This window comes from Callospermophilus lateralis, chromosome 7 (genome assembly GCF_048772815.1).
Source record: "Callospermophilus lateralis isolate mCalLat2 chromosome 7, mCalLat2.hap1, whole genome shotgun sequence".
Classification (NCBI taxonomy): Eukaryota; Metazoa; Chordata; class Mammalia; order Rodentia; family Sciuridae; genus Callospermophilus; species Callospermophilus lateralis.
The window spans coordinates 69,737,475-69,868,819 of record NC_135311.1 but is presented as its reverse complement, the minus strand read 5'-3'; the positions used below and the strand labels follow the sequence as shown (position 1 = coordinate 69,868,819).

The 131,345-nt window shown below is 37.5% G+C and overlaps 4 pseudogenes across 1 annotated transcript; 3 read left to right on the top strand and 1 right to left on the bottom strand.

The window, feature by feature from the left end:
* Positions 1–15,021: 15,021 nt before the first annotated feature.
* LOC143404406 (guanylate-binding protein 5-like) lies at positions 15,022–23,052 on the top strand (annotated as a pseudogene).
* Positions 23,053–34,787: 11,735 nt separating this feature from the next.
* On the top strand, positions 34,788–57,370 carry LOC143404404 (guanylate-binding protein 3-like; annotated as a pseudogene).
* A 1,709-nt stretch (positions 57,371–59,079) lies between these two features.
* LOC143403844 (guanylate-binding protein 7-like) lies at positions 59,080–76,068 on the top strand (annotated as a pseudogene). Its single transcript, XR_013091897.1, has 11 exons — positions 59,080–59,141; positions 60,229–60,424; positions 63,637–63,764; positions 66,600–66,709; positions 66,896–67,092; positions 68,380–68,625; positions 69,498–69,778; positions 71,013–71,225; positions 73,728–73,830; positions 74,155–74,348; positions 75,143–76,068. The product of XR_013091897.1 is annotated as a guanylate-binding protein 7-like (transcript).
* Positions 76,069–126,100: 50,032 nt separating this feature from the next.
* Positions 126,101–130,435, bottom strand: LOC143404403 (guanylate-binding protein 2-like; annotated as a pseudogene).
* Between the last annotated feature and the right edge of the window lie 910 nt (positions 130,436–131,345).

The window sequence follows — 131,345 nt, the reverse complement described above, 5'->3', positions numbered from 1 at the left end:
GGGATCCTGATTTTAGAGATTTAGTCCATGGGGACTGTCATTGCAGTGGGCTTAAAAGAGGAAGAACACTGTGGTCAAAGGCATGGAGGAATGCGGTAGAAGCACTACATCTTTATTTGTGCACGGGAGCAGAGAGAGAGAGAAAGGTTAAGGGACCACAGTGAGGTTGTACCCACCTCTACCAAACATGCCCCATCTGCCTACATTTAACTACCCAGTCAGTCCATTCTAACTAGGATGGACTGGACTGGGTTATAGCTCGCATAATCCAATCATTGCACCTGTAAGTATCCTAGCATTAACAAAGGATCTTTTGGGTAAACTCATACCCAACCCACAACAAAGCATTATACATATAAATGCACATATAAATATTTTTATTGATATGCAAAGAGCATTGTTAGTGACATATGAGTACTTTTTCAGAGAAGGTAAATGTGGAAAGCAAAGACAAGAAATTAACAAAAAATATGAATTTCACAATAATGGATGGACAAAGGTATCAGGAAGAAGTGCAGATAGCCTCATGGTGTGTGGCGCAGGAGAGCTGCACCTCAGGTGGCTCAGCATTTCCATTTGGTCCAGAGACGGCTGTGGGGAGAACACTTATGCCAGGCACTACCACAATGTGCTGCTCCTCCTGATGTGTTCACTTAAGCCTGCAATAAAGACCTCTACAAGGGACACAAGAGTTCATCTTTGTTTTTCAACTTTCTTTTTGTTGCTGTGACCAAATAACCTGACAAGAAAAAATGTAGAGGGAGAAAAGTTAAATTGTTTCTTGGTTTCAGAGCTTCAGAGCACAGACAACCAAATCCATTGTATCCATTGCTCTGGGCCAACAATGAGGCTGATCACCAGAGTGGAAAAGCATGGCATAAGAAAGCAGACCAGGCCGGGCACCAGGAAGCAGAGGGAGAGAGCTCTGCTTACCAGAACAAAATATAAACCCCAAAGTTCTCCCACAGTGACCCACCTCTTCCAGCCATTCCATATCAGTGCATCAATTCACTGTAGGTTAAAGTTCTCATAACCCAATCATTTCACCTCTAAACTGTCTTTCATTGTCTTAAACACAAGCTTTTGGGGAACACCTCATATCTAAAGCAAGATAGCACTTTACCGTCATGTCTGAAATGTGTGCTTGTGTTGTTTCTGGAACTGAGAGAACAAACCTCAGTCCTTGCAGAGCTACTGCTCTAGGGTCCCTTCTTCTTGCCTGCTACTTCCTGTCCTCATGTGGTCCCTGGAGGCCCCTTGCTCAGCACCATAGCAACAGAGAGAAAAGAGGTTTACCTTTCAGACACCTTAAATGCGAGAATTTCTTTCTTGCATATTTTGGTAGCAGCCATGCTTGAGATTGCATAGATTCTCTAACATAGAAAAATTCCATCTCATTTGAGCTGGACATCTGTAAAAGTAACACTGATGTTTATTCTTGTTTGTTTACCCTGACCTTTTATAAATGCATTGCACATGCACAAATTGCATCAGAACTGCCTGTGGTACTTGTTTCAAATGCAGAAAGAAAAGAGGGAGAGTGAAGCCAGAGAGTTGAAAGGGGCATGAGAGTTGTTGGTTACTTCAAATATGAGAGGTCAAGACATCTTAGGCAAAAGTTCCCACACACATTTTTAGTGAAATCCACTGCACTCCCATGTTCTGTCTGGATAGTCTTGCATATGGGAGTGACAGTGTCAGAAGGTAATTGATGCAACTTTGTCTCAGATTGTCTTCCACAAGCTGGGAGGTCATCTTCACCATGCCTGAAAAGTCAAGCTACAGGGGTCACACAACAACCTGATATGGTCTCAGTCTCTCCTTGAAGCCATTTAAGTGTCTCTGGAATGAACTGAGAATCAGTCCTTGATCTGCTTTTTATTCAGGAAGATATGTACTGAACAGGGATATGAGAAGGGTTTTGAGAGTCTAGACATGTTGTAAGTCTTTATTTTAGTGCTCACAAAGTAGATGTGTTTCATTTGTGTAAATTTAGTGACTTGTACATTTATGAACTATGCACTTTTCCTTATTTATATTTATGTTTCAATAGTTTATTTAAATCTTATTTAGGAATGAATCTAACTAAATTTGCCAGGCTATACAAGATCACTATTCAATATTCCTGAGAGACTTAGGGTTAACAAGTGAAAAAAAAATGTCTAGATAATGTATTATAATATTCTGTAGTTTTAAGATATCATTTCTCCCCACATTTATCTCTAGATTCAATGCAATTCCAAACAAAATTCCATTGGATGTTTTGGGTGAAGCTTTATTTAAAATTTATAGAAAATGCAAAATCTGGGGCTGGGGTGTGGCTCAAGTGGTAGCACACTCGCCTGGCGGGGCACTGGGTTCTATCCTCAGCACCACATAAAAATAAAATAAAGATGTTGTGTCCACCGAAAACTGAAAATAAGTATTAAAAATTTTTTTTTCTCTCTCTCTCTTAAAAAAAAAAGAAAACGCAAAAGCTCAAACATTGTTATTCCATTTGTGAATAAAAACAAAGACTAGAGAGTTCATGGAGAACAGTGCTTTTGCAAGTACAGAGCAACAGAGCAGTGCAGCTGAGCAGAGGGCACAGAACAGGTTTACACTTACATGGACAGCCATGCCACTGCAATTACAGGGAGAGGATAATCTTTCTCTAAATGGTTCCAGGCTAGCTTATATCTGTATGTGAAAGAAATAAAACTCAATTAAGTAATACTCCTGGCATTCAAGGAAAAATCAATTTTAGGTGAATGTTAGATCAAAATGTGAAGGAAAATCAATTTTTTTCAGAAATTGTCAAGACATTCTTTCATGTTTTCTAGGTTTGGAAATAGGACAGAAAAGCCCTAAAAGTAAACAAAGAATATATCAGTTTAACTATATTAAAATGAAGAACTCTTATTCTTCAAAGACAACATTAAGAAAATGAAAAGGCAAACCAAAGATTAACAGAATACACACACACACACACACACACACACACACACACACACACACACTATACACTCACTGGATTCATGCCAATTTAAAGTTCTGGCACTTGTGAGAGGTGGTGAGTATGTGAAACAATGTAAATTGTTATTCTTTCCTGGTGAGAACATAAATTGGGAAAGTTGTACTGAAAACTGTTTCCTGTTATCTACCCTGAAAAGAAGAAATACATACTATGTAACTAAATTGTTCTCCCCCTAGGTACATATAGAAACATCTTATTATTACTGAACTCAACAACTTGAATGAATCTAAAAATGTAATGATGAACCCACGTTGTAAAACATCACAAAACAGCAGTGTAACTCAGTTCATATAAATACACAAATGAGATAATAGCAAGTTGTGGTGTTGAGAGATAAGTTTCTTGATTAGTTATGTTAGTACCAAACAAGTTTCCCTAAAACTTAGTGGCTTGAAACAACACTTTCTATCTCACAGTTTCTGAAGATCACCTGAATCCAGGTGTGATTTAGTAGATCCTTTGATTCTGTCTCTCACAGTCTGCAGTTGAGATTCAAGCTGGGGCTCTAGTCATCTCAAGGTTCCCCTAAGGAATGAGCCTCTTCCCAAGTGGACTCGTGTGGTCCTAGGTGGAACTGATCTAGGTTGATGGAAACATGGTTCAACTTACTCACATTCAGACACTAGGCAGACTTTTTCTACTAAAAATTTTATCTGTAGCATTTTTAATGTATTGCCAAATCAAAACCTAAGATTTTACCATACTTTTCCTACCGTCAGTGGTGACTATGTTTTGGAATTCCTCTACCAGAAAGTTATGTATAATAAACTGAATTCTTTGTTGTTAGACAAAGTCTTTGCACAAATATGTGAATATTATTTTTTCTCTGTAAAATTCTTGGATACAATAATGTGTTTTCTATAATATGATGATAAGAGGCTTAATATTTCTTATATATAGGAGAGCAGTAATGAATCAAATACCTTCCTTTTTGCAGTCCCACCAGCAATATATAATTTCCCCCCATATCTTCACCAACATTTATTGTTGCTTATATTCTTGATAATTGCCATTTTCTGACTGGAGTGAGATGAAATCTTACAGGAGTATTGATTTGTGTTTTTCTAATTGCTAGAGATGTTGGACATTTTTTCCTATATTTGTTGATCAATTGTGTTTTTTTATTTTATTTATTTATTTATTTTTGTCTGAAATGTCTGTAAAGTTTCTTAGCCCACTTATTGATTTGGTTGCTAGTGTGACTGCAAATTGGTGCAACCATTATGGAAAGCAGTAAGGAGATTCCTCAAAAAACTTGGAATGGAACAACAGTTTGACAGAGCTATCCCACTTCTCGGTTTATACCCAAAGGACTTAAAATCAGCATACTACAGTGATGCAGCTCAATTCACAATAGCCAAACTATGGAACCAACCTAGATGCCTTAATTGAAGAAGCAACACTAAATTAGCTTGGGTGAGATGTTCACTGTAGCACCAGTGAACTGTGCCTTTAAAATGGGGTGGGGAATGATTCGTGAGAAGTTTTAATTGAGTCAAGTGTCCACATCAAATTCATGTCACATTTTTCAAATATTGAAGATAATATAGCCATTTGTTTATTCAATTTATTGATTGATTTAATATATTTATGAATAATTAAAGGATCTAACCAAAAAGCGGAGAGAGTTGTTCGAGTTTCCTGTGATTGTCTCAATTAAGGAAGGTGGTGACGTACTGGGGAGGTAGCAGAAAGGTGTTGAAAAGTAGTTAGACTACATGGCTGAATTCTTTTTTTTTTTTTTTTTTTTTTTGATGATGGTGTTGATGATTGAATCCAGGGCCTTGTACATGCAAGGCAAGCACTCTACCAACTGAGCTATAGCATGAGGATTAGATGAATTCTAGATAGGGAAGAGGGTGGGAGGGAAAGAGAAGGGGCAGGGGATTAGCAAGGACGGTGGAATGTGATGGAAATCATTATCCAAAGTACATGTATGAAGACTCAAATTGGGTGTCAACATACTTTATATACAAACAGAGATAAAAATTTTGGTATAAATGTGTAATAAGAATTGTAACGCAAAATAAAAAACCCAACAAAGTACATGTATAAAGGCATGAATTGGCATGAACATACTCTATATACAAAGATATGAAAAATTGTACTCTATATGTGTAATAAGAATTGTAATACATTTCACTGTCATGTATTTAAAAAAAATAAAATCAATAAAACTAAAAAAAAGTAGAGTCTGGATCCATCGCAACACAGAGCTATCGCTTCCTACATATCTGTCATTAGATAAGTAAGCACATAGGTGTCCAGAATGGAACCTGAGTTGCTACTGGGAGTGAAAGAAACTAGAAGCTCAAAGTAGAATAGGAATAAAAGACTCTGCTAAACTCACTTTGATAAATCATCTAACATAGATATTCTGGTACCTAAAACAGCAAGTGCTAATTTTCTAAGCTTTATTTAACCTGAAAGTAGAGAATGAAATAAAGCCTTGCTTACAAGTAATTTTATAGAAATATAATACCCGGGAGTAGAAATAGGGATAGAGTGAAACAGGAAAGAGAGAGAAGTCAATAGAAGAATGGGTTATCAAGTTGGACACTGCTGTGTTACAACCATTCACCTCTACTGGAATGTTTTTGGAATGGTACACAATGCATTTCAGAACTATGCCCCCAAGAAGTCAAAACAGGAAAGCAATAATTTCTTCTATCCCTTTGGGAAGAAGACTTGGGAAGAAGGCTTAACTTCTAGTTTGTACAAGAAGTATGTTCTAATAAAAAATCCAGACAGAGCATCAGAGAAGCCTCGGAGCAGTACAAATAGCAGAGGTACCGGTGCTCACCAGCATGGAACTTGTCCCAGCCCATTTGGACCTGGGTGCAATAACATAATCTGAAGTAAAAAGGGTGACTATGAGGAATATTAAGTGGTGCACAGAGGTTCTGATACAGTCTCATAATTCAGTCTACTTGCTCCTCTAGTAGGACTGTCTAAGATAGAGTCTGTTCAAAAGGTGTGTTAGTTAGGGTTGGCACTGTGAGCAAAATACCTAACCAGAACAAGTTAGATGAGGAAAAGTTATTTTGAGTTCCTGGTTTCAGAGGTCAGTCCATGATCAGCTGATTTCTTTGCTCCATGCTGAAGTAAGGCAGAGCATCATAGCAGAAGGGTGTGGCAGAGGGAAGTGGCTAGCTTCATGGTAGACAAAAACAGAGGGAGAAAGCTGTGTTCTTCAGAGACAAAATATATGCCCCACAGGCATCGCCTCCATAATCCATTCTTGAGCTACACTCTACCTGCCATCATTTACCACAAAGTACAGAACGTAGTCCTTTCAAATTGTTAATCCAATGAATGGATTAATCCACTTATTAAGGTATAGCTCTCATAATCTGCTTTGGGGGTCACCTAATTTGTGAACCATAACAAATGGGCTATCAGCAGGAAACTCCACAGAATTTTGATAAAGCCATGTTAGAGGGAAAGCCACTTCCCACGTGCAATGGCATGTTTGAAGAACATAACTGATATTCTTCATCTCCTTCTTTTATCACTTCCCTTAGTCCATTTTTCTTGCTCTAAAAACATCATAGACATGGTAATTTGTAAATAATAGAAATTTGTTTCACACAATTATGAATGCTGGAGAGTCCAAGATTTAGGTGCTGGTGGATTTGGTGTGTGCTAAAGGTTCACTCTATCTCCAACATGGCCATCATTGCTGTGTCCTGATATGGTGTAAGGGCAAAATGAGTTGGCTGTCCCCTTTGATGTCTTTTATAAGAGCACTAATTATATTTGTGATGTGAGGACATTCATGACTTAATTATTTCTCCAAAGTTCCCATCTCTAATACGATCACCTTGAGGACATTTGATTGTTGCAGGGACACTTAATTCAGACCATAGACTACTTACTATCCTTATCCTTTTAAGTATAAGGATAATTTCCTTATCCTCAGGGACACCGTCAGATATTCTATCTTCCTTATGAAGTGAAGCAAATCATCACCATAAGAAGTCTGAGTTCTCCATTACATTGACTTTGTTTGACTGTGGTTGCTGGTACTGTCAGTTCAACATGGACCACAGAAAAGCCATGTGGTGGCCCCTTGTTCTATGTACTCTTTCATACCTCCACTATGAACAAGGAACACTTGTTTCCTCATTGTAATCAAGGTAAATTACAATCACAAGGGTAAGTTACATTTTACTCCAAAACTTAGTGACTTAAAACAATGAATATTTTATTATAGTTAATGATTCCATTATTCTTTTGAGCATACATTTGTGTCAGGTTTGGCTATGTGACACTTCTGCTCCAAGTGATTCCAACTGAAGACACTCTGTCATATTCAGATGACAAACAACACACTGGTCTGCAAAATTCACAATGGCCTCATTCACAATCTGTGGCCTTGTTAGGAATGGTTAAGGCATGGGTCATTTGTGAATATCAGTTCAAATGCCCCCATGTGCTGGGTTTCTGTTCTCGAGACTAAAAGGCTCAGGGGTCACTCCAGTTAAACTGAGCTAATTGGACTGCATGAAATAACCACACAAGAGACACAAATACCTTTTTCTTTGGGGTCGCTGTGATTGGCTCCTCTGACCTTAAGGATCCGAAGGAAGAGAGAGTGAGAGCACATGACCCCTTTTACTGAGAAGAAGCTATTCAAATGAGGCAAGGAGTCGGGTTTCAGGGGGCTGAGTCTATCTTCATGATGTCCACTGTCAGTAGGTTTACTGACACCTGGGTAGGCCACACCCAAGGGCACAGTAAGAGAAGGGGACTCACACAAGGCACTTCCATGGAAGATTCTATCCTAAACAGGGCAGGGGGTAATATTACAAAGGAACAGGTGAGCATAGCTTCACCCATGGGGCTGTAGCAAGACACACCCATGCACGAGACACCGACCCTTGGACCCATGAAGGGTGGGGAAAACTCCACCACATTTCTGTGACTGAGTGCCTCAGCACCCAGCCAGGGAGTATGACTCAGTCACATGTAAGGTTGGTCCACACCCATGTTTCAAATCCAAATCACTACCACAAAGAGCTCTTGTTAAGATCTCCATTATCAAGCCTGGGATCCTCCCAGTTTAAATCCTGAGACAAAGGTCTAAGTGAAAAATCTGTTTTCTTTTTTAAAAAGATTGAAGTAAAATATGTAAGGAATATGTATAGAGGACCAGGTGAATAAATAAAGGTTAATAGAAAAGAGAGTTATCGAGTTGGTCACCCCTGGAAGAAACTGCTATTCTCTCTCAACAGCTCTTTCTGAAACGCCTTATACAATGTTTTCAGAATGAAAACCATAGGAAAAAAAATGGAAAAGCATTTTTAATTGGCTCCCATCCTTATGGATCTCAACACCCTTCCAATTCTGGGGAGAACATGATTGTGCATATGTAATCTGTCAGATGAATCATTGTTGGGCCCCACATTACACAGCTGCAAAAACATAAAGCACCTGTCCAGGAGAGAATCCCCACAATGATAGCTGCACAAAGCTGCAAACATGAAGCAAACAGAAACCTAAAATTGTGTACAAGAAGTTTTCAATACACATGAAAATCTCTGCTCAGGGTATGACACGTCTGACTGTTCTAATTCCGGTGTTTGAGTATCACCATCTATCCTAGCTGGCGACCTATGCTGGGTTCACAAATCTGTTCCAATAAAATGGCAAAGAAAGCATGCAAACACACAGAGAGGGCTCTTTGACCTTAGGGGTCCTTGGAAAGAGAGAGAGACACTAGAATTCTTTATTCTTATATAGGGGTCACACAGTGGGAGTTTCCATGAAACATTATATCCCACAAAGGGCAAAGGGGTAAGATTACAAAGGAACAGCTCAGTGTAACTCAACCCCACTGGGTGATGCCCACTCCTGGAGCCACACCTCATTATCTGAGCAGGAGTAAAAGTCCAAAGTATTGTGGGGTGCAACAACTGCTCGGTAACCCTTATTTAGGACTTAAATGTGTGTACTGACCAGAGAGGCTCCAGACATTTGAGTCAGGAATATATGAAATATATTTGCTTTGGCAACTAGAGATGGCCCCCAAAGACACTTGCATTTAGATTTATTGCCTATAAATAGATTTCAAACAATTCAACTGGTCATTAATTTTATACAAAGGCTCTACAAAAAGTGTTCAGAAGTGGTAAAGGGTTTCTCTGTTTTTGGCTTACAAGGATCAGGAGTGGATGATCAGTAATAAGGAGATGAGTGCACAGGAGTGGGTTCGTTAACATGCAGATGCTAATTTCTTAGGTCATGATGAACAGACAGTATACCCTTTAGGGAGACAATGAACCATCTGGTGGTTATCTTAGATTATGACCCAGGTTTGTCCTCACTTACCCAGCGATGGTATAGAGTAGACATGGTAGCTGTAATGAAATCTTTGCATTTACCTACCAGCCTGTGATCTCTCTCAACAAAGTTCATCTCACCATATATTTAATGTTGGACTGAGGCAACAATGATTGACATTGGTGTTTTTACATGATCCCATTCTTCAATGAGATCAACCAACCATTAGAAATCAAGATGATCACAAGGATCCCTTTGCACCCTGAAGATGGCAGCAATTTTTTTTTAATTGAGATTGATATGAATTCTGGTTATGTTTGGCCTCCTTTGCTTAGAAAACTAGGGGAGCACCTATTCTATTCAAGGATTCATAGTGTCTGGTCTACTGTTAAGTGACCTGTTACATATCATCTTAAATCTAAGTTTTTGATAAAAAGAGATAAAACAATGTGAATGTAGTTATAGGATCTACTACTTACATCACTGAGAAATTGCTAGCTTAACAGAACAGTTCAATGTCCACTTAGTGATGTAGCTAAGGCACACTGGGTGATTGTTCATTGTCATTCAAGATATAGTATATAATGGAAGAACTAACAGCCATTGCATGCTGGCTAGAATATATAGGCCTGAGAACTGAGGGATTAAATAAAAATGTTCTTTATTTTTAATTATTATTTTATTATTAATTTCTGATCCATTGCCCATATCCTATGTTTCTGTTGGACTAGAAGGATGGTTCTCAGGGTGGGGTTAGGCAGTATTTCTCCAAGGGGTCATAGTAAGGTTCCACTACATTTAAACCTACAGCTGTAATGCAAAAGCTCTCGTACTGTAGACTTACCATTGGACCATCCAGCAAACAATGAACAAGATTGCTTTACTGGCAGGCTTAACTGACCATGATTTATGTGAGGAGATAGTACATGATGGAAGGAGGGAAGGTTCACAAAGATTCATTGGGAGTCTCTTGTGTTATGTCTGTGGTCTGTTCAAATGTACTGGGTAGTGAGCACAGCCTAACTGGAATACAGAAACAGATTTTTTGATCCTTTGGAAGTATTTTTAGAAGAACTTTGCTGGCTAAGCATGAGCCCTCTAGAATTGGTAGAAGAGGGGAAAGATTTTAAATATCAATTTTGACGATAAAATCAATGGCAGTTATGAGGGCTATAGCTTAGACTTTCCTTATTGTGGGTGCATTTAAAAAATAAATTATGACTAGCAAACCATTTCAAGTAGTCTTAAAGTAAAGGAGTGGATTTTCTGTGAGATATGAGTGGATCTGGGCAAATAGAGCCTTCATGTGTTGTGGGTGCCCTACCCAACTCCCCTTGGTACTTACCCTTTCTGTGCATTCCAATGGCATCTTACAGCAAACACCAGAGACCCCCTATCTGAGTATTTGCTCTCAAGGCACACGTGGCAAGGCCAGTAATGCTAGGTGGTCATTGTCCCCAGGAGCAGTTGCCATCCAGATATGGAAAAAAGTTGGAAGAAAAAGCCCCTATCCTAAGGAATTCCAACACAGATTTTACCTTGTTTCCCAGAGTTAGCTCAAGGGTCTGTGTATCAATCTACACAAGTTGGTTGTCACCCTCCGGTTATTTTGCTGCAGCCGGCTGCGGATGGTCTGAGACCTGGTTCACACAAAAAGAACCATTGGCTCTCTCCTCATTCCTTGGCTTTATTCCCTTCCAGTTTTCATTCCCTGTCTCCTACTGTGCTTTGTAGGATCACCTTAGTAAATCCCTCAATCTCAAATCTGAGACTCAGGAACAGAAGAACCTCAGGAAACACAGCCTAGGAGCCCCTGAGTTTATTCTAAATTACAGACAAAACCAATGGTCTTATAGGATTGTTGTCAGAATAAAAAGAGACCTACTTATTAAAAAGCAGTAATGATACTGGTGACAAGTATGAGGATATACACCACAAGCCAGAAAGACTCCAGGAAGTGCTTGGGTTTGAACCTTAAGATCTGTTTATCAGTAGCTCTGTGATTTTGAGCAAGTTACTAAACCTTTCAGGGCCCTAGTTCTTTTAAATTGGGAGAAAAGTTTTATTGGGAGAGTTAAGACAGGGTATTCCCCATAAACTAGTGAACACTGTGCAGGGAGTTAAAGCAAATGCTTTGTAAATGACTTCCTTGCCAGAAGTCATTGTGTATTAAGTGCCAACACCCTTGTTTTTTCCTGTAAATTGAAGTTCTCAGCTATTGAAACTACTGTAAAAACAACAGACTAACTACTACATGAATGCATTTAACATATCAGTAAACCAGACCTATGAAAGTTTGTTCTTCCCAACTGGAGATAAATATTATCACATCTCAAGTTAGGTCAAATAACACACCCTTGAAAAACTCACAAAAGCTCTCAAAATTCTCCTTCCATAACACTACGCAATTTCTTGGAAATCAGGTCAAGTATATCCAAACCTTCCACCAGAGGATGTTCAGAATGTCCACTTTGCAACTACCTAGTCACTGAATTTACTCTGTGGTTTCACTTTCCTGTAGAGAGTTTTGTAAATTCCTTCTGAATTTTGGTGTGCTTATATTTCATATTCAAGTTGTCTGATGGGAGGTGAGAGCTGAGGATGAAAGAAAATCCCCAGGATTGGGGGAAGATGCTCATCAGAACTCATCACAGCTAAAATAAAGGATAATTGTTAGAACTAACACTTACCAATCCCTCCTGGAAGCAGCTTTTCTGTCATGTCTAAAAGATCTCTGCTCCAGATTTCACATAGATAAGGTAAGATCACAGGCAGGGTAGAAAGAGATTTGCAAGGTTCAGTAAGTTTTAAAAATATTAAATATTAAAAATTAATATGGAGCGCAGTTCTGCTTGATGTGCTACTTAATGGAGGTATTGAAAACTAGATTGTGGTTTATCCAGAAAGCTGAATTCATTAAATTGTTTTTTGCTGTATTAGATACAATACTCAGTATGGACTAAGAGTTTAATATGTCTGAATATTGTTTTTCTTCTTATAACATCTTATGTTCCATCAGAGTTACCTTTGTCTTCACTGAAACCTGTTTTGCTGATTTAAACTGTAGCCTGAAAGTTTTAAGAAGTTTTTATTATTTTCATGAGACAGAGCAATGAATGAAAAGCCAATCAATGTAATTATTTCCTGGCATTGTTAAGAACAACAACAACAACAACAAAAAGATAGAAAAAGAAAACAGTTGAAACCCAGCATAAACAATGAAAAGTTTTCTTGACAAACAGCAATATATTGTTATTCATAGTCTTGTACTTTGAATGTAGTTTCTCCCTTCAGAAATCATATTAGCTTGCCCCCTACCTCCCAATGCCATCCACTCCTGCAGCCTCCTTAGTTCTTTTTGTGTTATTTTCTATTTCTTCTACTCTATTACCTCTGCTGTTATGGTCACTTGAATTCAACAGCTCCATATTGCTGTCCTCTGGGATGCATTCTCTCCAACTGTGGTAGAGGCCCATGACTTTTATAAATGAAAACAATTCAAGAGTGAATCAAAACACATAGAAAACAAATGCACATTTGGGTTTGTAGTGAGCTAGATTTAGTTTCCAAACTCAATATTGATCTGGCAATTTTGTTACTCCTTTGCCTCCCTCCTCTGAACTTCCTTCCATGGCACATGCTCATGCATCTCATACTTGTTTGATTTCCATGTATCTCAGTGCCTTTTCCTTTCCCTCCAAACTCAAAAAAAAAAAAAAAAAAAAAAAGAAAAAGAAAAAAAACTGCACAAAATAAATCAAAAGATTAAAAAACAACAATAAAATCACAAACAAACAAACAAACAAACTAATCTAGGCTCACATGGATTAAAAAGAGAATTGTTTTCTTCCAGAAAAATTGATCACTAGCATTTCTTAGCATTTCTTATATTTCTTGGAATTTTTATTTGAACTTTTTTTCTCTCCTGAAAACTTCTCTTATTTAAGGTAGTAACTGTTGATATAAATACAGTCATTTACTTCCACTTTTTAGGAAACAGGCTTAAAGAGTTGAGTGAAATGTCAATGTGATAGCCAGTTACAGGGCTGAGTGATTGGAAATTAAACTTACCTCACTACAAACCCAAATGTACATTTGTTTTCTATGTGTTTTGACCTACTCTTGCATTGTTTTCTTTTATAAAAGTCATGGGCTCTACCAGAGTTGGAAAGAATGCATCCCAGAGACACCACAGGCTGTGTCGTAAATGGCAGAGCAGCAGTAATGTGTGTGGCTCCAACACAGTAAATATTCAAAGCCGTGTCAGAGATTTGGCTGTTTTGAAAGCACTAAAGATGCTATCCGGATAGCATCTGGGAACAACATATAAAATACTATCATTAATACAGATATACATGTTAATGCTATTCATGAGGAAGTCCACAACCTCAAAGTTGTTCCCTCCTACATTAGTCACCCCAAAGCATCAGAGTTTGTAAACTCAGATTATCTCTATCCAGATTTGGTTTATATAACTTCTGTTTTTATAGCTAATTAGTGTAGATAAAATTTGGCAGTTTCCAGGTCTTTCTAATCTAATCTTTTTTCTGCTACGAGTAAGTCAGGCAGCCAGATTCTACTAATATAAAATGCCAAATTGCATTAGAAGCAGATTAGAATGGAAAGAAACCTGGAATCTGAGCGTCTAAACTCTTCCTGAAATCGCCTCTAGTCAGGCTTATACTAGACACATTCCCTGACTTCCATGCCTTTAGGGCTGTGCCATTTGTGAAGGTAAACTGTGACTTCCTACTTTTACTTCCAAGCAGCAGTTATTGTTTTAAATTGTCTTTCATCAAAAGGATTGACAGGGCTTTGGCTATAAAAAGGGGGGAGAATTAATTTTTATTGTTGTCAAAATCAGCAACAACAACAAAGAAATTCACAGTTTGTATAGACTGCTAGAACAAAAAAATCCAGAAGTTTTCATTTTAAGATATCCATAAAAAATAAAGTCAAACAGATTGTAAATTTTTAGCTTCTATATAAATTTTTAGCTTTCTAAAATGGTAGAAAACTCTCCTTAATAGCATGACAAGTCAGAAAAGCAAATATTTGTTTATGTCTCTGTAGCTTAAAAATATTTTACCAGAGATTCCTCAGGTTATAGGAGTCAAAACACAGAAGTAGAAAGTAAGTAGTTAAACATTAATATTTGTCTTCCACTCATTTAGCCAGTCAGAAAAATGATCATGATTTGAAGTTTTATCTCAATCAAGGAATTTATTAAGTAAAAAATACTTCAAAAAGTATAACCCTAAGAAGTAAAAACACCTGCTATTTGTTGGATAATGCTACCCAATGGCCTAGACATATTTAATGCAATGCAGTTTGGACATGGACCTAAATAAAAGAAAAACAAAAATTTATATTTAGCAATTAATGGAATTAAATAATCAAGCTAGGAAGATAAGAAGGAATTCAGTGGGATGAATTAGATGCAAGAATCAGTAGGTAAGATTCAGGAAATAAATTTTCTATATCCATCAAATATTTACATACAAGCAATGCACTTGATAGCAGGCCTAGGACCTACTTTACTGTGGTGCTCTTTGTTACTTCTTTTTAAATTTTGTTTTTTAATGTCTTCAGAAACTTAGGCCATGCTGAGGAACAGTTATGTTTTCAGGTTCAGTAAGCAAAATGGCTTTCTCTGCTTAAAGTCTAGAAACTGCTGCCCATCCCACCTCTTCCCTTGCAGACAAAGTAACATCCCAGACATGGCCTCAGAGACCTACATGCCAGGCCCTGTGTGCCTCATTGAGAACATGGAGGGGCAGCTAGTGGTCAAGCAGGAAGCCCTGCAGATTCTGTCGGCCATCACGCAGCCCATAGTGGTGGCGGCCATCGTGGGCATCTGCAGCACAGGCAAATCCTACCTTATGAACCAGCTGGCTGGGAAGAAAAAGGGTGAGTGCCACCAACAGAGCTCTGCTGAGCCTTCTGTCCACCACACTATGGGAGTCCAGCATGGGGATAGAGGGGAAAAAGACAGTGCCAAGGAGGGACAGTGAAAACCAGTGTTTGGGCCACACCTGGGTCTTTTAACTTGGGGAGATAAAGGGCAGGTTTCTGTCCCTGACATATAACCTGTTTTTTAAAAAGGTTGACCTTAGACAATGTCTCTCTGTGAGAAACACAATATATTCCCCTCATGAGGAATAAGACATCAATGAAATAATTTCCATGTGTGTAATTATAAACTTTAAAAATTTTACTTGTGTATTATTATAAGAAACATAAAAATTTCCCACTTATGGAATTTGACTTTATTTCCCCATTTTTCTATTGTAATGGAGATCAGTAATCATATTTTCTGCTGTTTCCTTATTTTGCTTTCCTTAAACCCTAACTCAATTATCAAGAAATACCCAATTTCTAGATCCCCTTCTCTGTGACAACCCCTACACTCCCCTCTGCAGGCTTTTCTGTGGACTCCACGGTGCAGTCTCACACCAAGGGAATCTGGATGTGGTGTATGCCTCATCCTGAGAAGCCAGGCCACACCCTAGTTCTGCTGGACTGAACGCCTGGGTGATGTACAGAAGGTATGGAACAGAGGGTTATTTTATGATTAAACTCCTTATCACTGAACACACTTTGCACAAGGAATTTTTCATTTTGTTTTTGTTTGTATAAATTTGTACTTCCACTTGACTATACTGCCTTCCGTTTATTATTTTTATTTTTAATAGTGTTTGGAAGCCTGAAATGAGAAAATATATTTATAATCTACAATCAGTATTAGGAAAAATACACTGATATTTTTCTTAGTAATTCCCAGATGCATAAAAATGGCGCTAATAAAATCACATTACAGGCCTGGTCCTACACTGAATATGGTTAGTAGTGGGCACAGGGTGAAATGAACTTCTCTTCACACCAGGACTCTGGCACGTTACCTCTCTGACACTAACAGAAGAATGAGTCTCCCTAAATCTTTTATAATCTCTTTTGTCTTATCCAACTCATCATCGAAAAAGTAGACAGATGGATCCTTTCTATCACCTGGGTCTTTTCTAGTTATATTCTAATAAGAATTCAGCCACCAGTTCACAGACAAAAGAGTGCACTGAATTTGTACCACTTGACCATTCCCTAAATATTCCTACCATAACTAATAACAAGTTACTCAAATGAAGTCACTAAACTCAGACTTGGGAAGAGATGTACACAGTTGGCTCTTATGAGCTGGTTTTTGCACATAACCAAACATTCTCTTCAATGTCTGCTGTTTGTTTTTTATGTTTTGATTTTGATTTTTACTTGTGATTTACCAAGATGTAAAATGGTAAGCCAAAATTTCAGCTTCAGTTTCCTCATCTACAAAATGGAGATATTAATTATGAGCATTAGAATAGATAAGATCAGTAATGTGAACCCCTGTGGATAATAATTATTCAACGAAATAGATATATGTGTTGTGCGCATAGGTCAATTTTGTTTTAATATCTGTAAAACCTTGATTCTAACTACTCTGGTTCCCCCATTAACTTTGACTACACCATTTGCAGTTATCTAATGGTAGTTATAAGAGGGACTTGGGAATTAGAAATGTATAAAATTATAAATGAGAAAGTATGAAATTATAAATGAGAAAGTTATGCAAGTTCACGTGTCTGACAATCACTTGTGTTTTCCCTGCTTAACACTCGTATATCAGGATTCTATTTTTAATGATTGTGCATTTGAAATGCCATTTGATATGACTTCAATTTGTTCTGACTTCTAGGATGATGATCAGAATGATACCCAGATCTTTGCTCTGGCAATCCTTCTGAGCAGCACCTTTGTATACAATGACCAGGGGACTATTGACCTACTGCAGTATCCTTTTGTGGTTCAGGATGGCACCAAAGCCACAGAGAACACCACTCATCAGCTGCAGGTCTCTGAGGTTTTGTGAATATCCCAAATAAAAATGGGTAGACACATTACGGTACAGTACACTACAGTAAAGAGCCCTCATATTTTCTGATGACAAAATTTGATTTGTTTGTTTGCCAAATTGAAAATCCAGGTTTGGGGATCATGGAATCAAATATGGGCTTAGATGCTGTGCTACTTCTGCTGGTTTCCTTAATCAACTCAGCTATGTGACAGAACTCACAGATCTACTCAGGGCAAGGACATCACCTGACATTGGAGTGGGAGATTCTGATGACAATGTAAACTTCTTTCCAGACTTGGTGTGGACTCTAAGAGATTTCTACCTAAGCCTGGAAATAGATGGACAATTCATGACAGCAGATGAAAACCTGGAGAATTCAGTGAAGACAAAGCAAGATAATTGGACTTTGGTTTTGGGGAAGAGTAAGAAAAGTAACCCCAAAAATAATCTCTTTTGGGTAGAAGGCTAAATGTATAGTTTTCTATATTTATTTACCTATCTGTTTTACAGAATAAACAATGATATTATTAATTTTCAATGAACTCATGGGTTCAGTATCAAATTTTGTTACTCCCTTGTTTTTAGGAAGAAGTTATTTCCTTTTTTCTAATTAGACACACTTAATCTGGTTGCCTAGGATTTATGAAGACATATTAAACTGAGGAACACCAAGGAAAAGAACATGTTCTCCAGGACAATGTATTAAAGTGAGTGCAAATTCTAAATAAAATAAATCCTGTTTTTCCTTCTCCAGGTAGTGATCAAAGAACACAAACTTTCAATTTGCCTCGATTGTGTATTCAGAAGTTCTTTCCAACAAAGAAGTGCTTTGTCTTTGACCCACCCACTCACCAGAAGAAGGTCTCCCAGCTAGAGACACTGCAGGATATGAGCTGAGTCTTGAATTTGTGCAACAAGTGGCAGAATTCTCTTCCCACATCTTTACCAAGTCCAAGATCAAGACCATTCTAGGAGGCATCAAGGTCAATGGACCTCATATCTTTTCAAGGATTTGCTTTCTACTCAACATAATGCCTAAGAGACAAGTAAGAGGATCCTTAATGTGTCATCATGGAGAGATGCATAAGCAATTACCACTGTGCAAATCATATGTACCATGTTTGTAAACTTATAGTGAATGTGAAACATATTTCTAGCATTCATTTTAGTAATGCCGTTGAAGTTGCATGAAATAGGAACATGAAGGTAAGATGAAGTTAAAGATGTTGTATCCATCAGCCTTCCACTGTTGACCTAGATTAGGCCATATGTGTTGGCAGCATTTGTTTCACAAATATACTAGATTCTTACAGTCTGTCATAATCTTTGAAGGCACAAATTAAATATATATAATGGTAGGTCCCATACCAGCTTAAATATATGTGTGTGTGTGATGTGTGTGTGTGTGTGTGTGTGTGTGTGTATATATATATATATATATATTGTCAGCCTCAGCAATTTAGTGTGGTAGTAAGCAGCTAGATAAGATCCTGTCTCAAAATAAAACATAAAAAGTGCTTGGATGTGCCTCAATGCTTAAGCACCCTGGGTTCAATCTCCAGTAATATATATATATATATATATATATATATATATATATATATATATATATTATGAATATGTATGACATTTGTATGATCACCAGTTTATTTCTTCACATAGGATTAAATAATCACATACATCTAGACATTTTTTCCTGTTTTTATTCTTTGACTCCTACTTTGTTTTCCAAAGAAGGAAATACCTGCCTTCTTAATCTCACCACTTCCCAAAGAAATTTGTCTGGGACACTTGGATCCTATTCAGAATGCTGAAAATTTGGGGGTAATACATTGTTCAATGAATGCTCTCAGAATTAATTGACATAGATCATAGACTCTTTGCAAATAATGCTAGCATCTCTTCCTCTGTGCAGGTCTAGAGAGCCTGGTGCTGACCTATGTCAACACTATCAACAGTGCGGATCTGCCCTGCATGGAGAACACAGTCCTGGCCCTGGCCCTGGCCCAGAGAGAGAATGCAGCTGCAATAAAAAAGCCCTTGCCCACTATGACCAGCTGATGGGCCAGAAGGTGCAGCTGCCCACAGAGACCCTCCAGGAGCTGCTGAACCTGCACAGGGCCAGTGAGAAAGAGGTCATAGAATCTTCAAAAGAACTCTTTCAAGGATGAGGACCAAAGTTTTCAGAAGGAATTACAGGTAATTATTTATTTTTCTCATTCAATGGCATTAGGGTTAATAAAAGGAAGAATATTGCTATGAATGATACAATAGGATTTGTTTAAGGAAAGCATTTCCTTCTAGATTGGAAAATAATGATAGTCATTAATGTGCATGATATACTTTCATTCTGAAAACAAAAAAATAATTGTAGACACTTTGGGCCCTTTAGAGTCTGAATATTTCATGTAGGCACACAGCTCACATTTAATATCCATGGGATCAATTTGACTGATTTCATTCCCTTAAAACATTTACAGAATATTATTTTATTTTTTCATTAATCAATCAGAGAAAACTGTCCTTTGTATCTATTAAATTATGATCATGACTAACAGAATAAACAGACATCATTCCAACTAATTATTCACATCTATTTTCTGCTTGAAGGTAAGAAAATGCTGAAACAAGAAGTGTTGAAAATCAGTAGGCTGCATTTAAAATGAGGGCTTGAATCTAGGAGTCTGCAGTCATAAGATCACATAGAAGCAGAAATGACAAGAGAGGAGTTTTGGGATATCTCATAGCAAAAAGTAAATATTTTTTATAGCCACTTGTCTTTGCAACTTTTTCAGGCTTGCTGGGAAGGGTATAATCTTGCTTATATTCCTTGAAGTTCTAGGAAAAAGAGAGTCTTTAAAATATATATTTCAGAAGTACTGAGGTTTTGTTAACATCTCTGTATGTTCTTGTCCCTTTGAAGATCCTTCTAGATGCAAAGCAGAAAGACATTTTTAAGCAGAACAAGGAAGCCTCTTTAGATCATTGTTCAACTTTGCTTCAGGATATTTTTGGTCCTGAGGAAGAGGCAGTGAAGCAGGAGGTTTATTCTAAGCCAGGAGGCCATAATCTCTACCTTCAGAAGACAGAGGAGCTGAAGGCAAAGTACCATCAACAGCCCAGGAAAGGAACACAGGTATCCCTGGTTCTGTCTATTAATTATGGAAATTGCTGGGGCCCCTCTAAAAAGCCATTGAGGACAGAAGAAAGGAAATACCTAGAGGAACAGAGATGAGGTTGATGTCTCTGCCTCAGACTCACTCTGAAACTGAATAAGAATGCATGGGAATTTTGTGCCTGGTATTTAATTTTAAGTGTGGACACATTCCAGAGTTGAAACAGTGTCAGCAGTTCTCCTGCTTCCTTTTGATGTTCCAGCACCTTCTTCATTATTGTGCTCCATTTTCCTGACTATTGGCTTTATTTTTAAATAGGTTCTCCCCACATGACAACAAGGAGATACCACTGGGTCTAAGCTGAATCATCCTTAAGGCCCTAATCTTCTGGGTACAGAGCATACATGTCTTTCCCAGCACCCATATTGGCCTTTAAAATACTCAAGTTGCAGTATTTTTCCTCCTGTGCACACGTTTTTTTTCCTCTAGTGGCCTTGGGTGCTCTGATTGGCCCAGCCAGGTTAGGAACCCCACCTGTGGAGAGGCTTGATGGACATCTCCATCAGGTGCAGGCAAAGCGCCTTCTAACAGGAAAAGATGTTTGATGGAAAAGGAATCATGATTTTATCATATTGCCAATCACCATTGCCATGTTCTAACTGCATGTTTTTTGGGTTCCTAGGCTAAGAAAGCTCTGCAAAAGTATTTAAAGTCCAAAGAGTCTGTGAGTAAAGCTGTTCTACTGACAGACAAAGCTCTCACAGCCAAGGAAAAGGAAATGGAAGGTGAGAAGAGAACAGAAACAAAACAAGAGAGACAAAAATAGTCCAACAGTTTGAAATTCATGTGTCCTGGCCCAGCTGAGATCATTCAACTAGAGCAAGACAGGCAAAGAGGCTTCTTATCCCCACATGTGATAGCTGAGTATGGCAGGATCAGGTGCAATATGGTTATCTTGAAGGAAAAACAGTGCCAGAGAATTTTCTCTGTGGGTTGGAGCAATAATAAATAAGAGTGGGAAGCCCAAGGGCGGGACAGAGCAGTCCTTAAGGGTTTTACCTTTTCTTCTTTCTCTTCAGAGGCACGTGTGAAAGCAGAGGCTGCCAAGGCTGAAGCAGAAAGTTTGGAGGCGATTTGTAGGCAGAACCATCAAATGATGGAGGAGAGGGAAAGACTCCATCAGCAGCAAATAAGACAAATGGAGATAGATAAAGCACAAATCCAGAGGGAGCAGGAACGTCTGTTCCAAGTATTGATCAATTGTTGCATCTCAGGATTGTGTTTCTGTCCCCTCCCTATAAGGATGAGAGCATGAAATAGTGGCCATTGGGGAGATGCAGACTGCCATGGTGGCTCAGGGTGGGGTCTGTGGAACCAGACTTCTGGGTGTGTACATCAAGCTCTACCTTTACCAAATGCATGGTTTAAGCACATTATCTATTTCCTCTGTGCCTGCTGTTTTCCTCTTGCATAGAATGGAAATGGTGGTAGTACATATTTACTTAAATGCATGGATATGTGCATTTAGAATGGTGTTTGGCATAGAGTAAGAATATAAATTATTAAAGTAAGCTGAGGCATTTCTGTCCCACAGTGATTAGCCTTTTCTGTTAATTTGTTAATTCCTCGGGAAAATCCTTTGCCCTGATCATACCTGTTACATCAATTTCATCTTGCACTGACTTTGCTCTTGTCCTTGCTTTGGTCATCTCTGGTTCGGATGGCCTTGAACTCACAGTGTTTATTTCACCAAGTCCTTCAGTTTATCATCACTCAATAAGCAGGAGTTCTTTTATGCCTAGCACTATACAAAGCCCCCTGCATCCATTCTCTCATCTTATCTATTTACTGTGAAGCAGAATTATTGTGTCCCCAGTTTTAAATAAGGAAAGTGATGCCCCGAGGAGATAACTAAATGCCAATATCTTACAGCCATGTGAGTCATCAACACTGCCTTTCCAGTGAGTGGGATCCCAGTATCGCTGCTCCTGAGAACCTGGTGGGGAATGTCTATGCTAGCACTTCTTTAGTCATACAATATTCCAACCTTCTCCCTGGCTTACCATGCAACCTGTGGGTACCCATTCTTTAGTAACTGCCCAAGGGTATTTTGGGGATTACAGCTTTTTCCTGAAGGGTATTAAGGGTAAGCTTTAGTGTTTGACCTCCTCAGTCTTTTCTTGTTCTTCTCCTTCACAAGGTGGTGACCTAAAATATATCCCTCATCTAAACTCAGATACCTCTTCTGACCGATGTCAGCTGGACATTGTGCTTTTGTGTCAGTTTCTTCTCTTACAAACACAATTAATATTTTAAAGGAGATTGGGAAAGAGAGATCAAGATGTGACCAAGATTACTCAAGGAAACTGTGTATAGTGTATGTGGGAAGGGAGCCTTGGGATGGAATTCTAAAGTCAGCAACATTTCAGAGACTTGATGTTTCTGGAAATAGAGAAAGAGAAATGTGAATAACTGTAGAAGTAGGCTGGACCTACATGAGTAGAAGAGAAATTCAGGAACTGTCTCTTGTTTCTGTAGTTTAAAGGAAGTAAGGACAGGTCAGTGGTTTTTACCAGGGAATCAAAATGAAGCTGACATTGCTTTTTTACTAAGTTTTATTGTTTTTATTTATTACTTCTTAGGAACTGGGTGGCACTATCAGAGGGTTCCCTGCAGGTTTCATGATGACTTTCATGGGATCCAGCATCTCCACGGTAGTGAATGATTCAAGTATCATACTTTGACGTACTGAAAACATCAGAATTTCTTATTTCTTTTCACTGAAAACACAAAGGTATAAGAAACTAGAAAATGTGTGACTATCAATATTTAAACAATCCCAAAGCCAAGACAAATAAGTCTGGTGATTAAAACCAGCCTCTGGTGGTTAGATAATAAATCCTCTAAGACACAAATTTAATACCAGGTTATTGGTTACAATGAAAAAAAAAACTCCTTAAATAAATTTTGTCATGTGTAACTGCATTAAAGATGGCCAGGTGATAAGAATTTGTGCTCTCAACAGGCAAAATTAACATTGATAAAATGATAACATCGATGAAGGCAATCCACAGATTCAATGCAATCACATTCAACATATCAATTACATTCTTTAAAGAACTAGAAAAATTGTTCTAAAGTTTATATGGAAGAACAAATAACCCAAAGTAGGCAAAGCGATTCTGAGCAATAAGAACAATCCCGGAGGCACCACAACACCCCACTTCAAATTATACTAAAAAATATATAGTAATAAAAAAATTCATGGTACTGGCATAAATACAGACATGAAGACCAGTGGAATAGTATTTAAGATATAGAGACAAACCCACAGGTAGAGTCAACTCATCTTTGACAAACATACCAAAAACATGTTGCAGAAAAGACAGCATTTTCAGCAATGGTGTTGTTAAAACCAGATATCCACATATAAAATGAAACTAGAGCCATACCTATCACCCTAAAAAGCCAATTCAAAGTTGATAAAAAAACCCCTCAGAATTAGACTACAAACTGTAAAACTGGTAGAAGAAAACATAGGGTCTACACTCTAACATCTTCTTTAATAAGACCCCTAAAGCTCAAAAAATAAAAACAAGAATCAATAAGTGCTATCATATCAAATTAGAAAGGTCCTTCGCAACAAAGGAAACAAGATTGTGAAGAGAGAGTCCACAAAATGGGAGAAAAATTTTGCCAGTTACTCTCCTGTCAGAAGATTAATACCCAGAACATATAAAGAACTCAAAAACCATACATCAAAAAGCAAACTACCCAATCAATAAATGATTTAATGAACTGGACAACATTTCTCAATAGAAGAAATGCAAAAATTATGTGAAAATGTTCATCACCCTTATTAATTGATACATCCTTAGCAATGCAAATCAAAACTACACTAAGAAAAAAAAACTACTTTGAGTCTTCACCTCACTTTAGTTAGAATGTCAACTATCAACAATACAAGTAATAATAAAAGCTGGCCATGTATGAAGAAAAAGAAAATTTTATATATTTTGATGGGCCTATAAATGAGTACAGTCATGAAAATCAGAATTGCATTGCCTCAAAAGACTAGGAAGAGAATCACCATAAGATTCAGCCATTATACTCCTTGATATTTATCCTAAAGAACTGAAATTAGCATGCTTAAGCAGTGTAATTCACAATAGCCAAGTTATGGAACATGCTTAGGTATTGGTCAGCAGATGAATAGATAGAAATCATGGTAAATATACAAGTGGAGTTTTACTCAACCATAAAGGATGGAATTTTATCATTTGCTGATGAATGTTTGGAACTGGAGAATTCATGGTAAGTGAAATGAGCCATACTCAGAAACTTAAGAGTTGAATGTTTTCTCTCATATAGGAAAGCAAGAGAAAATAAAGAGGATCTCTTGGATATAAAGGGAGAACAGTAGAATTGAAGAAGGTGATATAGGGGGAGTCAGGAGGGCAGGGAGATGCCCAACAAAATAAATTTAGAGGAAGAAAAAATTGGGGGCTCATGGTTTCAGAAATCTCAATCCAAACATGACCCACTCCATTGCTCTGGTCCCAACGTGAGGCAGAACATCAAGACAGAAGAGTGTGGCATGGGAAAGTTGCTCTCCTTATGACAGCCAGAAAGTGAAGAATGGGGAGAAGAGCCACAGGGAACATGAACCTTTACAAAACATGCCCCCAGTAACCTACATCTTCCTTCCATGCCCCACCTGCCTACAGTTGGCACCAAGTCAGTCTATTCAAACAGGTTGGACCAACTAATTGAGTTACAGCTCTCATAATCCAATGATTTCAGCTCTAAACTTTCCACAGGAACTTTTAGGGGAACAGTTCATATACAAATTATAACAAGGAGGAACTGGGGAATTAAATAGCTAAGCTATGCTATGTGCATGTATGATCATATAATAACGAATCCCATTTTATTCATAATATAATGCACCATTAAAAAAAATAAAGAGAAAAGAGACCAGTGGGGTACAGGATAAGGATCCAGGGGAGAGAGGTGTGAAGGGAAAAGGAAAGTACTGGGAACAAAATGAAACAAAGTGTTATGCACACACATGAATACACCACAACAAACCCCAATATTATGTGTAATTACACTGCATTAAAGAAACTTTACAAAAAGATCTTCCGAAAAACCAATCTGCAGCTTTGGGAGGTCCTGCTCTGTGGAACAGTGGGGACAGCAATGGCTAAGTTGTACAGCAGACTCTGGCCTTGAAATGAGATTGGGACAGAATCCTCTCCAGAGTGGGGTTGGGGGAGTTAGCAGGTTCTTGCCCCGAGCAGGTGCACAGCTGGCCTGCCATTCCTCATGCCTTATTCATAGAAAGTTATCAGGTCCTTTTCCTTCTCTGGGTCATCCCACACTCTAAACCCCACAGACTTTATAATTAATACCAACCCCTTAACAAATTCTTGCTTATTGATTCACAGATAAATCTCTGAAATCACTACCTCTCCAGGTGATTCACAGTGTTCCTTAGTCACCCCTGGTTACAAACTGGGATCAACATCCAAACACACAACATGTTGTTTATTGTGGAATCAGCTGAAGTAAATTACAGGAATAAATAACATTGTGCACAAGTTCCCAACTGCTATTGTCATCTTTAATTTTTGAGCAGGATAAATCCCCTTTTCTGGCTCTAGTGGCTACCATAACCCTGGTTTCTCTCCCAGTCTGAGTCCCAGTACAATTCCTCATTCCAGGAAAACTTTTCTATCTAAACACCATTATGTAAATAGTTATGTAAATTACTGATCTTTGCTAAATCGAACCCTTACATGTCAGTCTTGTATATAGTTATTTCATATTAAATAAATAACAAATGATCTAATAAGTTAGTGACCACTTGAATAGCCATACCCAAAATATTATAGAAGTTATCCAGAAATTGTGTCGTCAAATGCATCTTTTCCTAGTTAAGTGGAAAACTCTTTTTTTCTATCTTATGTGTATTTGTATTATTTAAAAAATCACTTCATTGAAAATAAATTTATAATACAAAAAACTCAATACAATTTAAAAATAGCCACTAATCCCTTAAATTAGCTGACAATTCCAAAAAGTAGAGTATATATTCTTTCAAAGTTTTGCCTTGATAGATTTGTGAGTACTTTTTACAGATGAAATCACACTAAATGGATCTAAAAGTAAATCATTCTTAAACAATATTTCCAAATTTATCTTCAGACAATAAATTCACTTTATCTAGAAACAATATTGACAGGTAGAAAAATTCAGTTTCTTTACATATAAACTTCACAAAAAGATTCAGTTTTCCATGGAAATATATTTGGTTTGCTTGAAAGAAAGATTTTATTGGTCTGAAAGAAAAGCAACTGATTTCCTGTTATTATTCCTGTTTCAAAGCAACCCAGCCCTGCTTTCACTTTCAATCTCACTTATAAGGGGAAATGAAATTTCAATTTGTGTCCTAAAATGGACCCTAGAATTATTTCATGGAAGTCTGGGGATTTCTTAATTGTTATCATTTACAAAAACAACAGGAAGCAAACAGGCTAAAAAAGTTAAAGAAGGTGAGATGAGGCAAAATTGGTGAGTCCTTATCAATTTTTCTCAAATCAGGATTAACCATTAATACACAGAGTAGAAGGATTCAAATATGAGCCCCTATTAATGACAGCCTGTGAAATAATCTTATTTTGGGGTTGGGCTTTAAATCAATGATTCAAAAATGACTGTCCACATCATATTTTCTCTCTCTCTCTCTCTCTCTCTCTCTCTCTCTCTCTCTCTCTCTCTCAGCACTAATGTGTTCTGAAGGCTTTGGAAGAATGATAGTAAGTAGGAAAAATGTAAATGAATAGCTTTTATCAAATAGTCAACATTTAAAAACTTCTTAATCTGTAATTGGCCATCTCTGACAAACTTCAAAAACATATATGAGGAGCACTTTTGGAGTACAGGTTAACAACAATCTACTGAAGTATTTCACTACCAAAAATCATATATCACAGACCACAGGGGGAGACTAAAATATCTCTTTTTAAATCCCATGAGTAGGATCTTGGAACTAACAGAGAAAATGTTCTTTCCAGTTATTCTCACTGAATCTGTTACTCATGGAATGAGGAATGTCCCAGACTTGAGGACTATACTCACAATTGTGTGTCTGTCACCACAATTGATGTGACATAAGTAAAGGGTACTCTCTTATTGGTGTCAGAGAGACACAACCACCTGAGAAATTAATGTTTAATGAAATTAATGTTTAAACCTACATTTGCAATTAGAACTTGATATTCTGTAAACTCTCCTTAGGATAATTTCCACTTTCCCAACTACTCAACCAGCTCTGTCTGCCCTCAGATCACATGTAACCTCCAAGAGATACTTTGTCTAATTACCCAGTCTTCCTTGTCTGCAACCTCTTCCCCAGGGAGGCAAGAGATGTATCAGGTTATAAGAATGTCCTACCATATGGGGACAGACATCAGTATGTATGCACTGAAGGAGGGAAAAAAAACACTAAATGTGTGGAGCTGTTCTGTAGAAAATTCTCCCAATCAGCACACATGTAAAATTTTAAAGTGATGAATTGTTTATTGTCTTGGCCCACTTATTTTCTCTAGTTGTTTTATTTTTAAAAAATCATTACTTATCAAATTATTACTGAACAAAAAGAAAAGTAAAAAGAATTGAAAATCACGGAAACATTTTTTTCCAACTATTATGCCACCCAAACAATGACTTCTAAGGAATAAGCACTTGAAATATTACAGTCTCTAGTTATCTTATATGCCAAGGGCCCTTAAGCCAATGATATAAGGTACATAAAGAAATGTTCATATGTCTATCTTGGGAGGATCTAGGGAAGAAAATCTTCACAGAATTGCTGAAGCCTGAGTACTGGCAAATGTGTCCTTTCCATGTTCTGTCACCTCGTGTATCTTCTACAACCCACTGGTGCTGGCCTGTCTGTTCAATAGAATCTTGAAAAACAAGGATTGCTATGACTTTTGATTTTGATGTCCTACTCAGGTTCACTGAGTCAGTGACCATATACCTAGCATGAGTCACATTTCAAGAAGAGCCTTATGCCTCTACTGATTTTATCAAGCAGAGACCCAATACCAGTCTGGCTCTTACCTTTGGACATACACATAAAAGTTAAAAACAAAAAGATGCAAACAAATAAAAAACTATCTTCACACAGTAATTTCCTGGAATTTTTCTATTCTTTACAAAAGGAGCTAAATCTACTTGTAATGCACTCTGAAATATGTGGAAGGTGGATATTATTCACCTCTGTATCTCCAAAATGAAAAAAATAAAGTAAGGAAAATAATAGAAATTACTTGATTTCTATGTTCAAACATGCTCCAAATGATGATTAATTAAAGTGCATTTTTGATACATAAAATTTATTTTATTTTGATGTCTATAATTTATTTTATTAATTATTATTTTAATTCTACATATTTATGGTGTGCAGTAAGGCCACTAGATAGATACATGTATACAATGTATGATCTTCAAATCAAAGTACATAGCTGCATAGCAGACAAAAACATTATTATATATAAAACAACCAGTTTTCATTTGCTGATACACTCCCCAATGTCATTCATTCAGAAGTTTTCCAGTTATTCTTTTGATTGCCATCTAGTTAGGCTTTCTCATTGCCAAGCGACACACCATACTCATTGGTACTCAACAAATTGCCTCATCCTCCTTGGTTTGCCCTCTATGAACGTTTCCTACAATATTCCAGAAATTGCCAAGGCAAAGAAAATCAGAAATGAGAATTTAGTCAAGACTGAATTGTTGGGGGAAGCTGCAACATTTTGGAAGAGAGGCAAGAAAATTTCCTAGCCAGTTTTTACTACAATAACATTGCATGATAATACACAATATAAGTGAATGGATTATAAGAACTCCTACCTATTTCCTGCTCATGTAACTAAAATTGGCTACAAAAGGTAAGCTCTAGGTTCTGGGTTAGGGTCAATTCTAAGCTCTGTGTCCTTTCCATTTGTACTCAACTTAAAAAAATAATCTCAAAGTGAGATTTTTATTCCTTTCTGGGGTGCAAATGGTACATAATAAGACTGATAAGAATATGGAATGTCTTAAAAACTCTGTCCTTTGCACTCACATTTCATTGGCAAAGTAAGATAGATAGTCAATTCAATTATTCCAGTGTGAAAATATAATCATTCTATGAGATCAAAGAGAAAACTCAATATTCAAATCTATTACACATAGAATTTGGCCTGATCAACAATGGATTGATGATATGTGAATGCAGCCAATAACTAATCATTACCTGTTGTGGCTCGTTATAGTTTGGATGCAAGGTGTCCCAGAACAGCTCACAGGTAAGACAGTACAAGAAGGTTTATTGGAGAAATTTGGGGGTTGTAAGAGCCTTAAAACAATTAGTGATTTAATCCCCTGATAGGGATTAACTGAGTAGTAACTGAAGTGGTAAGGTGTGGCTGGAGGAGGTGGAAATTGGGGGCATGCCTTTGGGGTACACATCTGTATCTGGTGAATGGACACTCTCTCTGCTTCTTGATCACCATGATGTGAGCTACTTTCCTCTGCCATACTCTCCCACCATGATGTTCAGCCTCACCTGGAGTCCCAAGAAATGGAGCCGCCTTCTAAGGACTAAGACCTCTGAAACTATGAGCCCTCAAAAAAATTCTTCCTCCTCTAAAATTGTTCTGGTCAATTTTACTTCCAGCAGAAAAAAAGCTGATAAAAATATGGCTCATCGAGGATTCTACTAAGTGACTAATCTCTGTGGAACCTTGCTTATGTCAGTTGCAAAATGATATCTTGAAGACCCAGGTACTCACCCTTGTTTCGCTGGTCTTATTTTGGATGGTCACTAAAGTAGTAGAAGAATAAGGTCAGGGGTCAAAGGGCTAACTATACTTGATTTGCCATCAGGCTACCTATCAAATAAGATTGAGGTAGATGATAATGGGATCATTGAGAACACATAATATTTAAACAGAGCACTCCAATAAAAACATTCTCATTCTAATGACATTCAACATTGTATATATCACACTAATTATTTGGTGAAGGGGCACAAGGACTGAGAGCAGCTCATTACCTTTGGAAGAAAAGAAGTCTTATTCCTTAAGATTTCCAGGCTCTCCTTCAACAGCTGGCTGCCCTAGAAATTATTGCTTTGTCTACAAATTCTCACCATTGTTATTATGACAGCTTAGGCTACAGGAACAGAATGGGCAGCTGACAGCAGATGAGTGTTTTAAAGAAAGGGAACACTAAAAAAAAAAAAAAAAAAAAAAAATTAGAAAAGGGGGAAAAATAGACTGGCCTGGAGGAGTCATCTTCATTCCCTAATCAAATCAGGATCATGTCAGGCCACCAGTGCACTTCTCTTTCCCTCAAAGCCTACTGAAAACAAAAAGAGAGAGAGAGGGAGAGAGAGAGAGAGAGAGAGAGAGAGAGAGAGAGAGAGAGAGAGAGAGAGAGAGAGAGAGAGAGAAGAGCATGGAGTTCAGCTGGCAGCCATGGGAGCCACTTGCTGTTGCAGGGACACACCCTGGTGCTAGCTGTGGAAGTGCTGCCCTCTGCTGCTCCATCTGGGAGGTGACTGCTTCATCACAGACCTCTGAAAGGTAGTAGAGTGAGGAAGGCAAGAGGAGGGGCATTCCTGGCAGCTGTCCAGATCCCAGAGGCTTAGGGATCCAGCAGCACTGGATAAAAATCCCCTTATTCTGCTCTGGTGTTAGTCCTTGGAAAGCACCAGGGACAGACACATAGATGCTAAGGTCTTGTGTGGATCCTGTTTTCTCCTATCACATAGAAGCTGTGAACAAACCCTCTCTGTACCAAAGTGTCAATTTCAATTTTGTGAAATCTTTGGCCTCAAAAAAATGAAAAGAAAGATCTGTGGTTCCAAAACAATTTATTTCCCTTTTCAGTGGTACTGGGGAGGGCTTGGAGTGAGCATTTTCCAACAATTAAATCTGTTATCGAGTCACAAATTTAAAAGTTCTTCCACTTAAAATGAGCAATCCCTGACAGGTGGTGCAAGTCTGTAAAGGGGAGCTTCTGGGGATGACCTGGAGACAGTGCACATTGTCCATACCCTCAATGGGCATCAGGTCCCACCCCCCCAAGGACTTCTTACTGTCTGCAGAAGGATAAGGGGCTTTGCCATCAGGCTCTGTGCAAGTCAGTGAACCCATTTCCTAGGGAACTCAGATTGTCCACGAGTGTCATGGTATTGCTCAGGGATGCCGTCAGTCAACCCATCACAATGTGGTATTGTATCAACACCTGATTTAACGGTAGCTTCTTGGGCAGGGGAAATGTGTGCTGACCTGTGAGAAATGACAGAGCAACTTCAGATTCTGTTCCTAGGCCATGTGAACTTCCCCACAACCCCGCACCTCATCTCACAAACTGTTTACTGCTTCTTCAGAAACTGTGAAACCTCAATGGTTCATCCAGGAAGAACTAAGTGAAGTTTCAATTTCAGTTCTATTCATCTTCGCTTTTTTTTGGAGGGGTGGGGGTGGGGTAGCTATAATATCCTGTTTGTTTTCAGCTTCTAAGAAAAACGGTAGATTTTTGGAGGAGCCAGAGAGCTGAGAACCCCTCCTCTGAGTGCTGAGCCCTTGCCAGGTGAGTGAGCTGTGGAACTGGCTCCCCATGAACTTGTCAACTAAAAACATCAGTGAATTCCCCAATGCAAACTCCATTCAGGGATTGCACTGGGAGTGGTCACACGGAATTTGTCACGAAAGGTTCTGTGCCCCCACCCCCAGCTTAGAGGTTCTCTTCTCTACAGAGGCAGCAGGGAGGGGAAGTGTGCTCCCTACTCCTGTCCTCGGTGGTCTTCTGACTTATTCCCTATATATGCCCTCAACACAGTCCATGAGAACCTGCATTTTCTCTCATTTTCATGGAGGCCTTACCTTATGCCCTGCTTAGGTTTTTCTGAGAACTTGTCATTATCAGATCACAGTTGATTTTGTTTTGTTTATTATCTGTTTCTCCACTAGAATAGACATCCTTGAGACAGGAATTAACATTCATTTAGTACACTCTTTGATAGTGGATCTCTTGAGCAGTATCCAGAACATGGTAAGGAATCAAAAAATATTATTTGACTTAATGAGAAGAAATTCTTTTGTAATGCCTAATAATAGTTCTAAACATTGTTCATCTCTTACCATTTTTTATTCTGCCTCCTTTTACACCAAAATGTTAATATTCTCAGGGCTCTGTCATCAGTGCTTTGTTTTCCTCAATCTCTTCTCAAAAATCTCAGACAATGTGTTCTTCCTCTCTCTCCACATTGTTTTTTATTGGTGCATTATAGTTGTCATAATGATGGGATTTGTTTTCGCATAATTGTACACACACACAATATAATAATATAATTTGGTCAATTTAACTCCCCAGCACTCTTCTTGACCTCCTGAGTTTGACTTATTTTGCTTAACATAATGGTCTCATGTTCTATTCATTTTCCTGCAAAATTGTGGCTGAATATAGCTACAGTGTGCACATATACCACATTCTCTTTATTCGTTCATTTATTGATAGTTACCCAGGCTAGTTCCATAGTTTGGCTATTGTGAATTGTGCTGCTATAAACATGGTTATAGGTGTATCACTATAGCATGTTGACTTTAATTCTTCAGGGTGAATACCGAGAAATGGTATAGTTGGCTCATATAGTGATTCCATGTCTAGTCTTTTGAGGAAACTTGATACTGATTTCCACAGAGGTTGTACTTATTTACCGTCCCACCAACAGTGTAAAAGTGTTCTTTCCTCTCCACACCATCTCCAGTATTTATTAGCATTTGTGTTCTTGATGACTGCCATTCTGAGTGGTATGAGATGAAATCTCAGTGTAGCTTTGATTTGCATTTCCCTAACTGAAAACCATGTTGACCATGTTTTTGTGTATTTGTTGGCCATTTGTATTTCTTCTTTTTAGAAGTGTCGGTTTGGTTTATTTGTCCATTTATTTGCTTGTTTCTTAATTTATATATTTTGGATATTAATCTTCTGTTGGAAGTTTAGCTAGCAGAGATTTTTTCCCCCATTTTTTAGGTCTTTTTCTTCACATTTTTGTCTCCTTTTATGGGCAAAAGCTTTTTTTACATTGTATGTCAACCCATTAATTAACACTTCACCTTATTTCCTGAGCTTTAGGGGCCCTATTGAGAATGTCATTGTTTGTGTCTATATGCTGAAGTGTTGACCCTATGTTTCTTCTAGGAGTTACATAGGTTTTAGTCTTATTCTTAGGTCTTTGATGCATTCTTAGTCAATTTTTGTGAAAGGTGAGAGGTAAGGGTTTAGTTTCAATCTTACTATGGGTAATCAGTTCTCCAAGCACTGTTTGTTAACAAGACTGTCTTTTTTCCAAGGTGTGTTTTTGGCAACTTTGTCAAGGCCCAGATGACTGTATTAGTATGTGTTTGTTTCTGTCTCTTCTAATCTGTACCATTGTTCTATGTAGCTGTTTTTATGCTTGTAAAATGCAGTTTTTTTTTTACTATAGCTCTGTCATATAATTTAAAGTCAGGTATTATGATGCCTCCAGAATTGCTTTTTTTTCCATTTGCTTACAAATGTTTTGACTATTCTGCTATTCTGGCTCTTTTATTCTTTTTAATTAATTTTAGGACTTTTTTTTCCCTAGTTCTGTGTAGAATGTCTTTGGTATTTTGATGGGGATTGCATTTAATGTATATATTACTTTGGGTAATATGGCCATTTTCACAATATTAATATAATTAATTAATTATGATTATTATAATTAATATAAAAATTATATTATTATAATTAATATTTTAAAAGTCACTGATTCATGAACATGGGAGTTCTTTTCATCTTCTGAGGTCTTCTTCAATTTCTTTCTTCAATGTTCTATAGTTTTCATTGCAGAGGTCTTTCACCTCCTTGGTTAGATTTATTCCAAAGTAGGTTTTTGTTTTCTTTTTCTTCTTTTTTTAGGTTATTATGAATAGAATTGTTTTCCTGATTTCTTTGTCAGCAGATTTATTGTTGTATATAGGAAATATATTGATTTTTGTATGTATAGATTTTCTAACCTGCTACTTTGCCAAATGTTTATTAGCTCTAGCAGTCTTTTGATGGAGTGTTTGGACCTTTTAAGTATAGGATCATATTGTCTACAAACAGTGATAATTCAACTTATTCCTTCTTGATTTTTACTCCTTGTATTTTGTTCTCTTGGCAGGCAACATTTTTTCAGTCCTTAGAGGAAATACAAGATAATGTACATAAGTCATCTATACTAGGACTTAACGTGCTAGATAATGTTTTTCCTTTTAAAAACATACAAAATGTAGAAAGTTAATGTAAACATTCCACAAGCAAAGAATTGACATGTATGTGCCTCAAATAGCCATCAGAGATGACTTTAAGATCCTGGGATTCACTGAGTGGCTTTTCAGAGTTACAGATGACCATGACATTTGAATCTACTATGAAGACCCCCATTTGTTTAGTGGAAAACAGGAATGAGCAGCTGACAGTGAATTCAGAAGCCTTGAGGATTCTTGACAAGATATGTCAACCTGTGGTGGTGGTGTCCACTGTAGGGACATATCGTACGGGGAAATCCTACCTCATGAATCATCTTGCAGGACAGAATCATGGTGAGTGTGCTCCTGGGGCAAGGGCAGTTGCTTGGAACCACAAATAGGACAAGCTGATCTCACTTTCTCTAGGGTCATATAAAGGAAGAGGCTAATCAATCCTTCCACTAAGGAAAATTTCTAATTCTTACCAGCATATTTATAACCTCTCACCTATCCAAAATTATCTCATTCTTTGTCCATTAGTAAAGAGCTCTCCAACCTTATCAAAATATATTCTTCCTGATGCCATCCACTCTCACCTTCTCTAGGGCTCTAGCGATCACTCCCTTTCCCTCATCTGAATCCTTTTGTCCAAGATATATGACCATTTGATGTAGCATGCAAATATAGTTAAGTTTGTCCTTTAAAAAAAATGGATGGGCAGAAGGATGCACAGTAAGATCTCTCTATATCCAATGTCCAAATTGAGCTAACAGTCCATTTTTTCTCTATTTATAGCAAATCTTTGATAACTTAGCATGCCGCTTTCTTTACTTAGTCTTTTGTAATATGCAAACTATAACAGAGTAAAAAGCATAAATATACAACATAGTTAATAAATATAAAGTGAATAATTATGTAATCACTCTCCAGATTAGGAAACAAAACCTTACCAACATTCAAAAGCCAAATCATCCTCTCACACTGTCACCAAAGCTCATCAATATTTTGGTTTTCAGGGCACACTCTACTCTTGCTTCTAAATAATGATTCTGTGGTTTATTATACATACTACAGAATACCTTAGTTTGGTCTTCTTTTGATTTTTATATAAAACAGACTGTGGTGTGTGTATTCTTGTGTGTCTTTCTTCTTTAGCTCAAGAAGAGTTTCATGTGCATCCTCTGTTTGACACACATATCTGTAATTCATTTGTTTTCAAATGAATTTACACTGTAGTATGCTTATGTCTGAGGATACCACAATTTATTTATCCATTTGTTGTTGATGAGCAGTGGTATTATTTCCAGGTTTTATCTTTAATGAATAAGGTAGTTATAAATATTCTCATATTCTCAAATTTATATCTTGGTGAACATGTACAAAAACTTCCCTTGTTCAACAACTAGTTGAACTCAACTTGAAGCCAGAGGACACTGGAGCTTTTCCTGGTCAGATAAAAATATGTGGGAAAATACTGGTTGATAGAGTTTACACTGATTCTGTAACGTGAAAGAATTTGAGCACTTGAAAGAATGAGGCGAATTGGGGTCACAGAGTGTTTTTGAGAAAGATAGACAACACTTGTATTGATTTATCCTTGTGAAATAGTAGCAAATACTACCTTGCTCAACACTGTACATTCCTCCAGATTTAACCCCTGTAACCCCTGGCAGCTTTACCTCTCAGTTTCACTTCATGTTATCTTCTCCTCTTCCCTCACAGGCCTCCCTCTGGGCTCCACAGTGAAGGCTGAAACCAAGGGCATCTGGATGTGGTGTGTGCCCCACCCCAGCAAGCCAAACCACACCCTGGTCCTCCTGGACACTGAGGGCCTGGGAGATGTGGAAAAGGTGAGGCAGAGAATGTGCTGTACTCTTTATTCATGTGCCATTCCATTGGTCACCTCAGTCCGACATCTGAGATATATTCTTGTACTTGCAATCCAATTATGAATAATGAAGCTACTAAATTCCATTTCCTCAAACTTCTCTAGCTACCTAAAATACTTTGGTTGTTTGAGTCATTTGTTTTTTACTGTCAAATAACCTGATAAGAACAATTTTAGGAAGGACAGTTTATTTGGGGGTTCATGATTTCAGAGGACTTGGTTCATAGATAGCTGGCTCCCTTTGGGGATAAAAGTAAGGCTGCAAATTATGGTGGAAAAATGTGGTGGAGGGAAATGACTCACGTGATGATCAAGGAAGAGAAAAAGACTCCAGTCATCAGATACAAAATACGTACCTCAAAGGTATGCCCTCAGGGATTCACATCCTCCAGGCACACCTTCCCCACCTTCAGTCACCTCTCAGTTAATCCCCTCAGGGCATTGATTCACTGATTGGGTTAAGGCTTTCATAATCCAATCATTTCTCCTCTGAACCTTTTTGCATTGTCTCACACATAAGCTTTTGGGGAACACCTCACATGCAAAAAATAACATTGGTAAATCAGGACAGATCTTCTTATTTTTAACACTGAGATGTGAAGTTTAATTTAATAAGTACACACCAACCAGCTGAAGTCCAAGGCTCTGTGCTAAGTGCTACAAATCTATCAGTCAATAAGATAAAGACCTAGAATCACCTTTTAGAGACAAGAAATATGGAATGAGATCACTACAAGGAAAAGATGCAAAAAGTGGGAAACTGATCCAGCCATGAGAGTTAGGGAAAACTTCCTGAAGAAAGCTCTAATCTGTGGAGTCAGTGGGTTTGGTAACATTCAAAGTAGAGGCCATGAAAATAGGCTTTTGGCGAAGGAATCCATTTAAATAATCTTCAGAAGAATTTCAGCTTCATCATTAAGATTTTAGTCCGGGTCTCTGAGCTCTGGACATGAAATTTTCACTGTCTAAAAGCATGAGCTAGATCCAATAAAATTATAGCATATGGCAAAATTTTAGGTGTTTAATCTTTACACAATTGGTTGAAATCAGTCTTTTCACCTAATTTATATTAGTCCGAATCTATGAAAGTGGCAGCAGTAGATCTTTGGCTTCAGTACTGCACATTTGGTAAGGGGGCGGGGCAAGAAAGGAAAGCATAGACTTAGAAATTCTGAATTTAAAAATTCAGTTTTGCTGTTCTCAGTTGTCCTCTCAGTAGAACACAAGTATGGACGATTGACTTGTAATATGTTGTGGTTTGCATAAAACCATTTCTTTATATCTAATTACAACTGTCAAAAGACAAAATGTAAAGGATCACCTGTGGAGTAATACCTGTGAGGAGGCGCGCAAAGAACAGACACAGACACAAAGGGTACAAGTGACCAGACAGGATGGAGCAGAGTGAAGTGAAGTGGTGAAGAAGTGTAGAAGTGTCCTCTCCTCCCTGCCTGGGGGTTTATTAACTCAAAGAACACATACCTCTCTTACCATGACTATATTCTAATTAGTATTTCTTTAACCCTGAGTGCTAGCTAACTGAGATAAGGTCCAGGTTAGAATAAACAGGGGGCCCCTATTCTCTAGGGACATTACCATGGAGACCAGATAATGCCTGCATAGTTGTCTTATTACCTCAGAAGGAGGAGGCTGGGCATCCCAGGTCTGGGAAACAGGGTAAAATTGTGAAGGACAATGCTTTGTCAGCCATGCATCCTGTGCTTTTGCACAGGAGTTTCCCAGTAGCTAGGTATCTCCTAGCAGCCAGGCATTCTGTGTCTTTGCACAGGAACTTCCTAGTCACCAGCATGCCACCATCACAAAGTTTATAGACTCCAATCCTAAACACAGAATTCCCACAACAAAAAACAGAACATAAGCCAATGGCAGCAGAACTACTATACAACTGGTAACGGGATTTGAGTAGCATCTGGATCTATTTCAAAGCCTTTTAAGTCTTGCCATTAATATAATTTAGGTCTCTATTTTCACTCTGTCCTGCACACTCACTGCTTCAGTGAAATAAAAGAACTCTGTGCTCTAACAACTGAGGCTTGCTGGTGCTGGTCCTTCCACTTGCTGAATCCCTGCAAATTCCACAATTCCATATTCTATCAGCTCTTCAAAACTCAGCTAATGACTTCTTGTTCTGAATTCTCAGAGCAATTATTCACATTCATGGACCTCCCCACCCCACTGTTTCCTTTTATTTCTCCTTCCTTCCTTCCTTCCTTCCTTCCTTCCTTCCTTCCTTCCTTCCTTCCTTCCTTCCTTCCTTCCTTTCTCCCTGCCCCTCCCTCTTTCTTTAAAATAATTTTGGTTTTCTCTCCTCACAGACTATCATTTGGTCTGTGTTTGTATGTGTTATGTGTATCTGCGCCTCTATAAAGTGATATTCCTGTGAGCAGAGACTGTCAGATAGAACTTTGTATCTACAAAACCAAATGCAGGGTGTGGCATTTTGTCAGATGTCAAAAAAAGTGTTGTTCAACTTAACTGAAATGTGATTACATCCTTACTACAGCCATGATGAAGATGAAATTTGTCATGAATTATTGCCTAGTTATTATGAGACACCTACTATGTCTTAGGTATTTTATTAACTATTTTATGCACATTGAGAATGACTTTCATTTGTCTTCATAGCTACACAAACTAATATTCTGAGAGAGACAAATATAAATATCAATAATGGGATTTAAATTTAGCATTATCTTAAAATTCTGTTATTTCACCTATATTCAGAAAGAGTACAGCTAAAAGAAAGAAGAACAACTTTAAATGAATGAATGAATGATGAGTGGATTTCTAAGTCCTTTTCTCGTGTGCTTCCTGGGGTGACCCTAAGAATGACTCCTGAATCTTTGTCCTGGCAGTGCTTCTTAGCAGCACCTTTGTCTACAATAGCATGGGCACTATTGACCATCATGCCCTGAAGCTACAGTATCCTTCCAAGAACCAATCAGTCATGTCTTATTGAGGGAGGTTAAGAGAATAGCAACTAAGACTGTTCCTTCTCTCTCATAACTTGATTGTCTTGGTTGAGTAAGAGTAGACCCTGGGGGGAAAAAAAAAAAGAATGTTCATAAAACTTATTGCTAAGTGATCTGGAAATTGTTTCTCATTCCTTAGCTAAGATCCCAGCTATGTGACTGAACTAATGCAACTAATCAGGGCAAAATCTGACCCCACACGAGATAAAGTAGAGGACTCTTCTGAGTTTGTAAGTTTCTTTCCAGACTTTGTTTGGACTGTTTGAGATTTCACACTGGAACTGAAGTTGGGTGGACACCCCATCACAGAAGATAAGTACCTGGAGAACGCCTTGAAGCTGATTTCAGGTATCCAAGGGTAACCTTGGTGTGGGGAGGTTCAATTTGGAAGTGGGATCAACTAAGCCCTGTCTGTCAGTGCTCAATATAACTGTTTGTTTGAGACTGGAATTGAGGCTCTTGTTAATGGTGATGATGATTGACAGGGGTCCATGATTTTCATATTTATTTTATAATAATCTTCAGAGGCTAAGATTTAGATTTACTAAGGAAATTTAGGGCTCAATGTTGTACCCAATAATTTTAGAACAATCAGTACCATGAAAAATTGTGAAGATTACACTCAATGCCATCACTTTTAAGGCTCATATATTTGTTACTTATGAAGTCTAACTGCTCCTTGTATTTTGAGGAAAATAGTTTATCAATCTAGAAATAAGTAAACCTAGAATCACAGGAAATGTAAGGACCTACTTTAAAAGATATTTCACTCATTATTCCAAAGTATATAGTAACATTCTTCAGAGAAAAGATGTTTGTATAATAAATCGTTCATGGGGGCGGGGGAACCCAGTGATATTGTCTAAGTCTTCATTTTACCTTTTGATGACATCACCTTATTTATCCCACAAACTTACATGGTGTCATGTTACTATTTAGCAGAGTAGATGAGTACTGTTTATAAATTCTTTGAATTAACATTTATTTTGCACAGCTGATTTATGTCACAGAATCTCTGTGAGACAAAGTCAAATCCAAAAAAATATGACATCAAGAAGTACACATCACATTGAAATTCACTTTACTTTGGAGTTTTCTGTGGAAGGACATTCTAGACATAATTATGGTGTGTGAATTTGGGGCTTTGATTTTGAAGCATTTTCTCTACAGTTCTGGGTATCATCTGTCCTCTTCATGTTACTTTTCCCAGCAACATCTTGTCCTTATTTCTAGCATTACTTTAGTGAAGAGCCCACATCTTATTTAAGACATGGGACTGCAATATCAGAAAAGTCTTTCTGATAATTTTTGTGATTAATCAGTCGTTTCAATCTTTTAATAATTAATTTATCTGCCATGATGCAAAGGGTAAGGAGACAATTTATAGGTTTCTCCACCCATGATGAGTATCTGTCTCCCCTTCCTCTCCAAAAGTACTTCCTTGACTCTCAGTTCTGACAAAAAGAAAAAGAAAAAAGAAAAAAAAATTGATGTTCAAGTTAACTTAACACTGCTTCTTTATGATTGAATGAAGGAAGATCAGTGGCTTGGGAGCTGCAGTTAGGCAAAGATTCTTAGAAAAGTCCTCAATCCCTTTTCCTACAGGCTTGTCTACTCAATGAGTGTTCTTTTTACAGGAAAGAGTGAGAAAATCCAAAATTCCCAACAGGTCTAGAGAGTGCATCAGATGTTTCTTTCCAAAACGAAAGTGCTTTGTCTTCGACTTGCCTAAGAGTGACAGAAGCCTTTATCACATTGATAAAGTTCCACAAAACCAGCTGGAAAGAAATTTTCATGTGCAATAAAAAAATTTCTGTTTCTATGTCTTCACCAAGGCAAAGACCAAGACCCTGAGAGGGGAACATTGTCACTGGAAATCGTGAGTTTCTGTTGTCCCAGTGCGTGTCTCTGGGGGGTTCGGTATGTAATGATAACACTGTGATTCTTTTGTGAGTTTGTCAGTAATTCTGTTTGCTTTTGTAAGAAATGTGGAGAAGCAGGCATTTGTGCCACACACAGAAATGCATTTTTCTTAAAGTTTTCATATCTGAGGACTTGTTGAAGCTTAACACATCTCACAAAATTAGTATACTAAGGATACCATCAGAAGCTACTACTAAGGAGAGAAAATCTGCAAGTTGAGGGAAAGTCACATAGGATTAAATGTTTCTCAATGGGAATATACAATATATTTTATGAATTAAAAGTAGCGAGAACAGAACTAGCAGGTCATGAGTCCCAGGCCAGCTCATTGTGTTTGAGAAACAAAGCTAAACAGTACTGGCTTCAGGAGCATGTGGTCTATGCAATCCTGCAGTCCCCATGTGCAGATGGGACTATGCTTGTTTCAAAACTCTACATTGCTTTCTGTAAATTTCTGATGATATTTATTATAAGAAAACTTGCATTTTAATTTTAGATCAAGACTCACAAATTATGTCATTTACTTCCTTTAATATTTTTTTTATTTTAAATAGAGAAGTATTTTTCTAGAAAACACTAAACAGTTCTTGGTTGCAATCAGTAATTGTGTAATGGGGTGAATGTGGGAACTCTAAAAGAAGGAATATATAAGAAAAACAAGGTTATTAAATAGTGATTGATTCATGGAGGACAGGACAAAGGAAGAACAGAACCTATAGTAGAAGAAGAGGAAGTAGAGTTTTTGTGTTTCTTTTTTTTTATAATGCCAATACTTAAAGCTTGTAAAAAAGATGAGTAAGATTTTTCATATACTCCATGTCGCTTAGGGTTGGGGACTCTGGTGGAAACCTATGTAAATGCCATCAACAAAGGAACCATTCTTTGCTTGGAGAACAGTGACCACTCTGGCCCAGCGTGAGAACTCAGCAGCTGTGCAGAAGGCAGCCGACCACTACAGTGAGCAGATGGCCCAGCGGGTGCAGTTCCCCACAGACACACTCCAGGAACTGCTGGAGGTGCAAGCAGCCTGTGAGAGGGAAGCCATGGCAGTCTTCATGGAGCACTCCTTCAAGGATGACAAGCAGGAGTTCCAGAAGAAGCTGGTGGTAATTGTCTTTTTATTATCCTCCCTGATTCCTCTCCTTCTGGAATGAGACTTGGACTCTTTAGATTCCAGAGTTTGCATCATTCTCATCATAGAAAGAACTGGTTTTGTTTTTTTGTTTGTTTGTTTTTGTGGGTAACTGAGCTCTTCAGGATACTGTGCATCCTTTCTCTAAAAGATGGCACTTAATTTGTATTGCTGCAAAACAAATTATCAAGCAATTAGCAGATTAAAGCAAAATGAAAGTGTTAGCTCACAGTCAGATCTCTGCACAGGGTGTGTGAGTGCTCTGCTCAGCGGGCCACCCACTTAAAATAAGGACTCAAATTGCCTTAGTTTTCACCTTGGTGCTCTGGGGAAGCCCTCTCCACTTTGAAACAAGCAAGCACCCATCAAAACCATCTCTAGCCTCTCTGATTTCCTCTTATGCCACAGTAGGAGAAAACTCCTTTTAAAAGTTTGTGTGATTAGATGATGTCCTATGGAGTACTCTCCATATTTTTAAAAAAGTCAACCTGTGCTGTGTAACACATTAGAATCACAGAATTCATATCCATCATATTCAGAGGCCCAGGGACAAAGAAGGGTGTGGACACCAAGGGAGGAAACTCTCAGAGACTGCCTAATTCTGTGACAAAAGGCACCTTCACTGGAAGTTTGACGTTTAGTCCATCTGGAACTGACAGAACACCAACAAAAATCTCTTAGAAAATCTAGTGGATTGTAATTTACAAGTATAAACAATCAAAAAATTCTTTCCTGAATCCTCACACGTTTAAACCCTCACTGAAATAATTTATGAAGGGTTCAAAATTCTGTTCAGAATACACTCAACTCATTCCTTGGAGAATTATGTGCCATGTACATAATTTCAACCACAGCAATCCATATTCCCTGAAAAATTTACTTCTAGTCCAAATTTATTTTTTATTAGTTATTTTACTGTTTGTGTCTTCATTAATATTATAGCTGAATAAGCCAACAAGTTTATATCTTCCAACTCCATCATTTTACAGAGATCAGAGTTGGCCCTAAGGAAGTTAAGATAATTTTCCGTTGCACAGAGAATTGACCAGACCTGGGACTGAAGCATGTCTCCTAACTCCTTTCCATGTCCCAGACCACTCTGAGGCTGACAGATGACTTCTTCCAAGGGTATCTCAGTTGGATCACTTTATTCCCCTACATTTCCCTTCCAGGACATCATAGAGAGAAAGAAGGAAGCTCTCTTGCTGCAGAATGAGGAGGAATCTTCTGAATACTGCCAGGATTGACTGATGTGGCATTTAGAGCCCCTAATGCTAAGTACTTCAAGAGAAGAGTTCTCTGTTCCTGGAGGCCACAGTTTCTATTCAGGAGCAAAGAAGGCAATCGAACAGCACTACAGGCAAGTGCCCAAAAAAGGAGTAAAGGTAAGAAAGGAATAAGGGCATTTGGGGGGACGGCCAACAGAGTGTGGTCAGAGGGTCTGTGTTGTTCCCTCACAAACTCTAAGCTCATAGTACCATTTGTGAAACTAAGGCAAAGAATGGCAATATGTTGACATTTATATCATTTTGTATTCACTATTCATTAGACACCCTTCAATAAACTGAAAATAGTTCTTCCCAGAGAGCATTTAGAACAAGGAATTCTGGTGAAACCAACCATTTCTTTTATTTACTCAGAATGATATTTTTTTTTTTTAGGCCAAGTAAGAAGATACAGTAGGAAGGGAATAACTTTGTTCTCATAAAATGTATCATACTTCAAGTGGGTAAAGTAATATTCAATAGGATATGGTGTATTAACACTAAATTTTAATGGTAACTGGGTGTGTGCTGATAGTAACATTGAGGATGATGATGACCAGTTGTTAACAGACATTGAACATTCACTTTCTATACCAGGTACAGTTTCAGGTCATTTTCTTGCAATACCAATTTAATTCTGGTATTAAATTGGTCATGGAAACTAGGTGCTACTGTCTTCCACATTTATGCAGTAAAGAAATGTGGAGCATGAGGATCTAATAAGTGACTGAAGATCATACAGCTAGCCAGTGACAGAGCTGATAGGGCAGCCTTTAGAAACTCAGAATTCTTTTCTTCTTTTGAAATCCTCCAGCTGTTTTCCATGATGGCTGCACCACTTCACATCCCCCCCAGCTGTTCTACAAGGCTCCCTTTTCTCCACATCCTCAGTAACTTCTGTTCTCCTTTGGCTTATTAATAATAACCACCCTCACAGGTATGCTGTGATCTCATTGTGGTTTTTACTTGTGTCTCACTGGTATTAGTGATATTGAGCACTTTTTCAACTATCTGTTTGACATTTGAATTTCTTCTTTTGAAAAATGTCTATTCAGATTCTTTCCCCACTTTTTAATGAAGTCATGTATTTTAAAAATCTGTTGTGTTGTAGGAATATCTAAAATACTTTGTAATTAACCTCTTATCATATGAATAGTTTGCAAATATTTTCTCCCATTCCTTACATTGTGCCTTTCATTTTGTTGGTAGTTTCTGGGCTGTAAAGAAACTTTAGATTGATGCATAGGCCCTTATTTATTTTTGCTTTTGTTGTCTGTGCCTTTTGGTTTAAATGCACAAAATCATTGAGAAGGCAAATGTCAGTGGGTATTTCACCTAATTTTTTTTCTAGGCATTTTACAGTTGTAGGTCTCATGTTAAATCTTTCATTCATATTAGTTTGTTTTTATATAAGGTATAAGACAGTGGTACAATTCCATTCTTTCCTACCTCTTTATTCTGTTCTACTGGTGGTTTGTGTTGATTTTTATGCCAGTACCATGCAGTTGTGATTACTAAATAATACACTTATATATGTCATATATGTGACAGGATATTATTCAGTCTTTAAAAAAAAAAAGCCCTAACAATGATAACAACATGGATTACCCTGAGAATATTGCATTAAAGGAAATGAGCCAGACACAGAAAGACAAATGCTCTACAGTTCACATTCAGTGGCACCATAACATACATCTATAGATGAGTAAGCCCTGCCCACCTGATGTACAAATGTGACTGTAGACAGAATAATCTGTTGTGTACCTGAATGTTACTAAGAGTAGACCTCGTCATTCTCATGAATATAGAAGAATGTAACTGTGATGTAATCAATATGAAAATTGGCTTGATTGTAGAACCATATATCAATGCAGACATATATTAAACATCATGTTGTACACCTGCAATGTGTACAATTTTTATTTGTTAATCTCAACAAAGATGAAAAGAAACTCAGAAGTCAGCCTAGAAAAGTTTCATGGTATAGGTTGGGAGATACCAGTCAAGGAAACTGTAGATGTGATCCTAGTTAAGAAACCCTAGATGAGATAGAGAAAAAGGATGTGCACATACCACAAACAAAGAACAGGATATATTTCTAGACCTGCTCCTTCATCTGACCAGGGTTGCAACCTGAGGTGGCAGGTGGGGAGCATTCATGAGAGAGGAGGCTGCAAAGCTAGGATGGAGGCTGCTATACAAGATTTTCATGTCTCAGCAAAGAGCATGAACTTCTGTTGTTACACGGAAGGAAAGAAATCTCTATGTGATCATAACTAAGAAGGATGCAAATTTTAAAGTCAGTTTTATGGTTTTATGGAATAATACCATCCTCATCTGAAGACCAGATCTTTGATACCTAAAGTGTTTTTGTTCCTTTTTGGTTCCCCAGGCAAAGGAGGTCCTCCAGAGCTTCTTACACTCTCTGTCTGCCATAGAAAAATCCATTCTGCATTCAGATAAAGCCCTCACTGATGGACAGAAGGCCATAAGAGGTACAGGGGAGATCATAGCTTTCAGAGGAAGGGAAGGTTCCTGCACAGACCTTGACTGACTGGACAGGAAAATCTTCCTGAAACCAGAAGCTTCTTCCTGCTATTGAGCACAGGCTCTGCTAAATCTGAGAGCAAGAGGGGAGTCCAGCAAATTGTTTTCCATCACATTTGCAAACATAGTCTTGCTTTTGTGGCTATTGGGCAAATTGAGAGATTTCCTTCTTGCCTGTTCTGAAATCGCCTTGGTGTGCTAACCTAGGAGGCTAGAATGCAAGCCTATTGTTTCTTCTCCCTTCTAAAATCTTTGTGCAGGCCAAGAAGGAGGCAGCTGAGAAGGAACAGGAGCTGCTAAGACAACAGAGAAGGAGCAGCAGGAAAGGATGGAGGCCCAAGAGAGAAGCTTCCAGAAAAATATGGAACAGCTTAAGGAGAAGATGGAGAGAGAAAGGGAGAACATTCTGAGAGAGCAGGAAAGGGTGCCGGAGCACACGCTGAAGGTGAGTCTCCACAGGGCCTGGCAGGACGTGACAGACACTGCCTGTTTCCTCAGGATGGGATGGGACAAGATGTTAGATACAGACAGCATTCCAAAGGGACACTCAGAAGGTAAATGTTTCACCGACACAGAAACCTCAAGGGCACCTGGATCCTAATGAAGCCTATAAATCTAAGAGTCTCCAGCACTTTGTATATTTGGAGGGTACAGATAATAGACTTTGGAGAGTACAGATAATAACCCCCAGGGTGGTGGATTACTTTTTGTTGAGATTATGTGCCCCAATTGAGGAGGATTCTGGCACAACCATCCAAGAGACCTGAAACAGATCCTTCTGGTCTGTATGCATCAGATTTGGCCTCATATAAAATTAGGACAGTAAAAGATCAGAAATCGCTCCACTTGCTTCCTTGTCTTCCTGGTAAATCTTTACAAGTAGAATAAAACAAACCTGTATCACAATCAGGAGCTTGATGACCAGTGTTCTGTACAAGGGCAGCATTTCCCATGACTTGTTAGAGGGTCACAGCCATGCCACCTTGGTGGATCTGAGAATCAATCAGAATTCAACCTCATTCACCCCCATACAGCATCCTTTGTGCTGGAATAAAATTCCTCTCCACCTCCAGTGAGAGTGAGGAAATCTCACAAGTGTGCCCTGGGAACTCCCCCTCTTCAGGTCAAAGGTCTGGAAATACCAAAGGATTTTCTAAGGATTAGAGAAATAGACACACGTGCTTAACTGCTGAACTTCTTAAATCCAGAACTCTGGCAGTTAATAAGCAGGGATTCTCAAAAGTGGACTCTTCCTCTTTTATAGGTCCAAGAAAAACTGCTTACTGAGGGATTTAGAGAGAAGTCTGAGGCATTACTAAAGAGATAAATCTAAGAGAAGAGATTGAAACATGTAAAAAGATGACACCCTCGATATTTTCACAGATTCTTGATATAGTTCCCACTGTTTTCCTTGTAATAGTCCCTGGGACTGGTAAAACTAGTTGGGGTAGGTGTCAGAACCCACTGACAATCTGTAATTCCTGGTACAGAAGAGATGCATAAAGAAAGACACAGCAGAGATGCATAGAGAAAGACACACGCACACACACACATCCAGTAGAGAATAGGCAGCACCTTTATTTCTTCCCTGCTTCTTTTATTTATTTATTTATTTATTTATTTATTTAAATTAATTTTTATTGTAGGTTGTTGAAAACATTACATAGTTCTTGATATATCATATTTCTTTTATACAGCAAAAATGAAACACATCTTTCCGGCAGCTTGATCTTATCAAGCATGGATAGACATTCTCAGAGTAACTTTGTTCATGGTCACAGTGCTCCATATTTCTTATTATCTGAGTTGTAGTTAGTTAATTTCCGGGCAATCACATATCTATATCTATATAGGTTTTAAACTTGGTAGAACATTCTTTTCTCCCATCTCCTTAAGGCTGCAACAAGGACACAGCTCAAAGAGTAGTTCATAATTCTCACAGAACCCCTTTGTTTTGCTAAGCACAGCAAAACTTAACTGTTTGTGTGCGTGAGCACACAGGTAGGGATGAAAATTATTAGTGCCATTAAGAGTAGCCAGAGGATTCAACATAGGAAATTATAAAATGAGGCGTCTTTTATTTTAATAGTATTTTACTATAGCTCCTTTTAAAGGAGATTGTGTCATATCAGCTTCATTCAAGAAAAATTTAAAAATAAAAAGTAGTTATCAAAGATATGAGTTTATCCCATGATTTTTATTGAATTGAAGAAATAAGAAACAACTAAGAGAATATGAAATGATTTCTAGAAAAGGCTTAAGAAAAAAAGCTAAATAGCCATGTGAAGAAAATATTTGCAATTCATATCTAGTCATAAAGGTTTTTTAAGTCGTGATGAGCTCTTGTGGAAAATGACCAACAACCACATTGTTTAAATAGAAAGAAACATGAAAAAAATTTCCTTTTTACTAAAACTAATGTGCAAAATGAAACTGTGAAGGACATAATTTTGCCTTCTTAATGGATAGTGAAGAACAATTTTAATAATATACATCAAAAATTAAAATATACATATCTCTGATCTAGCAATTCCATGTACAGGAAATTCACTGATGTGTCTTTTCACCCAAATGAAAATGATTTTTGTAGTGGTTTACTTATTTCAGTGTCATGATAATTACAAAAGACTGGAAGCAATTGAAAGTCCCTGTGTCAGGTACTGATAAGGTAAATCATAGGACATATTTTTAGAATAATACTCTATAATCTTTGTAAAAAGTTGGGGAGTTGTATGTGTAGGGGAACATCTCCAAGTTTTAGCATTAATGAAAGAAAAATGTAGAAAGTGTGAATACTTAATTTATAAAATATTGAATATGCATATATGTTATAACCTACCTGTGGAAAATACAAAACACTAGTGTATAGTCACAATAGGAAGGCACCTGTATAGTTGAGGTGAAAGAAGAGAGCACAACTAACTTTACATCATATATTCTTCCATGCCTTTAACCCTTTGTATGGATTTTTTACATTCAAACAAATACAAGTATAATTGGCAAAACTGAAAATGAAATAATATGTGTTTGGGAAATTCCTAGGACAGGATGAAAGTGGATTTAGTACTACTAGAAAGAGCAAAAGTCTACTCAACTACAAAAGACTGCTCCTAAGACCAAGGACCTAGAGAGAACAAGACATCTTGAATTTTTGGTTTTCATTATGACCTTTCAATAAGGCCTTAAACATCTATTCCCCAGAATATGCTTTTCAAATTAGGTTTAAGGAGAACTGGATCCAAGGATTGCAACCATTGAATCCTTCTGTCAAGTGTTACCCAGACCTTGATCCCCTTCCATCCTTACTTTTCCTGTGGATTGCTTTCTCCACGATGGCTTCAGTCTTCAAACCACTCATACCCTCTGGAACCACAGCACCAACAGCTACAAAATTAGATCCTTCCATCTATAAGTTCAGAGATTCTCTCTTTCCCAGGATCTCTACACACCACCTAAAAGCTCTCTTGCTAGAAGATCTCATGACTGCCGATCCTGATGCATGTGCCTGCCTCTGAGACAGGGAGTCCTGACCACCAGCCCTACTTCATCAGAGTGGAATAGTACCTGGTGGTAAAGGCCATGGGAAAAAGGACAAGAACAAACTCAGCACTTCCACTGTTCTCTGAACTCTTACGGCTGAAGAAATTCTGCACAAATATTTGCTGTCTGTGACTGATGCAACTTCACAGACAGATAAGACTCTTACAGAAAAGGAAAAGGAGATCAAAGGTGAGCAGAGACCAAGAGACTACATACTCAAAAAAATCTCTTTAAAGTTTAAATATTTGGGTAAAACTGTTACCATTAAACTAAGTAAAAATCACATAGGCTGTCTTGGCTCCTGAAGCCATTTCTGAGAATGTTGTATGCAGTCACTAGCATCATGGCTACCCCATCGAAAAAATAGTCCTAGAACATTCCCTCTGTCTATTACATGTAACATCATTGTAATGATAAAAACTTTACAAAAAGTTCTTCTGAAGAACCAATCTGCAGCTTTGGGAGGTCCTGCTCTGTGAAAAAGTGGGGACAGCAATGGCCAATTTGTATGGTGGACTCTGGCCTTGAAATGAGATGGGGCAGAATCCTCTCAAAGTTGGGAGAAACAACACAGCAGGTTCTCACCGGAGCAGGGCACAGTTGGCCTGAGCTTCCAGGCCTGCCATTCCTCATGCCTTCTTCATAGAAGGGTATCAGGTCCTGTTCCTTCTCCTGGCCCATCCCACACTCTAGACCCCACAGACTTTATCATGTATACCAACCCTTGTATCAGTTAACAAATGCTTGTTTATTGATTCACAGACGAATCTCTGAAATCACCACCTGTCCAGGTGATTCATCCAGATTAGGGAAATTCACATGCTTGTTAATCACCCCTAATTATAAACTGGGATCAACATCCAAACACACAGCATGCTGTTTATTGTAATTAGCTGAAGTAAATTGCATGAATAAATAACATCCCACATAAGTTCCAACCTGCTATTGTCATCAACTTTTGTCTCTCTAATTTGTGAGCAGGATAAAGCGCCTTTTCTAGCTCCAGTGCCTGCCATAACCCAGGTTTCTCTCCCAGTATGAGGCCCAGTACAACCCTTCATTCCAAGCAAACTTGTTTATCTAAACACCATAATGTACATGGTTATGCAAATAACTGATCTGTGCTTAAATGAACTCTTACATGTTAGTCTTGTACATAGTTAGTTCATATTAATCAAATAACAACTGGTCTAACAAGTTAATGATCATTTGAAGAGTCATACCTAATGTTTCAGAAGTTACCCAGAAATTGTGTCTTCAAATAAATCTTTTCCTTTTTAAGTGGAAAATTCTTCTTTTCTATGCATATTTCTATTATTAAAAAAATACTTAATTGAAAATAAACTCACAATACAGAAAAACTCAGTAAAACTCAGTAAAAAAATAAAAACAAAAAACCAAAAAAACTCACTGACTCCTTCATTTACCTTACAATTCTGTAAACTTAAGCGTATATGTTCTTCTGAGGTTTTATTATAATGAATTTATAAGTAATTTTTCCAGATGAAAGCACACTAAATGGACCTAAAAGTAAGTTGTTCTTAACCAATATTTCCAAATTTATCTTTAGACAATAAATTTACTTTATCTGGAAACAATTTTAATGGATAGGTGAAAAATTCAGTTCCTTTACATATAAATATCACAAAAAGATTTAATTTTCCCTGAAACTATTTTTGGTTTGCTTGGGAGAAACATAAATTTTATTGGTCTGAAGGAAATGCAGCTGATTTCCTAGTATTACACCCTTTTCAAAGTAGCTTGGCCCTAGTTGCACTTTCAATCTTACTTATAAGGAGAAATTAAAATTTCAATTTGTGTCCTAAAATGGACCCTAGAATTTATTTCAGGGAAAGTCTGGGAATAACTTTGTTGTTTATCATTTACAAAAACAGGAAACTGACAGGTTAAAAAAGTTAAAGAAGGTGAGAACAAATTGGCAACCCTTCTTTGTGATAGCCTATGAAAGAATCTTATTTTGAGTTTGGGCGTTAAATCATCCAATGATTCAAAAATGACTCCAAATACCATGAGATGACTGAGACATAGGACAAGCAATGGTTCTGACTTCAAAACAAACATTAGATTTGTCAGTTCATATATTTACATGAGTAGACTCACACAGTCTCTGTTCTACTGTGTCTAGTTAGTCTGCTCAACATTTTTTATTGATTTTTTAAAAAAATAAATGACAGTGGAATGCATCACAATTCTTATTACACATATACAGCACAATTTTTCATATCTGTGGTTGTATATAAAGTATGTTGACACCAATATGTGTCTTCATACATGTACTTTGGATAATGATGTCTATCACATTCCACCATCCTTGATAATCCCCTGCCCCCTCCTTTACCCTCCCACCCCTCTGCCCTATCTAGAATTCATTTATTCTGCTCAACATTTTGATTGTGCTGTTTATACCTTTTGTTTGGTGGAACTAGAGATTGGAAATTTTCATTACTACAAATCTTTCCATTTAACAAATATACAATGATTTGTTTCCCTGCAATGGTAGATGAATACTTACAATGCTTTCACTTTGGAGCTCTTATATATATATTCCTGCTATTATTAGTTTCAGTGAGTTTTATATGTGCACATGAAAACATATCTGTCAGATGTATAATAAGGTATCAAGTGGCCACTCAATAGGCCCATTTATTCAACTTATGATATAATTTAAAACATTAAGTTGTCCAATGTGTACTTTAACTCAAAATTACAACACTTTCTAAAACAGAAATAGCTTTCAGTGAGGGATAATAATTTGTGAATTCATAATTATTTTACCTCTTTATACTGATTCTATTAGTTTGGAAATGATGTGCAATGGAAACTAGCAAAATAATGACTGCAATAATCTTTACTATAACTAAAATTTGTGATTAAACTGTTTCTGTAAGTATCTAGAGAAGCAGGAGCTGGAGTACAGAGGACAAGATGAAGAGAACACAGAGAAAGAACAATGGGATGGAAGAAAGAATGTACATTCTGCCAAACTTCTATAAAATATGAGAAAAGTTCTTTTAATAACTGGAATCCAGGCTATTCTGGGCCTAACCCTTAGAGAGCTATTGGGTGTTCTCGCTTGCGCTCGCTCTCTCTCTCTCTCTCTCTCTCTCTCTCTCTCTCTGCACTAATGCTGGTCTGAATGTTTTAGAATAATAATAATAAGTAGGAAAAATGTAAATGAGTAACTTTTATCAAATAGTCTTATTGATCTGTTACTAAAGTCAACATTTAAAAACTTCATAATCTGCAATTGATCATCTCCGACAAATTTTGAAAACATATATGAGGAGCACTTTTTGTAGTAAAGGTTAATAATAATCTATTGAAGTATTTCACTACCACAAATCAGATATCACAGACCACAGGGGGAGACTAAAGTATCTCTTTTTAAACTTCATGAGTCGGATCTTGGAACCAACAGAGAAGATGTTCTTTCCGGTTATTCTCACTGAGTCTGTTACTCATGGAAGAGGAATGACCCAGACTTGAGGACTATACTCACAGGTAGTGTCTGTCACCATCACTGATGCGAAATAAATAAAGGATGAACTTTTAATGGGATCAGAGGTACAGGGACACAACCCGCTGAGAAATTAATGTTTAAACCCACATTTGCAACTAGACCTTGATATTCTGTAAACTCTGCCAAGAATAATTTCTACTCTCCCCTTCCCACTTACACAACCAGCTCTATCTGTCCTCAGATTATATGTAACCTCCAAGAGCTACTTTGTCTAATTATTCAATCTTCCTTGCTCACAACCTCTTCCTCAGGGATGCAGGCAGGAGGTCATATCAGGTTATATATATGTCCTACCATATAGGAACAGACATAAGTATGTATGCACTGAAGGAGAAAAAAACACTGAATGTACGGAGCTATTCTGTGGAAAGTTTTCTAAGTCAACAGACATGTAAAATTTTAAAGTGAGAAACTTTTCATCATCTTGGCTCACTTGTTTTCTCTAATTATTTTATTTAAAAATATCATTACTTATCAAATTATTACTGAACAGAAAAAAAGAAAAAAATTGAAAATCATGGAAACATCTTTTCTAACTATTGTGTTACCCAAACAATGGCTTTAAGTAATAAGCACTTGAAATATTATTGTCTGTAGTTATCTTATATGCCAAGGGTCTTTAAGTCAATGGCAAAAGGTACAGAAAAAATGTTCATATGTCTGACTTGGGAGGATCTAGGGAAGAAAATCTACATGGAATTGCTGAAGCCTGAGTACTGGCAAACGTGTCCTTTCCATCTCCCTTCCCTCATGCACCTTCTGCAACCCACTGGTGCTGGCCTGTCTGCTCTAACAAATCTTGAAAAACAAGGATTGATGTGACTTTTGATTTTGGTGTCCTACTCAGGTTCACTGAGTCAGTGACTGAAAGTCTAGTGTGAGAAACATTTCAAGAAGAGCTTTATGTCTTCACTGATTTTATCAAGCAGAGACCCAATACCAGTCTGTCTCTTACCTTTGGTCTCACATGTAAAACTGCAAAAAAGAAAAAGATACAAACAAAAGACACAAAAAACTATCTTCATACAGTAATTTCCTGTGATTTTTCTATTCTTCACAAAAGAAGTTAAATCTATTTGTAATACATACTGAAATATGGGGAAGGTATACGTTGGGTCATATTCAACACTGTATCTCCAAAAACAAAAGAAATAAAGGAAGAAAAGTAACAGAAATTATGTGATTTGTATACCCAAACATACCCCAAATGATAATTAATTAAAAATTCATTTTGATACATGTAATTTATATTGATATCTATAATGTATTTTGTTAATTATTATTTTAATTGTACATATTTTTGGTGTACACTGAGGTCTTTAGGTACATGTATACAATGTGTGATCAACAAATCAAGGTCTTAGCATAGAAAAGCATTATTATAGATACAACAAACAGATTTCATTTGTCAATACACTCCCCAATATTGGCATTCAGAAGTTTTCTAGTTTTCCTTTGGATTGCCATCAAGTAGGGATTTCTCCCTTGTCAACAGACACAACCATACTTGTTGGTAATCAATAAGGGATTGCTCCATCCTCCTTCAGTTGTTTTTTATGAACATTTACAACATTCCAGAAATTGCCAAGGCAAAGAAAAGCAGGAATGAGAATCTAGTCATCTGCCCAGACTGAATTGTTGGGGGAAGCTGCAACTCTTTGGAAGAGAGACAGGAAACTTTCTTAGTCAGATTTTACTACAATAGTATTGCATGATGACACACAATATAAGTGAATACATTATAAGAACTCTTACCTCCTACCTGGTCTTTAACTCAATGGCTACAGAAGGCAAGCTTCAGGTTCTGGGTTAGGTTCAAGTGGAAACTTGTGTCCTTTTCATTTGTCCTCAATTTAAAAGAACAATCTTAAAGTGAGTTTATATTCCCCCTCTGGAGTGCAAGTTGAACATAACATAATGGGCTGATATGAATACAAAATGTCTTAGAAATGCTGTCCCTTGCACAATTTGTTGGCAAACTAAGTCTCATATGATCAAATTCATTATTCCAGTGGCAAAATATATTATTTTATGAGGTCAAGGAAAAAGCTGAATATTCAAATCATTTCTGTGAAGAATTTGACCTGCTCAGCAATGGGTTAATGATATGTGAATGCAGCTAATAACTAATCATTGCCTGTTGTGGCTCATCAGGAATTCTATTAACTGATTAATTTGGGTGGAGCCTTGCTTATGTCAGATGTGTATAACATCTTGAAGGCCAAGGTACTCACCCTTGTTTCTCTGGCCTTATTTTGGATGGTGACTAAAATATTAGAAGACTAAGGTCAGGCTCAGAGGGCTAACCAGGCTTGATTTGCCATCAGATTACCTATCAAATAAGATTGAGGTAAGGATAATGGGATCATTGAGAACACATAGTACTTGAACAGAGCACCCAATAACAACATTCTCATTCTAATGACATTCAATATTGTGTATATCACACTAACACTAATTACCTGGTGAAGGGGCATGAGGACTGAACTGAGAGCAGCTTGTTACCTTTGGAAGAAAAGAAGTCTCATTCCTTAAGATTTCCAGGCTCTCCTTCAACAGCTGGCTGCCCTAGAAATTATAGCTTCATCTACAAATTCTCCCCATTGTGATGATGACAGCTTAGGCTACAGGAGCAGAATAGCAGCTCACAGCAGATGAGTGTTTTGTGGAAATGGGAACACTAAAAAAGAGAAAAAGGGGAAAATAGACTGGCCTGGAGGAGTCACCTTCACTCCCTAATCAGAGCAGGCTCATGTCAGGCCACCAGTGCAGTTTCTCTTTCCCTCAAAGCCTACTGGAAACAGGAAAAAAGAGGAGAGTGTGGGGTCCAGCTGGCAGACATGGGAGCCACGTGCTGTTGCAGGGACACACCCTGGTGCTAGCTGTGGAAGTGCTGCCCTCTGCTGCTGCATCTGGGAGGTCACTGCTTCACCACAGATAAGTAGTAGAGGGAGGGAGGCAGGAGGTGAGCACTGTTGATTTGGGCAGCTGTCCAGATCCCAGAGGCTTAGGGATCCAGCAGCACTGGATAAAATTCCCTGATTCTGCTCTGGTGTTAGTCCTTGCCAAGCACCAGGGACAGACACGTAGATGCTGAGGTCTTGGGTGGATCCTGCTTTCTGCTGTGACATAGGAGCTATGAACAAATTCTCTTTGTCCACCTCTGTATCAGAGTCTGTCAATTTTGATTTTGTGAGATCTTTGGCCTCAAGAAATGAAAAAAAAAAAAAAAAATCTGTCGTTCCAAAACAACTTATTTCTCTTTTCAGTGGTACTGGGGAGGGCTTGGAGTGAGCATTTTCCAACAATGAAATCTGTTATCGAGCCACAAATTTAAAAGTTCTCCTACTTAAAATGCACAATCCCTGACTGGTGGTGCAAGTGTGTAAAGGGGAGCCTCTGAGGGTGGCCTGGAGATGGTGTACATTGTCCACATGCAGACCACTTAGTGCACATCAGGCCCCACCCACTGACTCTCCCGAAGTACATCTTCCTGACCCCAGAAGGATGAGGGGCTTTCCCATCAGGCTCTGTGCAAGTCAGTGAACCCATTTCCTAGAAAACTCTGAATGCCCAGGAGTGGGGTGGTACCCTGGGGAGTGCAGTGACCCCATCACTGATGTGGTATTGTGCCAACATCTGATTTAATGGTAGCCACTTTGGCAGGGAAAGTTGTGCTGATCTGTGAGAAATAACAGAGCAACTTCAGATTCTGGTCCTTGAGGTTGCAAACTTCCCCACAACCCCGTGCACAGACTCCATTTCCTGCTTCTTCAGAAAAAGTGTGAAACCTCAAAGCTCAATGCAGGAAGTAATGCTTGTAGTTTGGGTTTAAGTGCTATTTATTTTCACCTGCTTTTTGACTGACTGTAATACCCTGTTTGCTTTTCAGCTCCTAAGAAGAAGGGTTAGTTTTCTGAGGAGCCAGCTGAGGAGGAAACACAAGCAGTGAATAAAGGCAACTGAGAAAGTGCAGAGCCAGGTGAGTTTGCTGCAGACCCCCACCCATGAACTTGTCCCTCAACTAAAAACAACAGCAAATTACATTCTGGGGTTGCATTGGAATGTGCAGGAAGACCATGGGAGGCCACTGGGAAGAGTCCTCTGGCATTTGACAAGGGCTGTGTACCCCTCCCACCCCCCAGCTCAGCTGCTATCTCTGCAGAGGCAGCAGGCAGGGGAAGTGTGCTCCCTCCTCCTGTCCTCAGTGGTCTCCTGACTTATTCCTATACCTGCCCTCAACACAGTCATGAGAACCTGCATTTTCTCTCATTTTTCCTGGAGGCTTTACCTTATTCCCTGCTTATGTTCTTCTGAGGACTTCTCATGATCAGATAAAGGTTGATTATTTTGTTCAGTATCTGTTTCCCCACAGGTACAGACATCCCTGAGACAGCAATTTGCATTTACTTAGTAAGTTCCTTGATAATGGATCTCTAGAACAGTATCCAGCATGTGGCAAGTACTCAAAAAATATTACTTGACTTAATGAGAGAAGAAGTTCTTTTGTAATGCTTAATAATATTTCTAACCAGTGTTCATCTCTACCATTTCTCATTCTGCCTCCACTTGCCCCAAAATGTTAATAGTTTCAGGGCTCTGACATCAGTGCTTTGCTTTCCTCAATCTCTTCTGAAAAATTTCAGGCAATGCTTCTAGTTCTCTCTCCACATTTTTAAAATTGATGCATTATAGATGTACATAATGATGGTATTTATTGTTAAATATTTGTACATGCACACAATATAATAATATATTTGGGTCAATTTAACTCCGCAGCACTCTTCTTGACCTACTCAGTTTGACTTATTTTGCGTAACATAATGGTCTCATGTTCTATTCATTTTTCTGCAAATGACATTCATTTTTATGGCTAAATACACCTCCAGTGTGCATATTTATCACACTCCCTTTATTCATTCATTTGTTGATGGATACCCAGGCTAGTTTCCTAGTTTGGATATTGTGAACTGTGCGGCTATCAATATGGTTATGGGTGTATCACTATAGCATGTTAACTTTAATTCTTCAGGGTAAATATTGAGAAGTGGTATAGCTGGCTCATAGAGTGGTTCTACGTCCAGTCTTTTGAGGAAACTCAATACTGATTTACAAAGTGATTGTACTAGTTTACTATCCCACCAACAGTGTAAAGGTGTTCCTTGCTTTCCACACCCTCTTCAGTCTTTATTAGCATTTGTGTTCTTGATTTCTGACTGGTACGAGAATAAATTTCAGTGTAGTTTTGACTTGCATTTCCATAATTGAAAATCTTGTTGACCATGTTCTCATGTATTTGTTGGCCTTTTGTATTTCTTCTTTTTAGAAGTGTCTTTGTGGTTCATTTAGCCATGTATCAATTGTTTTTTAGTTTATATATTCTGGATGTTAATCTTCTGTTGGAAGATTAGCAAGGAAAGATTTTTTTTTCCCATTCTGTAGGTTCTTTCTTCACATTCTTAATTATTTCCTTTTATGATCAGAAGATTTTAAATTTGTTGTCATCCCATTAATTAACTCTTGGCCTTGTTTCCTGAGCTTTAGGGGGATCTATTGAGGAAGTCATTGCTTTTGCTTATATGCTGATGTTTGATTGTATGTTTTCTTATAGGAGTTACATAGGTTTTGATCCAATTCTTAGGTCTTTGATGAATTTTCAGTTGATGTTTGTGCAAGATGAGAGGTAAGAGTTTCATTTCATTCTTCTATATATGGATAATCAGTTATCCTGGCACCATTTGTCAAAAAGGCTGTGTGTCCAGTTTAGTTTTTTGGCATCGACATTTGTCAAGGCTCTGATGACTCTATCAGTGGATGTTTCTTTCTGTGACTTCTGATCTGTACCATTGCTCTATGTACCTGCTTTTATGCCAGTAACATGCAGTTTTATTACTATGGCTCTGTAGCATAATTTAAAGTTACATATTGTGATGCTTTCAGCATTGATTTTTTTTAAAAAATTTGCTTACAACTGTTTTGAGTATTCTGGATTTTTTATTCTTCTAAATGAATTTTTGGACAGTTTTTCTAGTTCTCTGAAAAATAACAATGGTATTTTAATGGGGATTGCATTGAATGTATGTAGTATGGCCATTTTCACAATGTTCTTAAAATTAATTAATTCTCATTATTATAATTAGAATTATTATAATTAATATTAAGTCTGATGATCCATGAACTTGGGAGGTATTTCTACCTTCTGGGGTTTTTTTCAACCTCTTTCTTCAGTGTTCTATGGTTTTTTTGTAGAGGTCTTTTACCTCCTTGGTTAGATTTACTCCAAAGCAATTTTTTTCTTAGGTTCTTGTAAATGGAATTGTTGTCCTGATTTCTTCTTCAGCCAATTTATTATTGTTTATAGGAAATCTATTGATTTCTGTACATTGATTTTGTAACCTGATACTTTACCAATATGTTTATTAGCTCTAGCAATCTTTTGGTGGAATATTTTAGATCTTCTAGATATAAGATCATATTGTCTGAAAGTAGTAATAATTTGACTTATTTTTTCCCTGTTTTTATCTCTGTTATTTCTTTTGCTTGGTAGACAACACTTTTTGAGTCCTTCATGGAAATGTCGATGATGTACATAAATCATCTATACCAGGACTTGACATGCTACATAATGTTTTTACTTTTAATAACATAGAAAATGTAGAAATTAATGTTAAATATTCCACAGGCAGAGAACTGACATGAATGTGGCTTGAATAGCCATAAGAAAGACTTAAAGATCTTGTGATTCACTGAGTGGCTTTTCTGAGTTACAGGTGACCATGGCATCTGAATCTCCTATGAAGATCCCCATTTGTTTAGTGGAAAACTGGAATGAGCAGCTGACAGTGAATTCAGAAGCCTTGAGGATTCTTGAAAATATATGTCAGCCTGTGGTGGTGGTGGCCATTGTAGGGACATATCGTACGGGGAAATCCTGCCTCATGAATCATCTTGCAGGACAGAACCATGGTGAGTGTGGTCCTGGGGCAAGGGCAGTTGCTTAGAACCACAAATAGGATCTCACTTTCTCTAGGGTCATCTTAAAGAAGAGGCTCTAGAAATCTCCCCCCCCCCTGTTTTTTTCCTGCATCATTTTGTCCAAGCTACATGGCATGCAAATATACTTAACTTTGTCCTTTTAAGAAAAAATAGATGGGCAGAAGGATGCACAGTAGGATTCCTCTATATCCAATATTCAAATCGAACTACCAGTCAATTTTCTTTCTATTTCATAGCAAATCTTTGACAATTTAGCATACCATTCTCTTTGCTCAGTCTTTTGTAACATGCAAATTATAACAGTGTACATAAAGCCCATGTATGCAGCATAGTTAATAAACGTAAAGTGAACAATTATATAATCACTATGTACATCAGGAAATGAAACATTATCAACATTCAAAAGCCCAAATCATATCCTCTCACACTCTCAACAAAGCTCATCCATAATTTCATTTTCAGGACACACTCTACTCTTTCTTCTAAGTAATGGTTCTATAGTCTGTTATGCAGTCTACAAAATATCTTTGTTCAGCCTTCTTTTAACTTTTTTACAAAAGAGACTGTGGTGTATATATTCTTGTGTGTCTTACTTCTTTTGCTCAACAAGAAATTTATGAGGATCCTCTGTCACACATATCTGTAATTTATTTGTTTTCAGTACTTTAGAGTATGCTTGTACCAGTTTATTTATCCATTAGTTGTTGATGAGCAGTGGTGTTATTTCTAGGTTTTACCTTTAATGAATATGGTAGTTATGAATATTCTTATATTTATATCCTGGTGACAACGTACAAAAACTTCTCCTGTGCCATATATCCAGAAGTGGAATGTCTGGATCTCAGTTTCCATATATGTCTTCAGCCTTTCTAGGTCATATTAAACTTTGTTTCATTTACATTCTCTTCATGAGATTTCCATACATCCTAAAAATAATTGGTAACATAAGATGAAATGTTAACTCTTACTGATCTATGAACTAGATAGTTGTATGTCATCTATCTCACTATAAATACAGGTAAACACCTGGACATTTATATTTCCTATTTTGTGAACTTTTTCACAAAAGTCAGTCTACTAATCTCTAGGTCTCTCTCTCTCCCCCCTCCACCCCCACCCCACACCCCGCCTCTTCCTCTCGCTTCTTCTGAATCTTTTGTGCCCTTCCTTCCATTTTCCCTCTCTGCTTTTCTCTCCTCTTCTCTTTTGACCATTCTTCCATTGTCGCCTAAACAAAGCATTTTTGTCTTTGTCACTCTTTTAATGGAATAATTATCATCAATCAAGGGAAGACACTTTTTTTTCTTGCCTAGAACAAACAAATTCATAAGTCATATTTCAAGGGATGAAAGGGTTGAGACCCTAAGAGACAGATAATAGCGAGGAAGTTTCAGCAGCATTGTTCTTGTTTTCTACTCAAGATAACATCAAGCAACAATGAGATCATTCCCAATGCTCTGCTAAGGGAATTTATGGTTCCAAAGTACTTTAAACATCTCAACTGGGACTCTCCAGCCCTCTACATTATAGTGTCATAGTAATAACAGAAAGAAACTGATTCACTTCCAGTCAAAACCAGGTCACTATTTCTTTCTCTTTGTAGGTGGCTCATTTTCCTTTTATTACACCTTGTATTCTTGACAGTGTTGATTTCTCACCACACTTTGTCCTCTCTAAAGATGCGAGTACTCAGAGTTGGGCTTACTCCGATCAGTCAGAAATCAGATGCAACCAACATATAAAAAATTGTAGATTTCCTACCTCTTTATGGGAATCTCAGAGGCTATGGAAATTGGAAGTCCCAGGTCATGCTGAAACAATCCTCTAGGAATTTTGTCACTTCCTTTCTATTTCCAGTTGAAGGAAGGAAGCATTACTGTATGCAGGTGGTCAAAGTCTTGGACTGCTGGACAGGTCATATCAGCCACTGGTTCCAGAACTAGTCTTCAAATCCTTTCTCCTGTGGGATTAACTCTTTGTAAAGAAAGTCAACAGGTATCACAGGTCTTTCCTGTTTTTCTTCATTTATATCCTCCTGATGGGGCAATGAAGTATAGTTCATTATTTGGCTGAAGAGAAGAAAGCAAAAAACTCAATAAGGAGAAAGGGGAAAAAGAAACCTGAAAGAAGCTCATATATCAGTACAGGTCCTTGAAGGGTACAGCTGACCAAATTATTATCTTTGCATCACTATAAGAAATACCTGAGATAATTAAACTGATGGAGATAAAATGTTGACTCACAGTTGTGGAGGTTTCATGATTAATTTGCCCTGATGCTTTGGGCCTCTGGTGAGAGAGCATATCATGGCAAACAGCTACTGGAAAATCAAAAGTTTGCTCAGCTCATGGTAAACCAAAGAGCGGGGAAATAAAAGAGAATAAAAAAAGGAGGAATACCAGGATCCCACAATCCCCTTCAAGGGCACTTTTCCCACACCCAGTAATGTGAAGTCCTCCCACTAGGCCCTGCCTATTAAGGGTTCCTCCCAATAGTGTCAAACTGGGGGCTAAGACTTAAACACTTGGGTCTTTGGAGGCATTCTAGATCCAACCTATAGCACCCATCCATTCACAGGGTAATTGAGCATTGAATGAAGGAATTATTTCTAAGGTCAGAGTATGGATAAAGGAATCCAGCCAGGTGTGATAAAGCAGTAGCCACTCACCTCTGGTGTACACTGATGAGGTAAGCTTAGTGTGGATGCCATGGTGTGGCAAAGAGAAGAACTATGGGATGGACCTACGAAAAGAAACAGTGACCTGAGGTAGTGGAACAAGCCCCTGGGACATGGTGGCCCAACACGATGGAAGCTGGAGGAACACATGCTACCATCTGGTCTCCCACTGGTGTTTCCAACTGGTTGAACTCAGTCTGCAGACAGAGGACACTGCAGCTCTTCCTGATCAGATAAAAATACATAGGATGACAGCACAGGATGATAGATTTTACACTAATTCTTAAGGTAAAGTAACTCAAGCACTTGAAAGCATAATGTGAATTTGGGGCATGAAGTGTTTTTTGAGAACGATAGACAACACGTGGATTATTTATCCTTGTGAGATAGTAGCAAACACTACCTTGCTCAACACTGTACATTCCTACAGATTTAACCCCTGTAACCCCTGGCAGCTTTTCCTCTCAGCTGTCACTCTATATTGTCTTCTCCTCTTCGCTCACAGGCTTCCCTCTGGGCTCCACAGTGAAGGCTAAAACCAAGGGCATCTGGATGTTGTGTATGCCCCACCCCAACAAGCCAAACCACACCCTGGTCCTCCTGGATACTGAGGGCCTGGGAGATGTGGAAAAGGTGAGGCAGAGAATGTGCTGTACTCTTTATTCATGTGCCATTCAATTGGTCACCCCAGTTTGACTACCATGTCATATTCCTGTACTTGCAATCCAATTATGAATAATGAGGCTAAATTCCATTTCCTGAAACTTCCCTAGCAACCTCAAATACCTTGGTTTTTTGAGTCAGTTTTTTTAGCTGTTGTTAAAATAATAGGTAACAGGAACAATTTTAGGAGGAAAAGTTTACTTGGGGGCTCACGATTTCAGAGGCCTCAGTCCATTGTTAGACAGACTCTTTCATCGGAGCTAGAGGAGAGCAGTACATTGTGTGCAAGTGTGCGGCAGAGGGAAGCAGCTCACAGGATGCTCAGGAATCAGAAAAAGATTACATACAAAATATACACCCAAACACAGACCCCCAGGGACTCACCTCCTCCAGCCGCAGCCTGCCCGCCTATAGTTACCACCCAGTTACCCATCAGGGATTAATCCACTGAGTGGGTTAAGACTCTCATAATCCAATCATTTCTTTCTTTCTTTTTACTTTAAAGAAATAATAATTTTATTTCAAAAATTCAAAAACCTTATACTAAAAAAAAAATCAGATTCATTCTAACACATTGTATTCTCAAAAACTTGTACCATGAGAGATAAACCCAACCTCTTTATATTTTAGATCTCTAGAAGAGAAAATAAATGGGCTCTATGTTGTTGTTATTGTTGTTTTTCCAATACTGGAAATGAACCCAGTGGTGTTTTATCCATGAGCTATAGCCCCAGTTCTTCTAATTAAAAAAAAATTTGTTCTTTTTAGTTATACATGACAGTAGAATGTATTTGGACATACCATATATACATGGAGTGTAACTTCCCATTTTTGTGGTTGTCCATGATGTGGAGTTACACTGCTCATGTATTCACATAGGAACATAGAAAACTTATGTCTGATTCATTCTACTGTCATTCCCATTCACATTTCCCCTCTCTTACCCCCACTCTGCCCTCCCCAACTGTTGTGAATCAGCATGTGCATGTCAGAAAGAACATTAGGCCTTTGATAACATTAGGCCTTTGATATTTCCTCTGAACCTTCTTGCATTATTTCACACATAAGCTTTTGGGGAACACATCACACCCAAACCATTACTTTGGTAAACTATGACAGATCTTTTATTTTTAATATTGAGATGTACAATTTAATTTAATAAATACACATTAAATAGCTGAAGTCTAGGGCTCTGTGCTAAGTACTACAAATATATCACTCAATAAGGTAAAGACTTTGAGCCTGGTTATAGAGACAAGAAATATGGAATGAGATCAGTAGGAAAAAGGAGATGCAAAAAGTGGGATCCAGTTATGAGAGTTATGAGGGTTATGGAAAGCTTCCTGAAGAAAGCTGTAATGTGTGGGGTCAGTGGGCTTGGTGCCTTTAAAGGTAGAGGCCATGAAAATAGGCTGTTGGGGAAAGAATCCATTTAAATAATCTTCAGCTTTATCAATAAGATTTTGATCTCTGAGTTCTGGATATGAAATTTTCACTGACTAAAAGCATGAGCTAGACTGAACAAAAATTTAGTAAATGATAAAATTTTAGGTAATTCATCTTTACATTATTAGTTGCAATCAGTCTTTTATCATAATTTATATTAATCTGAATCTTATTGATTTGTAATCTGTTTTAGTTTTCATAAAACCCTTTTTTACATCTAATTGCAATTTTCAAGAGAACAACACATAAGCTGAAAGCAGCAGAATCGATGGCTGATATTAGGACTTGTAACAGGATCTGGATCTATTTCAAAGCCTTTAAGTCTTGCTGTTATCTCTTTTCACTCTGGCCTGCATACTCACTGCTTCAGTGAAATAAAAGAAACTTGTGCTGCAACAAGTGAGACTTGCTGCTGCTGGTCCTTCCAGTTGCTGGACCCCTACATCTCCACAAGTCCCTATTCTATCAGCTCTTTAAACCTTAGCTAATGATTGCTTGCTCTGAACTCCAAGTAATTCACAAACATACATGGAACTCCCCACCCCACTAATTATTTTCCTTTCTTTCCTTCCTTCCTTCCTTCCCTCTCTCCCTCCCTCCCTCCTTCCCCCACCTTTCTCTCTTTCTACTTTGGTTTCCTCTCCTCACAGGTTATCATTTGAGCTGTGTTTATGTGTTGTTACATGTATCTTCTTCTTCATAAAGTGATATTCCTATGAGCAGGAAATATCATATGGAAACTTTGTATCTACAAAATCAAATGCAGTGTCTGGTATATTGTCAGATGTTGAAAAAGGGTTATTGAACTTAATTGGAAAGTGCTTGCATCCTTAATATAGCCATGATGACAATGAAATTTGTAATGACTAATTGTCCACTTATTATGAATATCTACTATGTTCTAGGCATTTTATTAACTATTTTATGTGCACTGAGAATGACCTTCATTGGCCTTCATAGCTAAACAAACTATTGTCCTGAGAAGGACCAATATAAATATCAATAGATTTGAATTTACCATTATCTTAAAATGTTATTACTTCATCTATATTCTTAAATAGTAAAGCTAAAAGAAGGAATGAAGCCAGGAGCAGTGGCTCAAGCCTGTTATCCCAGCGGCTTGGGAGGCTGAGACAGGAGGATCAAGGATTCAAAGCCAGCCTCAGCAATAGCAAGACGCTTGGCAACTCAGTGACACCCTGTCTCTAAATAAAATACAAAATAGGACTGGGGATGTGGCTTAGTGGTCAAGTGCTCCTGAGCTCAATCCCCAGTCTACCCCCGTAAAAAAAGAAGGAGTGAACAACTCAATGAATGAAGAGTGGACTCCTAAATTCTTTGTTCCCATGTGATTCCTAGGTTGACCCTAAGAATGACTCCTGGATCTTTGCCTTAGCTGTACTTCTCAGCAGCTTATTTGTCTATAACAGCATGGGCAACATTGACCGCATTGCCCTGGAGCAGCTACAGTATCCTTCCGAGAACCAAACAACTATGTTTCATTGACTTTGAAAGAATGGCAATTGAGGCTGTTTTTTCTTTCTTCTAACTTGATTGAGTAAAAATGGATATAGGGAAAAAGAATGTTTATAAAACTTGTTTCTAATGGAGATCTGTAAATTGTGGTGCTTCTCATTCCTTAGCTATGATCCCAGCTATGTGACTGAACTAACACAACTAATCAGGGCAAAATCCGACCCCACACCAGATGAAGTAGAGGACTCCTCTGAGTTTGTAAGATTCTTTCCAGACTTTGTGTGGACTGTTCGAGATTTCATGCTGGAGCTGGATTTGGATGGACACCCCATCACCGAAGATGAGTACCTGGAGAATGCCTTGAAGCTGATTAAAGGTATCCGAGGGCAGCCTTGTTGTGGGGAGGTTCAGTAAGGAAGTGGGATCAACTAAGCACTGACTTTCACTTCTATATATATGAGACTGAATTGAGGCCCTTGCTAATGGTGATCAATGATTGACAGGGGGCATGATTTTCATTTATTATTTCATAAAAATCTTCAGAGGCTAAAATTTAGATTCATTAAGGAAATTTAGGGCTCAATATTAATCACAATAATTTTAGAACAATCAGTACCATTAAAAATAATGAGGATTACATTCAATGCCACCACTTTAAAGATTCATATATTCATTAGTATAAATATATGAATCTTTAAAGTATAACTGTTCCTCGTATTTTGAGGAAAAGAGTTTATCAAACTAGAAATGAGTAAGCCCAGAATCACAGAAAATTTAAAGACCCAATTTTAGAAGTATTTCACTCATTTATCAAAGTAGATAGTTACAGCCTTCAGAGAAAAGACGTTTATATAATGAATGGTTCAATGAAAAACACACAATGATACATAATTCCAGCGAAATTGTTTAACCTTTCATTTTACCTTCCTGACAAGCTCATGTTATTTATTCCACAGTAACTCATGTTACTATCATAAATTTATCACATGGAGTATATTTAGCAGAGTAGATAAGTACTAGAACTTATCAATACCTATATTTATTTATTCTTTGGACTAACATTTATTTTGAACAGCTAATTTATGCCTTGGAATCTCTCTGAGACAAAGTCAAGTCCAAAATAACCTGACATCAATAAATACACATCACATTGAAATTCACTTTACTTTGGATTTTTTTGCTGAAGTAATTTCTAAACATAATTATGATGTGTGGATTTGGGGCTTTGATTTTGAAGGATTTTTCTCTACATTTCTTGGTATCATCTGTCCTCCTCATGTTATTTTTCCCAGCAATATTTTGTCCTTATTTCTAGTATTACTTCACTAAAGAGCCCACATCTTATTTATGACTTAGGACAACAATATCAGAAAAGTCTTCTTAACAATTTTTGTGATTAATCAGTCATTTCAAACTTTTAATAAATACTTTATTTGCTACTACACAAGTGTTAAGGAGTCCATTTACAAATTTCTCCATTTGAGATGAGCATCTCCCCTTTCTTACCAAAAATAATTCCTTGACTCTCAATCCAAAAAACAGATGTTCAAGTTAAGTTTACATAACACTGCTTTGTAGATTGGGAACTACATTTAGACAAAGATCCTTAGAAAAGACCTCAATCCCTTTGCCTGCAGACTTCTCTCCTGTGTTCCTTTTACAGGAAAGAATCCCAATATCCAAAATTCCAATATGTCTAGAGAATGTATCAGATATTTCTTTCCAAAATGAAAGTGCTTTGTCTTTGACTGGCCTACAAATGACAGAAGCCTGTTGTCCCACATTGATAAAGTTCCACAAAACCACCTGGAAAGTAATTTCCAGGAGCAATTAAAAAATTTCTGTTCCTATGTCTTCACCAATGCAAAGACCAAGACCCTGAGAGGGGGAATCATTGTCACTGGAAATCGTGAGTTTCTGTTGTCCCAAAGCATGTCTCTGGGGGGTTCAGTATGTATGATAACACTGTGATTCTTTTGTGAGTTTGTCAGTAATTCTGTTTGCTTTTGTAAGAAGTGTGGAGAATCAGGCATTCATGCCACATGCAGAAATGCATTTTCCTTAAAATTTTCATATCTGAGGACTTGTTGAAGTCTAACACATCTTACAAAATGAGCACCCTAAGGAAGTGTACTCATCAGAACCTACTGCTAAGGAGAGAAATCTGCAAGTAGATGGAAAGTCCCATAGGATTGAATGAATTCCTGTGAGAATATACAAGATATTTCATGAATTGAAACTAGTCAGAAAACAATCAGCAGGTCATGAGTCCCAGGCCTGCTCATTGTGTTTTTGAGAAACAAATTCAAACAGCATTGGTTTCAGGAGCATGTGTTCCATGCAATAGTGAAGTCCCCAAGTGGAGAAGGTACTATGCCTGCTTCAAAGCTTTATATTGCCTTCTGTAAATTTGTGATGATATTGTTTTTACAAGAATACTTGCATTTTTATTTTTAAATCAATACTCAAAAATTATGTAACTTACTTTCTCTAATACTCTTTTTCATTTTATTTATACAGGAAATTATTTTTCTAGGAAACAGTAAAAACCTCTTGGTTGCAATCAGTAATTGCTAAATGGGGTGAATGTGAGAACTATAAAAGAAGGAGTGTATAGGAAAAGCAGTGTTATTAAATAGTGGTTCATTTCCAGAGGAGATGACCAAGGAAGAACAATAAGTGCAGAAGGAAAAGAAGAGAATTTTTGTGATTATTCTAAAGGCAACGCTTAAAGTTGTAAAAATGATGGGTAAGACTACCCATGTGTTCCCTGTCAACTAGGGTTGGCGACTCTGGTGGAAACCTACGTAGATGCCATCAACAAAGGAACCATTCCTTGCCTGGAGAATGCAGTGACCACTCTGGCCCAGCGTGAGAACTCAGCTGCCCTGCAGAAGGCAGCCGACCACTACAGTGAGCAGATGGCCCAGCGGGTGCAGTTCCCCACAGACACACTCCAGGAGCTGCTGGAGGTGCACGCAGCCTGTGAGAGGGAAGCCATCACAGTCTTCATGGAGCACTCCTTCAAGGATGAAAATCTGGGGTTCCAGAAAAAGCTTTTTGTAATTGAATGTGTATTCATATTTTCTTATTCCTCTCCTTCTGGAATGATACTTAGACTCCATATTTTGGATTCCAGAGTTTGCATCATTCTCATCATAGAAAGAAACTGTTTTATTCATTCTTTTTTTTTTTTTTTGTGGGCAATGGGGCTCTTCAGGATACAGTGTGCCCTTAATTTAGTATTGCTGCAAAACAAATTATCAAGTGGTTAGCAGCTTAACGCAACAAAAATATGTGAGCTCACAGTCAGATCTCTGTTCAGGGTGTGTGATTGCTTTGCTCAGTGCATCATCCACAGAAAACAAGGAGTGAAGTGACCTTAGTTCTCATGTTGGTGCTCTAAGAAAGCCCTCTCCACTTTCAAGCAAGCAAGGGCCCAACAAATCTTTCTCTAGTCTCTGATTTCCTCTTATGCCACAGTGAAAGAAAACGGCTTTGGAAAGTTTGTGTGATTAGTTGATGTCCTATGGAGTACTCTCCATTTTTTAAAGTTAACCTGGGCTAAGTAACATATTGGAATCTTAGGATTAATTTCCCTCACATTCACAGACCCAGGGACAAGGCAGGGTGTGGACACCAAGGGAGAAAACTCCCAGGGACTACCTAATTCTGCTGACCAGGGGCACCTTCACTGGAATTTTGTCTTTCAGTTCATCTGGAACTGACACAACACTGACAAAAATCTCTTAGGAAGTCCACTGCATTATAATTTACAAAAACCAACAAAGAGTTAAAAAATCTATCCCAGTATCCTCACACATTAGAACCCTCACTGACAGAATTTATAAAGGGTTGAAAACTCTGTTAAAATACCCTCAACTCATTCTTTGGGGAATTGTTTGCCATGGATATAATTTCAACCACAGAAATCCACATTCCTTCCCAAATTTACTTTATATTATTGACTATCCTCCTCTTCCTCCTAAAAATTTAGCTTTTTATTAGTGACAATTTGGGTTTTGGTCGCTGTTAACAATATTATAGCTAAACAAACCATCAAGATTATGTCTTCTAGATCCATCATTTTACAGAGCTAGATCTTAACCACAGGGACATTAAGGCCATTTTCAGTTGCACAGAGAATTGCCCAGACATGAGACTGAAGCATGTCTCCTAACTCCTTTCCATGACTTAGGCCACTCTGAGGCTGTCAGATGGCTTCTTCTGAGAGGGTCCCCACTGGACCTTCCTTCTAACAACTTATTATTTTATTTCCCTACATTACCCTTCCAGGAAACCATAAAGAGAACAAAGGAAGCTCTCTTGCTACAGAACGAAGAGGCATCAGTTAAATACTGCCAGGCTCTGCTGAAGCAGCTTTCAGAGCCCCTGATGCAAGGCATCTCAAGAGGCGCATTCTCTGTTCCTGGAGGCCACAGGCTCTACTTAGAAGCAAAGGAGAAAGTGGAACTTGACTACAAGCTAGTGCCCAGGAAAGGAGTGAAGGTGAGGAGTAAGGAGGTAGGAGAGATGGCCAACAGAGTGTAGTCACAGGGTCTGGGTTGCTCCTCCTCAAACTCTAAGCTTATAGCACTATTTTTGAAACAAAGGCAGAGAATGGCAATGTATTGTCATTTATATCATTTTATATTCACTACCCATTAGACACCCTTCAATAAACTGAAAATAGTTCTTCCCAGAGCGGATTTAGAACCAGGAATTCAGGTGAAACCAACCATTTCTTTTATTTATCAAGAATGGTAGTTTTTAGGCCAAGTAAGAAGATACAATATGAAGGAAATAACTTTGTTCTCATAAAATGTATGATACTTCAAATGGGTAAAATAATATTCAATAGGACATGGTGAATTAACACTATCTGTTAATGGTAACTGGTGTGTGCTGATAGGTAGTAACATTGAGGATGATGAGCAACAGTTGTTAATAGACATTGAACATTCACTTCCTATACCAGGACAGTTTCAGGTCATTTTCTTGCATTACCAATTTAATTCTCAGAATTATGTAAGCTAGGTACTACTATCTTCCACATTTATGCAGTAAAGAAATGTAGTGTATGAGGCTGAAGATCATACAGCCAGCCAGTGACAGAGCTGATACAGCAGCCATTAGAAACTCAGAATTCTTTTCTTTTAGAATCCTCCTGCTGTTTTTCATGGTGCCTGCACCAATTCACATTCCTACAGCTGTTTTACAAGGTTTTCTTTTCTCTACATCCTCAGCAACATCTGTTCTCCTTTGACCTATTGATAATAACCATTCTCACAGATGTGCTGTGATTTCATTGTGGTTTTCATTTTGTGCTTCACCGGTGTTAGCGATGTTGAGCACTTTTATAATTATCTGTTGGACATTCTAATCTGCAAGTGGATGGAAAGTCTCACAGGATTAAATGTTTCCCTGTGAGAATATACAAGATATTTCATGAATAGAAACTAGTCAGGAAAGATTCAGCAGGTCATATGTCTATTCAGGTCCTTTCCCCATTTTTTAATCTAGTTACATGTGGTTTTTATCTGCTGAGTTTTAGGAATTTCTAACACACTTTGAAGCTAAACCTTTATCAAACATATGGTTTGCAAATATTTTTTCTAATTCAATACAATGAAGTTTTCATTTTGTTGATAGTTTCTGGGTTGCACAGAAACTTTAGTTTGATATGGTCCCAATTATTTATTTTTGGTTTTGTTGCCTATGCCTTTGATTTAAAATCCAAAAGATCATTGAGAAGGCAAATGTCAAAGATTTTTGACATGTCAAAGATTTTCACCTAAGTTTTCATCTAGGAATTTTAGAGTTTTAGGTCTTATGTGTAGACCTTTAATTAATTTTAGTTCATTTACATACAAGGAGTAAGACAGTGGTCCAATTTCTTTCCTGGCTCTCTATTTTGTTCCACTGGTCATTGTGTCTGTGTTTATGCCAATAGCATGCAGCTGTGATTACTAAGTAATACATATATATATATTAGTATAGTACATTATATGTATTAATATATTACTTAGTAATACATATACTACCAAGTTATACATATATTCTGTCACATATATAACTATATATGTCATACATGTAACAGAATATTATTCAGTCTTTACAATAAAAAAGTCCTGCCAATGATGACAACATGGGTTACCCTGAGAACATTGCCCTAAAGGAAATGAGCCAGACACAGAAAAACAAATGCTGTGTAGTTAAAGGTCATTGGTGCCACAAAAACCAACCAAACAAACAAGGGAAAAACACCATCCAGCTCATATTAACATAGAGTAGAGTTAGAGTAGAATGATGATTAGCAGGACCTGAGAGCAGGGGAAGAGGAGATATTGGTCAAATACATAAACATACAGTTATAGATGAGTAAGTGCTGCACACCTGATGTACAATTATTACTGGAGTTACAAGAGTCTCTTGTGTACCTGGATATTGCTAAGAAAATAGATGTCGTCATTCTCCTGACAGTGGAAAATGCAATTCTGTGAAGCGATTGTAGTCATCATTTAATAATGCAGACATATATCAAAACATCATATTATACCATCTTCAATGTCTACAATTTTTACTTGTTATTCTCAACCAAGTTGAAAAACAAAACTCAGAGGCAGCCTAGGAAAGCTTTGTGGTATGGGAGGAGGGAGATATAAGTCAAGGAAACTGTAGATGTGATCCTAGTTAAGAAAGAAAAAGTATGTGCAGATACCACAAACAGTGGAGGGGGTATGTGTTTGTAGACCTGCTGACTGGGGCTGCAACCTCGGGTGGCTGGTGGGTAGCATTCATGGGAGAGGAGACTGCTATACAGAGTTTTCATGTCTTACCAAAGAGCATGGACTTCTGTTGTGTCCAGGAAAGGAAAGGAACCAAAACAGGATCCTACTACAAAGAATGCAAAATTTAAAGTCAGTTCTGTGATCTATTGAATCATACCTTCCTCATCTGAAGACAGATCTTTGATCCCTAAAGTTTTTTGGTTTCTTATTGGTTCCCCAGGCAATGGAGGTCCTCCAGAGCTTCCTACAGTCACAGTCTGTCATAGAAAAATCAATTCTGCATACAGATGAAGCCCTCACTAAGGGAGAGAAAGCCGTAGCAGGTACAGGGGAGGTCATAGCTCTCAGAGGGTGGGGATGTTCCTGCACAGACCTTGGCTGGCTGGACAGGAAAACCGTCCTGAATCCAGAAGCTCCTTCCTGCTATGGAGCACATGACCTGATAAATCTGAGAGCAAGAGGGGAGTCCAGCAAAGAGCTCTCCATTACATTTATAAATGGAATCTTGCAGTCATGGCAGTCATGGCTAATGGGGGAATTGAGAGATTTCCCTCTTGCCTTTTCTGAAATCACCTTGGTGTGCTAACCTAGGAGGCTATAATGCAAGCCTGTTGTTTATTCTCTCTTCTAAAATCTTTGTGGAGCAGCTGAGCGGGCCAAGAAGGAGGCAGCCGAGAAGGAACAGGAGCTGCTAAAACAGCAGCAGAAGGAGCAGCAGGAAAGGATGGAGGCCCAAGAGAGAAGCTTCCGAGAAAATATGAAACAACTTAACGAGAAGATGGAGAGAGAAAAGGAGAGCATACTGAGAGAGCAGGAAAGGGTGCTGAAGCACATGCTGAAGGTGAGTCTCTACAGGGCCTGGCAGGACCTGACAGACACTGCCTGATTTCTCAGGATGGGATGGGACAAGATGTTAGATACAGACAGCATTCCAAAGGGACACTAAAAGGCAAATGTTTCACTGACACGGACACCTCAAGGGCACCTGGATCCTAGTGAATCCTATAAATCTAGGAGTCTCCAGCACTTTGTGTATTGATAGACTTTGGAGGGTACAAAATAATAACTCCCAGGGTGGTGGATTACTCTTTGTTGAGATTATGTGCTCCAATTGGGGAGGATTCTGGCACAACCATCCAAGAGACCTGAAACAGATCCTTCTGGTCTGCATGCATCAGATTTGTCCTCATATAAAATTAGGACAGTGAAATATCAGAAATTGCTACTCTTGCTTCTGTGTCTTCCTGGTTCATCTATATAAGTAGAGTAAAACAAACCTGTGTCACAACCAGGAGCTTGATGACCAGTGTTCTGTACAAGGGCAGCATTTCCCATGACTTGTTAGAGGATCACAGCCATGCCACCTTGGTGGATCTGAGAATCCATCAGAATTCAACCTCATTCTCCCCCACACAGCATCCTTTGTGCTGGAATAAAATTCCTCTCCACCTCCAGTGAGAGTGAGGAAATCTCACAAGTGTGTAAGCCTCTTCAAGATAAAGGTCTGGAAATACCAAAGAATATTCTAAGGAGTAGAGAAATAGACACACGTTTTAACTGCTGAACTTCTTAAATCCAGAACTCTGACAGTTAATAAGCAGGGATTCTCAAAAGTGGACTCTTCCTCTTTTATAGGTCCAAAAAGAACTGCTTACTGAGGGATTTAGAGAGAAGTCTGAGGCATTAAATGAAGAGATAAATCAACTAAAAGAAGAGATTAAAAGATATGAAGAGAACAAATACATGAACATTTTAAAGATCATCCTTGTAGTTGGTATTGGTTTCATTATGGGAAACCCTTGGTGTGTATGATAAATTAGTAGGTTCAATTTTGATTGCCATAGGCAAGTTTTGGTGAATAACCTAAGGATTCTTGATAGGAAATTAGAAAATGAAGAATCTTTTATTTAACTAGCTACATTTCAAGGTGCTTGAGTAATATCAATTTTATTCAAGAAAAGTTTAAATATAAAAAGCTATTATCAAAGATTATCAGAGCCTACCCCCAAGAGAAACAAACTTTATTGAATTAAAGAAATGAGAAATGATAAGACAATATGAAATAATTTCTAGAAAAAACTTAAGTAAAGCAAAAAGATAAATAGCAATGTGAAGAAAATATTTGCAATTCATATTTTAGTCATGGAGCTATCTAAGTTATGATGAGCTCTGTGGGACGTGACTAACAAATGCATTATTTAAGTAGAAGAAACATGAGAAAAATTTTAAACTGCCTAATAAAAAGGTATGCAAAATAAAACTGTAAAATCCATAGTTTTGCCTTCTTAATGGTAGTGAAGAAAAGTTTTAATAACATACATGAAAAATTAAAATGCACATACCTCTGTCTAGCAATTCTACATATAGGAAATTTTCTTATGGATCTCTTTACCGAATTGAAAACTATAATTGTAGTGGTTTACTCATTTCAAGGTCATGATAATTACAAAAAACTGGAAGCAACTTAAAGTTTCTCTGTGATGTATGCCCAAGGTAAATTATAGGACATATTTTCAGAATAATGCTCTATAATCATTTTTAAAAATGGGGGACTTGTTTATGTGAAGGGGAACATCGTTAAGTTGTATTATGAATAAAAGAAAAATGTAGAAGGTGTGAATACTTACTACTATTTAATTTATAAAATAATGAATATGTACAGATGTTATAACCTACCTGTGGAAAATACAAAATAAACCAGTACACATGTCACAATAGAAAGGCAGAGGAGAGGAAGATGGTGGAATTCAGGGAGTCCTGTTTCTGGCTGCTCTGTGGTGTGAAGTTGGGAGAGCAGATGGGAAGCTTCTCCATGGGGTTTCACCTAGATGGAGTACAGCATCTCAGAAAGTGTGGGACGACCCCCTATACAGTGGATTTTTGCGGAATTAACCAGTGCTAAGACCACCCACTCAGAAATCAGAACCTCTGGGCCCCAGTAGGTCTCCGAACTTCGGACCCAAAGCCTGCAGTTCAAGTTCACGCACTGCTCACAAGTGGCTTAGTGGAAATACCTATAGGCACCTCTGCAGAACTCCAGACTGCGCGCTGCTCCCATGCAGGTCATGCGTTTGCTGCCTGTCTATAGCATAAGGCCATTGCCCAGCTCCCACCACCTCACCAAACACCCTGGCACTGGAGGCAGACCGACTCCATCTTGGAAAACCTTCCTGGCCATTTATTGGTGGGCATGGCTATCTCGGATCGCCATTTGAGCAGGTACCCGATTTCCAGTCCCCTCTACCTGCAGCAGTCATAACTCGACACAGTGGCCACCCAACACAAAAACAGCTCTCAGTTGCACAGAAGTGTAGTGTGAACAGGGTGCCATCCAACTTGAATGACTCTAGGGATGAGAGGTCCCACAGTTGGGACCTGATAAGTAAGAGAAGGGGGGAGACGAAGGTCTGGAGCATAACAGAGAGACAAGGATCTGGGAAATCTCTGGGCAAGAGAGGGAGAGGATACCAAGGGCTCAAGTCAGATGAGTGGTTGCAGAGAAAGACCTGTGAGGTGCTATTTCCCTGCTGGGACTGGTGGGTGGCACTCCCTGCTTCCAGACACTCCACACCAGGTCCAGTCTTCACACCCTGGTTACCTATATCATCCTGAGGGCAGAGACACCTACTGGATGGGAAGAAAAAGAAATATATCTCTAAGAGTGTTTCTTCTTCTTCTTGTTCTTTCTCTTTTACCCTTCTATCCTCTGGCCATCACATCACCAACATATGTGAAACCAAGAACTTTGCATGAAATAGAACTTTGAGGACTAATCACCTGAATAATATAATATAGAGGAATTGCATAAGCCTTTTTTCTTTTTCTTCTCTCTTTTTTCTTTCTTTCTTTCCCTTTCTTCTCTTTTTTCTTCTCTTCACCCTCCAAATTTTACTGTTTTACATCCTGTATTTTTAAATACATATGTGTGATTGTTTTGTGTACGCTACTGTCTTTCCACATAATTGTCTACTCAAAATTACTTCCTATCTATTCTCCTGCTACTAACCCTCTTCACTAGATTTCTTCTTCACATTTCCTAAGATATATTAACTCTATACCCTCACATCTTTTCCTCTCAGCATATCATCCTATGCCTGACCCAGAGTTCATTGTCCACCACCAGAATCTGTAACCTTTTATGAAACTACTGATTATATTTTAAATAATAAATAAATCCAACATTTCTGGACATTGAGACTAATAAATGTCTTAAGAAAAATAATTTATTCATAGGTGATGTATTGTTGATATAGGGATCTGTTAAAATTGTCCTTCCCCACAAAGGAGAGATCTTGGAACCCTACAAGAACACTACAAATCTATAGAGCAAAAACAGTTACACACCAGATTCACAGAACTGGAAAGGAAGACACATGAGTAACATAAAAAGATAAGGGAAGAAAGTACCACAAAAAATCAAGACAACACATCATTAGAAGAATTGGCAGCTATAGCAGAACAAAATTACAGAGAAAAATTTCAGGATATATATGGGTAAAATGTTTTGGGATCTCAAAGAAGACACAATAGACCAATACAGGTAGTGGAAGATCACTTCAACAATGAGCTACATAAACAAATCCAAGAAGCAAAAGATCACCTCAACAAGGAGGTAGATATTGTAAAAAAAAAAAAAAAAAGAAAGAAAAGAAATCCTTGAAATGAAAGAAATAATAAGCCAAATTAAAAACTCAATAAAAGCATACCAACACAGTAGACCAGTTGAAAGATAGGATATCAGACAACGAAGATCAAATAAATCATCTTGAAAAGAACATAGACCACATTGCAAAAATGATAAGAAACTCCAAGCAGAACATTCAAGAAATATGGGATAGCATAAAAAGACCAAGTTTAAGAGTTATTGGGATAGAGAAAGTCATAGAGGTTCAAACCAAAGGAATGATGATCTACTCAATGAAATAATATTAGAAAACTTTCCAAACACGAAGAATGAATTGGAAATCCAAATTCAAGAAGCCTACAGGACATCAAGTGTACAAAATCACAGCAGTCCCACACCAAGGCACATTATAATAAAAATGCCAAATATACAGAATAAGGAGAGAATTTTAAAAGCCAAAAGAGAAAGGAATCAGATTACATATAAGGGAAAACCAATTAGGATAACGGCAGATTTTTCAACACAAACCCTGAAAGCTAGAAGATCCTGGAACAACATATATCAAGCTCTGAAAGATACTGGGTGCCAAACAAGAATCTTGTATCTAAGCTTTAGATTTGAAGATGAAATAAAAACCTTCCACAATAAACAAAATTTAAAAGAATTTATAGCTAGAAAATTGGCACTACAAACCATCCTTGACAAAATATTTCATGAAGAGGAAATGAAAATCAGCAGGGGGGTAGTACACTAAAGGAAAAACTAATCAATGAGGAAAACCAATTCAAATAAAATAGCAAAAATAAACAAATATGGCTGGAAATACAAACCATGTCTCAATAGTAACAATAAATGTCAATGGTTTAAACTCACCAATCAAATGACATAGGCTAGCAGATTGGATAAAAAAAAAAGTCCCAACAATATGCTGCCTCCAGGAGACTCATCTGATAGGAAAGACATACACAGACTGAAGGTGAAAGGTTGGGAAAAATCATACCACTCAGACTGCAGAAGCAAGCGGGGTTTCCCATACTCATATCAAATAGACATCAAGCCAATATTAATCAAAAGGGATAAAGATGGACAAACTTTATGAAAACAACCCCATTCATAATAGCCTTACATACTGCTCAAGGGAACCATACACCAACAATACATAACAATCATAAATATATATGCCCCAAACAAGGGTGCAGCTATGTTCATCAAACAAACTCTTCTCAAGTTCAAGAGTCAAATTGACCACAACACAATAATCTTGGGTGACTTTAACTTGCCTCTCTCACCCTTGGATAGATTTTGCAAATAAAAGTTGAATAAAGAAACTATAGATCTCAATAACATAATCAATAACTTAGACTTAACTGACATATATAGAATATTTCAACCTGCATCAAGCAGATACACTTTCTTCTCAGCAGCACATGCTTCCTTCTCTAAAATAGACCATATACTTTGTCACAAAGCAACTCTTAGCAAATACAAAAAAGTAGAGATACTACCATGCATTTTATCAGATTATAATGGAATGAGGTTGGAAATGAATGACAGAATAAAAAATAAAAATTTCTCCATTACCTGAAGACTAAACAATATGCTACTGAATAAACAATATGTCACAGTAGACATTAAGGAGGAGATTTGAAAATTCTTAGAGGTAAATAAGAACATAGACACAACATATCAAAATCTCTGGGACACTATGAAAGCAGTACTAAGAGGAAAATTCATTGCATGGAGTTCATTCCTTAAAAAAAGAAAAAGTCAAAAATAAATGACCTCACACTATGTCTCAAAGCCCTAGAAAAAGGAGAATAAACCAACAGCAAAAGCAGTACATGGCAAGAAACAATTAAAATTAGAGCTGAAATCAATGAAATCAAAACAAAAGAAACAACTGAAAAACTTGACAAAATGAAAAGTTGGTTCTTTGAAAAAATAAATAAAATTGACAGACCCGTAACCACACTAATGAAGAGAAGGTGAGAGAGAACTCAAATTACCAGCATACATGATGAAAAAGGTAATATCACAACACACACTACAGAAATACAGAGGATTATTAGAAATTATTTTGAAAACTTATACTCCAAAAAAATAGAAGACAATGAAGGCATCAACAAATTTCTAACTCATACAATTTGCCCAGATTGAGTCAGGAATATATAGACAATTTAAACAGACCAATATCAAGTGAGGAAATAGAAGAAGCCATTAAAATATTACCAACCAAGAAAAGCCCAGGACTAGATGGATACACAGCTGAGTTCTACAAGACCTTTAAAGCAGAACTAATACCAATACTCTTCAATTTATTTTAGGAAGCAGAAAAGGAGGCAGTAATTCCAAACTCATTCTGAGGCCAATATCACCCTGATTCCAAAACCAGGCAAAGACACATCAAAGAAAGAAAACTTCAAACCAATATCTCTAATGAACATAGATGCAAATATTCTCAATAAAATCCTGGCAGATCAAATTAAAAAAACATATCAAAAAAATTGTGCACCATGATCAAGTGGGATTCATCTCATGGATGCAAGTTTGGATCAATATATAGAAATCAATAAATGAAATGTATCATATTGATAGACTTACAGATAAGAAACAAATGATCATCTCAATAGACACAGAAAAAGCATTTGACAAAATAACCCACCCCTTTATATTCAAAACACTAGAAAAAATAGGGATGACAGGAATATATCTCAACAACATAAAGGCTATCTATGCTAAGCCTCAGGCCAACATCATTCTAAATGGAGAAAAATTGAAGACATTCCCTCTAAAAACTGGAACAAGACAGGGATGCCCTCTTTCACCACTTCTATTCAATATAGTTCTTGAAACACTGGCCAGAGCAATTAGATAGACGAAAGAAATCAAAGGGATGTGTATAGGAAAAGATGAACTTACATTAGCACTATTTGCTGACGATATGATTCTATATCTAGAGGACAAAAAAACTCCACCAGAAAGTTTCTAGAACTAGTAAATGAATTCACCAAAGGAGCAGGATATAAAATCAACACCCATAAATCAAAGGCATTTCTGTACTCGTGACAAAGCCCCTGAGAAAGAAATGAGGAAAAGTACCCCATTCACAATAACCTCAAAAAAAAAAATAAGATACTTGGGAATCAACTTAATGAAAGAGGTGAAAGATCTATACAATGAAAACTACAGAACCCTAAATAAAGAAATTAAAGAAGACTTTAGAGTATGGAACGATCATCTCCCTTTTTCTTGGATAGGCAGAATTAATATTATCATAATGACCATACTACCAAAAGCACTACAAAGATTTAATGCAATTCTGTAAAATCCAAATCCCAATGACATTCCTCATAGAAACAGAAAAAGCAATCATGAAATTCATCTGGAAAAATAAGAGACCCAGAATAGCTAAAGCAATCCTTAGCAGGAAGAGTGAAGCAGGTGGCATTGCTATACCAGATCTTAAACTATACTACAGAGTAGGAGTAACAAAAACAGCATGATATTGGCACCAAATCAGACTGGTAGACCAATGGTAAAGATTAGAGGACACAGAGACTAACCCACAAAATTACAATTATCTTATTAGACAGAGGTGCTAGAAACATGCATTGGAGAAAAGATAGCATCTTCAACAAATGGTGCTGGGAAAACTGGAAATCCATATGCAACAAAATGAAATTAAACCCATATCTCTCACCATGTGCAAAACTTAACTGAAAATGAATCAAGGACCTAAGAATTAAACCAGAGAATCTGTATCTAATAGAAGAAAAAGTAGGCCCTAAACTTCATCATGTGGGATTAGTTCCCAACTTCCTTAATAAGACTCCTATAGCACAAGAATTAAAACCAAGAATCGATAAATGGGATGGAATCAAACTAAAACGTTTCTTCTCAGCAAAAGAAACAATATGTAAGGTGCACAGAGAACCTAAATCCTGGGAGCAAATTTTTACCCCTCACATATCTGATAGAGCTCTATCTCTAGGGTATATAAATAACTCAAAAAGCTAAACACTGAAAAAACAAATAACCCAATAAATAAATGGGCCAAGTACCTGAACAGACACTTCTCAGATGAGGATATACAATTAATCAACAAATACATGAAAAAATGCTCATCATCTCTAGCAATTAGAGAAATGCAAATCAAAATTACTCTAAGATATCACCTCACTCCAGTCAGTATGGCAGCTATTATGAAGACAAACAACAATAAGTGTTTGGGGCTGGGGATGTGGCTCAAGCGGTAGCGCGCTCGCCTGGCATGTGTGCGGCCCGGGTTCGATCCTCAGCACCACATACAAACAAAGATGTTGTGCCTGCCGATAACTAAAAAATAAAATATTAAAATTCTCTCTCTCTCTCTCTCTCTCTCTCTCTCTCTCTCTCTCTCTCTCTCTCTCCTCTCTATCTTTAAAAAAAAACAATAAGTGTTGGTGAGGATATGGGGGAAAAGATACACTCATACATTGCTGGTGGGACTGCAAATTGGTACAACCAATATGGAAAGCAGTATGGAGATTACTTAGAAATCTGGGAATGGAACCACCATTTGACCCAGCTATCCCTCTCCTCGAACTATACCCAAAGGACTTAAAAACAGCATACTACAGGGACACAGCCACATCATGTTTATAGCAGCACAATTCACAATAGCTAAACTGTAGAGCCAACCTAGATGCCCTTCAGTGGATAAATGGATAAAAAAATGTGGCATATATACACAATGGAATTTTACTCAGTAATAAAAGAGAATAAAATCATGGCATTTGCAGGTAAATGGATGGCGTTAGAGAAGATAATGCTAAGTGAAGTTAGCCAATCCCCAAAAAACAAATGCCAAATATTTTCTCTGATATAAGGAGGTTGACTTTTAGTGGTGTAGGGAGGGGAAGCATGGGAGGAATAGATGAATTATAGATAGGGAAGAGGGGTGGGAGGGAAGGGAGGAGGTGGGGAATATATAAGGATAGTGGAATGTGATGGATATCATTATCCAAAGTACATGTATGAAGACACAACCTTTATATACAAACAGAAATATGAAAAATTGTGGTATATATGTGTAATAAGAATTGTAATGCATTCTGCTGTTGTGTATTTAAAAAAATAAAATTAATAAATAAATAAAAAAGGAAGGTACTTGTATAGTTGAGGTGACAGAAGAGAGAATGACTAACTTTACACTATATATTCTTTCATGACTTTAGCACTTCATATGGATCTGTTATATTCAAACAAATATGAATACAATTACCAAAATTAAAATGAAATAATATGTGCCTGGGAAAATCCCAGCACAGAATGAAAATGTTTAATACTACTAGAAATAGCAAAACTCAGCTCAACTAGAAAAGTCTGCTCCAGACAACAGAGGACTAGAGAGCACAAGACATCCTGATATTTTGTTTTTCATTATGACCTTTTAATATGGGCCCAGTATATGTTCAGATAAAAGTCTCCTGCAATATTGACTTGATATTAATAAATCATATTAATAAAGGAGAGAATTTTTTCATTAGAGTCAACTCAACATTTATAGGAATTCTTCTTTCTTTTTTTTCCTGTGCTGCTGGGGATTGAACCCATGGTCTTGCATGCCAGGCAAGTACTGTATCAACTGAGCTAAATCCCCAGGCCAACATTTTAGTAATTCTTTCCAGGTGTCTAGTGCTTCAGACTTACAGCCAGAATGAACTCCTAGTAATTCAACAAGCTGGCCATGCTCTCATGACTCTGGACCTTTACAGATACACAGAGGCTTCCTCATCAGCCCAGCTTCCTCACCTCATCCTTTATTTGCCAACCTATGGTACTCCTTGATGCTTCCTATCTCTGACTTCCTGAGACAGGATGGGGCGTGCCTCTTCTGTGCTGCCACTGTGCCATGTTGTCACTCCTACCTTAGAACTTTTTTCTATATAATTGTGACATGGAAAATGCCTTTGTGCTTCTGTCTATCACCTCTTGATCTCAGGTATATGTTCTTTTTCATCACCCGATCTTTAGTTCCAAATACAAAACCCATAAGTACCAGGTGTGGACTGTTTAAACACATGAGATGCCCTTCAGTAGGGCCCCAGTTGACCATGTCTCCACCACATTTCTCAATTTCTAGGGCTCTTCAAATAAAGGAAATATTTGAGGAACTTGTGCAGAAGGGACTCACTGCAACAGAGGGGACCTACCTGTACAGTGAAATGAAATTGCTGCCTATTATCTCTGCAAGACTGGACACCCCATGTCCCTAAGATCCTCAAGCTTTTTGCTCATAGTAAATACCCAGGAATGAAGTCACTGCTTTAATTCCTAGCAAAAATATGATTTTAATATAATAATCAAAGTGCCATAATCACACAAACCTCACTTCTTCCCTATTCTTTCTATCAGTCCAGGTTGGTTCTACTGAAATAAAACCAGACATTTTATATGAAGATAAAAATCTTACTGAAAATAATACCCACAGGCTGTGGAATATTATTATTGGGAATCTGCATATTGTCCACAGAACCAGGAGACAGTAGCATTGTAAATACTCTGTATTTCATCCTTCCCATTAAGGTCCTTAGAGCACACCTGTGCTATCTTAGGGTCTTAAAGTAATGGTCAGTCACCTTCAGTTTGCGCAACTAAAACATATAAACTGAGGCTTCTTCCACTGGCAACAGAATTCCTGCTGCAGAGCCAGTCCCCAAGGGCTTGCTGATCTCTCTAAAGAATGCTCTGAACACTGCACATTGGGATGGTCTGGTGAAGAACAATGAGGGGGCAGGCAAAACCTCTAGTGCCCCATCACATCTCCCCAACACACATGACCAGCAATGCAATATGAAACCCTCAACAAAGAAATGTTGGCATATAATTATAGCTATTTTTATATAAGGATGGTGTCAGAAGTGAGGTAAAAAATAATGGTAAAAGAAGAGTAAAAAGACTTCCCCACCCACCCAGTTTAAATCTTAGTCATAAGTTGTCATCTGTTGGGTTAACATTTATGAACACCCAAAAGAAGTTTGTAGGCAGAAGACCCCTCGCATACTTGAAAATAAACTATTTCAAGCACTCTCAACAATGTTGTAGGAAGACAACCGCACACCACATGTCTACAATGGTATTTGGCCATTTCCAAAATGCCTTGTGCATTTTACCAGATTGTGTCTATATCCCACCCTTCCACCTTCTCACCTGTTGGGCTGAATTTGAGCAATTTCCTATAATTGATGACTTCAAGAATCTTTTCTCTGTTGGAGTTGAAATTAGGGTTGGAAATGTGTTTGAAATGCAAAGAAAAACTGAGCAGATCTCTGAATACTAGCAGTGGAAATAACATAAGGAAGCAGGAATACTGAGACAGTTGCATGGTCTCCTTGTGGCCTCCTCAGGCTCAGATTACATTCTGTCACACAAGCATATGTCCCTCAGAGGGAGGAAGTAAGACCATGTGACCAAGCTGCCTGCATCCCACTGAGAGGCCTATGTGAAGCAAGGTCTCTTCCAGGGGGAACTTGGAGAGGTTCAGAGGAAGGTTTTCTAGCCTTATAATTAGACCAAAAGCAGCATCCTCTGTGGAGAGAGGGGTCCCCTTCAGTCCCTGGAACATGGCACAAGTGCAGTGGGCTTCTAGGACTGCTGGGCCTTCTGTCATGTTCAAGCACCTCGTTACTTCTCTTAAGTAATCACATCCTGAATCCCACACAAGGAAGCCCACTGACTTCATTATTTCCTTCAATTCCTGTGTGTCTGAGACTCTGAGGGATGATGAAGTCAAGCACACAACAGCCAATGGGCTGAGTTGTGAGCAGTCTAGATGGTTGTTACTCACACAAGTGGGCCACTGACTATCTGCTTGGACAGTTGGGACAGATTCAGAGAACTTATTATTTGGCTGTCTCAAAGGCAAAAACAGAGGATGATTAAACTCAGGTCATTGTAGGGAAATCAATTATGGGAGACATTTGGAGTTATGTGTCAAACAAAGCTGTCACAATGTATCCTGTGACTGCCCAGTGTCCTCTGTAATTTCCAGGCAATGATGAGCTGATGAACTGGTGACATAAGATGGCTGGAGGAAGCCCCAGGAGAAGAAATTGCAGCTTGGCTACAGTGTAGATTAAAGCATGCAGGATGAAAGACTGTGGGCAGTTGGGACGTGCTGGGGACTGCCCATAAAATGTCTGATGTTGCTGAATACCAGAACCCCCTTGCCTGCTCTCAGTGCTACTTTCAATGACTAGATGCCACCAAGGGACATATCAAACTAAGTGATCCTCTGCAGTGATGTCAGATGGACTATATGGGCTGTCTCTCATTATCAAAAGGGGACAAATATGCTTTGACTTGTGTGACACATTACAGGCTTACTTCCGACCTTCCCCAGCAAATAGAACCAATGAAAGGGCCATTGTTAAGGAGCTGGTCTGAATGTGTGCTGTGAATGGCACACCACAGGTATTGAGAATGACCAAGTAACCCATTTTGCAGGTCATGACACATAGTGAGCTCAAGACTAGGACATAGTATGAATTTTCCACCTGACATATAATCCAAGAGGGGCTGGATTGTATGATAGAACCAATGACCTGCTTAAACAAGTCTTGGAGTCTGAAAATACTTCTATTTTATTGGTTGAGTTAAATTGTTTGCCTGAGGCACTGAGGACATTAGTGCCTGCATGAGTGCCAGGCATGAGCAGCCTGGAAACAATTCTGTGTTAACATGCCAATGGCACTTAAGATTACAGATAAAGGGCACATCCACTGATCATCTTCTTCTAGGAATAATTTATTTTTACCAGCTCCTCCAGACATCACATTCCATACCAGAAGCATTAGCTGGTCATGTCCTGTACCAAAAAGCCCTCAATAGTTCACTTTGCTGACCCCTTGGGGGAGGGTAAATTTTTAAATTTACAAGTAAAGCTTGTAAACTTGAGAGCCTGGCCCTCACAAGTGGGTGTTTACACTCATTACCTGAGGAGCACTTTGTATCAGTTTATGGCAGTTATATATTCCAAACGTGTCTTATTCTTTCTATACCCTCAAAAAGCAAACATATAGATCCATCTGGTACACTTCCCCAGGCAAGCCTATTGCAGACTCCTAACACAGGATCTTACAGTAGCCTGTATACTGCCTTATAGAGCTGATTTGCCATTATTGGTACCTAATAAACATTTGTCATCTTCTCCTTGGGTTAGCAACGAGTAACCTATTCCTGGATTGGGCAATGGAAGTACAGGTATCATGCCAACAAACTTGTTGCTGGACCTGCTCAGAACTCCCTTCACTGCAGCACAGTCTTCCCTGACTATCAAAACCTGCAGATGAGACAGAATGGACTTGATTGAAATGGAACTGTTTTGAAACTTCTCAATCACTAAATGGCCATCAAATAATGAGACTAAACAAACGATTTTTGCTTCAATTAGAATGACAATATTTCTTTAGCGCCTGTGTATACTTATAAATGGAGCAGGCCTTCATGTGAGGTAGCAATTCAGGGTATAGTTAGAAAGACAGCTTTCTGTTGTGTCACCCAATATGGTCATGATAACAAGACTGTGGGCTTTATGCATGACCTTCTGTGTAAGAACACAGTCGATTCAACAGATATACTTTAGTGTCAGTTACTCATGGAGTTTTCCCCCTACCATGGGGTGCACTTTTGATAGGTGGAGCAGAAGATGACCTTACTACCTTGTCATTGGATAGGATATGAGAATTAATTTATAACCAGCTTGAGTTTGGCCTCTTTTACCCCAGACACCCAGTCATTGAGATAGTGAAAAGGGGTGTCCCACAAGGTACTGTGATGCCTCCTAGTCATTCTATTAGTTATTTTCCCAACAAACTTCAGTGATGGATGTGGAAATTCAGGTCTTGCTTTAGCCTCCCACAGGCTCAAGCTGTTCATCAGACTAAATATGCCATAACTTTATTAACTGCAGACATTACTCAAATGAGAAAGATGGTGTTACAAAATAGGATGGCTATTATGTATGTTTATAGCTGCTCAAGGCAGAGTATCTGCAGTCTTGAGGACAGAATGCTGTGTGGATATACCTGATAATGAACACAATATCACTCATGCTTTAACAAATCAATGCAATCTATGCCTTTCAATCAATCTTTCTATAGATGGTTAATTTTTCTTCCTTGGACATGTCTTCTAATCTATTTTAATTACTCTAGCAAGTCTTCTGATTTGTCCTTATTCTTTGTATTGCTACTGTGGAATATGGAGGCAATGTGTCCCCAGAATGCTGTCCTGAGGGCTTTGTGGAGGATAGGGGCCTGTATAAGAAGGTGAGGAAAATTAAAGGGCTCCTAGAGGTACTAAGGGATGGAGTGTTGGGATAAACACAAGTCAGTATTAGAAAGTTTGTTGTTTCTGAAGACTAACAAGGACTCCCAGGGATGAGTTAGGGAAGACAAAGAGAAGGGAAATGTCATTTCCCTTTTTCCAATCTTTAGATAGGGATTAAAGCAGACTGAACTTGGCTATGAAATAATACCATGTACTCTACCCATCTGAAGAAGTTCACCTGCACAGTGGGCCTGCAACCTGTTCTTTGTATTTTCCCCTCCTTGTAGGCGCAGCGAAGCAGTCCATTGTATCTTGGCCCACTGCAGCTAAGGAAGATGGGAGTAATGAAATGTCCAAACCCACTCTGTTGAATCCTTCCTGTTCTTTCTTTGGGATCAGAAAACAGTATTCTGGGGCTTTTGAGGCTCTCAGGTTGAACAATTTCCATTATATGAGGAAATAGCTAGGAGACACTGACAGGGAACAGACAGATGCAAGTGGTGGGAACATGAGGTTAAAGGAATAATTCTGTGAACTGAGCCCACTGTGCTGACCCCTACATGCTTTCTTTTCTAAGAAGCCATTTACCTGTAGCCCTTCCTGGTGTAAGTGGACAGGATAAATTACATTCCTCAGAAAACCACCTATCAGATGCAGGAGAAATGAAGGCCCCAAATAATTCTGATCAGAAAACCAGAAATTATCCTGAAGGGGGGACTTTTATGACCTTTTCACAGATCAGAACCCAGAACTCAGGGAGATAAGGATAATTCCTTCTGGCTATAAAATCTGTAAGAACAGGTTCCAATTAGAACCGGTCATCCTGGGCCAGAGTGACCCAGAGTTGTCATGGCTGTGGAGACTTGAAAGTTTGAGGTCAACCTGCTATCAGTCAAAAGTTAGGAGACTGATCTGGGTGCGATTCTCTGGAAACTTCCCTGGGACCCCCAATAATACTGGAGGGAGGAGACATATGCTGTCCTTCTCCTCTTTAAGAGAACCCACTTTCTTCCTTGGGGGTATCACTCATTTCCTTTTCCTATTCCTTCTAATAAACTCATGTCTGTTACTCTGAGTGACAAATCTGAAATCTTTTTTGACTTGATTGTGTGTTTGAAAGGGGGCCTTCATGTTCTCTCAGTTTCCTAGATATCCCAGCCCTATAACAGAGAGATTTTCGTTTTAATCAGATGGATTTCCAACTCTGAATCTCATTCAATGACTTGCTTGGTGTAGTTCAGTGGATTTAGGAAGACATACATCTCTTATCTCCTTTCTGATCCACTTTTCTTCCTTGGCAAAAAGGAAAATATACACTTCATTTCATGAAGCAACACAGTGAGGTCTAAATGATATATGTACAGAATGTTGCATTAAAAATAGTTGCTGAATAGCAAAGATAATTGTTGTTCACTCAACAAACAGAAGCATTTTAGAGAAGTTCATGATAGTGTGGGTTTTGAAGCAAAACATCTTGGGTTCAAATTTTGTTTATTAGGTCTACTATTTTAACAAGTTGTTAAATTTCTCTGTAACATTGTGGTAAAAGTATTTATTTCAAGAATAAAATAGGATAATGTATGTAAAGATTATCATAGTCACATGTGCAGTAAGTGAAAGTGATCCTCATCTTTATTCATTACATATTAAATACTAAGTGCCAGGATTTGGGTTAGGTGCGTAGAATCAGATGTGGTTAAGATGTAGACATATCTCTCAAGGCACTTACAGTCCTCAGTTACTAAACAAGGGTAACTAGATCCATTGTGAATGAATTCCTGGGATTACAGGTGTGTGCAACTGTGCCCGGTTTGCAAACAGATTTTAGGATCTCTTCCCATTGTGTTTCCAAGTGGCTCTATTATCACCCTGGAGAAAAGAGGCTAGGCTACAAGGTTGCTTCTCCAGAAATATTCAGAGTCAAATTGGTAGTAAAATAGACTTTATCCAAAACCAACTTTAAAGGAACAGAGAGAAAATTTATTTACTTCAAAATGTTCCATCTTTGAAATCCCTGAAAGTGGGCAGAAGGGTTAAAGAAGAAGAGGCAGGGGAGAAGGGACATGAGACAAAAGACAGGAGATGTTCATGTGAGGATTTGTTTGGCCTGTGTTAGCCAGGCCTGTGGGACAATCTCTGCTCCCAAGCAGCTTCTCTGGAGCCTGGGGGGTGGGGGGGGGACACACACAGCCTCATCCACAGTCTCCATTCTCAGCATGAGGAAGCCACTCCCAATTTCAGATGGAAGGCATCCAAATTCAGCCTGTTTCAAATGGAAGGTTGAAACTGAGAAATCCTATAAAATCCTCCCTTCCGCATTCTCTGGAATTTCTCTTACGGCTGCTAAGTCATTGTTTTGTATTCAGTTCTTTCACTTGCCTGTTAGACTTTTTTTTTTTTTTTTCCAGAGATAGCTTTTTGTATAAATGTCTCCTCATCAGTTCACTGAAGGTAATCTGTAAAGTCCCAGGAGCAGTAAGGTAATAAAGCAAAGTGGCAGAGAAAGAGGAATAAGAAAGCAATATGGCCAAACTGAGAAGGGAAGGAGCCCATCAGCACTCTTCACCTCCTGGAGGCTGCCTTCTCCCCAGCTCTAAAGGTTCCTCACTCCAGGTGAGACTAGGGCAGGGGTGGGACATGGTTCATCAGGTGAATTGGTTCTCTCTGAAATGGATGTGTCCCAGAGAGGCTACTCCAGAGCCAGATGTGGGAGAGGAGCTCCCTTACAATCCTGGGGATATCAAGAGGTAGCCTGTCATTCGTTTATATCTCCATTCTACCGTTGTTTTTTTTTTTTTTTTTAATTTCTTTTATCCTATCTCATTTATGGGAGACTTTTTCACTCCTTTTAATTTTATGAAATTTACAAATTTTTCAATTCTCTAGCTCTGGTTAAAGAGGAAGTATCAGCATTTGTGTATATAACACTCTATACAAAACTGAGTTCACAGGAACACCAAGCCTGATTCATCAGCCCATATTGTAATGATGTCTTCATGACCTGAAATAAATAGCAAATGAGGATAATAATCAGTAAATAATAAACAGTGAATCTTCATACAATAAGAATACAAATTCTGGTAACACAACAGAGCCAAAAGTCAACAGACTAAAGGTCAGACTTGAGACACAGGCTCCAGTGAAAGGCTGGTGAATGCTGAGGCACAGCAAAGAGTAAGAAGGAGCGAGTGGGCAGCAGGAGGGCCCTGGGAGATTGGCAGGCTCTGCACAGCCAGAGGAAGCAGCCACTGAGGAGCCTGAGTCCTGAAGTCTGACCAGACCCTGCCCAAGAACAGGCCTGCAAGAAACCAGGACCAAGTCTGGGATGCAGTCTATGTTTCAAATACAAAGAGAGATTTGGCCCTACATTCTCCAGATGAAGGTGGCACTAATGGAGGGAGATGGGAGTCCTAATGTTCACTGCTTCAGAAATCTTCATCATCTACTTGATAAGAAAAAGAGTTTTTATTTAAAAAAAAAAAACAGATTTGAAGGAAAAGAGAAGAAACTTTTTTTGTAAAGTTCTTTTTCTCTCATAGCAGAAGCTAGAGTAAAATAAGGGGAGAAAAATGGCAGGGGGAGAGTCCCCTGAAAACCAAAGGGGAGATCAGCAGAGTAGAGGCAAGGGATTGAGGGGAAGGGAGGACAGAGGGAAAAAGGAAGGAACATCCAAAGGATTTGACCAAATTATCTTATGTAAATATATGAATATACCACAGTGAATTCCACCTTTGTGTCTATCTATAAAGCACCATCAACTAAACAGAAGGAAGACCTATAGGGTAGAGGAAGAGGAAGGAGGGGAGAAAAAGAGAATGTACTAGAACTGAAATGGAGGAAACTATATTCCATGCATATATGATTATATCAAACCCCACTATAATGCATAAATGTAATGCTCTAATAAAAACATTAAGAAAAAAGAAGAAGAAGATATAGGTCATGTTTCTCCTCTAACAACTTGGCTTAGCTTAGATTTTGCAAGTACAAGGTAAATGAGACCATATATCACAAATTTCATAAAACTCATGTACTTGAAATAACCATCCTGGCAAAATTACAGATGTTGTATTTCAAAAGAGCAAAATTGAAAATAAAATGAACAAGTATAAAGTGATACTAAAAAAACAACCCTCTTGTAAATCTCTGAAGGTGAGCAAAGCTTTTAAGGGAGAAGAGGCAGTAAGGTGGGACAAAAGGCAGGGATACACATGCAGATGACACCTGTGCTAGACAGGCCTGGTGAGGGACAATCTCCATTCTCAGCTTCCTGGGCACCAATTAGGCTGTGGAGTGACTGGTCAACCACTCAGCTTCTATTCTCAGAATAAGGAACTTGTTCTCAATTTTAGGGCAGGGTAAATTTAATCCATTTTAATATTTTCATTTAATGTGTAAATTCAGACAATTCTGCTTTAGTTAGTCCAAAGATGTAAGTATGAACAGGAAAGGCCTCCAGAAGATTTGGGGAAATTCTGGGCAGCAAGGTCAAGTTTTCTGATTTATATTTATACCCATCTTTCTGAGTATTTTTTTAAAAAATGCATTGGGTTCTATTAGGGAAGTAATTATAAGGTAGCTCCTCTTTGTAATTGTTTAGTTTTAATTGGGGACTGATTATGGCAGTGGAAATGGTCAAAGTGGATCACATCTGAACATGTTTTGAATGTCAAATCCAAAATGCTTGATAATGAAGGGAATATGGATGCATGGAGGAAATAAGAAGAATGTTTTCAGCCTATCTCCACAGTTTTAATCTCAACAACGACTCAGATGGTATGCTACTTACTGACCTAGTAATAGCAGGAAGACTAGGTTTTCAGAGTGGATGCAGTCGTTTTTTATTTAAGTATTTAATCTGGAGTTTCATCTGATGTATATAGTAAGGGATATCATACAGGCATTTAAATATACAAATCCAGAATTTAACAAAGGTCAAAGAAGGAAAGACAAATCACAAGTCATACATAGAGAAATTACTTATTACTATAGAAAGAGCAGGCCCAGGATGGAATTTGGAAGTGCTGTTTCTTGTAGTATGACAGCTACTTGCCTGAGACTAAGTTTTCCTGAGGTGAGAGGTTTTCAGGGCTGCAACCAGCAATACCCTGGCAAACCTGGGTGAACTGGTCACCTACCAGAAGCTCTCGTAAGAGCATATTTGGGAAGACCCATTTACATAGACCAGACACAGGGCTGGTTACCTGTACTACAAGGACAGAAAAGAAAAAGCGCTAAATTTTCTCCTTGCCCTTTTTTATACATAGCAACAAAAGGAAATTGGAAATAAAGGGGAGAAAAGAAGTGAAAAAATAACTATGAAGGGTTATAAAAGACCTGTACCCAATATCTAGGTCCTAAAAATCTTTACCCTGATCCATTTGACCCAAATCTTCCTTTTAGGAAAAAAGAAGGTTTAATCTCCTGTGAACCTAGAGATTAACAGCTTATTCCATCACTATTATTCTTAATGAAATTGTTAAAATTATTATTTGTGACCCTTACTTGAAACTATACTGAGTATTCTGTCCATCAACTGACAGTCACTATTTTTAAAAATTATTTTTTATAGGTCCACAGAGCCTGGTGTTGACCTATGTCAATGCCATCAGCAGTGGGGATCTGCCCTGCATGGAAAATGTAGTCCTGGTCCTGGCCCAGATAGAGAATTCTGCTGCTGTGCAGAACACCTTTGCCCACTACAACCAGAAGATGGGCCAGAAGGTGCAGCTACCCACAGAGACCCTCAAGGAACTGTTGGATGTGCACAGGGCCTGTGAGAGAAGAGGCCATACAAGTCTTCATGAAGAACTCTTTTAAGGATGTTGGCCAAAAGTTCCAGAAGGAATTAGGGGTATGTTTGGTGTTCTGTGTCATGACAGGCAGAAAAATATTGGTCCTTCTTGAGAAAAGTATTCTTCTTGGACTACAGAACAGTAAAACTCACTAATGTATAAATATTTGCAATCATTATTGAAAGATTATGCCTGGTCTTCACTCTATAAAAATCCAAGATTTCCCCCCCAAAATTATTTTTGTTTATTACTCAACAGTGCATTTTATGTTTTTAGCAATTACCTAAATTGTACAATGCATTTATAAAAAAGATTCTTAATTTAGTTTTTTTCTTTTAAAGTGAAAGAAGACACATTATTGTTGTGTTTCCTGCTAGTTATCTGGGGGAATGAAATTCTTTTTTAAATAATCCTAATAATTTATTGCTTTTTATGTATGCTGACAGAAAAAAAATAGAAAACCAAGAGAGAGACACTGATAATAAGATCTGTATGTTAAAAAATGTCCATTTTTGTTAATTTTTCCACCATGGAATCCATATCTTCCACAACAAAGTGTATAATTATGATATAATCATCATTACTTCATTAGCCTATTATAAAATATTCAAAAATAATCTCATATTAAAGAATGTATTAATTAATAATTTATTTTTACTCAGTACTTCTAGAAAGTCACCCTGCCTTACGGTCTGCATTACCTCATGTAATCTACAAGATGGTTATTGCTCCTTCTGGTTCACAGACATGGAATCCTCAGTCCATACACATCAAGGTCACAAAGTCCCAGTGAAGTGGGCTCAGAAAATCCATGTAGGCTTGCCTCACTCCCACGCCTGTGCTCTGAAATAGTCCTGAAATTAGAAACCTGAAAGATAAATGCTTCATATGAAATAATACCTGTGCTTTAGAATGACTCTCTGAAAGCAGGAAATCTAGGGGAAGACAGCTTCAGAAAATCACAAATAAAAAATTTTTGCAGCAAGCACTTTTCTTAGGGTTGTTATACGATGTCATGGTGAAGTGAAGAGAATGTTCCCGTTTAGATGCCACAGTTTCTACAGGAGAAGCATTTCCCAGTAGCTGTGATTAACCTTCTGCTCAGGGATTCACTTTTCTGTCTGTGCTGTTTGATAGCTTTACAGGTCCAACTGGAAGGAAAGCGAGAGGACTCTTGTAAGCAAAACAGGGAAGCATCACCGGATAGTTGCACAACTTTATTTCAAGATATTTTTGGTCCTCTGGAAGAAGAAGTGAAGCGGGGGACATTTTCTAAACCAGGTGGTTACCATCTCTTTATTTAGAAAAAATAAGAGCTGAAGAAAAACTAATATCAGGATCGTGGAAAGGGGATAGATCGTGGAAAGGGGATAGATGTAGCTGGTACCATTTCTGGGGAGACTCTGTAAGGAAAATAATAAGAGACACAGAGACAAGATGCTGAGGCAGGAAAAATGGCTGCTTGTCCAAGTGGCCAGGTTTATGTATATCAATAGGTTACAATAGGTCATTAGTATCATAACTACATTATTGTGTATTCTATCAGTAAGGTTGCTTATTTTGTAGTTACATTTTACAGTTACAATATGTAATGTCAGGAACTTTGTGCTGCTCTCAAGAAAGTCCATTGTTACTGTTAGGCAGGCAGATCCAGGTGCACTGGAGCCTGGTGAAACACTGTAGTTTCCTAACAAGCAAGTTCCTTTATTCCCAGAAACTATGTGCCTGAGATCAAGGTTGAGGCTCATAAGACTCTAGCATAAAGCCTTCTCATATAGTCATTGCCACTGCAGCTAGATGTTGCACATGTATTTAGTTATTTTACTAGGTCCTAGGAGAAACCACAGGGCATTCTAAGGGTGGGAAAGAGAGTTCCTATTACCTCCCTGGAGTTTGTTCTGTATATATGCACAGTCAGAATCCCTATAAGACTCTTTTAAACCCCCTGGAAACAAGGAAGACACTGGGCTTGGTATGCAGTGCCTCTGCCTTTTATTTGCCCACTGACTGATTCATTCAGTAAGAGAGCTTACCATGAGATACATAGGTTCTTTCTTGGGATCACACAGTCCCCAAAGATGTTTGTGAAATTCATTCATTCATCCAATCATCCAGTCATTTTCCAACAATTCATTTTGACATGTGTGTAAGGTACTTGTCAAGCTGCTGGGGAGAAATAAATTTAAAAACAGAAATGAAAGCAAATTCACTAAAGAAAAGCAAGTTCTTTCTAAGTACAAACAGTAATAAACAAATTATATCTTACAAATAATTTTAATGACAGTAGCAATAAATACTTTTATTGATCTTACTGTGTTCTAGAGTTTAAACCAATTAATCATCACATCAAATCAAAAAACTATTTATTATTAATATACCCATTAATTTAAAAAGAAAATTGAGGCACAGAAAAGTACAAGGACTGTCTCAAGATCACCCAGGTAACAAGTGGTACTGTTTGTATGCAAATCTGAGTGACAGATCTGTGCTGTTAACAATTTTTCTAGACTGATATTCTCAGATTACATCAGTTAGAATTAGGTTTGGCTACATATTATTTGAAGAGAAAAAGCACCAATGGCTTCAAAAGAGCAAAAGTTTCTTTCTTGCATCCAATAAGTGAGGAGGAGAGCACCCCGTGCTTCTCTGATGATCCCACATTTGTCTTAGTCCCAGCATCTTTGTATAAGTTTTACCTCAAGCTGAATTCATGTTTTAAGAGGGCTGTTTGTTTCAGCCTTTAGCTCCATTTTGTAGGTGGAAAAAAAAGGTGGGGGTGTTTTAAACAGGAGAAGGGCTATGATTAGACTCCCTTTAGGAGCTTTCCAAGATTTACCATGTAATATTTATGATTATATTTTTGGCAAGAATTTAATCATTTATGCACCCTAGCTGTAAGGGATGCTGAACATAAAATACAGTATTTTAACATGATTATATCAGATGAGGTAAAATGTCAGCAGACTATTCAAAGAAGCCAGTGAAACAAAAGGATATGTTGGAGAAGGAAGTTTCAAACAACAAAAAAGGTCCCTGAAGAATTCATTGGCTCATGTTCCAGGAGTAGCAAAAAAAAAAAAAAAAAAAATTATGTGCTGTGAGCAGGAAGCAAAGGAGAGTCTTCAGGAGATAAAGCCAGAGGCCAGAAAAATGAGTGCTTCAAAGGACACTGAAATCAACTGGAAATTCATTTGGCTGAACAGAAAGAATGTCAATAGAGGGTTTTGAGTGTAAGAGTGATTTTTTTCTGAAAGTAATATGGCAAAACTCTTGTTGCTCTGAGGAGGACTGACTGCGGTGAGAGGTGATGATGCCTTGGGCTAGTGTATTTTGGTGCAGTGTGTGACAAGTGACAGGTTCTGGTAATATCTGATGGTTATATGAGGGACATGTGAAGGGAAAACAAGATATCAAGGATATAGTTGGATGAACTGTTACTAGTTGCTAAAACTGAAGTGACTGGGAAGGATCAGGTTGAAGGGGAATCCAGGGTTAAGTTTTAGACCTAATCAATTTGAAATGCTACTTGAATTGTAAAGTGAATTGTTACATGGCTGGGAACACTTGAATTAAGAGATGTATTGCAGTTTGGTTTTTCTTTAATCCATAGTCTCTATTTCCTCATTTGAATGCTCCTGTTTAGGCTGAACAGATGTTGCAAAAATACTTGGATTCCAAGGAGAATGTGGCAGATGCACTCCTACAAACTGATCACTCATTCACATAAAAAGAAAAAGAGGTTGCAGGTGAGAACAACTGAAAACACAGAGACTAGTTGGAAAGACTAGAAGTGTTTGTTGACAGTATTGGTCCACATGAAATTCTCATTATAAAGAAACAATAGCAGCGGGGCGGTGGCCCATGCCCCTAATTCAAGTAACTGGGGTGGTTGATGTAGGTGCATCAGGAGTTCAAAGCCAGCCTCTGCAGATAAGTGAGGCACTTAGCAACTCAGGAAGATTCTGTCACTAAATAAAATATTAAAAAGGGATAGATATGTGGCTCAGTGGTTAAGCACTCCCTGGTTTCAATCCCCAGGACCAAAAAGGAAAGAAAGAATGGAAGGAAGGAAGGAAGGAAGGAAGGAAGGAAGGAAGGAAGGAAGGAAGGAAGGGAGGGAGGGAGGGAGGGAGGGAGGGAGGAAGGAAGGAAGGAGGAAGGGAGGAAGAAAAGAAGGAAGAGAATAGCAAGTATCATTCTTAGTTCTCTGATAGTTTTACCTTAACTGGCATGTTCAATCATCGATCTTCTGATGCAAAATTTACCACAATTCTCAATGATATAAGAATTTTTTAAAGGGTAAAAACACAAGAAATATGTACAACTTAACATCTGTATTTCTTTGCTTTTCTTCCTCAGTGGAACATATAAAGGCTGAATCTGCAGAAGCTACAAAGAAAATGTTGGAAGAAATCCAAAGGAAAAATGAGCAGATCATGGAACAGAAAGAAAAGTGTTACCAGGAACATGTGAATCAGTTGACTGAGAAGATGCAGCAGGACAGGGCCTGGGCAATGGGGGAGCAAGAGAGGACTCCAGCTCTGAAATTTCTGGTATTTGACCACAGCATCTCAGTTTTCTCTTCCTGTGCCCCAAGTCAAAAACAAAGTGTAAGGATGAGAACTTCATGCCTCCAAAAGAAGAATATCCCATCCAGTTACACTACTACATTTCTCATCTCCTATCTGCTTTTATCTCTGTCCATCTCTGGTTATGAAAGTTTATTTAGTTGCTGGATAAAATACCATGAAATTTTTCCTTATGACATTGTTATTAAACAGTAGTTATTAATTACTAAGCATAGCACAAGTGCTGTAAGGCGCTTGTGATCAAATCCTCACCTAATGGCTCAGAGACCATTATTTTCTCAATTGCTAAATAAGGACACTTTGATTCCATGAGCTATAGATAACCTTTTTACATCCGACTGCATAGTGATATACCCATCCTACTAAGCGGGATTTTTGTTTCTCCCAAAACTAGTATAACTTGATACCTGGGAGCACAATAATGAGTAGAAGACTCTTGACCAACTACCCATTTTTAAGCAAATTGGCTGAGTGTTCATATGGCCAATACATTCTGGCTATTTGAGCACTACTCCACTTTTGTACTGAATCTGCATATTGGCCCAGGAATATCCTATGGGCTACTTCAGGCTCCAGTGGTTTCAACTTACTTCTGTTGCATCTGCCACCCAAACTTTGGAGACTTGTACTAAATTCTGATTCTGCATCACATAGCTACCTTCCCATTGCATTTTGTCTGTCCTTCTTACCTAGCTACACATGTGTTAATCAGAGATAAGGATATATATATATATATATATATTTGTGATTGTGTGTGTGTGTATATATACACACACACAACCACAAATTGTGTTGAATATGAGTGAAGGGATTCAAGAATGGAATTCTAGGCCATAGATATTTTAGAAATTATAAGACAACATCAGTTCTAAAGCTGGAACAAGGCTAGGGAAAATGTTAGCAGGAATAGGAAACTCAGGAGAAACTAAGACAGAGGGGGCGGGGAAAATGCAAGTTAAGGGAGGAAAGAATGTCAAGAACAAGTGTCAAAAGTTCTTGAGGGATTAATGGAAATACCCAAAGAGGAACTAAGAAGGCAATGTGGGAATCACAGTAAGCTGTACAAGTTTTCTTTAGGAACAGGATTGACTTCTCAAAGAGGGATTCAAGAATGAGAGCATGAAACTTCAGCAACAGATAAATCAAATCAGATGGAAAGCAGCAAACCAATAGCCATACCCACACCCTACCCTTTCCCATACCATGTAACATACTCTAAAGATCCAAGGAAGAAAAGAACTCTGTCCAGCCCCCTCTTCCCAGGGAATAAATCAAGCAGGGAACTTTAGAATGTGAAACAACTGCCACTCAACCAAACTTGCAATCAAGATGCATTTCTGTTGGACCATGAGAGTTAAAATTTAAATATGAAAGCAATGTTTTCTTAATATCAATAATTGAAGTGATTTTATATTTGAAATTTTGAACTGGAACTCAATAGAGAGATTAAATTGCATAACTGGGTTGCTTTCTACACTGAGGAGACGTCATGCAGTTCTGTTCAGAATGGATTGTTTTTCCCCCACATGTTCCACCCTTTGATACTGTCATGCTGTTTTTCAAGATTTACTTTTGTTCTGGGACAAGATTAGAGTGTTTTCAACATGGGAAAAAATCTGACAAAATTGAATAAATCTATTGGGCACATTGGAGCATCACACCTGCCAAGTGGTCTTGGGTCTATTAACACTGCCTGTTAACAGGGGAGATCCTGGACACCTCACTTGGCTCCAGGACACACACAGTGTACAGTTCTCAGCTGGGTAGAGGCTGCTACTCAGTGATGGGATATCTGGATACTGACAGAGGAATTTCCCCTGTTGAGAATGCAAGTCTGAGTGCAGGCTCCACTTCTCTGTTTAGTTACGTCCTTTGGGGAATTACTGCCTTATTCCTAGGTTCTACATCTCTGTTTTCTAATCCCCATTTTTTAGTCTTTTCTCTTTTCTACAGTTTAGAGAATAACTTTTATAATCACAAAACAAGAAGCTTTAATTCAAACGTAAAATAAATTCCTTTCTGTCCTTTTGAGAATCTTCACTATAATCTTACAAGATCTGAACCTTCTTGCATCCTTTTATTTCCTCTGTCTTCCTACCATGACATCATTTCTTAGAAGTCACTTGGGTACATGTTTGCTATGACCTGATAACAGAATGTAAAATCAAGAATAATTTATTGTTAAAATGTATTAAACCACCACAATAGTTTTAGAATGTGTGTTATTTAGAGTTCTTAATGGCTAATAACAATTTCCTTAGCAATTTATATAAAAACTAATTTAATTTTTAAGAACTGTAGGTGGCACACAGATATCCCAGCAGGATGAGAGAGTCAGATGCTCCAGCTGTTCCATCAAGAATGGTGCCACCATACAGTGAAGGTGTCTCAAGAGAGGATGCCACAGCCACTAGGACCTGCCATCATGATGATCTCCAGATGAAAGGCCAGAAGCTCTCCAGTGGTGGCTTTCACTGGGTAGTTCCCTCCCCTTTCTCACATTTGCAATAAGCAAACACTATCTGCAAGGAAAAGTTTCATCTTTTGGGTTGCTCATATCTCCAGATAAGTCCCACCAAAGTATATTTGCAAGGCAGAATCTCAATCACATGCCTCTCACAGGGAGAGTCTGGAAGGCAGTTTACTCTGTCTTCCACTTGGGGAAGCACACACACATAGTGTGGGAAATACTTCTCCACGTTAAAGCCAACCAGGTCTTTCTCCACAAAGATCTCTGAAGGTAAATCCTATGTTTCCTACAGTAGGAAAAATATTAGGCACCTTCCTATTTTCCTACACATCACATGTAACCCTCTTGATTTTTCATCTTTGTCTTGATAGTTCAATATTCTTTTTAATTTTTCCATTTGTTTTGTAAGTCATACATTTTGTTAACATCTTTAGGTTATTCTTAATTTTTAAAAATCTGTTTTAATTAGTTTACTTGACAGCAGAAAGCACTTTGACACATTATACACAAATAGAGCACAACTTCTCCTTGCTCTGGTTGTACATGGTGGTGAGTCACACCAGTATTGTAATCATACACATATATAGGTCCGTCACATTGGATTATCCTTCGCATCCCCACATCCTCCTCACTCCCCTCTGCACAATCAAAAGTTCCTTCATTCTTCTCTACCTTTCCCCCCATTATGGATAAGCATCCTTTATCAGAGAAAACATTTGACCTTTGGTTTGCGGGGATTGGCTTATTTTGCTTAGCATAATATTCTACAGCTCCATCTATTTACCTGCAAATGCCATAATTTTATTGTTCTTTAAGGCTGAGTAATATTCCATTGTGTATATACACCTCATTTTCTTGATCTATGTATTGTAACGAACACCTGTGGAGAAAATCTGTGAGGAGAACACAAAAGAACAGACACAGGGTACAAGTGGGCAGACAGAAGTGGAGTGGAGAGGAGTGAAGTGAAGAAGAAATCTTCGCTCCTCTCTCCTGCTGAGTTTATTAAAAAAGGTTACATATTACTTATCACCATGGCTACACTCTAACCAGTATTCCTTTAACCCTGAAGGCTAGATAACTGAGATAAGGTCCAGGTTAATACAAACACAAAGCCTCTCACATCCAAGGACATTACTATGAAAACCAGATAGTGCATTCCCATATCTTAATAGCCTCAGGGGAAAATTGCTGGGCATTCCAATTGTGGAAATCAAGGCGCCAGTTACCCCTTCCCCCCACCAGGAGTTTGCTCACAGGGGGAATGTTTCACTGTCTGTTTCCACAGTCAGAATACCTACCATGCATCTTTTGGAAGGGCACCTAGGTTGGTTCCATAGTTTAGCTATTGTGAATTGTGCTGCTATAAACATTGATGTGGCTGTGTCCCTGTGATATGCTGTTTTTAAGTCCTTTCAGCATAAACCAAGGAGTGGGATGACTGGGTCAAATGGTGGTTCCACTCCAAGTTTTCTAAAGAATCTCCATATTGCTTTCCAAAGTGGTCAGACTAATTTTCAGTCCTACCAGCAATGTATGAGTGTACCTTTTCTCCCACATCCTCACCAACACTTATTATTGCTTGTATTCTTGATAATTGCCATTCTGACTGGAGTGAGATGATATCTTAGTTTTGATTTGCATTTGTCTAATTGCTAGAAATGTTGAACATTTTTTCATATATTTGTTGACTGTAGTTCTTCTTCTGTGAAGTGTCTGCTTAGTTCCTTAGCCTAATTGTTGATCGGGTTATTTATTTGTTTGTTTGTTGTTTTTAGTTCTTTTGGTGTTAAGTCATTTAGTTCTTTATATATCCTGGAAGTTTGTGCTGTATCTGATGTGCGTGTGGTAATGATTTTATCCCATTCTGTAGGCTCTCTCTTGATGTTCTTGATTGTTTCCTTTGCTGAGAAGAAGCTTTTTAGTTTGAATCCATCCCATTTACTGATTCTTGATTTTACTTTTTACTCTTTTGGAGTCCTGTTAAGGAAGTCAGGTCCTAAGCCAACATGATGAAGATTTGGGGTGACTTTTTCTTCTATTAGGTACAGGATGTCTGTTCTAGCATCTATATCTTTGATCCTTAACAAAGCCTTTAAGGGAAAATAAAATAAGTTCATCCACTCCCACATTCATGACTTAGTATATTGTTTTCTATTTCAGATTTAGATTATTTTTGCTCCTCAAATTAGTTATTTTTCTTACTTTTTAAACAGTTCATATCTCGTTTTGTGAAAACAGACAGCAACTTTATTCTTTTTCAAAATATCCCTCTGATGTACTTTATCAGATCATTTTTCTTACCAGTAGCTCATTAGTTATGCTCACATAGTATTTTACTTTCAAACAAACAAATAAGCAAAAAAGTTCCACTCGACTTAAATTTTAAAATCTCCTCTCAGATCTGCTTCTTAGTTTCCCAGCCCCTTGTTTCTGCTTTCCACTCTCATACCACTAATACACACTGCTCAGGCCAGATTTGACCTCACAGGTAAATGGTTAAGAAGTATGGCACTTTCTTTTCATTTCTCAGCTCTGTCTCCCACCAAATAGACTAGTTCATGTTCATGATGCTTCAAGTTGTGGCCTTGGAGTGCAGGGGATGTGGGAAAAGAAACCCTTCTTAGGGAGGCATTACTGATCTGCTGTTAGTGCCTTCTGGGAGTTAAACAGATTTCAGTTCTTTGCAGGGTCACCTGATGTGATTTCCCACTAGCATTTTCCTACTGTAGTTTTCTTCTGATTCCTACCCTGAAACTCTGTCTTCTGGGGATCCACTCTTCCAATACAGTCTCCATCTTGAGGTTGGTGCATCTTGCCAGGTAGACATCTTGGGCTGGGTTTCTCTAAAGGTGACCCAAGTCCAGAAACTCCCAGAGAATCCACCCAGGAGAAAAATTCATGTGCACATGCTGTACACAGGGAGGACAAAATGCCCACAACTTTAACCATCTTCTTCCCTATTTTGCCACAATCCACTTACATAGACTGACTTTGATATTTGGGGACATTAGTAATAAACCAATGCTACTGTCCCCTGTTTCAGGAAGCAACTGTCAGCCTTACAGATGGTCTTTGAATCCTCCCTCAACTCTGCTTAGTTTATGAAGAGGACAGAAAGTGGCAACCCTCATTTCCCATAGGGAAGGAAGGACAGAAAGGGGAAGGTGGGTATCACTGCACACCAGTAAGTCAAAGGAATTCTCCACTGGTACTCTCTTCCATTTCATCTCTTCAGCTCCTCTTAGCCCATTGAAATTTGGTATAAGAGCAAAAAATAAAATAAAATATTAAAAAATAAATTCACAATTACTTAGGCTATTCTTTATAAAGTGGACAATCAAACTTTCAAAATTCAAGGGTGAAGGTAGAGATAGACAGTACTAGAGTGTTCTAGTCCACTTTTTTCTAGTCCAATTTTGAAGAATAATAAGCATTAATTAAACTGAATTTTTACTTTCCTTTTTTAACACATTTGCTAATCATTTGAACCAAGTACAGAAGCTTTGTGTCATGATAAACTCCTATAGAAAGTATTCAAAATCCCTACACTATGTTTTCTATAAAATGAGGATAATTATAGCTACACCAAAATTTGTACTGAGGAATACATTAAATATAATGAATAATCCCTGTAAAAAAATTTAACATTATTACTACTAATCTAATAGGCTTGAAATGCAACATATATTTTAAGGTGAATATTTTCCTTTTTATGCATTTTATTTTTTAATTATTGACATATATTAATTGTAGGAATTAATGGGACTTGCTGTGACATATTTATATGTGCATAGATCATGTCCATCCACCCTTATACTATATTCCTGCTTCCTCTTTCAGGCCCCTGCTCTTGACGCCTCCCCAATCCCTTATAGTCCCTCTTCTACTTTCAGGATACTTAAAGAAAATTTTGTTGTCATTGGTGTTGTTTCAACAAATGGGAGAGAATATGTGACCTTTTATATATCTATATCTAGCTTTTTCCATTTAACATGATGTCCTCCTTTGTCATCATTTTCCTACAAATGACAGGATTTCATTCTTCTTTATGACTGAATAATACTATATATATATATATATATATATATATATATATATATATATATATATATATATATATATATATAGAGAGAGAGAGAGAGAGAGGCACAAAAGATCCTGAATAGCCATTGCAGTCTTGAGCAAAAAGAACAGAGCAGGAGGCATCATCACAATACCTGATACACACTATATATATATATACATTTCCTTTATGCATTCATCTGTTCAGGCACCTAGTCTGGTTCCATCTTTTCCTGGTTGTAAATAATACCTCAATAAACATAGGTATGCAGGCATGCTTTGGTATGCTGACTTTGTTTTCTTCAGACATATACCCAAGAGTGGGATACTTGACTGATACAGTAGTTCTAGTTTTAGTTTTAGGTTTTTGGGATTTTTTTTTTAGGAACCTCCACTGTTTTCCACAGCAGATGTTTCTACATTTCTACATTTCTACACACCATGTAGAAGTGTTCTTTTTCTCCACATCCTCACTATCATTTGTTATTTTCATTATTTTTTTATAATAGCCTTCCTACCTTGGGGAGATAGAATCACATTGTGGATTTGATATGCATTTTGCTAGTGGCTAAAGATATTGAGCATTTTAATATGTTTATAGGCCATCTCAATTTCTCCTTTTAAGACACATCTATTCAAATTATTGGCCCATTTTTTAAATTGGATTAATTTTTGTTAAGTTTTTTTCAGTTCTTTTTGTATTCTGATATTAATCCTCTGTCAGATGAATAGCTGACAAAGATTTTCTGTCATTCTGAAGGTTGTCTCTTCACTCTATTGATTGTTTCCTTTGCTTTGCAGAAGCTTTTTAATTTGATGTAATCCCATCTGTCGATTCTTGCTTCTGTTTCCTATGCTTTCCAAGTCTTATCAAGGAAGTCATCATCATCTGTGCCAAGATCCTAGTGTGTTTCCCCTATGGTCTCCCTCTGGTGGTTTCCGAGTTTCAGGTCTTTCATTAAATATCTCTGATCTTGGGGGCTGTAGTTATAGCTCAGTGGTAGAGCACTTACCTCGCAAGTAAGTGTGAGGCACTGGCTTCAAGCCTAACACCACATAAAAATAAATAAAGGCATTGAGTCCAAATACAACTGAAAAAAAAAAGGATCTCTGATCTGTTTTCAGTTGATTTGCAGAGAGCAAGATTTGGGAGTCTACATTCAATTTCTACATGTGGATATCATTTTCCAAACACCATTTGAACAGCTTGTCCTTTGTCCAATGCATAATTTTGGCACCTTGGCCTTTGATGCATGGCTTTTTTTCTGGGTCCTCCATTGTGTTCCTGTGGTTTAGTTGTTGGTTTTTATGGTAGTACCGTGCTGTTTTTGTTACTATGGTCTTGTAATGTGTCTAAGTATCAGGTATTGTGATGATGCCTCCTGCTCTGTTCTTTTTGCTCAAGACCTCTATGGCTATTCAGGATCTTTTATGCCTCTGTGTGAATTTGGGGATTGTTTTTATCTAGTTCAGTGAGGGCAGTCATAGGTATTGTGATGAGGATGACATTTAATTTGTAGATGTCTTTCAATAGTACAGTTGTTTTACCAATAACTCTCTCAGTCCATGAATATGGGAGGTCTTTCCATATTTTAATGTCTTCTTTATTTTCTTTCTTCACTGTTGTACAATTTTCATTATAGAAGTTTTGCACAGTCTTAAGCATCTTTTGCCATTGACACAGACTATATGCTCTGTAGAGATATTCTCTGTGTTTCTCAGAGTAAATATCATGTACCAACATACCTTATATTTAATAGATAAATACCTATCTTATAAGAAATATGTTCTCTAAATACTACAAAAATCTTTCACCTCTTTTTGTCTTGATACTACAGCAGCAAAAGAAACATTATTTGATTTGTATTTAAAAAAAGGAAATATATATATATATATATATATATATATGATATTTAAGAATATATGTATATACATATAAACACATATTGCATATCTACATATGTGTTTGTTATCACATGCATAAATCAATATTAGAGATATTTGTAATGAAAGTTTTTTCACATGTCATCATGAAATAATTTGGTTTCCAGCCTTCAGAGATAATCAGCAATATTCTGAACTTCTATTCCTTCCAGCACTCTGTATTTTTTTCCCTTGGCCCAGTGTCTGTGCACCAGTGGTGAATTAATGAACTGGCATTAGCTAGGCCATTGTGAAGGCAGCATGGTAGACATATGTGTGAGAGCATTTGAAACCTCAAAAATAAATAAATAAATAAATACAACAACAGCTTCTACGACTAGAAATTGAGGCAGGAGAATTTTGAGTTCAAAACCAGCCTTAGCAAAAGCAAGTTGCTAAGCACCTCAGTGAGACTCAGAATCTACATAAATACACACAAAAGGGGCTGGGGATGTGTCTCAGTGGTTGAGTGCCCCTGAGTTCAATCCTTGGTACCCCTACCAAAAAAGAGAGAAAATATCATTCTAAGAGAATTACAAATGCTCTGTAAATTTGTCAAACCTCAATATATCTGATATCATCTGACTTTTTTTTTCTATTTGGTAAATGGATATTGGTGACATTGTGGCTCATGTTTTTAAGGATTCTTCAAGTAAGCTGTGTGCAGTGGCACACACCTGTAATCCCAGTAGCTCAGGAGGCTGAGGCAGGAGGATCATAAGTGCAAAGTCAGCCTCAGCAATTTAGTGAGGGCCTAAGCAACATAGCAAAACTCTATAACAAAATAAATAAAAACTAAAAAGGGCTGGAGATGTGGCTTAGTTTTGTTATATTATCCTTTTATTGGGGGTGAGATCTTTATATGTGTGTGTTTGTGTGTTCTTAATAGCTCCTTAGTGAAAATTCTATTTTTGTTTGTCAGTTAAAACAAATTTACACTGTTTTCAATGCTTCAGTTTATAAGACCTCCTATAGTTTTTGATAGCATGTTATCTCTAAATCATTTTCCAGTGCTTATTTTAGAGCCAACTTCATGCAAAGAACTCAGATTCTGTATCTAAGATGCGTATCTTGACATAAGAAATATGGTAAAGAATTTAGAGAATTACAAATGTTTTAGTCAGCTAGTTTGTTGCTGTGACCAAGAGACCTGAATAGAGCAATTTTATAGGAGGAAAACTTTATTCAGGGGCTTATGGTTTCAAAGGTCTCAATGTACAGACAGCTAACTCCATTGCTCTGAGCTTGAGGTAAGGCAGAATATCATGGCAGAATGCTGTGGTAGAGGAAAGCAACTCAAGACATGGCACTAGGAAGCAGAGAAAGACTAAGCTGGGCTCACAAAATATAAACCTTGAAGAAGACACACCTCCACTGACCAACTTCCTCTAGCCAAAGACTTCATGGCCAGAGTTACCACCCAAATAATCCATTCAAGTTGATTAATGCACTGATTAGATTAAGGGTCTCATAACCCAGTCATTTCATCTCTGAACTTTCTTGAATTGTCTCACAAATGAGGTTTTGGAGGATACCTCATATCTATACCATAAAACTGAGACTCTTTGGCATGAGCCCTCATTCTCTTTCCTGTGAACATACATTGAGAGTTCTCTTCCACATACTAAAAATGGGGTACTATTTCTCCCATTAGAACAAAAGCATTTCTCTAACTCAAACATGACATCTGAACTATGTGCCCTCCCAACAAGGAGAGCATATCAAGGTATGATTTCCACAAACTTGCTGTAACATTTGGGTGATTTCAGGGCTGACTGAGACCTTGCTGTCATCACCTGATCCTTACAGTATAGCTTTTGCAGTCATGTTGAAGGTGAGTAACCAGGTTTTATGGTAATTTGAGACAGAGATAGATACAGCACCTCCTGAAACCTCCATCCCCAAATGCAAGACTGTCCAACAAACACATACGAGTGTAGATTTTACCAAAGTTGCAAGTTGGGAACATTCCTTTTCCCTAGGTTTTTTTTTTCCATGACAAATTTTGAGGAGAACCATAAGTCTCTAACTCCATAATAGCTGAGTCCATTTCCACCTTGTGGGTCCCCTCTCTTCTTCCCTATATTCTATTTTTTTCCCCTCTATTCTACTTTGCTTCTCAAAACAAACAAAATTTCTCCAATAAAGGAAACTTAGTTTTTCCTCATTGCTTAGGTTCTACTGATACTTACATTTGATAATTACTCCTCTGTTTCAATAAGCATTTCAACCTATTTTTATACACATTCACATGTCTCTCACTATCAAGAATTTTGGAGCCAGGTGCAGCGGTGGGTGCATGCCTGTAATTCCAGCAGTTTTGGAGGCTTAAGCAGGAGGATCCAACATTAAAGTCATCCTCCACAACTTAGTGAGAACTTATGCAACTTGTTAAGACCATATCTTAAAATAAAAAATAAAAAGTAAAGGGGGAACTAAGGATTTGGCTTAGTGGTTAAGAAGTCTCAAAATAAAAAAAAAATGAAAAGTAAAGGCAGGGCTGAGGATATGGCTCAGTAGTTAAGGATCCCTGGGTTCAAATCCCAGTACCCCCTCACAAGTGCTGGGACACATATTAAAATAATAAGCCTTGTTTATGTTTTTATAATTTGTTACCCCAGGAGCTACAAAAAATAAAGAGTCTCTGTAAATACTGTGAAAACTGCACATAGTACACAGACACCATTACTTGGGAAACTGTGAAGCTCTTTGGTAATGCTCTAGGCAGAGAGGAGCTGCATATTCCATGAAATTGTGCTGGCCCGTGAGAGAGACATAGTATCCAGTGGGGAGAATGCCAGGTTCGTGGGCACCTTCAGGAGAAGTGGTTTATTTCATTGTTCTTGGATGCTTTTTTGCAGTTTGCTATAGATTTAAGTTTTTAAAATCAAATTATTATTTTTTCCAAACAGAAAAGGAATATGTTTCCTAGAATTGAGCCTATTATTACAAAGTAGCTCTTCACTGCTTTCAGTTTAAGCAGCATAGATTCAACATGAGATTATTTTCCTGGTAGAAAACATTTAGACGAGGCCATTTTGAAGCATAGCAACCAAAAGTGCACATATTCTAGAGGGAACAAAATAACATTGTATTTAAGATCAAATGATAGCACTTTTTCTATGTTGTGGTTTTTCAAGAATGAGTAAAAGGCAGTCAGTACTTTTAAATCTACAAGAATCTGTTCAGTTGAGGAAACTCCACATGACCTGCCTAGGTGAATGGTATAATCGAAATCAATCTTCTGGGTCCTCTCACAATCAATCTACATACTGCAGTCATACTGAGTTTTACAAACATCATTGTATAATGCACACAACACAGAATTATGCCTTTAACTATCTTCAAAGACACAATTCTTTGGCATGAAGTAAATGCCCTATGTCAAGCAACCTGACCACTCTCTAGTTCCAGATTTTTTCATCACCTAAATAGAAATCCAAAATCCATTAAGCAATCCCTCCAGGTTCTTTCTCTTCCCCCAACCCCTGGAAAATACTAATCTGTTTTCTGTGCCTATTCTGTATATTTCATATGAATAAAATTTTATGATATGTGGTCTTCATCTATGTCTTTACTTAGTATACATTTTGAGGTTCATCAGTGTTTAGGAAGTATACATTTTTTGTTTTCTTGACAAATAACAATGTGTTTCATGAAGACCACATTTTAATCATTTTTCCATTGATGGACATTTATATTTTTTTCATCTTTTAGCTTCTAAGAATATGTTATTATGAACAGATATATATATATATAGAGAGAGAGATATAGATATAGATATATAGATATCTATATCTATATATCTATATCTATCTATATATATAATATATATATATATATATATATATATATATATATATATATATATATAATTTCTCTTGAGTACACACGCAGGAGTGAAATCAATAGACAGTAGATCATGTGGTAACTCTTTTATAATTTTGAGGAAATTCCAGACTGCTCTAAAGGGCCCATGCCATTATACATTCCCATGGGCAGTAAGTGTTTGAATTTCTTCACATCCTCTCCAACACTCATTATCACGAATATTTTTAGTACAGCTATCCTAGCAGGAGGGAAGCAGCATTACATTGTGATTTTGATTGGCAGTTTCCTAATGGCCAATGACATTGCACATCTTCAGTGTACTTCTTTCTTCAGTGTACCTGTGCCTACTCTTTGAAGAAATGTTTATTCAAGTATTTTGTTCATTTTAATCAGGTTACTTGCTTTTTAAAATGCATTTGTGCTTTATACAATCTACATATAACTCTCTTAACAAATATATGATTTTCAAAAACTTTGACAATTTCTTTTTTATATCTTTTTTATTTGCCATAATTAGTTATACACAACAGGCTTCCACTCCCTCTCTCACATGGTGTTCTCTTGTCATGCAATGGCCTGTGCAATATCAGGATGCAGCAAGAAAACCCTCATCAGCTGCCAGCACCATGTTCTCAGACTTCCCAGCCTCCAGAACCATGAACCAGAATAAGTCTCTTTCCTTTTAAATTACTCAGTCTGTGGTAATCTTTTTAGCAACATAAAATGTACTAAGACACCCAGTTTATTTTTTAGATTTTTAAAATTTGTTCTTTTTAGATATGCATGACAGTAGAGTGTATTTTGACACAATATACATACATAAAGTATAACTTCCCATTCTTGTGGTTGTGCATGATGTGGAGTTGCACTGGTGGGGTGTTCATATATGAACATAGGAACTTTATGTCTAATTCATTCTACTGTCTTTCTTACTCCCTTTCCTCCATTCCCCTTTGTCTAATGCAATGAACTTCTATTCTCCCTTACTCCTCATTGTGTATTAGCATTCACATATCAGAGAGAACATTTGGCCTTTGGATTTTGGGGATATTTGTTTATTTCACTTAGCATGATAGTCTCCAGTTCCATCCAATTTACCAGCAAATGCCATAATTTCATTCTTTTTTAAGGCTGGTATTCCACTGTATAAATATACCACATTTTCTTTATCCATTCATCTGTTGAAGGGCACCTAGACTGGCTACACAGCTTAGTTATTGTGAATTAAGCAGCTATAAACATTGATGTGGCCACATAAGACACCCAGTTTTTTGTTTTGTTTTTTAGTTATTGATGGACCCTTATTTTATTTATTTATATATGGTGCTGAGGATCAAATCCAATACTTCACACATGCTAGGCAAGCACTCTACCACTGAGCTGCAACCCCAGCCCAAGACACCCAATTTTGAGGTTACTTTGGAAACAGTTTGATCCTTTCAGGTTGTTTATGAGAATTGTTAGGCCCTGATCAGTTAGGGTTAATTATTCCCATTCTGAGAGGAGACCCTTTGGTGTACTTTTCCTAATTAATTACTACCCAATTCTGAGGAGAGACCTTTGGTGTACTTTCCCTAATTATCTAAGAACCCTGAAGTTCTCTAGGCTAGCTGGTGGGAACATCACTCCTTCTAACTTCTATCCCATAAAGTTTTCTCTAATCCTTTTGGTAGGACTTCCTCCAGCTGCACTGACCAGCATCCAGCAGATGCCAAGGTGGGCCCTACAGTGCTCCAGACATCTCCCTTGGCAGTTGGCTCCTTCTCTTGGGTACTGTGTACAGCATTCTAGTGCTTTGTCCTCTGTAGAATGTCAACTCCATCCCCTCAAACTGGGGACTCCACAGGACTAAGTTCTCTCCACCTGTGTCACTGTTTGAATCTCTCTTAAATCAGCAAGATGGGCCATTCACACTCCCACTTTTGTTTGTTACGACTCTCAGGGATCACTATCACTAAACTTTGTTGTCTGATGTACAGGGTCTTGAAAATTGACGCTCCATCTATGTGGTGCTTTTTTGTGGTTTAGAAATGCGTATGTCTGGTGTCCCTTGCCCCATCGGGACAGAAGCAAACATCTCAACAATTTCTTTACTAATGTAGAATAACAGTGGAAAATGGAACTCTTAAATAAAATATGTAAGAATCACAAAAGAACTAATGTGTTAGTTATGCCAGAATCAATTCAGGATACAGGGATTGATGTAGAGAAGTTAGAAAACCATATAAACAAAGAAACAGTTACAGCACTACTAGCAGAGACCATTACTCATTTCTTATGTTTCACAATTTAAAAATTATTTTAAGTTCCATTAAAAAAAACAGTGGTACGATTATGTATACTTTTCAAAAAGCATTGTTCAGAGAAAAAAGTCATGGTTCATCAGAAAATGCTTCATCATCACCTTTGAGAATGCAAAGTAATATACCTTCTCTGAACAGAGAGCCTCATAAGAAATAAGCAAACTAAATAGGTTTTAAAGCAAAACTTGGATTACAGAATATGAGAGGTAAAGAAGAATCAATCTACATACACAAGAAGGTAGATAAATAATAAGCTCAATGTGAATGGAATAATAGTTCAATCTAAAATTATACCTGGGTTAGAAAATAGGAAAAGAGAATCCTATTGCAGTGCAGAGATAAAGATGCAGTGTGCTAGCCTGTAGGACAGGAGAAAGGGCCTAGCATCTTACTGAAACAATCCAGGGACATGGGATCAAGAACAGAAAGTGAAGGAAAGCATATAGAACCATGTTCTATAGGAGATTGCATTAAATATTCAATATCAGGAGGCACAATGTATATAAACACAGGTGCTCTTTATCAGTTACTTTTCTTCAGAACAAACCTATGGTTCATTGAAGTCAGAAAAAAGCATCTAGGCCCTAATCTATGCATAAAGTAAACAAAACATAATTCTTGGTTCAATAAATCAATAGACATTGATTTCTTCTTACATATAGCCAATTTTTTAAAGCAAACTTCTTCTGAACCTGCTCTACTTCCCTCTTAGTGTCTATAGTAAACTGTTTAATGAGCACCTCAAAACATGAAAACTTTTGTTCATAAGAATGTTTGAATATAGATAAATCTATATAAGTCAATATTTATATAGATGAATATTGCGTAACAATATTTTTGCATTGGACTATTTTTAAGTATTCTATAATATGATCAAATTGTGTGAATAATACACTTATTTTTCTCACTGAAACACAAAATATGTGGCAATACTGGGGAATTTTGTGACATTCTGAAGGCAGTGTAAACTGGTGAAAGTGCTTGCTAAGCTTAGAGACAGGAATTCTAACCAATTCCACCTTCCTTGCAGACAAAATAACAGCCCAGACATGGCCTCAGAAATGGACATCCCCATGTGCCTCATGGAGAACATGCAGGGGCAGCTCGGGATCAAGCAGGAAGCCCTGCAAATCCTATCTGCCCTCATGCAGCCTGTGGTAGTGGTTCCTCTCCTGTTACCATTATAAATGTTCTCCTGTTTGTCCCTCTCATCACTTTTAGAATCTTTCTTAATTCATTTTTTTCTTTCAACTTACATTTGATCATGTTTTACTCCAGCACAATCCGCCCTCTGTGTGTGTGTGTGTGTGTGTGTGTGTGTGTGTGTGTGTGAGAGAGAGAGAGAGAGAGAGAGAGAGAGAGAGAGAGAGAGAATTTTCCTTATTTTTACTGTAAAATAACATATAGTCTATTTTTCCAGTATACTGGAAGACCTTGAGATATTGATGATTAATTTGACAGAGAATTCTACTTATCTTCCACTATCCACTGTTTCTCTGTCTCCTTGTAATAGAATATCTGATATTTTCCTGGCACCTCTTAGAGAGACTGAATGTCTGACTTCTTGGCAGTAGGATGGCAATGGAATCTTAGCAGAAGTAATATGTGTGTGTGTGTGTGTGTGTGTGTGTGTGTGTGTGTGTGTGTGATACTTTATCCAGTTATGTCTTTAAAGAAGGGATCTAGACTTTTCCCTCCTTTCTTCATCTACTGGTTTAAATACATGTGAGGGTGTTCCATCCTGAAAAACAATGGCTAAGCACAAAATAAAAGGACTGGATGCCCCCAATATGAGACAAATCCAAGTACTCTTAATCTTTGAATTCTTGTTAGAAAGAGAATGGAACTTTTAAGCAACAATGTTCTGAGGCTTTTCTTTAGATGACCCGTGATACAAATCCTAACTGATGTATACTCTCAGGCATTTTGGAGGTTGGAACTCTACATTATCAATTTTATATTCCCAGCATTCAGCCTGGCATCAGGATCATCAAATATAATATGAATAAACAAATGTTGGTGCTAAATAAGACTGGATGTCATGGAATGATGTATTTTTCACATGATGTAAAGTGAGCTGAGTTCCCAAAGACACATTAGTACATACAGATTGCTCATTCTGGAAACATTTTAGTGGTTGACAAAATGACTGCAGAAACAACAGTATCCATCCAGATCATATTGTGCATTATAAAGACTTATATGGTTAGACAATGATCACATTTCTCTATCAATAAATTTACTCTTTGAGAAAATAAACTTTGACAAGTAAGTTTTTATAGCAGATAATCATAGTAAAATGGGAAACACTTCAAATCCTATTTCTACTATGGACTGACTGTAAAATATAAAATCTCTAACAATTCATTTAGCCTGTACTTAAACTTTACTCATCAACTAAGAAGAAATAAAATTTTAAACTTTCAGGCTTCTTCTCAGGGTCAATAAGATAATAAGCTTAAGGCATCTCTTCCAGGCCTTGTGTTATATATGCATTCATTCACTAGAATATTTTTTTTTAGAAAAATAAGTCACGGGGTATCAGCAACATACTGTCATCATCGATAACACCAGAGCTTGGGATCATGATCAGGATGGAGGAAAAGTTCTATGACATTTCTGTGCTTTTCCTTAAGATACCCACAAAAGTAGGACATTGATATACACTTGTAATAGTCTCCATGGTTACCTCAGAAATTTATGTCCATATGCTAAAGTCCCAAAGCCATAATCATAACCATGTCTGGAAAAAAATTTACAACTGTAACTAATTAAAGCTTCTCAAGATGAGATCATCTTGGATTTTCCATTTGGGTTGTATAACCAATAACTGTCATGGGCCAGCCATGGGCTGTGGGTGTGAGCTGTGAGCATTTTGAGCGCATGAGCGGATTGGACTGACATTGCTGCTCTGTCTGGGCTGTGCACATATGTATCCTTTTTGTTCACTCTGCATTTTGATCCCACACAGAACCTGAGATGGGTGTGACTTACCAAGATGTCAATCAATCTACTGACCACAAGGCACCACAAACCTAGACTCAACCCCCTGAAACCTGACCCTTTGCCTTATTGGGAAAGAACATTCCACCGAACCTCCCTTTGTGTGTCCCCCCAATGTAAGAATAAAGAATTCAGGTGTCTCTCTCTCTTTCCAACTGACTCAAGGTTGAGAGCCGTCCTGGATTTTTAAAAGGTATTTTTGTGTGCTTTTGTGCTTTCTTCTCTGTTTTCTCAGTTATTGATGTAGTCAGATTTTGCAAATCCAGCATAGGTCACCAGCTCAATTAAATAGTGATAAATGGAGGCCCCATTGGGTTATTTAAGGTAGTTGATGAAATGTGTATGGATGAGTATAGCCCTCTCTCATAAGAATACTTTTTAATGGCTTATTGTGGAATTAATGTGGATTCTTTTTATGTTTTGAAATGTTTTAAATAAGAATTTTTGAATTTATGTACTGGGGATTCATGTTTAGGGAGTGAGAGAAGAGAGAGAAAATTATTTTCATTGTGGGACATTAAATTCCAGAATTTCTCTACTTCAAAAGAAATAAAACTTTTTTAAAAAAATTATTATTATTACTTCTAGATTTATTCAGGCAACTTTAATCGGTCTAATAAAATTGCTGAGCCTCTCATTGCATCCTTGCCAAATATTGAATCCGAGTGAGCTGTAACTCAGCTGCTACTTTTAATACAAATATTAGGCTTTAACTCACTAAATTCTATCGGGTATCTAACTTAAGGTTGGAGACCCACCAGCAGCAATATTTTGCCCCTTAGAAACCGTAGTCTAACCAAATGCAGGTTACCCTAAGGATTAACAGCACCAGCATCTGCCAAGGAGCCCATTTTTTGAGTTAAAAAAAATTTTGAGGTGCTCCCAGGAGAGCATGGACTGAGAGAGAGGGTACTGATGTAAGCACGTAGTCCATTAACTGTGAGAGTGCTGGCACAAATGCAGTTTGCAGAAAATATGGCAAGCCACTGCCTGCCCATAGGATCCTGCCCAAGCGGAACAATAAGGCAGCTCCAGTGGATGCTCATTTGGCCCTCGGCTCTCTGCCACCGTTAGGGGGATACTGACCACTGGCCACTTTCTGTTCACACAGATTTTCTACTAGAGCTACAGAACCCGCCTTTTCAGAGTTCCCCTAAGGATGCCCACCTGTAAGAATCCTTCCTCTCCCCTTCCCCCAAGGATTTTGAATACTAATAAAACAATTTCTTTTCAGGTAATAGCTAATTCAGCAAACTTCTTTATCACAGCCCTCCACCTGACTTGTTTTTGAAGCTAAACTGACTTGTTCTCTTTGTTGTAGTATTACTAAATAATACTGCATTAATGAGGGATGTCATGCATATGCTTCTTTATATGAAAAAGACCAGCAATCTGAGACGATATTCTCACAAGCTCTTGGCAATCAAATGTCCTTATTTTTCTGGTTTCTAACTATGTTAATACAGGATATAGATAAATATTTGCACAGAAATTTTGTGACATCACATAGAGATAAGGGTGAACCCTAGTTAAAAATAAATTAAAACGGATCCAAATATTTTTAAGAACCATGTGGTTTAATAAGATTCATTTTAAATTGTATAGTAATAAGATATATATTTATTCTGGATACATATTTTTTCCAGTTATCTAAATAATCTTTACTCTAATTCACAGGATAATTACCATTTGTCTATTTGCTTCTAATTGTTTTCCTGCAACAAGAAACATGTAATTTATGCTTTTTATACATGCATTTATCTGATTCTCTGCCTTTTATACTTAAAAATATTTAAGATAAATGTAATTTACTATAATATACTTATTCCAAGAGATACTTACTAGATTTTAAAGTTGAAATATAACCATCAAGTGATCTCTAATTCCTAAATCATTGTTCAGGCCTTTATAAATGATAGACATATATAATTCTATAAAACAAAGATGTCCAAAAAACTTTGGCTACATTACATTTAAAGTACCTCTTCTTATTAAAATATAGCAATTATTCAGATTCTAAGATTTACAGGAATTATTTCAAAATATAATCAAAAAGAATTCTAGAAGGAGAAGAAGATGCTTTTACAGAGAGAAAACATACATTGGAGAGCCTACAATGAAGAAAAAAATCGCCTTTGGGTAAAAGAAAAGGTCTTTATATATTCTAGATTTTAATGATGAAAGGATTTTCCTAAATAGGGAAATATTTGTATGATTATCTAGACAGTAATATAAGAAGTTAAAATAATTGAGAAACAAATTATGTATAACTGGACTGACTATAAATATTGGAATTAATCAATTCTAGAATGTTTCAGGCTATTCCCCTGATACTAGTATACTGATGTGAACCAAAATTTTTGTGAATATTCTGACATGACAAAGCTTATTAAAATATTTAGTTTATACCTAATAATTCTTGCTGTTTAGACAAGCATCAAATTTTAGTGAATCAGATTTACACATCCTTGATTAAACAATAAATGTCTTCAAATATTACCTTGAGTTCCAATTTTGAAATTTCTTTTTTAAGACTAGACTTAATTGATTCCAATAACTACTACAAATTCTTACATATGTTAGTTTTAGCAATAAAAGCTGCAAACTTTGTTGAAAATTTATTGTTTTATATAATTTCTCTGACTGAATCTATTATCCATGAAATATATGGTAAGACTTGTATACTAATCCCTATACTGGGAAATAGCCTTAATCACATTTTTTACAAAACAACTAAGAGACACCTATTTAAGGGATAATATTCTAAGATATATGGATATTTTGAGACCTTCGCTCAGGAAGAGACTGAGGGTTCTTTTAAATTGTCTATTTTGCATATAGCATCAGGATGGATCAGCTAGTCTATATACTGAAAAATTACAATGATCAAAAAAAGTTGACTTATTTTCATATATTGTTAGGTCTGGCATCAATTACTATCATGAGAAAAGGCCTTTAAAAATTACCTACTAGGAAGAAAAATCAAAGGAGACCTCTCAAATTTGATATAGACCAAGACAAATTCAGAGAGATTTTCAAAAGGTTAAAATACATGTATTGTAATGTTTCAAAATTTATGCCAAATGTCTGACCTCACCTAGAAAAATATTATGCTGTACTTAGCTAAATTTTAAGGTAAAAATTATCCAAAAAATAATATAAAAAGAGATTTATCTTAACCATGTCCCAATAACACAGAATAGGGATGAACCTAATAGTCTGTTTGGAGCACAGATAATTCCCCAAAACAGATTAATATCCAAGAGATAAACAAGATGCCTTAAAAATAATTTTAGTAAGCCTTTAGGGAATTTTTCTATTTTCACAGAGAGACTCAAAAAGACAGCACAATGCCCTGGATGTATAGGGGGTCACCCATTTTCAAAAGATGCGTTTATCATCCAGTTAGCCCCAGACACTGCAAGAGATTACCCAGGTTAACATGGTCCTATCCAAGTTTGGATGTAACACCATCGTTTGAATGGAGACCAAATTGGGGAAAGGGAAACATGGGGACAGAAAGAACTGAAATGCTAATCTCATCCCAAGAGAAATAAGCTTCCTGGGTAAAAATTTTACTCCTCTTTTAAGTTATAAACCAATTTTGGAAGCCTCTAAACATTAAAACAGGGTCTTATTTTGAGCCCTTGTCAACAGTTTGTCACTGAAGAAAAATAACTCTAAAAATAGTTACCCCTAAAATATTAAACAGACAGCCATAAACGAGTCAGCTCAACAGCCAATGGTTTATCTCAATAGAAAGCTTAAAAAGTAATAAGCCCATTCTCTACCTTAATTAAAAACAAGGTAATGTCCTACATCGAATGTTGGTATTTTTAAAATTAGAAAAGCCATAAATCATACATATTATTAGAGCTAATCTTGCTACATTAAGTAAAGCCATTAAAGATGTTCATACAACTGTTTCTTTATACATAAAGATTATCTTAATATAAATCCCCCAAATGTCATTGCTAGCTCAATGTCATATAAAATTCTAAATTAGATCACTGCCTTAAGCAATACTGTTGACCTGTTTTTATCCATTAATATTTGAGACACTAACACCCCATATTTAGGTCAACATTGGGTATGATAACAATAATAACAGTTTTTCATAGATTGATATATAAAAGAATACTCATATTTTTATATATCATTTTTTGTTAGTAATAAAAAACAAAATCCCTCTCCTATGCTTATTAAACACACATATTTTCTATTCCAGAAAGATGTCTCTCTATATATATATTTCTCATGCCCCTCATAAAAGCCACAGCTTCTAATTTAAGAACTCTGTCTCTCACTTCATTCCAAATTAAGATAATTATTTAAGTTAATCTAGAGCTAATTTCAAAGTACAAATATTTATATACAATTTATTATATTCTTACTTATTGGTAATTCTATTAAAGTCAAAATCAAATCATACATTTGGTAGAAATTAAGTTTCCATTTACCATGGTCCCTTTGAATAACTTTTGTCAAGTTTCATGACCACCTGGAGATGATATATATATATATATATATTTTTTTTTTTAGAAAGGCAGGTTCTAGACTATTCTTGCATATGGTATTTTGGATATAGAAGCTGCTTTAGGCCCCCCTGCATTCCTTTCTCCTTTTTTCTGATAGCTGGCTGTTGTTCAGCCCTCATAGATCATTTGTCAAGGAATTCTTCAATGTTAGGGAGAGGATGGGAGCAGGAACTCACTAGAAATGTGAAGAAGAATAGAGCAGACTCTTCTCCAGAGATACAGGAAATGGTTGAAGGGAACAGGAGAGCTGACAAAACAGAGTCAGGTCAAGTCTGGCTTCTTCAGTCTCAGGTAAAATTCTGCCAATGATGTTACCTTGACTGTAACACACAGTAGGACCATTTAAGCAGTATGTCTGCACCTGGGGAAGTCCTCTGTTGTTAGGTCAGTAATGAGCAGTGAAATGTGAACTAATACCAGAGCTGGGTCACAGGGTTTCTTTGAAACTGCCTTTAATGAACAATCAAGAAACTCATAGAGCAAAGAGATGTACTAACCCCGAGAATAAACACATGGAAACAAACAAGTCAAGAAAGAAAAATCAATGAAACTAACTCCTGGCAGGGTCTACTGAGGTCATTGTGAATTTAGGATTTATGGTCATAGGTTGGCCAATTTTGGAAGGGAAATTTCATTAACAGAGCAGGTCCCCTAGGATGAAGTCTGCCTTGTCATTGACCCCAGCATCCACATTAATGTAGAATTGGCTTGTATATGAAGCCCCCCTTGAATGGCATGGTCACCATGAAAGTTTTGAAGAAGACTGGCAAAGGTCAAAACCTTTCCACACAATGTGAAGGAGTTAAACATCTGATACATAAAGACTAGAAGATGGAACCCAGTGCTCCTGATAAACATCAAATAGTAATAAATTAGGCAGCAGCATTGAATCCTTTGTCATTCTCTTCTTGAAGACTAACCCCTCTTTCTCAAGAGTATTTTTTTGCTTGAGCCTTACTTTACTTTCACTCATAGTAAAATTCTCTTGCTTGACTTTTCATGTCAGACTTTAAAATTTCCTGCACAGGGACACAAAAAACAAGGTTTGGAGTTTCAGCTCACACCAACACACAAGCAGAAAGCTCTGGGGCAGCTTCTCTGACCATGAAGTTGCAACAAGGCCAGGGTTCTCTGGAGCAAGCCCAGAAAGAAGAAGCAGGGCAGCAATTTCCAGAGGGGAAGACAAGGCAGATGGGGTGAGCCATGATCCTGCTGACATTTCTGTCATGTTCAGCAAGAGTATTGGGCCCTATTCACTTCTCCAACACATCACATGCTTTTCAGCCACTGCCTTCATTATTTCTACTGATTGATGCCAATGAACCAGCTTTTTGTTGTTGCTTCAGGAAAGAATGCTTCTTATCCTCAATTGCCAATTTTTACAGTGATGAATAGGGCAATTGAGATGTTCATTAACCATCTTGTCAGTATAAATTAGAGTCTGCATCTAAGCACACTACTTATTCTGAAATATTTGAAAGTAAATTGCCACATAAATAAAATAATTTGATATTCACCTCATTCTTTGCTTACTAAGATAAAATGCCTTTATTGAACCCTATGACTTTAACAACAATAATAACTTCATCAAATGCCTATGTTTTCTGTCTAAACCAAGAAGGCTAATTCAGTCCTCTCTTCTGGCCTTTCCTATCCAATCTATCTTAATACAATAATCTCAACTGTAAATAATCAAACACTAATGTGCAACAGATTTTTTATGTAGTCATTCCTGATTAAATATTAAACAAATAAATAATCAATGAATTATAATCCAATACCTTTATAAAATGATTATTTTTAATTGGAAAATTTTGTCACATGCCGGGTTTCTGTTCTGGCAACTAAAAGGCTCAGGGGTCACTCCAGTTGAACTGGGCTAACTGGGCTGTGCAAAATAACCACACAAGAGACACAAGTACCTTTTTCTTTGGGGTCGCTGTGAGGGCTCCTCTGAGAGAGTCCCTGAAGAAAGAGAGAGAGCAAGAGCACGCACTGACCCCTTTTATTGAGGAGAAGCTATTCAAATGAGGCAAGGGGTCAGGTTTCAGGGGGCTGAGTCTATCTTCATGATGTCCACTGTCAGCAGGTTGACTGACACCTGGGTAGGCCACACCCAAGGGTACAGTAAGAGAAGGGGACACACACAAGGCACTTCTATGGAAGATTCTATCCTAAACAGGGCAGGGGGCTATATTACAAAGGAAGGAGTGAGTGTAGCTTCACCCATGGGGCTGTAGCAAGACACACCCATGCAGGAGACACTGACCCTCGGACCCAAGAAGGGTGGGGAAAGCTCTGCCACATTTCTGTGACTGAGCACCTCAGCACCCAGCAGGGGAGTGTGACTCAGTCACATGTAAGGTTGGTCTCCCACAGTCACATTTTGTGATCCAGTGTCAGTTTTCAGAATATTGGTCATTTTTGTTTCTTGTGTCATTTGTAGTGCATGTGATAATAAGAATTCCAATGCTATGAATATCAACAATTGTTGCTAGTCAGACATACAAAGAGAGAAAAGGAAAAGGATTTTCTGACAACCCCATTGCTCAAAACAAAAATAAAACCACCAAAAGTCTTTTAAGGCAAATATTTCACTAGCTTCCTTTAAGGGGGACATTCAAAAAATGATTTAACATTAACAATAAAAAAAAAAATTACCTCCATTTCCTTATTATCTAGTTTTTTTTTGTTGTTGTTGGTTTTTTTTTTTTTTTGGTTGTTGCTTCAGGAGCCCAAATTTTTTAACTGAATCACTTAAGATGTGATTCATTTTTACACTGGGCTTTCTTCACTATATCAGAATTATTTCAAAAAAATGAATTGTCTTCCATGTTTTCTTAAAAGACACAGAAAAGCTTATTTGCTTTGCATGAAGCTTTAAGACAGTATTTAACCAAGCACCAAGCCAGACTTACTATTATTTTCGGCTACTTTATTAACTGTGGGGCTAAATGGCAAGATAGGGATACTCATTTCACATATATGTTGGAATATGAGATGCTGATTTTTATTAAATCATCACAGGTGAACTCCTTTAAAAAATAGTACACTTAATACCTCAAAATATACAGTTTTAAATGTTATCATGAATGCTGGTATATTTGTTACAAACCAACTGTAAATAGTTTTAAAAAAAACCCCAATTTTCTGATGTGACTCTTTTATCATTATATACTCAAGAATGATTTCTCACATTTAGCAAATTATTCTTTACATAACAGAAAAGTAATTTTCATTTTTTAAAAAAGTTATCCCAATAAACATTCTAGTGTTTTTTTTAAAGAGAGAGAGAGAGGTATAGAGAGGTAGAGAGAGAGAGAGAGAGAGAGAGAATTTTAATATTTATTTTTTAGTTATCGGCAAGCACAACATCTTTGTTTGTATGTGGTGCTGAGGATCGAACCCGGGCCGCACGTATGCCAGGTGAGCGCGCTACCGCTTGAGCCACATCCCCAGCCCAACATTCTAGTGTTTTTAATAATGAAGTGATATACTTTTAGACTCAACTTGGGGTTGTATACTCTGTCAACTCAAGCAGAATAGCAAATACATAGATTGAGCTCTATTCATAAACTTAGTATATATATATATATATATATATATATATATATATATTCTGTTCATTAAAATACTTTGTATCAGCAAAAACAATTTCCAACACTTGTTTTAGAGGTAATTAAGTAATTCTGTATAAAAATAAATACACTTTCCCCAGTGACTGGAAAACTTCTTTTATTTTTTAAAATATAAAAAAAATAATAATTTTAAAGAGTGACAGCCCTTAACTCTTTGCTGGTGCCTGCCATACTGCCTTTCTTTACTCCATTCTTAGTTCTGCTAGTTTCTTCTTGTATGTAATGATGAAAAGGGGATGTGGGTGGGTCATGACCTTTGTGTTTGTCCCATTTCCAAATTTCCCTCTCCAAAAAGCCAACTAAATAAACAAAAAATATCTCAATGGTGCAACAAAACACAAATACCATTTTAACAGTTTGGCAAGTGATGTATTCACTTAAGTGGTTGTTAAGCAGTCTGTAGCAAAAGCTGCTTTGTGGTAATAGTGGAAAAACAACAAATTCTTAAAAGAAACCAGGATGTTCTAAAATCTTGACAAGGTCTCTTACCAGCTTCTTCCTCTCACCTCTTTGGCCCCATATATCTGTTGCATATCTACTACAGTAGGCTGCAAAACATATAGCAAAAATGATTGATGTGAAGGAATTTGATATTTGTAAATAAAAACACAAGGTGAAGAGGTGATACATGGTCAACCTAGCAGGACAATTCTGAGCATGTGCATACATAGGTGAAGTCCAGTCTGTATTAAGTTTTGAAAAAGCCAGTGGGGTGTGTGTGTGTGTGTGTGTGTGTGTGTATATATATATATATATATATATATATATATATATATATATATATATATAAAAGTTTTTTCAAACTTTCTTTTGTTCCTTGTGCTGACCACAACAAATTTTGAAAGAGTATCGAGAGTTTCACTCAAATGGGGTTTAAAAAAAAGTCCAGTAAGCAGCAGAGAGAAAGAATGACTCACAAGGCTCACTGACTGTGATACCACCAGAGAGATTCTTGGCATTGGAATCACTGGTGATGTGTGAATAGAACTCTACAACTCGTTCTACAAATTCAGGATTCAGATCTTTCTCCTCTAACTGCTCCAGCTGTTTAAGGTACTTCTTGTGAGCATTCTGGTCACAGATGAAGCATTTTCTCTTTGGGAAGAACTTTCAAATGCATAACTAAGGCTCATTAAAGTTCTTACTTTTTTATTAATAGCTGCAAGAATAAAAATTAGATGCAATGAACTTTAAACTAATTACCCCAAATACATTACCACTTCAACTTTATAACTTTTATAAAGAGTAAGGACAAAAATAATCTGATGATGAATGAGGAATACCAAAAGTTAAAGGAACAGGGAAAGAAAAATCTTTCTCCAAGAAAATGTACATAATACAATTTTAAATTGGATCTAACTGATAAAGTTAAGCAATGTTTTCATTGCCTCTAACATAACAGTCAGGATAACACAGCTGCATAACTATAATTTTTAACATCTGCTTGGAAATTGTCATTAGTGTATTGTTTTCTCTCTATTTTTAATCCAACATCCATCAAGCCTAGTAACTTGGTTTTAGCTTCAGTGCATGCTCCAAGTACTCATCAGCAGTGAAGTGTTTCCCCATCTGCTTCTAGTTGCTGGGAGAAATCTCTCAGAGTCCACACAAAGTGGACTGTTGGAAAGAAGCTCACAAAGTAGGCTGAGTCATCTACCTCACTATTCCCAGGTAAGGATTTTGCCCTGATTCGATTTGTCAGCTCTGTCACATAGCCGAGATGTCACATTAACAAAATTACAGGGGGGGAAATGCCACTTTTTTGTATATATTTGCTGCCAGTGCTTACCTAAAACAATGTTTTATATTTATTAGCTCACTCATATATTCACAAACACTCACTCACAGAATTCACTCATTCGTAAACACTTTTTGAACATCTACTATGAACCAGGCATTGTCCTAAGGATTAAAAATCCTACAATCAATGAGACATCATAGTAATGGGGACTGACAATAAACAAGCCAACAAAATATAATAAATCTAAACATTGATAATGATTATCTTGAAGAAAACTTAATGAGGCAAAAAGTTAGAAAATATCTGCATCTGTTAGTATGTGATGCTGATTATGCAGTGGTCCACAGAGATGAATGTGCTTTCAGCAGCAATCTAAATGAACCAAGAAAGCCATAAAAAATCCAATGGAAGAACATTCCAGACAGAAGTCACATCACCTGCAAACTCTGAGGAAATCACTAGTGCATACAACCTATATCATGAAGTCTACTGTGATAGGGTAGGTGTCTTAAAAGAAACAGGGTTTAGGATATATAATCTCTAAACCAAAGTAAGGAGTTTGAAATTTAATCTAAACTAAATGAGTAGCCACTGTGGGGTTTGAGTAGAGAAAGAATATGATGGTATGGTTTTTTAAAAAGGAACATACTGGCTGGGATTGTATCTGTCAAAGTCAAAATTATAAGCAAAAAATAAATAAAACAGGCAGTCGGGAACACAATCAAGATGAGAGACCGGAAGTGAGACTAAAGCCTTCTAGGAGGTACTAGAATAAGTCAATCTAGGGAAACAATTTTGCCAGTGCAGCTGAAAGGATTCATTGACTAATACTTTCTGGGATACAAGGGAAGAAATCATACCAGATGATTCCTAAGTTTATGATCTGAGCCTCTTTGTGAATGATGTGAGAATTTACTGTGTTGGAAATGATTGGGGAAAGAGTAGTTCTGGACAGGAAATTAAGTGGAATGTATTTTGAGCCTGAGACATCTCTTACACATCTAAGTGGGGATTTTATATCAAGCTAAATACAAAAGTTGGAACTTGGTTATAACTGGAAATACAAACTTGATGGTGACTGATAAATACTTGCAGCAAAAGCTTTGAGATTGGCTGAAATCACCCAGGGACTAAGAGTAGAGAAAAAAAAGAGAAGTAATAATAATTAAAGAGTTACTAATTTCAGAGGCCATAATAAGGAAGAGGATGCAGCAAAGGAATTAAAAGAAGGACTACCAATGAGGAACATGGAATATTAGAAAGCTATGACATTCTGAATACAAAAAGAAGAAAGTGTTTTAGAAAAGTGGATGAGATCAATCAACCAGAGAGCAAATAAGATGAGAAATACCTAATAGATACAGGAAAGTGAAAGTGAATTCAGTGCAATGCTTGGAACTTAAGGTCATGGAAATGCTGAAGTTGATAATGACCTAGATTAAGAAATGAAGAAGGGTGGTGATAATACATGAGGAGGTGAGGAAGTGAGGGAGTACAGAGACCAGAGTGTTATGAGTGTCTATGGGTTGCTCGTCTCTAAAAAATGCCAATAGCTAAAATCTTTGACAGTGAAGGGTGTGTTTACTGTGTGGTTGTGAGATAAGGGCAAAAATGAAGGGCAGTGGGGTCTTCAAATATGTGTTGCCCACTTGAATCAAATGTATGAAATATGATTTGTCAAGAGCTTTGTAATGTTTTGAACAACCAATAAAAAAAATGTGTGTTGGGTGTGTGCTTCAAATGAGGTTCTCTTTTTAATGGTGGAGGGATAATAAAGTGTCAACTAAGGGGCTGGGGATGTGACTCAAGCGGTAGCACGCTCGCCTGGCATGTGCGGGGCTCTGGGTTCAATCCTCAGCACCACATAAAGTAAAATAGAGATGTTTTGTCCACCGAAAATTAAAATAAATATTAAAATTTCTCTCTCTCTCTCTCTCTCTCTCTCTCAAGAAAAAAGAAAGTATAAACTAATAAAGAGCTAGAAACACAATTAATTATTTGATGTGCATGTCATTACATGCAAAGCATGGAATAAAAAGTCACTACCTAACAGTAATTGAGAGGTCTCTAGAGGAAGCAATGTCTATGGCATACAGCTAGGTGTCAGAGGTTATATTTAGAGAAGATGATAAGAATGCAGAGATTTGCTGAAGTGAAGACATGAGTTCCAGAGAATGTTGAATGTTTGGACAAAGCGGGGGATTAAGTCAAACAGGGATGTTCTGAGTGTTATGTGGCTGGGTGTTAAAGGATATGTGAGTCCAGCAAGGCTTGAACTTTGGGTGAGGATTGAGATGTTCAGCATAATTGGATCCTTCAGTACTTGTCTGCCTCTGTACTTGTGAAAAATAAAAAAAGAAAAAGCTGATTTTCTGTTTTAGTGCTATTCTGAACTGCAAAAAAAAAAAAAAAAAAAAGGATACTGGCTTGGTCCCTGGCCTGCTGGTTGACAGTTCCTAGGCTATTGTAAATAAAGGAACTGCTCAGGAGGATTGCCAAGGCAAAGATCCAGACATCATTCTGGTTGTCTCCCTAGAAGCCAGTGCAGAAGCCACACAGAAGAGTGACTGAGAATGTGATTAGTTCGGAGGGACAAAGACTGAATTTTAGTTCTGTCTTCATTAGATGTAGAATAATGGGTAAGTCACTTTGACATGCAATAACTTTTTTCACTTGTGTAAATCAGACACCATATAAATGTATGTTAGAGTATGAAGTAGAAAAGCACTTGATAATATTTTAGTAGCTATTTTTTATCAGCTACTAAAATTCAAAGTAGTTTAATAAGGGTATCCTACTTTAGTTCCTGACCCTATTCCATTTCCATGACTTCTCACAGTAAAGAATGTTTTAGCAGTAGTTAAAATAAATTCATTTAAAAAGAGGTTTCCAAGCCTTAGATTTATAAGGGTAGTGATATGTATATATCTTTAATGAACGAAGATGTCATCATTAGATCTCATATTTTGCTTCTGTGAAAAACGGGTATTCTTATCATCTTTATGGATCCACACAAAAAGTCAGGCATGTTTATGAAAACTATAGCCCAGTTTAGGGATGTCTTCAGTCACCTCACAAACATTTTACTATAATATGAAAAAAATGACTAAAAATAGCTGTCATTATTTTATAGATTGACCCATAATTAATCAATTGAAGTGAGTCTCCACTCTTAATTCATATACCAAGTAAATTCAAAGAATAATACTTTAATAAGATGAGTCAGAAGCATAAGTCAAGGAGTGGGAGTCACAAACTCAGGGCAGGGTATTGTCTGATATGAGTAGAATTTAAAAGTTTTTTTTTTTCTTTTTACTTTCTCTATATATTGTAGTCTCTCAGTGTCAAGCAGAACTAGTCCATCTGTGTGGTCTGGTTTCTGGGGAAGAGGTACACACCAAATCTAGATTCCCTTGCTGTGGCACTGCACTATATAGCCCAGAGAGAAACCTGCAGAGGAGAATAAGGATGAGAAGGCGAAGAGACTGAGAAAAAGTTAATAAACAGTTAAAAGAAATTGCAAGTAGGATTTAAATTACAATCCTAGAAATAGGGAAACTAAGAGTATCCAATGCAGTAGGAAGCCTTCATTTTACCTTATAGTTCAAAGGAAGCTTGATGTTACTACATAAACATTCTACTAAATGTATTGTAATGCATCATGATGTAAGCTTATTTTCTTCATTAATACATTATTTTTCCCATAAATAGATACATACTTTTAAATAGGAAAATAATGTCAAAGTAAGATAAGTGAGTTGATTAACTCGAATTCTATACACAGAATGTAAGGAGCCCACTGGTGGGTGGAAAGTCAGCTTTCACTGTCTCTCCCTGACTCTGTCTCCTCTCTATCCCCATGCTGGATGCCCACCGTGCAGTGGACAGAGGGCTCAGCAGAGCTTTGCTGGACACCTATCCTTTTTCTTCCCAGCCAGCTTGTTCATCAGATAGGATTTCCCTGTGCAGCAGGGGCCTATGATGGCCACCACCACAACAGGCTGTGTGATGGCTGACAGGAGCTGCAGGGCTTCCTGCTTGACCACTAGCTGCCCCTCTGGGTTCTCAATGAGGCACACAGGGCCTGGCATGCCCATCTATGAGGCCATGTCTGGGATGTTACTTTGTCTGCAAGGGAAGAGGTAGGATGGGCAGCAATTTCTAGTCAGTAAGCTAAGCTGAACTTAACAGTATGGACTCAAATTTGGTCTTGTTCCCTGTACATTTTAAAAAGATCTGCCCGACTTAAGGCTGTCCTATAGACTGGTCTATTGGTTCTCTTTTAAAATAGTTGTTATTTTGAAATAGATTTCCAAAACAGTTACATAATGCTATTAGAGAGTTTTCATATACCACTTCTGTAACTTCCCCTACTATTAATGTGGTATATAGCCATAGAACAATCGTTGAAGCCAGGATGTCAATAGTAGTTCAATACCATTAACTCACCTACACACTTTATTCACAATTTACTGGTTTTCCTCTAATGTTCTTTTCTGCTCCATATTCCAATTCAGGACTCCTCACTGCAAGTCTTTAGTCTCCTTTCATCTTAGCAGCTCCTAATTCTTCATCTTTTATGACTTTGACATTTCAGAAGATTACAAGCCTGTCATTTTGTAGGCTGTTTTCAATGTGGGTATTTCTGATGTTTCCTTAATATTAGATTGAAATCATACACTTTTGGTAAGAATATCATGGGACTGGCATTCTACCTTTCTCTGAGGTTCATATAATGAGATTCATGATGTTGACATGATTTATCCTGATGCTATTATCTTAACTGAGCCCTGATCAATTGGCTAAGGTGCTATCTGCCAAATTCCTCCGGTGTGAAGTACTATTACTATTTTATAATTTAAAAGTACCCTTTGGGGAGATAATTTTTAGACTATGCAAATATAGTCTCATGCTCTCCTTTTTTGGCCACTAATTTTAGCATCCATTGATTAGTCCTGCTTGTAAATTAATTAGTATGAGATTTCCCTGAAAGTAATTTTCTTTTAC